We start from the raw sequence: 144,179 nt of genomic DNA, 5'->3' as shown, positions 1-144,179 counted from the left end.
CTTGCGAGAACATCGCATCCGACATAGACTTGATGTGGCAGATCAGGAATGACCAGAAAGAGATGTGTCAGACTTCTTTGGTTCCACTGCACCTTTAGTGCGCAGACACCCTCAGCCATCCAGGTTGACTGTGGTACTGGGTCTGAAGGGAAGCGGAAAGTTTTATGTACAAAGCAAATGTTTGGGTCATTTTGCATCAATGTCTCGTACAACTTCCGGCTGATGGCCGATTTTTCGGCCCAGAGGGCCAGGACCACATCATCGATGTGGGCGTCCTCAAGCTTAATGCCGCCTACGACCTGTGGGCAGACGTCGTGCATTGCAGATGAGTCTGCCAAGGAGCACAAGAAGTTATCTCGGGAAGCCAAAGCTTCTCTTCGGGGCCACATCAAGGATGTTTGACCCTTTTTGTTTGTCTCTGTCGCTTTGCTGGCCTCTGCCGTTAATCGCTGGCCCGATAGAGCCTCGGGGCCCGCGGCATTTGCGTCCAGCCTGTAGCATTGGGCTTTAATAACCCAAGGAGCGTCAATGGGAAGAGGTTCGCGAACCTGGGCCCAAATTTTCAAGCGTTTAAAGTCAATGAGCGGCTCAAATCGGTTGAGAAGGTCTTTACCTATTAGAAGAGGGATTGAGTCAAAAGGAGACACATACACGGGGTGTACGAGATTCATTGGTCCAATAGTGAAATTAATCACTGCCCGAGTTGTCAATGTGGTACCTGTGGGTGAGTAGGGTTGGATTTCAAGCGAGCACTGCTGTAGCTTCAAGTCCCGGTTGGCTTGGTGTGCTAGCGCTCTTAGCTTATTGAAGAGTCCTGGTGACATCAGGGTCACATCTGCACCCGTGTCGAGGAGCGCTTCATGTTCAAGTTCGTTTTCGAGCGTGGCAGAAAGGTAAAATTTATGTGCGACCCCCTTTTCCTTGAGGTTACCCAGAAAGTGGTGGAAAGGTGGCTCTCCCTGAAAAATTGGCGGACCTTTAGTGGGAGGAGTCTCGTTTGCGTTTAGTTGGACCACTAGGACTGCACTAGAGGTGGAGTCTTTATGCCCCTGGCCCGGTTGTTCCGGGGTGTCATTCTGGACCCCTGGACTCGGGTCAGGGGACAATGCGGGCTCAGGTTCATCAAGATCATGACCCCCCTCCTCCTCCACCCCCACGTTGGGTTGGCAGGAGGAGGTTTCTGGAGGGGAGGGAGCTGACTCCTCAGGGGCTGTTATGCGAGTAACCACTGAGAAGAGGTCAGCTTTCTCCTTGTCCTCTTTGCGCACCTGTTCGATCACTCTCCGAATCGCGTCTACGTCTTCTTTGTTTATGCCAGATCGGTCTGGCCTACTGTTGACATGACCGCTTTTCCCGATTTCTTTCCTATCGGAGGGGTTCTGGTGTCGAGTTTCATTAAAACCATAATTTCGAGGTTCGCGCCTGTCAGGCTCTCTGTTGTTATAACTCCGATTGCCCTTCCACTGGTTAAAAGGACGCCGTGTGTCACGAGAGTCGGAGAAGCGGTAATTTGATCCACCTCTTGGGTGGTCGTGACCGGCAAACCGGGGCTTTTGCGGGTGTCTCTGATCTGAATCGGATCGGGAGTATCCTCGATCTATTGGAGGTTTGGGAAATTTAGAGGAGGTTGCGGCGGACTCGGGTGGTTCGGCATTTGGTGCTCCTTCTAACTCCAACGGCGGGCCTTTGGAGGACACGCTTAAGATGTTTGTTTCAGGGGTTTTGACTAGAGCCTGTCTTTGTTTATTGAAACCTTTCGTAGCCATCTCACGTAGTTGTCGGCTAGTGAGGGTCTCGGGGCAGGCCATGACACCTAGATGGTGACTAGTTGAGGGATGGAGGTTTTGCACGAACAATGACTTAAAGTGCAGCTCCTCCTCCATCTCTGTCTCATTCTTGGGCCCGAAATAGGCTTCGTGGAGTCTCTCATAGTACTCTTGAGGGGATTCTTGCCTCCCCTGCTTGACAGTCAAAGCAGCAGTTAGGCCTGTTTTTATCGTATAGCTCTTAAACTCATCTATCAGTGCCTTACTGAGGACCTCATAATTGTTTTTGACACGGGGGGTCTGTCGGTCGATGAATTTATTGACTTTCTGACTAGAGGTCCCTCTAATTAGATAAAGTCTGTCGTCGACGGTGGCATCTGGGAATCTTCCCAGATAGAACTCGATGTCTTCTAGATACGCTTTGGTATCATTTTTACCGCCTGCTTTGGGTTCATAACGGGTTATGTTTCGTGCGATTTTGTCTAGATCCCTGTCGGAAGGGGCTCGAGAGTGATGCACTCTTGAGACAGAGAGTGGCTGAGGGGAGGAAGACCTTTTGCCTCGGTCACCCAGATCCCTATCGGTCCGAGTGCGAGCACCGGGATCTATTGGTGACATAGCTCCTAGAGACAGGTCTAGTTGGGCGCCCCTGTCATACCTGTTTCCTTTGGCTTCTTCACTCGCGTGGGCCCTGGCGGGCGCCTTTGAAAATGAGTTATACTCAAGGGAATGTTCTAGTTCCCTTTTTACTTTATCAAGCTCTCTTTCTTTCTCTCTTTTATCGAGTTGGAGGTCATGGAGCTGCTCTCTAGTTTCTCTTAGCTCTCTGTTTGCGTCGTGACGGAATTGATTTTCATTTTCTCTGGCTTTCTCCCAGACTTGAAGCTTAAGCTTCAGGTCCTCAATTTGCTCTGTTGCGCTTTCAAGTTCGCGGCTAATATGGTCAGCACGTTGGGTCGTTACTGTGAGCTCATATTCGGTTTTATCGAGCTCCGCTCCTTGAGCGCTGAGGACTTGTTTTAGGTCTGCGTGTTCGTCCTGTAGTTTAGCATACTCATCCTCTTGTGCTTTTAGTTGGGACTCCACCTGGCTAATGTGGCCATCGGCCTTATCTAGGGTCTCTTTTGTTTGTTTTAAAGATTCATCTGATTTGTTTAAGGCCTCATTTGCTTTAGTTAAGGATTCCTTGATCTCCTCACATTGCTTCTTAAGGGCTTTGTTTTTTGTTCTCCTGGTGTCTATTTCAATTGATGCTTGTTGTAAAAGTTGGTCGCTGTGTTTCTGCTGTGCCAACATCACTACAAGCAAGCTCCCCATCATTTTCTCTTTGTTTTTTCCTTTGAGCTCTTCAGTTAGAGCCTGACATAAAAGGGCATCCATCATCCCTGGTAGCTCACTAGTGTCGGTTTTTCGGACCATGTCTGCATAATCGGGTAGCAGGTCTGAAGTGAGTTCTCTTATTACAGCCTCCAAGCTGTTTAAAGCACCCTTTGAGCCCCCAGCTTTGGGGTCGTCAGTTCCTGCCATGGTTTAGCCTAGGCTTTTTACAACAATCAACAAAATTAAAAAAAAAAAAAAATTCTAGAATTCAAAACCAAAAATTCAAAAAAAGAAATTAATAAAAAAAATAAAAAAAAAAAAAAAAAATTTGGAATTTTTTTTTTTAATTCAAATTAAAAAAATTAATAAATTGTTTAATTTAAAATGTTAATTTAAAATTTCAATTCAGATCCCAATTCAATTTTATGCAAGTTGTTTATTTTATTTATCTGATCTGAGCCTTTAATTTGAATTGTCTTTAATAAAGAGTGGAGCTTGCTTGGCTATTTAATTCGAAGTTCAAACGGTGGGGTCTAAAGTTTAAAAGTCTGAAAGCCGGTGTTTTAACACACAAGCTAAAGTATTTAATCTGACTGTAAAGCTACTTTGATATTAGTTAACACCTTAATTGTTGGACTGGCATACGTGGAGCATATGTCAAAATCAAATTTCGAGGATTTCAAAGAAATTAAGGTTTAATCAAATTTAGGTCAGGGTTATCCAATGAGTAAATTCCAATTTAATTATTTGATTTCCTTGTGGATTCACTTGTAGTAAGTATGGCAGTAACAAAGGCCTTAATATTTCAGTTTACCAAGTTAATGTTTAAGAGTTTAGCCAGTTAAACTAAAAATCACAGTCCCATTAACCAAGTCAATCCTCAAAACAGATTAATTAAATGTATTTGTTGTCATCACAATCTTTCATTAGTGATAAAGATAGAATTTGTTTCCAGGGAGTCAAGCACAGAGAGAGTTATTCACACATTGAGATGCCTTCCTACAGTTCCAACAGCAGATGGCGTTATTCTCGCAACTTGGGACGCTTTGCTCTTTTAAACAGCAGAGGCGCTATTTTCACAATTTAGGACGCTTCGTCCCTTTTAAACAACAGAGGGCGCTGTTTTCACAATTTAGGACGCTTCGTCCCTTTTAAACAGCAGAGGGCGCTGTTTTCACAATTTAGGGTGATTTACCCAGGTTGAGCAACAGGGGGCGCTTATCGTTACTTCTTGGGTGAGTCGCGCAACAATAAAAGAAGTTAGGAGGCGGGCTCTTTAGCTCCTCCCACTGATATACTCCCCTCAGGGCAGAGGAGTCTGATTCACTGTGTTCTGGTCTCTGAGGAGAACACTTGCATGCACAAATTGCAGTAACAGCAGCAACAGCAGTAGCGGCAGAATTTCACTCTTCCACACAATGGCAGCCTTTGGGCGCGGCGGCCACAAGCACTTGCATTTCACAAGTAGTTTTTCAAACAACTTTGGTAACTTTACCTAGCAACAAGCAGTTTATCCACTTACTTTGGATTTCACAGTTTGGCTGGTAGAGGGTCTCTGCGCCTCTCTTTTATCAGCCAAAACACACTGTCTTCCTGACAGGATTGTTGCCACAGCCAACAATTTTGGTATTACACTACACAGAGTGATACCTTTACGCACAACCTCTCACTGATAATACAGCTGTTCCCCACTTGGTTAGCAACTCCAAGTTTTTAGGGAACGCGAGGGTCTGAGTCCATTAATGTCCCTGTCGGCGCGCAGCGGATATTTATAAAACTTCAGGAACGATCGTCCAATGCTGTCGTCGCGCAGCCACTGGATCTCGCCCAACCGGTTCAATTCAAGTGTACAGCGACACTTATGCATGCAAAAAGGTCATGGATCTGGTTACCAGCATCCAGACAAACAATAGCGCGCGGCTGCTTTGGTCAGCCTTTCAATTCACTGATCTGTTTACCAGCAGATTCTGGTTAATTCCAACATGCAGCGATGTTGGAGAGCTCTTAATCACTCACGAATGACTCAGCATCCGTGCACATTAATTTCGTTTCGAACAGCACAATCACGGCTCCGCGGAGTTTTATGCTCACACACAATTCAGGTTACATATGCAGTTAAGAATATATGGTCAAGTATCGCATTAAATCACTCAGTACACCGTCAAGTGGCATTAAACAGCCTGGGTTCTGATTATTACAACCAATGTTTTATCTGTGCACATTCATTTAATGTGGGAAAACGTGGTTTTAGGTGGCCTCACACGGACGGCACCATATAAATATGTAGGAGACACTACTTTGATAAAAAGGGTTAATTAATTGCTGGTAATCAATTGTACTTTAGACGGGGCACCACCTCCGATGATTCTCTGTGCGACTAGCTCGGAGGGAACTAGCCAGAATATTAACTGTCCAAGTTTGGCTTGAACACAAAAGATCAGTCTCGAATTGATCTGTTGAATTTCAATTTGCTCCTATTCTGAAGTCATGAATTCTTTCCACTATACCGTCGGTTTCCCACCTCAAATTAAAAGAGCACAGACAACGACATGCGGTTAAATATGTTTATTTACTAAATAAATGCAGAATAAAGGATGTGAAATAAAATTCAAATATGTGACAATATTAACAGAAATTGTGAAATAAAATGAGGACAAGATTAATTCTAAACGATGGTGGGTTTTAGTGTAAGTAACCGGTAATTTATCACTACGAATTAATGTTTATTCTATTGAGGCGATATGGCGAGGTCTTTGAATTTGTGAGATATATCTATATATATTCGAAGCTTCCACAAACACCAACTCTGATCTCATTCGAGTGTGACTCTTGTCGTGTAAATGTTTTAGCCTACTTTTATTCGGAGAGCGGGATCCCGGACTCTGGACGGCCGGGAGTAGCTTCGTCTCTGTGCAGGGAGGCGGCGGCGGTTTCAGAGCCGCTGGAGAGCGATGCCGTCTCGGTTCACCTGAGGACAGCTCCTGGCCCAGCAGTGTTCTTGCTTGTGTGCGCTGGAGGCGGTCGGAGACGATTGGATGCTCTTTCTCCTCTAGGCTGTGGATTTCTTCACGGCTTCTTGAGCAGTTAACTGCACCGACTTGTAATAATCACGAGTTCTGGTCAGAGTCTCTTTCTTGAGCTGATATTGCGGAGCTCCGAACATATATCGATTAGGTCTTTGTACAAAAATAACGGGGAAAGAAACGCTGGCCTGGCGAGTCCGTCTTAGTTACTTAATACAAAAACAAAAATAGCTTTTCTGGCTTACTGAGTTGCAATACTTGGCGATATAAAAGAATACAAAAAGGATTAATCTCGTTTTCGCTTTGGTTTCTAAAAGAAGTTATTTTCAAAATAACTGCGCGTTTCTTGGTAAGAGTTCTGGGAGCAATTCAAATCTCCGGAGAAAAAGTCCGGAGGCGCGAACAAAGCAAAGTACGGAGATTAAGTTTGAAAAATATAAGTGTAAACGCGTTGTAGAAAAGATTAAACAGGTAGGGTTACGAAAAAGAAGAAGAGAGAGAGTGACGTGAAGTCTGCTCTTTTAACACTTACGCTGAAGGCAGAATTGAGGGCGGACTGTCACGTCACTTCCTCCGGTGACGTCACGGCTCATATTACAGCTGATATTGCGAACTTATTACTTAAGGAAATATAATAACGCTGTAACGTCTCAAGATCACGATCGACTTATTCACCTAAATCCACCATGGTCTTTACATCAACCTTTGTTACATAAACATGAAAAGGACATGACAGGAATTGCCTAATAAAGTAAAAAGGGGAGTCATTGGTTATAACAAGACCCACACACAATTGCATACGATTTTAGCAGCACTGATGGCTTAAAAACATTTCGAAAAGGTTAGCTTAACTTTCGGTACAAGAATATATGTTGGAGGTAGGTAATCATATTTAAAAGTACAAATATAAAGTCCATTTGTGTCAGAAACTCTCCTCTTAACTATATCCGGACTTACCACTAGGTGGAGCTGTGGCTCCATCACACTTTCAGAGATTAAACCTGAATTTACTAACTGTAGTTTCCTTGAACTTAGAAAACAGGGGGGAAAAGTATGTTTGGGTTATCATCCAGCTGAGTAAGGATATTTTGTCCTGTAAAAGATGAGATTACATTAAATACCCTTTTAGCATTAAGACAGAAATCAAGGCTCTTCCTTTCTCCTGTTTGGAATGCAGAAACACTCGGGCTGGGTTGAGTGTCATAATTCACACGTGTGGCACTTTGATGGCTCGTACCAGATGTGGAGGGTATCTGTTGATGACAAGTCTGGTATAACAAATTGGGACCTTGTTTTTCTCAGTGACCACTGCGCCCTGAATTATCAACAGCCCGTCAAAGTGAACAAAATCCAGATGTAAAGGAGACCTTTCTGAGTCTCGAATGTCCAGTGTCCTGTTAGCATAGACCCTATATAAGTCAGGTAAGAGGGAACTTAAGGTGACAAATGGTCGTCTTCCCACTCTCAGCGGTAATCCTTTGGGGTCTGGCAACCCCCCTTTGTGAACTCAGCCAGCAGTCCCTTATCACAAGAAATGTTTATTGCCCAGCACATGTTGTTTAACCCACCATCAGAGTGTGAATGGAGGGAGGGGGAGGAAGAGAGTCAGGCCATTAGGGTGTCAGAGAAAGTGGATCAGAGGGGGTCTGTGTATAATCTGAAGATCGCGTCTCCTGTGATATAAAAGATGTTAAAAAGGGACATGTTCCTACAGCCATGACAAACTTGATCATGATGGCACCCCCTCCACTGTGCAGCGTAGAAAACATCCCAAGTGGGATCTCCATGTCATGCCAGTATCGTTGGAAAGCCATCAGGACCATCAAGGTTGCAGTGTCCAGTGTCTTGAAGGACAGCCAATCAGATCCTCCGGCTCAGTGCCGGGGGAATTTTTTTGGGTCTACCACTTGACTGTTTTGTTTCATAACCCTCAGGATCTTTTAAGAAATTCAAAATGACTGTCTTACTGCGTCCAACCTTAGCAGCGATGGTGCACTGCGAGAGGCCTTGCTTATGCAGCTCAACAATAGGACCAGGTTCAACGAGAGAAAGCTTTTTGGCTTTTGCCATCAGGAGGTAATGACAGTGTGAATGCCTGACAGAAAATGTCATTGAATCCACATTTTTGCGCAGATTTTGGCTTTCAAAGGCCTATTTCGGTTTAATTGCTGTTTTCAAAAAATTACATACTCAATTTTTTTTGTGTCACTCCCATTTCTTCTTTTTGCATTTTGAAACTCTACTTATAACCTTTTTAAGATTCAACTGTGCAAAATGTGAATTCTTGCAAATGGTCTTAAAATTTTGATCAGGAGTGTATGTAAATGGCATTAAACGTTAAATGTTAAACCAGTCCTTATATGGCAACAACTAACAGCTGAGACTCATGGTTCAACTGAGGTCTGTCACACATTTTGTCTCAGTAGTTTTTCTGGGATATCCAAAAACAGTTATGTTATATAGTTTTCATTATGACTCAGCGCTGCATCACAGACGGTTGTGACTCCTGATGAATCTCCACTGTCCCTTTTCTTGATTTTCTTGTTGGATGTGATCCTGTAATAATAAGAGTTAGTTCACGGCTGCTTATAACTGTGCAAGGTGACAGTTAATGATTTAGGAGTGTCACGGATTGAGAACAAAGATGTAATTATGAAAGGGCTTTATGTGCACTGTGTCTCTGATCATTTAAAATAACTAGTGGGATTTCTTATAAATGCTGAAGGGAGGGGTGAGCAGGGTGAAAGTGAAAGTGTTGCAACAAGTCCTTATATAAAGAGCTGTTGGTGCAGACAGAGCTTCATTTCTTCAGCAGCAGACCAGCTCTTCTCTACAGAACACAGCCATGGCCAGCAGATCTGTGAGACATGGTAAGTCAACATTTTTTTTTCAGTCTCAACTGTCCTAAATGGGGCTGTGCTTAGATGGAAACACTTTTTCTTAAATCTCTGGTGTTTTTATGATCTTGAGTGATGTATTCATAAGCTCATACAGAGTGTTTCAATCCAACAGCACAACAAACTGTCGCCTCCAAAATGACAAGACAATCCAATCAGCACATGTGTGAAACAGCTTCAACACAACCTTCACAAAGGAAGGATTTATTGCAGGACTGTTGTATCAGAATGCATCAGATTTAGCTTTATGAATTCCATTAACTGGTGAACTAAGAAAGATCCAGTATAATATTCCTTTAAGGTTCTGTGAGATTTAGAACAGTTATATAGCAGCAACTAAAACTGTCCTTTTGTTTATACAGTATGTTCTACTTAAACTTGTAATTTGGAAAGCAGTGTTGGGAATAACGGCGTTAGAATGATCAGCGTTACTAACGGCGATACTTTTTTCAGTAACGGGTAATCTAAGTAATTACTATTTCCATCACTACAACGCCGTTACCGTTAGGACTATTAAATGTCGCGTGTTACAAACTGAAGCTGCTCATTGAAGCTGTTGGTCATCTGACTCGGCTCTCAGCCACTGGAGCTGCAGAGCTGTTTTTTTTTCCTCCGGTGAGGGAGGAGGGAGGGGCAGGACAACCGCATAAGTGATGATGATTGGCTCTCTAACGTTGAGCGAGAGTTCTTAAGCGAATAAGAGGCAATGTGCGGTTTACACACAAGCCACACATGCACACAGCAGCCTCACACACAGTAACTAGGGGTAGGCGATACCGCAAATTTTGGTATCGATCCGATACCAAGTAATTACAGGGCCAGTATTGCTGATACCGATACTGATACCGTGATTTAGTAATTTTGCCTTTAATTAGCTGATCATGATTATGATAATAATAAAATACAGGACAAAGATTTTAGCCAAATAAGAAAATAACATTTAACATATCTATAACCTATCTGCATATAGCCTAAATAGGAATACGGATGTTCCTTTAACAGATACACAAAAGGGTTATATATTCTGATATATTCATACTTCAGAGTGAACCTCAGTGGGCGGAGTGAGAGAGGTGGAGAGGAGCACTGCGCATAAGGAATGAGAGCGATGCTGCAATCACACAAATTCTGTGAAGAAATACAAGTGATTTGCTGAACTCATAAAAGAGAAACTACAACAAAAATATTGATCTCCTCGCACTAGTATTGATCGATACCAATACTCACCTTTGTATTGATACTATCAATATTTGGATCGATCCACCCACCCCTAACACTAACGGGGTGTTAGGGGTGGGCATTACCGTTACTAACTCAGCTACTTTTTGGGAGAAGTAACTAGTAACTACAACTAATTACTTTTTAAAAGTAACGTGCCCAACACTGCTGGAAAGTGAGACGCACCAAACAGCAACACTGACCTTAAAATCCAAGATGGCTGCTCTGCTTATCAACAACTGTGACTGTTAACTGTTCATCAGCACTGCTGTCTCTTTTGTCTCATTAAACCAGCCTTGCACACAGTGCTGACCAACTTCTATCTGCTTTAAGGGCAGGTCACTAACTACAGGACTTAAAACAATTCATTTTGAGATTATATCAGTCCCTGTGGTGTAATGACCTGCAGGTGAAACACCCAGTGAACCAGATGACCAGAACTGTATTCAGTCTCCACCTCCTCTTTAAAAGACAGACTGTGTGGATCACTCCCTCTGTCAACTGTCGAACACACTCTCTTACTGTGGTGTCCTCTGCACTTCCCTGTAACTTGTCTTTTGTAGTATATGTAAATGATGATGTTAAACCAGTCCTTATATGGCAACCACTAACAGCTGCACATCTGAGACTCATGGTTCAACTGAGGTCTGTCACACTCTTTGTCTCAGTAGTTTTCCACTGTGATATCCAAACACAGTTATATTATAAGTTTTCATCATCAATTCAGAAATTCTTTATCTGCTGTCCTGACTCCTCCAGTTTCTCTTTTTGAATGACAGATACAGATTACTGCCACCTGGTGGTGTGGAGAGTTACTGCCTCTCACACAGGTGCAGGAGCTACGAGCTAGTTGGCTGTTGGCTGCAGACTTTGTGTAGGTTGAGACAAGAACAGTCAGTGAAGTTTAGAAAAAGATCATGTTCTCAGTACCCGGCCTTGGTCCCTTTGCTGCGTGTCACTCCCCCTCTTTCTCAACCTGTTTCCTGCCACTCTCTTCAGCTGTTCTGTCAATAAAGCCATAAACAGATCACAGTGAGAACAAGATGGCTTTTAATTAAGTTATTTTCCTATAAGGATAAATGTTTTTTAAGGGGTAGCCAATCAGAACGCTATTAGATCTACTACACTGACTCTGTCTTTGAAACACTTCACTTTTAATCCACCAAGTCAAAGCACCAACTGCTCACTGTCAAAATCGCCTATGTTCCTTAATTTTATGAAAACACTAAACATTTGTTCCTTATTTCAACCTCCCATCAGGTCCGACCATATACAACAATGAGGAGATCAGGATTGTGCTGGTGGGGAAGACTGGAGCTGGGAAGAGCGCCACAGGAAACACCATTCTGGGAGAAGAGAAGTTTGAATCTGAGTTCTCCTTTGATTCTTTGACTAAACTTTGTGCTAAAGCTTTTGGTGAGGTAGATGGACAACAGGTTGCTGTTATCGACACTCCAGGTGTGTTTGACACCTGTGAAGATGAAGAGAAAACAGTCAAAGTTATTGCCCAGAGCATTTCTCATGCTTCTCCTGGACCTCACATCTTCCTGGTCGTCATCAAACTGGGCAGATTCACAGAGGAAGAGAAGAAGACGGTGCAGAAGATTCAGACAATCTTTGGAGAGGAAGCAGACAAATACAGCATGGTTCTCTTCACCCATGGTGACCTGCTCAAAGGAAAACCCATTGATGAGTTCTTAAGGAAAAACAAAGACCTGCAGGATCTTGTGTCCAGATGTAACGGTCAGTACCACGTCTTCAATAATGAGCTGAAGGATCGTTCTCAGGTCAGAGAGCTGCTGAACAAGATCAGAAATATAACAGAGAAGAACGGAGGAAGCCACTACACCACTGAAATGTTCCAGAAGACAGAGAAGAAGATTGAAGAGGAGAAACAACGAATCCTGAAAGAGAATGAAGAGCAAAGACGCAAAGAGGAGGAGGAGCTGGAGAAGAAAATAGAGAAGAAGTATGAGGAAGAACTGAAGAAGATGAAGGCTGACAGAGAGAAGGAGAAAGAACTGAGAGAAGCTCGTGAAAGAGAATTAGAGGAGGAAAGAAGAACACTGACAGAAAAGCAGGAAACAAATGCTAGAGTCATGGCAGAGGGAAGTGATGCAGTAATCAGAGGAATCGGAGGCATGATAAATCAGTTATTCAGAAGTCTTTGCTGTATTTTATAAAAAGCTTTGTGACTTTGTGATGTCAGACTGCGGCAGATAAATTAGCTGCAGCTCCAGTTTTTGTGTAATGTTGAATAAATAATAGAACTAACATTTTATCACCTGTTAATGAGATCAATTAATGTTGAATAGTTCTACAAATTGTCATGAAAGCATCTATGAGGTGATCATGAAATGGAGCTGATAATAAATGAGTAATTCTTTTCAGAGGTTGATTTTAGAAATGTAACTTTAGTTGTTAATTAAATGACGTCTTGTGCAGTTTAATGTAACTTGTTGTCAGATTCCAGCTGGAAGCCTGTAAAGACAACATAGTTTTACCCACAAGCTTGTTTATTTATTTAACTTGATCTAATTGTATATAACTGTGACACATTAACTGTTGTCATGGATGCACAAAGCTGAACTCCTGCATGAGCTCAGATATTGTACAGTAGCTCCCTCCACTGGCCAGAAGTGACTGTAACATGTGAATGATGCAGCTGAAATGAACTGAGGACAAAAAAAAACGTGTTGTTAAACATATCTTTAAAAATACATTTCAAATCGATGTCACAACTACGAATTTATGTTTCATATAAACTGACGATAACAAAATAGATCAGGGACTATAATCAGTCCTCTTGTACATACTGACCATGACTACATCAGTTTTTAAAAATTCATCATCTCAGTCTGTGGAGAAATAAAGTTTAAGTTCAGTCAGAGAAGCTGATATGAGGCTGGAAAGACATGAAACATGTCGTGTTGACGTCTCCTTTCTTCACCCCGAGAGGAAATTTCAACCTGAAAACCTGAAACATTGAAACATTGATTTTTATCATTACTTTTGTTTGTCTCAGCATTTCCTATCAGTCAGTGTGAATGAACACAAGTACTTAAAGCAGCTGGTGACTCTTCAGGTGTACGACAACACACACTACAATACTCACATGTCATACATGCAATAAGAGGGTTATTGGCACAAACACACAACACATGAGAAGAGAGAATGTTTGACGTGAGATAGGATATAACTAATCCAAAACCCCAAACCAAAACAACAAGATCATTTGCTATCATGTAGTGAACAGACAGAACAGTTCAACAGATATACTGACACTTCTTGTACATGCTGATGTGAGCGGTGAACAGGTTCTGCTGTTTGTAGTTAACTGAAGGAACCATGAACATGTAGAAGGACTGAATATTCAAGCTGAGAGAACATCAGACAATCAAGGGTACGAAGAATTTCAGCCAATCCTTTTGATGTTTAATTAAAACACAACATGTGAAAGTTTAGACTTTGTCCGTCCTTCTTCCTTGTGTTTCTCAGCGGCCTCCTCTCCACCTGCTGCTGCCGATCACCCTGCACACCTGCAGCTCATCCAAATGATAAACAGTGCAGGAAGAGGCAGAAACCCAGAGGGCTGATCTGAGGCCTGCACCTCAATATGTTAAGATATGACAAAGTTATAGAAAACACAGAATAAACACACAGAAAATAACATGACCACAGAACATTTATAAATGATTCTGCAGAGTAACCTCACTAAATATTTAAGGTGGTGTCATTTCCTGTGTGGAGGAAATATTTTCTAATATTGTGAACACAAATCAAACCATTCTTCATTCAAACTGAATATTTGATCTAAATATCATATTTATTCATGTACATATAAAAACATGGAAACATAAATAAAGTGAGACACATAAAAACAGTCACATGGTGTTGCTATAGTAACCTGAACCATCTCAGAACATTCAGCATGAGTCAGTGAATGTTGTTCTAAAGTTGAACAGTGGAGTTGATTTCAGTCTTCAGTCTCATTTCTGTCAGTTTCCTGTCTGTGTTTGTTAGGTTGACCTCTCTCAGTTTGCTCGACTGTAACAAACAGGAAAACTCATCAGTAATAACTGACTGTAAATAATGACATCACAGATCAGCGTCTGTGTTTAAACCCTTTATTTGACAGTTGTTTGTGCTGTGAAAATGCTGACAGGAACAAACTAAAGCTCCTTATTTAGTTCCTGAGTCGAGCTCCTGGAGCTCCTCACTTCTTGGACTATTTGATCAAAAAGCTCTTTGAGTTTCTGAACATGAACAAGAATCTGTTTGCATGAACGAGTTTGACCCCTGCTGGAGGTTTAAGTAGAAATGTTGGCTTTGTTGAATGTTGAATAAATGAGCAAGTCTCTGCCTTCAGACAAATAACTGCATTTCATTTATATTGTAATTATCTATCTATTCAAATAAAAAGTTTAATAAATCGTCACTTTTGACTTATCATCACGTATCATCGGTTTTAATGATTCTCAGTATATCTGATGTTACAGACAGAGTAGTTTTGTTGAGAACTTTAATTCTTGACAATGAGAATGGCTCTTAAAAAATGTGTGACTGACTTTTACAACAATTATTGATTTAAAAATGGATGTTATGTTAAAATAACCAGAGGTTCCTGCAGTGTCAGGGCTGATTAATTTCCCCAAAATTCACTCTGCTGGTGTGTTTGTCTTTTTCTGACCAAGAGAAAGTTTGACTTCATCCACTCAACAAAGTGGTAACCTCAGAGTATAAATGTGATTGGACCAGCTGAGTGTCATGTTAGAGAATGAACTGATGAGCCTCTGCACCTGCTTTAAGGGCAGGTTGTTAACTACAGGATTTATAATTTTTTGTTATTGAGATTATATCAGTCCTCATGGTGTAACGACCAGCTGGGGAAACACCTAGTGAACCAGATGACCAGAACTGTATTCAGTCTCCACCTCCTCTTAAAAAGACAGACTGTGTGGGTCACTCCCTCTTTCAACTGTCAAACACGGGTCTGTCACACTCTTTGTCTCAGTAGTTTTCCTGTGATATACAAATACAGATATAATATATAGTTTTCATTATGTATCAGCTCTGCATCACAAACTGTTGTGACTCCTGATGAATCTCCACTGTCCCTTTTCTTGATTTTCTTGTTGGATGTGATCCTGTAATAATAAGAGTTAGTTCACGGCTGCTTATAACTGTGCAAGGTGACAATTAATGATTTAGAAGCGTCACGGATTGAGAACAAAGATGTAATTATAAGAGGCCTCTGTGTGCACTGTATCTCTGCTCATTTAAAATAACTGGTGGGATTTCTTGTAATTGCTGATGGGAGGGGTGAGCAGGGGTAAAGTGAAAGTGTTGCAACAAGTCCTTGTATAAAGAGCTGTTGGTGCAGACAATCTTTTCTTTCTTCAGTTCAGCAGCAGACCAGCTCTTCTCTACAGAACACAGCCATGGCCAGCAGATTGTTAAGAGACGGTATGGTAAAATGTTTTTTCAATCTCAACTGTCCTAAATGGAGCTGTGCTTAGATGGAAACACTTTTCTCAACTCTCTGGTGTTTTTATGATCTTGAGTGATGCATTTATAAGCTCATACAGAGTGTTTCAATCCAACAGCACAACTAACTGTTGCCTCCAAAATGACAAGACAATCCAATCAGCACATGTGTGAAACAGCTTCAACACAAACTTCACTGTTGTATCAGAATTCATTAGTTTACCTTTATGAACCCAACTACCTGGTAAACTAAAAAAGATCCACTATAATATTCCTTTAAGGTTCTATGAGATTTAGAACAATTATATAGCAGCAACTAAAACTACCCTTGTGTTAATACGGTGCGTTCTACTTGAATTTGTAATTTGGAAAGTCAGACGCACCAAACAACAACACTGATCTTAAAAATCTAAGATGTCTGCTCTGCTTATCAACAACTGTGACAGCTGGAGAGTGTGCTGTTCATCAGCACTGCTGTCTCTTTTGTCACATTAAACCAGCCTTACACACAGTTCTGACCAACTTCTATCTGCTTTAACGGCAGGTCACTAACTACAGGACTTAAACATTTTTTTTTTTAAAGATTATATCAGTCCCTGTGGTGTAATGACCTGCTGGGGAAACACTCAGTGAACCAGATGACCAGAACAGTATGTAGTCTCCACCTCCTCTTAACAAGACAGACTGTGTGGATCATTTCCTCTTTCAACTGTCGAACACACTCTCTTACTGTGGTTTTCTCTGCACTTCCCTGCAACTGGTCTTTTGAAGTATATGTAAATGATGATGTTAAACCAGTCCTTATATGGCAACCACTAACAGCTGATGGTGTGGAGAGCTACTTCCTCTCACACAGGTGCAGGAGCTACGAGCTAGTTGGCTGTCGGCTGTAGACTTTGTGTAGGTTGAGACAAGAACAGTCAGTGAAGTTTAGAAAAAGATCATGTTTTTAGGGTTAAAGTAAGTTGTGTGTTTAGGTAAGATATGTTACTTGTGTAACTTATGAAAATATGTAGTCATCACTAATGTTTGGTCACACACAGGACTTAAACCTGGATCTCCTGTGTACAACCCATCCAGTCTGTATCTGATGTGATGGCAGTGAGAACCAGCCGGCTTTTAATTAATTTTCATTTATTTTATATGAGGATAAATGTTTTTTCCTTAATTCATTAAACATTAAGGGGTAGCCAATCAGAACACTTCAGATCTACTGCACTCACCGTGTCTTTCAAACTTTTCAAACCATCAAGTCAAAGCACCAACTGCTCACTGTCAAAGTCGCCCATGTTCCTTAATCTTATGAAAACATTAAACACTTGTTCCTTATTTCAACCTCCCATCAGGTCCAACCAAATACAACAATGAGGAGATCAGGATTGTGCTGGTGGGGAAGACTGGAGCTGGAAAGAGCGCCACAGGAAACACCATTCTGGGTATACAGAACTTTGAATCTGAGTTCTCCTTGAACTCTTTGACTGAAAAATGTGATAAAGCCTTTGGTGAGATGGATGGACAAAAGGTTGCTGTTATTGACACTCCAGGTCTGTTTGACACCTGTGATGATGAAGAGAAAACAGTTGACAACATTGGCCAGAGCATTACTTATGCTTCTCCTGGACCTCACATCTTCCTGGTCGTCATCAAACTGGGCAGATTCACAGAGGAAGAGAAGAAGACGGTGCAGATGATTCAGGAAATCTTTGGAGAGGAAGCAGACAAATACAGCATGGTTCTCTTCACCCATGGTGACCTGCTCAAAGGAAAACTGTTTGAGGAGCTCTTGAAAAAAAATAAAGACCTGCAGGAACTTGTGTCCAGATGTAACGGTCAGTACCACGTCTTCAATAATGAGCTGAAGGATCGTTCTCAGGTCAGAGAGCTGCTGAACAAGATCAGAGATATAACAGAGAAGAACGGAGGAAGACACTACTCCACTGAAATGTTCCAGAAGACAGAGAAGAAGATTGAAGAGGAGAAACAACGAATCCTTAAAGAGAATGAAGAGCAAAGACACAAACAGCTGGAGGAGCTGGAGAAGAAAATAGAGAAGAAATATGAGGAAAAAATGAAGAAGATAAAGGCTGACGGAGAGAAGCAGAATAAGTTAATGGCTAAGTGTGAAAGAGAAAAACAAGAGGCATGTAGAAAACTACAAGAAAAGCAAGAAAAGGAGGCTAGAAGCAAGGCAGAGGGAAGTAGTTCAGTAAGAGACGTTGTGATTGGAATTTTGATAGGGGCAGGGATAGTGGCAGGGGCAGGGGCAATGATAGCAGCAGGGGCAGTGATAGCAGCAGAGGCAGGGGCAGTGCTGGCAGCAGGGGCAGGGGCAGTGCTGGCAGCACGGGTAGGGACAGTGGCAAGGACAGGGACACGGGCAATAGCGAGTGTTTGCAGTATTTCATAAAAAGCTTCTTGACTTTGTGATGTCAGACTGCAGCAGATAAATTAGCTGCAGCTCCAGTTTTTGGTCTCCTCATTGGGTCTGAATTGTACTAACAGCATACTGAATGAAAATTGCTGTTGTTTTAGATTTTAATGTGATGTGATGTTATGATTGGAATATTTGTTTCCAAGATGTAGACCTGTCATTAAAAAACTTGTTGTAATCCAACAATCCCTGAGCAAAACATCTACTCACATCTTTTCTGTCAAATGACTTTGTGGACAATTTGTTTCTAAAATCCAGCTGCTGTTGTGTCTGAACACAACTGAGTCTGATTCTTCATGCTCCATTATTATCTGCAGTGTATAAAATGTCCTGTTTTGTAGATATATTGATAAATGATCACTGTCAGCATCGACATCAGTAACAAACTCAGTCATTTTCTGTGACTGATTCACAATAAATTCACTCTTTGTTTCACCAGTTGAATAGTTTTAATACAAAGCAGCAACAAATCTAGAGAATCATTCTTAATGTGCTGTGAGTCCTTTCTTTAGAGACAAACACTGTAAAATAAACTACACGCCTTCCTGCACAAGCTCAGACTGGTGTTAAGATTGAATCCAAAGACAAAGTCATTCTGAACAGTAACAGCTTGGAGAGGTTAGCAAGAAATTTGCCGTGAACATTAAAAAATGGCTGATTCATCGGAAGTTCTCTGTAATTCTTCTGCTTTGTTTATTTGTTTGCTTTGATTTTATTGATGATGTAATGTGTTGGTTTGTTGTGTATGATGTCATTTAGTCACCTGACACCTGCTCAATCAAGAATCATAACTGAAATACATATGTTGATTTTATGTACATTGTGTGATTTAACATCTAACAACTTTTGTGATTCAATGTCCCTTGATTCATAATGTCAAATAAATAATAAAACTAACATTTTCACACCTATTGATGAGATCAATTAATGTTGAATAGTGCTACAGATTGTCATGAAAGTATTGATAAGGTGATCATGAAATAAAGCTGATAATGAATGAGTAATTCTTTTCAGAGGTTGACTTTAGAAATGTAACATCATCAGTGGAAGAATTAAAAGAAAGCAGATTCTTACACACCAGCTTGTTTAATCTATTTAATTTGATCTAATTCTATATAACTGTGACACATTAACTGCTCTCATGGATGCACAAAGCTGAACTCCTGCCTGAGCACAGATATTGTACAGTAGCTCCCTCCACTGGCCAGAAGTGACTGTAATATGTGAATGATGCAGCTGAAATGAACTGAGGACAAAATTAAATATGTTGTTGATCAGATCTAAAATGAAAAGGCTTTTAAAATCATCTTTAAATACATGTAACAACTATGCATGTATGTTTGATATGATCTGACAATAATGAAATAGATCAGTAACTATAATCAGCCCTCGTCTAGTGATCAGAAGGTCACCAGTTCAAATCCTGGCTCCCTCTAGTTGCATCTTAAAGTGTCCTTGAGCAAGATACTGAACCCCAAATTGCTCCTGATGAGCAGTTGGTGCCTTGCATGGCAGCCTCCATCATCAGTGTATGAATGTGTGTGTGAATGTAGCATGTGTTGTACAGCACTTTGAGCTGTCGTTAGACTGGAAAAGCACTATAAAAATGCAGACCATTTACCATGTGTACATACTGACCAAGACTAGATATGTTTTTTAAGAAGTGAGGACAAAGTTTATCATCTCATTCTATCGACACAATAAAGCTTAAGTTCAGTCAGAGAAACTGAAATGAGGCTGGAAAGACATGAAACATGTTGTGTTGATGAGAAACTATCTCCTTTCTTCACCCAGAGAGGAAATGTACACCTAAAAAACTGGTGTCTGTAGATCTGTAGAAATATGGATAATGCTTCTAGTGTTCAACACAATAAGAAATGCATTTTATTCTTTTTGGATTGATTGAAACTTCCACCTTGAAAAGTCAGCCATTGTAAAAGTTAAACCTCCTCAACTGTAAGTTTAAAGTTAATCCTTCCTGACGCTGCGTCTAAATGACAAAAAAAGAAGAATTGAGGATGAAGAGACTCATTTGGCTCTGACTGGTCAGAAGCTACTCAGGAGTTTTGCTAGGTGGAGCTTTTATACTCGGGGAAAGCCGCTGGATCTGATTGGCTGAGAGTCACAAGAGCTCTTTTCCTATTGGTTCAGTCCAAACTTTGACAGAAAGTGCAGCAGGTGTTATCAATAACATTAATCAGGGCTCCACTGTTCTGTTATTTTCTTTATTGAACAAGATTCAAATTCAAACATTTAAGGCATAATGTTACAAATAAAACTGGCCTTTAAACAGCTTGAAAGTAGGAATAAAATTAGCAAAAACTAAAGAAAATAAAAGAAATGTAACATTTTATTCAAGAAATGCAAGTGAACTCCGGTATTTGATTGTAAGCCTGAACTGTTTATTATTTAACGTTAAGCCAATTTGCTGCAAATCACTGCCACTGAAATCATTCAAACATTTGTTTGTCCCAGTTTATTTTTAGAGTCCTGCACAGCTTGATTATCCAGTCCTCCTGCATCTCTATCGTTCATTCTATCAACCACAACCAGCAACATCCTGTTCACACTCCCTTCAGCATTTACAGGGAACAACACCAGTTCAGTTTCCCTGTACACATGATGTTCAGCTGCTACTGAACACAAGTTTAAGCTTTCAAAACATTTCTGATTTTGATTTTCAGCATCATATTGATACTAGGCTACATTTTTTCATTTCCTGAAGAAATAAACTCATTCTGCTTCTTGGAAGCTTCACCTGAAAGTTAAATGTAACTTTTACATGAATCAAAGATGGTGGATTTTGTCACTTAAAAGGGATTTCTTGAAGTCAAGTATGATACTGCAGAAATGATTACTGTGACAATAACTATTTTAATGCATATGTAACGGGCGTGCACTGTCTTTAGCAGTTTTTATCAAATTAATTGCACATCCGTTAACCCTTGTATGTTCTGCGTTGTGTTCTATGTTGAGCTGAATGAAGAAAGGACCCGGACCACGACCAGCTGTTGGTTGCTCTTTTAATGAAGGCAGGGCGGTGGGTTTGTCTGTACAAATCAACAGAAAAACACATAAGGCTCTGAAACATGCAGTCTCTCTCTCACAGCACACAGGTCTCAAGCTCCTCCTCTCAGCTAGCTTGGCGCGGACTGCACATACATGACTCAACCTTTAGTTTCAACAACAAAAATACTTTTAAATAAAAATGTGAAAATAAATGAAATAAATAATAAAATGTTCAATGTATTTGATAACGTGAATTTCCTGTACATGCTTAATGCAACAAGTGTAAACACATATAAACACTATGCCAGATAAATTATAATGAACATGATGCACATACCTGTACAAATCAACAGAAAAACACATAAGGCTCTGAAACATGCAGTCTCTCTCTCACAGCACACAGGTCTCAAGCTCCTGTTAGCGAATACACACACAGAAAACTCTTTAGACTAACATGTGGAAACTTGTCTACTTTAAAGCTTGCAAAAAGTCTGTTTACAAGATTTATATTCAACTGACACATTGGCTGCATGTTCACAACTTATGTACTAACATTTATACAGGAATTAAACAAGGTTTGCATTGTCCAAAACCCGAAATATATGTTTAGAAATGACGAGCAAAATAATACATTACCTCCTCTCAGCTAGCTTGGCGCGGACTGAGAGAAGCACCGGAACAACGGCACCAAGGCCTGCTACCTCTTAAAGTGACAGTACAGGTATTAACACTTTGTCAGAATACAACATTCAGGCATAAATATGGGCAATAAAACACATCTTAAACATATAGAAAACAATATTCATCAGGATTTGGTGACATTTCAAACATAAAAATAAAGGTATAATTTCAACCCGGTTACATTCACCCCTCCTGAAATTCACCAACATCCTGATGATGGGAAAGCTCAAGACTGCAAGGAGCGTAAAATGTCTACCACTGACACGATCTGGCACAAATGAAATGAAGGACCTAGTCCACAGTCAACTTAGAAGTTACCTCACATACAAGGTTCAGGGAAGAAAGAGGTTGATCAGGTCTCTGAATCCCCTTAGCTTAATGCGACGCCTGATACGCCACACAACACTTGACCCAGAAAACTTGTCCAACAGACATTTACATATAACAAAGCTCACAACTCAGTCTAAAAAAAAACAAAAAAAACATGTCCTAATAAATTTACCAACATATATCAAGGCTCATTTCTGCAAAGCAAGGAGAGACTGGGAACGGCCCCCAAACAAAATGTTTGAACCCCTAATAAATGGTTTCTGAACCATGGATTCTATAAGTCTGTTCACTGACTTCACTACTCTCCCTGCACGTGTTCTAACATGACCATCAGCTGCAGTGTGTGCGTGCGGGTCAGTGTGAACCAAAGTGTCAGCGTGTGGCGCGTGTGAAGTGTCTGTGTGTGGTGCAGGTGAAATGGATGGGCAGTCAGCAGAGGCACCATCAGGACTGCGCACCGGACTAGACTGAACCAACTCTTCTGAATCATCCGATTCAGGGTCAGGTGAGACTTCAGGTGACAGAACTGAAAGCTTCTCTCCATCTCTGGAGTCTGACACGTTCTGCGCACTGTCATCTTGAGTCACTAACTCAGATGCTGAGGCCGCATCATCATCACCGTTACCATCTTCCCGATCGGATTCCTCGCTGGTCAAAGACTGATCACTTGCATGGGCACCCTGGCTCTCATCCATCCCGGAGAATGGCAAGAAGTTGACTTCCAGCAAAAGATTCCTGTGCACAACTCGTGTGTGTCCCCCTGCATCCTGTATCTTGTAGACATGGATATTGGGATTCGCACCAACAACTGTATACACTCCATCCTCCCATTTGTCGGCCAACTTCCTCTTCCCCCGTTCCCCCTTATTTGCTACCAAAACACGATCTCCCACAGACAGGTAGGTACCTTTAACACGTCTGTTATATTGCCGGGCCTGGTGATGCTGCTCAGTGGAGGAATGTTTCTGGGCGATTTCCATAGCACTTTTGAGGCAGGAAAGCAGGGACTTGGCATATGAGTCATAGTCAACAACTCCTGGATCATTCAAAACCTGCTTGAACATAATATCTACCGGCAATCTAGGCACACGCCCAAACATCAAGAAGAAGGGCGCATAACCTGTAGTCTCATGAACTGTAGCGTTATAGGCAAACGTGAGGGTCTGGATTTGTTGCGGCCACTGGTGTTTTTCCTTTAGGGGAAGGGTACGGAGCATGCTGCCCAAAGTGCGATTGAATCGCTCTGTTCCGCCATTGCCCATGGGGTGGTAGGCTGTCGTGTGGGATTTTGCAACACCGGCCAGACGAAGGAGCTCTGCAATCAAGTTGCTCTCGAAATTGGTGCCCTGATCGGAATGTATCCTCTCAGGGAAACCGTAAACACAGAAAACATTGTCCCAGAGCTTTTTGGCGACTTGCTTTGCCGTCTGATTGGCACAAGGGAATGCATGGGCAAGTTTGGTGAAATGGTCGGTGACCACTAGGACATCCACAGACCGCTGCTTACTGTCCTCCGCCGACCAAAAATCCATGCACACTAGCTCCATTGGGGCAGAGCTCTTGATGCTTTCTAGTGGCGCACGAGCAGCAGGTTCCGGCGACTTTCCAAACACACATCTCTGACAGCATCTAACATGTGCCCTCACATCCCTCTCCATATCAGGCCAGTAAAATCGCTGCCTTGCAAGTGAAAGAGTACGGTCCTGGCCCTGATGACCTGCCAGATCATGGATGCCCGACAATGCCTTTTCCTTTAGACTTAAAGGCAACACATATTGAGATCTCCTCTGCTTGGACACAGGATCTCTCGTCACCCGGTACAGCATCCCGTCACAGACTTCCAACTTGTCCCATTGCTTGAACAACCTGAGGACCTTTGAGTCAGCGCCATGCCTTTCACGCCTAGATGGTCGCTTCCTGGCTGCAACGAAGGGCAACACCTTAGAGATACAGGGGTCTTGCTCTTGACTCATCTGCAGCTCCTGGGCGGAGAACATGGGTGAAACATCCTGACCACTTGACTGCTGTTGGATGTGCTGGGCCAGACAGAGTGCTCTGGACTCTGCCGCTTCATTCCAGTCACAGTGTGCCTGACAGAGAGCTCTGATCTCAGCTGAATCACACGCCACCTTGGGTGCTGGATGGTTCCTTAAAAAGCTTTGAGTCTGGCAGCTGACCCTGAAAACATCCTGCACAGAGTCCACTTCTATCCCATCAGCTTCCTGAATCAGGTTGGGATATGGTTCCCTCAGCAGCCTCTGACAAATGGGTTTTGCGAAGAGGTCGCGACTTAAGGCATCAGCCACCACATTTCTTTTCCCAGGCAGGTGTTTGAGATCAAAGGAGTAAGATGCAAGCTTAGACACCCAGCGGATCTCACATGCGTCAAGTTTCGGCTTTGTTAGAAGGTAAGTAAGTGGATTATTATCCGTCCAGACGGTGAAACTACGGCCTTTCAACCAGTGGCTGAACTTTTCGCATACACTCCACTTCAAAGCCATGAACTCCAGTCTGTGCGCTGGATATTTCCGTTGCGACGCACTGAGGGTCTTGCTCGCAAAAGCAACAGGTCTGGCCTTGGACTCTCCTTGGGGCACTTGAGAGAGCACAGCTCCAAGTCCGTCCAGCGATGCATCAATTGACAAAAGAAATGGCTCTTCAAAATTTGGATGGGCCAACACAACACATTCCAACAGCATGGTCTTCAACTTGTCAAAAGCGTTTCCACATTCCACCGACCAGTCTGCAGGGGTAAGCTTACGATAGGCACCAGGAGACTTCTTATCCTTAGCTGCCCGTCCCCGTCTCTTCTGTCCAGCTGTAAGAGCGAACAAGGGCTTCGCAATGGAGGAACAGTTTGGTATGAAATGCTGGTAATAAAATACCATGCCAAGGAATGATTTGATTCTTCGGACAGAAGGCGTGCATTCATCGTCCTCCATGAGGTCCCGTACTGTCATATTGGTGATGACCTCCACTTTGGCAGGATCGACGGCCACTCCCTCACCATTAATGACATGGCCAAGGAATCTGACTTGTTTTTGAAGCAGATGGCACTTCTTAGGGGCCAGTTTCAAATTGTTCTCCCTCAACCTCTGAAACACTGTGTGGAGTCTGGACAGGGCTTCATCCTCTGATGGTGCAAAGACAAGAAGATTGTCAAGATAACACAGGAGTTTTGTGAAATTCATGTCCCCAAAGATTCCAATCATCATCCTCATGAAGGACGCTGGACTGTTACACAGTCCCTGCGGCATGCGATTATATTCATGCAGTCCAAGGGGGGTTGTGAAAGCTGTGTACTTCTTGTCGTCTTCATGCATTGGGATGTTGAAGAAGCCAGAAGTGAGGTCCATTGTGCTAAAGAAGCAATTGCCACCAAGAGCGGCCAGACAGTCAGACTGGTGCGGCAAGGGATGGGCATCCTTTAAGGTTCGGGCATTCAACCACCTGAAATCAGTGCAGATTCGTACCCCACCATCTTTCTTCCACACCATCACCAGTGGCGAAGCATACTCACTTGAGGACTTCCTGATAATCCCTTTTTCCTCCATATCACTGAGAACCTGCCTCAACTTCTGATAGTGGGCGGGAGGGACTCTCCTGTACGGCAAGCGAAAAGGGCGATCATCAGTGAGATGAATGCGGTGTGTGTATCCCTCAACCTTACCACAGTCCAATGGGTGCTTGGAGAAGATGTCTTGATATTCAATCAGCAGCTGTGTGAGCCGAGACTTACAGTCTTTACTGACCTGACATGAGTCTATGTCGATGTCACTTAGGCCAAACTCTGACAGACTCTCAGATGACTGATCATCAAGGCAGGCACTGGGTGGGGTGTCGGGTTGCCGTCCCAGTGTGTCAGGTACTCGTTTCTCTGTATGAGATCGCTGTATCTCAATGTCAGGTTGTTTGTTGTCTGCGTCTAGTTGTTTCTCTGAGGCCACATGTAGACCCTGAAAAGCAGCTAGATCCTCAATTGCCAAGCATGGAAACACATCAGCCAATTTGCAATTTCTCTTCAGTGTGATAGCTTTGTCAGATGGGTTCACAACTGTCATCGGCACCCATCTATCACCCCAGAGAGGTGTGACAAGACGACCCACCAGAACACCTCGTGGCATGGCTTTAGAGTTGGTTGGCTCTACAACAGCAGTGCTTCCAGGTGACATCGGCACGTTAGCAGGGAGTCTGCCCCAAACTAAATGTTCATGCCTGGGTAGGAGTGTCACTGCTTGGGTGAGCTTGACAGTGCCTATTTTGTCAGGAACCTCACTCCCTCTCCAGCGCTCGACATTGGTGAACATCGACAAGAAATGCTCAACTTCGGGGTCAGACTGATGCTCAGTTCTGTACGCCATGTTCCAATAGTCACTATCACCCTTCAGGACACGAATCACTTGTTTGATGATATTTGAACCGAGGATGAGATCGTCACGCTGACCAGGCACAACTAAAGTTGGTACGACACAGCGAACACCATAAAGCCGCATCTCCAAGTCATAAAAACCCTCAGGTCGAGTCTGCAGACCACCACAGCCAATCAAAACAATATTTTCTTCAGGATACTGCCGCTCAGGCAAAACACCAGCAGAGTTGAGTTTCTCTACTGCAAGTTCGCTGATGCTACATGCCATGGAGCCAGAGTCCAACATGCCTTTTAGCTGAACACTGTGATTGACAAGGACAGGAGCATAAAACAACTCACTGAAAGCTTCAATTTTCTGTGTGGCTTGAATGACTATTCGAGTCCCCTTAGGTGCCTGGGCACAGCAGTCCTCATACAAACGAGCTGGGTCATGTGCATCGGAGAGGGATTCATCCACAATACCCACACCGACCCTCCTCAGGTGTGGGTTTTCTAGTTTAACTGTTGGTTCTGTCCACCAGTGCTGTTGACAGGCTGAGGGCGGTGCTGGTCGGTCTTATCAGGGCAGTCCCTCTTCCAGTGACCAGGCGACAAGCACCTTAAACACCTGTTCTCTCGCCTGCAGTGAGACAATGTGGAATGATCAGAAGCCCCACAAACCCTGCAGAACTTTTGAGAAGGACGAGGCACTGTGGCTTGAACCCTGAGGTGGGCTGGCCCTTGTGTATGCTGTGTAACCAGCCGGTCCAACAAGTTCACCAAACTTCTCATGCAGTCATTGTCAACACTCGCAGTAGGCATGGGTACCGGGGATGGCACCGACGGCACAGTAGTGTTCGGGACTGGTGTATTATCAGCTATAGGCACATGACACTGGGAATAGACTTTGTGCTCCGTCGTACTCGCCTTAAGTGGCCTAGCAGCTGCGGCTCGAATTTTCTTTCCCTGCATGTGCTCATCAAGCCTCTCTTGGATCTCGCACGCCGACCATTTATCCGCAGACTTGAACTTGAAAACACTTGCAAGAGACTGGTCTGGGCAGTGTTTGATAAACATCATACTGACCTCATGGCCTGGGTCATCAATGCTTCGGCCTTGCCTCTTCAGACATTCATCTGCTACATCAACTGTTTTGTTTAGCCTTATCCAATATTCCATAGCATCTTCACCTGACATGGGCAGTGTATTGTAAAAATCTGCCAAAGGCATGCTTGAATATGTCAGTTCGCTAAAGTGTTGTTTCAGAATATCAAAAATCACACGGGGATTCGCAGTGTGGTTCATAGATGTGTCGTTACGCAGCTTTATCCTCACCACATCCCCTGCTTTGCCCATAAGTCTCGCCAGAACTTCTTGTGAATGCTCATGAACTGGAATAGCTCGCTTCTTTAAGTACAGAGTCATAAGATTTTCCCACTCATGAACCGTAAATTTGTCTGAGCCATCACCCCTGAATATGGGAGGCTCCTTTGCACCTGACTGCATGACAACTTTAACGTTAGGCAATGTTATCTCTGAGGGCTCTGCAGGAGTACTGGTGTTATTTGTGCTCCTGTCAGATATTAGCTTAGCTGTAATGGATTCACCTAGCTTTTCAGCTAACTGTGTAATGAGTGAGCCCAAGTCTGGATTCTGCTCGACTTGGCTTGGCATGGCACGATCTACATAACGTGTAGAGGTAAGCTGTGGGGTGTGTAATGCTGTGATACTAGGCCCTGGTGTTCTGGACTCTAGGGGTCGGATGAACAAACCCCTCCCTACACCAACCTGGTACTCAACAGAGTCACTCTTACCATCGTTACCTCCACCCTCAACAAAATATGTGTAACCCTCTGCCATGATTTAGTCACTTCACACACAGAGAAAAAAATACAAGGGAAAAAAAAAGATCAACAGTAAAATTCAAACTGAATGGCCAGGAACAGGAAGAGCACACAATAACAAATCTGGATTATCACATCAATCAGCAACCAATTACACATCAGTAAATTATTCTCTTAGATGCTGTCATACTGATGAAGCAATGAAAATATCAAAATCACCTGGTTGCGGTCCAGGGGAATACCTGACCACAGAAAAGGGGACTGAATGCAGCTTCCCACGGTGAACGAGCTGACGTCGATCTTCAGACCAACCCTTGAAAGGTCACGGCACCATTGTAACGGGCGTGCATTGTCTTTAGCAGTTTTTATCAAATTAATTGCACATCCGTTAACCCTTGTATGTTCTGCGTTGTGTTCTATGTTGAGCTGAATGAAGAAAGGACCCGGACCACGACCAGCTGTTGGTTGCTCTTTTAATGAAGGCAGGGCGGTGGGTTTGTCTGTACAAATCAACAGAAAAACACATAAGGCTCTGAAACATGCAGTCTCTCTCTCACAGCACACAGGTCTCAAGCTCCTCCTCTCAGCTAGCTTGGCGCGGACTGCACATACATGACTCAACCTTTAGTTTCAACAACAAAAATACTTTTAAATAAAAATGTGAAAATAAATGAAATAAATAATAAAATGTTCAATGTATTTGATAACGTGAATTTCCTGTACATGCTTAATGCAACAAGTGTAAACACATATAAACACTATGCCAGATAAATTATAATGAACATAATGCACATACCTGTACAAATCAACAGAAAAACACATAAGGCTCTGAAACATGCAGTCTCTCTCTCACAGCACACAGGTCTCAAGCTCCTGTTAGCGAATACACACACAGAAAACTCTTTAGACTAACATGTGGAAACTTGTCTACTTTAAAGCTTGCAAAAAGTCTGTTTACAAGATTTATATTCAACTGACACATTGGCTGCACGTTCACAACTTATGTACTAACATTTATACAGGAATTAAACAAGGTTTGCATTGTCCAAAACCCGAAATATATGTTTAGAAATGACGAGCAAAATAATACATTACCTCCTCTCAGCTAGCTTGGCGCGGACTGAGAGAAGCACCGGAACAACGGCACCAAGGCCTGCTACCTCTTAAAGTGACAGTACAGGTATTAACACTTTGTCAGAATACAACATTCAGGCATAAATATGGGCAATAAAACACATCTTAAACATATAGAAAACATTATTCATCAGGATTTGGTGACATTTCAAACATAAAAATAAAGGTATAATTTCAACCCGGTTACACATATGTGACTGAAAAAGCAGAAACTTTAGAAACCTTTAGATTCTTTATTTAATGTTTTTCTTACACATTAAACAGCTGAATGACTTCAGAAAAGAATTGTTCATATTTATTTTACAACAAATTCACAGTTAAATTTCTTCTGCAACAGTTTTAAACATTAGTGGTCAACTGCACATATATAAACACCTGTTATCATTATAGATCATTTCCAACAAGAAAATCAAAAACTTCCGTAGTTTAGCGTCACAAAGTCCGAATTTCTTAAATCAGCTTGTCTTTATTTTATCCCTATCATAGTAGCCACTTTCTCCGCCAACTTTCTTATTTATGTAACATCATGTTGTGAACAGAGACTAAGAACTACAATTCAAAAGTGCTGGCTGCACTCCAGTCCACTTTATTTGTTGGCAGAGTGAAAGAACGGGTTGAGTTTCCTGTAAATGCTGATGGGGGAGTGGATTTGCTGCATTTTTTGCTGTGAACGACATTTAACGTCATACACATATGAAGGTAAAAACTTAGTGTGGGGAAGAAGTATTAAGAAAGAAATATAATCTCATAAGGAGGGTATAGTCTTTTGTTGAAAATGCTATTTTTTCATTATCACACTTGCACATGCATAGGATTTAATTTTTTGTTTCTCTAATTTAATTCCCCAATAGAGCCATGAGAAAAAAACTTTTAATTTCTGAGTTTAAAGTCACATCTCATTCATATTTTCTTGTATATGAGATATTATTGTGAAAGCCAACATTTATAACATTTGAATATACTATTAAACAGTAGAAAAGTAAATCAGAAGCCATTAAATGATGCAACAGTAAAAAAAAGGGTATATTTTTCCTTTACTGTGTATCAAAAGACATCAGGATTATAGACTTTGAAAATTAAAGAAAGGGATCGAAAAAAGATTTAGATTCGACCTATGATCCACTGCAGCAGATGATTAGATCTGGTGTTGAGTGTGACGTCAGCTGTATTTCATAGGTATGGTTTGTTGCATGAAGTCCTCATATAAAGAGCTGATGTTGCAGGAAGGTTTAACTTCGCTTTAACTTTACGTCTCCACTTCAGCTGCAGACCAACTCTTCTCCCCACAAACCAACTATGGCCAGCAAATGTGGCAAACATGGTAAGTCAATGAAATGTATTCATAATATTGATTAACTAGTATTACAAATCATAGTCACACTTTTTTCATAAACAGTTAAAGAGGGGGCAGTGCTTAAATAACATAAAAAACTTTTCTCAAATCTCCAGCATTAGAGAGGTGTTTCTGTTATTCTGTCTACTGTCACTGATCTTAATTGGGTAGAAAATGAGTTTGAAACAGCTTCAAAAGAAACTTTATAACCTTCATGAAGGGAGGATTTGTTTCTTGACTGTTGTGTCAGACTGCTTTAGTGTTAGATGGACCTCATAAACTGGAAGCTGAGTGTGATTTTGATGCTTCTGTCTCAAGTTTTGCTTCATGAAAGTCTATTGTAATTACATTTACTTTCTAAATAGTTTGTAATGTTTATATTTCATGTTAAATTAACCTAATTCACAGCAGATATCTAAGTAAGACTCAGGTTTTTCATCTAACACTGGTTAGTTGTTTGGGAGTTGCATCGTTGCTTTTATCAACATGTTCTCACTCCCAGCTCGTCAAACACGGCAGCTCGCTCAGAGGCCTTAAGGTCCTGACAAACCAGGAGACCAGTGAGCGTCTGTGGCAGCAGCAGTTTGTGTGATGTGTCACAAACCCTCCTTACTAGTCGGTGTCTTTTTGGTCAACTGAGCCATCAGTGAGAGAACTCACTCTGATTTCAGAAGAATTCATGATTTCACTCTTTAGTGCAGCTTCTCCTCATCCTCCACCTCTTCACCAGAGACATTTACAACTCACTATCTCTATATTGGCGATATATTAGTGGGAGTGGAAACGCTCGTTCAGAACTAATTTGTTGTGTCTCAGATCATAACTAATTTGTTGTGTCCTTCTCCCTTCGGAGGAGGTCGCGGACTCACACATCCCAAGAGTCTGCGCACCAGAAAAAAAGGAATAAAAGAAAATGTCGCGTGCCGTAGATCATCATTTTCATGGGCTTGGGCGGCAGAAATTGTGAGGGTAAAACATCTGGTGACGCAACCAGGAAATGCGCCAAAGGCCAGACCGTCCCATTTAACAACGGCTGATGCGGTTAACAAGATCTCTCAGAATGACTCACCTTCGAAGACCGCAAAGGCCGGGTCCTTTCGAAGGATGCAGGTCCCTGTATTGGGACACAGCAATTGTATCTGCTGTCCTGAGTCTTCCTGTTTCTCTTTTTGAATGACAAATAGAGATTACTGCCACCTGGTGGTGTGGAGAGTTCTTTCCTCTCACACAGGTGCAGGAGCTACGAGCTAGTTGGCTGGCGGCTGTAGACTTTGTGTAGGTTGAGACAAGAACAGTCAGTGAAGTTTAGAAAAAGATCACGTTTTTAGGGTTAAAGTAAGTTGTGTGTTTAGGTAAGTTAGCTTTATTGTGTAACTTATTTAAAGATGTAGTCATCACTGATGCTTGGTCACACACAGGACTTAAACCTTTGTGTGGTTGTGTGTACAATCTATCCAGTTTGTATCTGATGTGATGGCAGTGAGAATGAGCTGGGTTTTAGTTAGTTATTTTTCATGCCAATAAATGTTTTTTCCTAAATTCATTAATCATTAAGGGGAAGCCAATCAGAACCATTTTAGATCTACTACTCTGACTCTGTCTTTTAAACACTTCACTTTTTAAACCACCAAGTCACCCAAACTGGGGCGGCTGTAGCTCAGTGGGTTGAGCTGGTGGACTAGTGATCCGAAGGTCACTGGTTCAAATCCCCTGCTCCCCTGGGGTAGGACTGAGCTACATGCCGAAGTATCCTTGAGCAAGATACTGAACCCCAGAATTGCTCCTGATGTGCAGTTGGCACCCTTTAGGGCAGCCACTGCCATCAGTAAGGGTCCTGCAATGAGCTGGCGACTCATTCAGGGTGTACCCAGTTCAACTTCGCCCATAAGTTGAACTGGATTTGGCCCCAGTAAGCCCCGCAACCCCCCACGGGGGGATAAAAGGCAGCAACATCCCGCAACCCTGATGGAAAAAGCGGAATAGAAAACGAACAAGTCACCCAAACTGTTCACTGTCAAAGTCACACATGTTCCCTAATCTTATGAAAACACTAACATTTGTTCATTATTTCAACATCCCGTCAGGTCCGACCATATACAATATACAACAATGAGGAGATAAGGATTGTTAAGAGCTGGGAAGCAAACAGCATTCTGGGGGAAAATACGTTTAAATCTGAGTTCTCCTTTGATTCTTTGACTAAACAATGTAATAAGGCCTTTGGTGAGGTAGATGGACAAAAGGTTGCGGTTATCGACACTCCAGGTCTGTTTGACACCTGTAAAGGTGAAGAGAAAATCAAACGAGATATTGCTCAGTGCATTTTTTATGCTTCTCCTGGACCTCACATCTTCCTGATCGTCATCCAACTGGGCAGATTCACAGAGGAAGAGAAGAGGACGGTGCAGAAGATTCAGGAAATCTTTGGAGAGGAAGCAGACAAATACAGCATGGTTCTCTTCACCCATGGTGACCTGCTCAAAAAAGGAGGAAGACACTACACCACTGAAATGTTCCAGGAGGCAGAGAAGAAGATTGAAGAGGAGAAACAACGAATCCTGAAAGAGAATGAAGAGCAAAGGCTCAAAGAACAGGAGGAGCTGAAGAGGGAAATAGAGAAGAAGTATGAGGAAGAAATGAAGAAGATTAATGCTGACAGAGAGAAGGAGAAAACGCCGGAGAGAAGCTCTTGAAAGAGAAAAAGAAGAGAAACGTAGAAAACAACAAGAAGAACAAGAAAAGAAGGCTAGACGCAAGGCAGAGGAAAGTGATGCAGTAAAAGACTTTCTGATCCGGTTGGGGACATTGGCAGTGACAGGGGCAGTGACAGGGGCAGTGACAGGGACACTGACAGGGGCAGGGACACTGACAGGGACAGGGATAGGGGTAGCTGTAGTTGTAGCTGTAGCAATATGGAGGCTGTTATGATTGGAATATTTCCAAGATGTAGACATGTCATTGACTTACTACAGTTCTCTGTAATTCTTCTGCTATGTTTTTTTGTCTGTTTGCTTTGATTTAATTGATGATGTAATGTGTTGGTTTGTTGTGTATGATGTCATTTAGTCACCTGACACCTGCTCAATGAAGAATCATAACTGAAATACATGTTTTGATTTTATGTACATTGTGTGATTTAGCATCTAACAACTTGTCTGATTTAACGTCTCTTGGTTTATAATGTCAAATAAATAAAAAAAACTAACATTTTAATTCCAGTAGATGAAATCAGTTAATGTTGAATAGTGCTACAGATTGTCATGAAAGCACTGATAAGGTGATCATGAAATAAAGCTGATAATAAATGAGTAATTCTTTCCAGAGGCTGATTTTAGGCTGAACTCCTGCATGAGCACAGATATTGTACAGTAGCTCCCTCCACTGGCCAGGTGTTGTTGGTAAATCATATTTAAATCCGTGTAACAACTATGAATTTATGTTTTAGATAAAGTGATGACAACAAAATAGATCAGGAACTATAATCAGTCCTCTTGTACATATACTGACCATGACTAGGTTGTTTTTTTAAGAAGTGGGGATAAAGTTCATCATCTCATTCTGTAGAAAAAATCAATCTTAAGTTCAGTCAGAGAAGCTGATATGAAGCTGGAAAGACCCATAAAGTGGTCGTGTTGGTGAGAAACTATCTTCTTTCTTTACCCAGAGAGCAAATTTCAACCCAACAAACTGGTGTCTGTAGATCTGTAGAAATATGGATAATGCTTCTAGTGTTCAACACAAAGAGAAATGCATCTTTTACTTTTTGATTGATTGAACCTACCGCCTCGAAAAGTCAGCCATTGTAAAAGTTAAACCTCCTCAACTGTAAGTTAAAAGTTAAACTTTCCTGAATGACAACAAAAGAAGAATTGAGGATGAAGAGACTCATTTGGCTCTGACTGGTCAGAAGCTACTCAGGAGTGTTGCTAGGTGAAGTTTTTAATACTTGGGGAAAGCAGCTGGATTTGATTGGCTGAGAGTCACAAAAGCTCTTCTCCTATTGGTCAAACGTTGACAGAAAGCACAGCAGGTGTTATCCATAACATTAATCAGGGCTCCACTGTTCTGTTATTAATTCATGACAGTTTTGAAGACTTAGACAACTTTATTCATCCTTTTGGGAGGTTCCCTCAAGGAAATTGAAAGGGTTTGTTTATTGGTCTATGACACAACATTGCAATGACACACAATGAGCTACACATGCAGGAGAACATTGCAGACCTGAATAGTGCACCCACAGAGTGTAGATCCACTGGTATGCATGTTAGGAAAATGGCTAACATTTTAAGTCTGGATGAGACTTCAGTGAGCACTTACAGAGAGCTTGTTATTTGCTTTGAAGTCAACCTGAGATGCACAGATTGAGGAGATTCGGATGAGAGTAGATTGATTTCATAAAGCGAACTCTCTGATGTCTCTGCCTGAGATCAAAAAGAGACACAAGAGTTGAAACATTCTGACATTCACTTCATTGAGAGCTTGATCAAATCAAATGAAATCAATGTTATTTATATAGCCCAAAATCACAATCACATTGCCTCAATGGGCTTTACAATCTGTACAGTGAACAACATCCTCTGTCCTTAGACCCTCGATTCGAGTGAGGAAAAACTTCACATGTTGATGGGAAAAAAAAAACTGGGTAAAAAAAAAAACAATGGAAGAAACCTCAGGAAGAGCCACAGAGGAGGGATCCCTCTTCCAGGACGGACAGACATGCAATAGATACAGTGTACAGAAAAGAGCAACAAATCACAGTTTACAAGTTACATCAACAGAAAGTCTGATACAAGTTATATATAAAGTGAGTGGATCCAGGAGACGATCGAGCAGGACGAGACATCACCAAGTGGTTCCCGAGCCAGACGACCTCCTGTCCACCATGATGACCTGGAAGAGGGCAGGACACGTTTGTAGTAGGCAGCGGCTATTACGTTTGTGGAAAATGTATTACATTTGTGGGTTTATTACATTAACTGCTGCAGATTTTTATTATCTTTGTGGTTTATAACGTTTTCGGACATTATTACATTGGTGGGCGTTACATGCTGCCTACCAGAGATCCAATCCTCACAACAGAGAGGCAGGTGGAGTCACCATCATCAGCGGCCTCTGAGCTTTCTTAAACTCCATCTCCATCTCCATCACCGGCAGCAGTCCACACAGGTGCAGTGGTGGTGTCGGTCCTCAAGCTAGCATCTGCCAAGGAACTCGCCTCCTCAGAGTCATTCGTCTTTTATTTCTTTGTAAATCCGAAATTTGCGAGTAGATTTCCCTGTTTTCTTTTAGACATGATGACTGCAAAACATGGCAGTAAATACGATTCAGCACCGAAATTGAGCGGGTCCAGCAGCTCCTGCGCAAATGGTCCAAATGTTTTTTTTCATTTCCGATGTCTGATTTAAAGTGACGTTTAAGACATAGCGCCCCCATGCTTCAGTGGTGAGGACAAGAATTGCATGCAGGCCGGCATCTTTATTAAAGTAAAATAGTGATGCACAAATCACACATTAAAAATAGCCTTATTTTACACATGATCCATGATTATGACAATACAGAAAAACAAAAAAACAAAACAAAAAGTAAATGCATGGGACAAAACTGCATTTTGCCAACATTTTAGAGACCCCCCCAAAATACAAATCATGTTTTCGGGGAGCTCATGTCTTATTAAAGGGGGCTGAGACCCCCCTGGCTCCCCCGTAGTTCGCACCCTGCCTAGGTGTGAAGAATGGGCAGTTCTGGGAATCTGAGGCCCCATCCAGACGACAACGCTCTTTTGCGAAAACGCACATGTATTGCATCATTTTGGCCTATTGTCCACACGGATCCTGAAAACACAGCGCCTGAAAAAGCACTTTTTTGAAACCAGGTCTCAGGGTGGAGAAATTCGAAAACGAAGCCCTCCCGTTTTCTTGTGGACGGCGAATCCGCACACTTTCCAAAACGATGACGCGATCGCCCCACCCCGCGATCTCTAAGCTCTGACCTCTGAACCCCGCAATGTCTCATAACAACAACAACAACAACAACAATGGCGGACTACTTACTTGAGTTCGTGCCGCAGAAGATATTGAGCCTTTCTTGCAACGTACTCGTCTTGTAGTTGAGTGTGAGTCTCAGCAGCAGTTCGACCTCATTATCGGTCCACACAAAGGCTTCTGGTTTCCTTGCAGTAGCCATTTTCATCTTCTTCTTGTTGTGTTCAGTTTCTCCGTCTACTGTCTGTTTGTTTACAGCGTGCATGCTTTATGCGCATGCTCCGTCTCCTCTTCTCCATTTTTGGTGAATGTCAAGCACCACCTAGAGGCCTGGAATATGAACTACAGCGTTTTCAGTCGTTTTCAGTGGATCCGTGTGGACACAAATATTCTTGAAAGGATGCCGAGGAAGACAGAGGAAAAAAAGATCGTTTTCTCCTGTCTGGACGGCCTCTGAGTTCACTTCAGAGTCCTTTTTGAAATTCACAATGAACAAATTCATCTGTGGGTCCCAACAGCAGCGACATCTTTTCCACTGAATAACTTCACATCTTCCTGCAGAAGTTCAGACAAAGTAATTCTGGCTTAGAACGAAATTAGCTGTGAACATTAAAAAACAGCTGATGGATTGGATTGGAAGTTCTCTGTAATTCTTCTGCGAAGTTGTTTTTCTGTTTGCTTTGATTTTATTGATGATTTCATGTGTTGGTTTGTTGTGTATGATGTCATTTAGTCACCTGACACCTGCTCAATCAAGAATCATAACTGAAATACATGTTTTGATTTTATGTACAATGTGTGATTTAGCATCTAACAACTTGTGTGTGATTTATTGTCCCTTGATTAATAATGTCAAATAAATAATAAATAAACATTTTCACACATGTTGGTAAGATCAATTAATTTTGAATAGTGCTACAAATTGTCATGAAAGTGATAAGGTGATCATGAAATAAAGCTGATAATGAATGAAGCTGATAATAAATGAGTAATTCTTTTCAAAGATTGATTTTAGTTTTGCATTTTAATGTTACTTGTTGTCAGATGTAACACACAAGATTGTTTAATTCATTTAATTTGATCTAATCTTATATAACTGTGACACATTAATTGTTCTCATGGATGCACAAAGCTGAACTCCTGCATGAGAACAGATATTGTACAGTAGCTCCCTCCACTGGCCAGAAGTGACTGTAACATGTGAATGATGCAGCTGAAATGAACTGAGGACAAAATAAAATATGTTGTTAAATATATCTACCATTATAAGGCTTTTAAAATCATCTTTGAATCTATGTAACTAGGAATGTATGTTTTATATAAACTGATGACAACAAAATAGATCAGTAACTATAATCAGTCCTCTTGTATATACTGACCATGACTAGGTCAGTTTTTTAAGAAGTTCCTGCATTGGATTGTCAGCCTGAACTATTTATCATTTAACATTGAGATAATTTGGTGCAAATCATAATGAATTTGATTTTTGGTTTGTTCTTTTGACTGGATTGATGTTTTAATTTGAGCACAAGATGGCGCCTCAAACAGGTATCACCTGTAACAGTACAGGTGACATATATGAAGGCCTGATGACTGAAGGGTGTCATTCTATTGGATGTCTGGTGATGTTTGAAAAAATGTGTTAAAAGAAGTTTTTAAACCAGTATTCCTGTTTGGCCCCTGACTGCAGATTTAAGTAGAAATGTTGGCTTTGTTGAACGTTAAATAAATGAGCAGGTCTCTGCCTTCAAACAAATAACTGCATTTCATTTATATTGTAATTGTCTATTCAAATAAAAAGTCAAATGAATCGTTACTTTTGACTTGTATCATTGGTTATAATGATTCTCAGTATACCTGATGTTACAGTAGTTTTGTTGAGGACTTTAATTCTCTACGATGAGAATGTCTCTTAAAAATGTGTGACTGGCTTTTACAGCAATTAGTGATTTAAAAATGGATGTTATGTTAAAATAACCAGAGGTTCCTGGAGTGTCAGGGCTGATTGCTTCCCACAATTCACTCTACTGGTGTGTTTGTCTTTTTCTGACCAAGAGAAAGTTTGACTTCATCTGCTCAACAAAGTGGTAACCTCAGAGTATAAATGTGATTGGACCAGCCGAGTGTCATGTTAGAAAATGAACTGATGAGCCTCTGCACCTGTTTTAAGGGCAGGTCGTTAACTACATGATTTATAATTGTATTGAGATTATATCAGTCTCCGTCATGTAATGACCCTCTGGGGAAACATCCAGTGAACCAAAGAACTGTATTCAGTCTTCACCTCCTCTTAATAATAATAATAATAATAATACATTTTATTTCATAGGCGCCTTTCTGTCACTCAAGGACACCTTACAGTAAACAAATACAATTTAAGCCACAAAGTACACAAGAAAAGAAAACAGTAAAAATTGACAGCAAATTCATTTAACTAAGAAAGGTGATCTTAAACAGGTGTGTTTTGAGTTTGGACTTGAAATCAGATAGTGTAGTGATGTTCCTTATTTCGGGTGGCAGAGAGTTCCAGAGCCGGGGAGCAGAGCGGCTGAAAGCTCTGCTCCCCATGGTGGTGAGACGGGCAGGGGGGACAGTCAGCAGAATGGAGGAGGATGAACGGAGGGTGCGAGAGGGAGTGGCGATATGGAGAAGATGGAAAGATATGGGGGGGCAAGATTGTGAATGGCCTTGAATGTTAGCAGAAGGATTTTGAAGTCAATGCGGGACTTGACCGGGAGCCAGTGGAGCTGCTGTAGGACGGGAGTGATGTGGTGGATGGAGGGGGTTCTGGTGATGACACGGGCAGCTGAATTCTGGACCAGTTGAAGTTTGTGCAGGGATTTGTGGGTGAGACCGGAGAGGAGGGAGTTGCAGTAATCCAGACGGGAAGTGATGAGACTATGGACGAGGATAGCAGTGGTATGGGGAGTAAGGGAGGGGCGGAGGCGGTTGATGTTGCGTAGGTGAAAGTAAGCAGACCGGGTGATGTTATTGATGTGAGATTGGAAGGAGAGTGTACTGTCGAGGATGACACCCAGACTCTTAACCTGTGGGGAGGGGGAAACGGAGCAGTTATCAATGATGAGGGGGAAACTGTCGGTTTTGGAAAGTGTTGACTGTGTGCCAATGAGAAGGATCTCAGTTTTGTCAGAGTTGAGTTTTAGTAGATTTGAAGTGAACCAGGATTTTATTTCAGTTAAGCAGTCGGTAAGGGAGGAGGGAGGGAGGTTGGAAGTGGGTTTGCTGGCGAGGTAGAGCTGGGTGTCATCTGCGTAACAGTGAAAAGTGATGTTATGTTTGCGGAAGATATTGCCAAGGGGAAGGAGATAAATGATAAAGAGGAGGGGCCCCAGGACAGAGCCCTGAGGCACACCAGAGGTGACAGGGGAAGGTTGGGATGTGAAGGTTTTGAGCTGGATGAACTGAGTACGGCAGGAGAGATATGATTTGAACCAGTTTAGAGGAGTATGAGTGATACCGAGGGAGGACAGTCCCTTCAGGAGGGTGGTGTGACAGATGGTGTCGAAGGCTGCACTGAGATCGAGGAGGATGAGAATGGAGAGTAAACCAGTATCAGCTGCCATGAGGAGGTCGTTGGTTATTTTTAAGAGTGCAGTTTCTGTGCTATGGAGAGGGCGGAAACCAGACTGGAACTGTTCGTACAGGTTGTTGTTGAATAAATGAGAATGGAGTTGAGTTGCTACTGTTTTTTCAAGAATCTTGGAAATGAAGGGGAGATTAGAGATTGGACGTAGGTTATTGAAGTTTGTGGGATCTGCACCGGGTTTTTTCAAAATTGGGGTAATTGCAGCAGTCTTGAATGGTGTAGGAACAGTTCCAGTGGAGAGAGAGGAGTGGATGATGGCAGAGATGAGAGGGACCAGGGAAGGGAGGCAGGCTTTGACCAGAACCGTGGGGAAAGGGTCTAGCTGACAGGTGGATGGCTTGGACTTGCGGATAAGATCTGAAATTTCTGCGGAGGTGGGGAGCTGGAAGCAGGAGAAAAAGTGGGTAGGAGGAGGAAGTTCGGATATGACATTGAGGGTGGTTTGTGAGCTGAGATGTTGGTGGATCATCTGGATTTTCTGACTGAGGAATGACATGATGGAGTTACAGAAAGCAGTTGAACAGAGGTGAGATGGTAGAGATTCTGGGGCTTGGGTGATATTTTTGTACAGTGAGAATAGTGATTTAGTGTTACCTTTGTTGGAACAGATTATAGCAGTTTAATAATTGGATTTGGTTTGGGTAATGCAGTTCTTGTAATGTAACATATGATTTTTGTAAATGTCTTTGTGAATATGAAGTCCAGTTTTCCTGTATAGCCGCTCGAGTTGTCGTCCTTTAGCTTTCATAAGTCGAAGTTCGGGGGTAAACCCGGGAGCGGAAAGGGAGAAGGAGACAGATCTTGTTTTTAGCGGAGCAAGGGAGTTGAGTATCTGTTGGAGTCCAGTGTTGTAGTGTGAAACCAGCTGTTCGAGGGTGAGTGAGTTCTGAGTGGCCATGAGGGAGTCAATGCTGGAGGAGAGGGAATCTAAGTTAATATCCTTAATATTGCGAAAAGAAATGAGACGGGGGAGCTTGGTAGTGGAGAGAGAGAGTTTTACATTAAATGAGAGGAGGAAGTGGTCGGTTATGGGGAGTTCAACTGCAGTTAGATCGGAAGGGGAAACACCAGAGCAGCAGATTAAGTCCAGAATGTGACCCTTGGAGTGAGTGGGGGTATCGGTGTGCTGTTGAAATCCAAAACTGTCGAGGCAGGATGTAAAGTCTTTGGTAAGTGGGTTGTTGGTATTGTCCATGTGAATGTTAAAATCTCCCAGTACTATGTTGTTTGGTGAAAGGGTGGATAGGTGGGTGAGCAGAGCAGCAAAGTCATGTAGAAAGTCAATATTTGGTTTTGGGGGCCGGTAAACAGTAGCAATGATGGTGGGAGTCGGTCCAGAGAGCTGACAAACAGTGGATTCGAAGGAGGTGAAAGCAGGGGTAGGCACCGGCGAGACTTTCCACTTCTCGTGTTGGATTATTGCGAGACCCCCTCCCCGGCCGGTGCCACGGGGTTGACAGGTGTAAGTAAATGCCGGAGGAGTAGATTCGTTGAGTTGGGAGAAGTCGTTGGATTGTTGCCAGGTTTCAGTTAAACAGAAAAAGTCAAACTTATTGTCAGTGATGAGATCCTGGATAAGATGGCCCTTGCTCATGAGTGAACGGATATTGAGTAAACCGAAGTTGACAGTGGTGCTTTCACAATTGGCAGTGCTACTAGCCGACTGGGGCAGGGAGGCTAGGACACTGTGGTCAACGGCCCGGCCAGTGTTGCGTGAAGGGGGACGGGAGTTGGACCAGATGGATTTTTTGGGCTGAGTGGGAGGGACGGGGGCGCTAGAGAGCTGGACTGTGCTTTGTACTGCTGCTGGCATGGGGTGAGGAAGAATATCAAAGGAGGGGGTGTGTGGTGTAAATAGTCAGTCACGTGGAGCATGATGTACGGAATATTGGATATTGGCTGCAAGCATGCCAGCACCTGTGGTGCTAGGATGGATGCCATCGGATTTAAAAAAGGAGGGGCGGTTCCAGAAGAGATTAAAATTGTCCGTAAAGTTAAGACCTCGGATGTAGCAGGCAAGTTTGAGCCAGGTGTTGAGCATTAATAGTCTGGAGAAGCGCACGTCGCCGCGACCAAATGTGGGAATGGGGCCAGAAATAAAAACAGATTTTCCACAAGTGCGAAGGAAGTCCAGGAGGGAGATAAAAGCACGTTTTGTCAGTTCAGAGGCACCCCGAGCCATGTCGTTGGTCCCTACATGCATAACTAGTTGGGTAATGGAGGACGGGAGAGACTGCAGCAGCCGAGGAAGTTTTTCCAGGATATCCAGGACTGTGGCACCGGGGAGACAACAGGTGGTGGCGTTGAAAAAGCGGATATTTCGTGTAATGGAGTCCCCAATGATCAGGGTGGTTGGTGGAAAGAGTGGGTGAGGATAATGTTGAGCCGGGAGGGATGGTGGTGATCTAGCGTCTGGGGCGTGTGCTGACGGCAGGATCGGCGACGGTGCCCGGCAGGACAGGTGTTGCGGTGGGTCGGCTGCCCCGGCCCCAGGAGGAAGAGAGTCCGCCAGCGGCGTCGGGTGGCGCACGCCTCCAGAGCGTCGGAGAACGGCTTCCTTCAGGAATTTGCGGCGAGAAGTAGAGATGGCTGTCCTGGAAGACAGCTGGCGATCCGTGACCGAAGCACAGCGGCTCCGGAGCCAGGAGCCGTACGACCGCCAGCAGCCGTGTGTAGAGAGCAGAAAGCCACAGTTATTTGCACATGTCGACCCCTCTAGCGTAAGTTTTTGCAGTTTAATAACTCCACAATCAAGCTAACAATAACACATAATATAATAACAGAACAGGCTGAACAGCGGAGATCTGGATTGTCGGCCAGGGCGTCGAAGCGGTTGGAGAGGCTCAGGCGAGGAGGAGAGACAGTCGTATCCTGGGCTCCCTTTCTGCCGCGGATCACAACTTCAGCCCAGGATGACTGGAGGCTGGGGGTTGAGGAAGTGAAAGGCCGCGGACAGGTGGAGGTATCCCATGGAGCAGTATCCTGGAGGGCCGCTTTGAGTGAGACTATTTGCATGGATTGTTCATGGGCAATGTCCAGACAGGAGGTCAACAGGGCCTGTTTCTTCTGCCACTCCTGGGAGAGACGACGGATGTCGTCTTTGAGGTCAGATATTTGTTTATTTGCTTTTATGAGGGTGCCGTGTCGGAAGCCATGGCTGTCAAGTAGCTAGCTTCTTGCTAGCTAGCTTTACTGCACAAACTCACACACTCATGTAAAAAGAGTTTGCTGATTTTTCAAAAAGAGTTTGCTGATTTTTCAAAATGAACATATATTTACATATATTCGCTGTTCCTTTGGGAATAGGGGGAGGTAGGAGCCGACACTCCAGGCTCTTCCGTGGTAGTGCTTCTTACAGCGGCTGGTCTGGTTCCAATAGCACCAGGACTTTGTGTGCTCCCAGCCGAGACCGACTCTGCCCCCAGCGCTCCCAAGGCGGAAAACCCGCTGTGCCTTCGAACCAAGAGTCCCTCAACAGAGTACCGGTCTTCCCTCTGGCTACTGGACCGACGCGCTGTGCCGTGGTCCAACCCAGAACTCTCAAAGAGAACAAGCTTCAGTGCCTCCTAACACCCAGACAAAACAGGCTGAACGTCTTCATGCAGCTGGATCCACACATGTGAGATTGAGTGGTGTCTAAAGTTCTGACTTCTGTCTTAGGTTCTGACTTCTGTCTAAAGTTCTGACTTCTATCTTATGAATTTAAGAAAATTGAGATTAGGGTCACGTTAGTATTAAAAGATTACTCCCGTAATATTTAATATATATAAACCCGACCCTTTAACTTTACCATCTGCCTACGGTCACATAATTTTATTACTTTGCTTATTACCTTCTTTACCTTTTCTGTTATCTGTTGTTCGTCTAAAATTGTCAGTTAATTTATGTTACCCCGAATTATTTAGTCAATAAATATATATAATCATTTGTTTTTGTCTGGAACCTAATTTTAATGTGGAGAACCGATGGATACGTGCAAAGAATTCACTGCTTCAGAATATTGAGATTGAATGAATTGATTTGAAATTCATACTCATTCATACTAGCTGTCCAAGTCAAACTTGTACAGTTAGATGTTTGGAATAGTTCCTCCAGCCTATTTCAGTAAATCAAACAATGGAGGTGGTGCCCCTTCTACGAGTGTAAAATTAATCACCAGTGATTAATGACCTTGATTATCAAGCAGTGATAGTCCCCTACATTTAGATCTATGGTGCCGTCCATGTGAGGCCCGCATAGTCTACCAACCTGTCCTACATTAACTACAGGACTTTCTTTTTTAAATTGAGATTATATCAGTGCCTGAGGTGCCTGCTGGGGAAACACCCAGTGAACCAGAAGACCAGAAGTGTTCAGTCATCACTTCCTCTTAACAAGACAGACTGTGTGGGTAAGTCCCTCTTTCAACTGTCAAACACACCTTCTCACTGTGGTGTCCTCTGCACTTGCTGGCAACTTGTCTTTTGAAGTATATGTATATGATGATGTTAAACCACTAACAGCAACTGAGGTCTGTCACACTCTTTGACTCAGCAGTTTTCCACTGTGATATCCAAATACAATTATATTATTAAGTTTTCATTATCAATTTTTATTTTGATGAATCTGCTCAGCTCTGCATCACAAACTGTTGTGACTCCTAATGAATCTCCACTGTCCCTTTCCTTGATTTTCTTGTTAGAAGTGATCCTGTAATAATAGGAGTTAGTTCACAGCTGCTTATAACTGTGCAAAGTGACAATTAATGGTTTAGAAGTGTCACAGATTGTGAACAAAGTTGTCATCATAAGAGGGCTCTGTGTGCACTGTATCTCTGCTCATTTAAAGTAACTGGTGGGATTTTTTGTAAATGCTGATGGGAGGGGTGAGCAGGGTGAAAGTGAAAGTTGTTGCAACAAGACCTTATATAAAGAGCTGTGGGTGCAGACAGCGCTTCATTTCTTCAGTTCAGCAGCAGACCAGCTCTTCTCTACAGAACACAGCCATGGCCAGCAGATTGTTAAGAGATGGTAAGTCAACATTTTTTTTTTTCAATCTCAACTGTCCTTAATGGGGCTGTGCTGAGATGGAAACACTTTTTCTCAACTCTCCAGTGTTTTTTTATTTTTTTATTTATTGTTTTCCTTTAACAAAACATTTTATGAAATAACACAACATGAACATGGGGTGTTTTCTGTCACAATATTACAGCAAAATAATTAATCACTCAAGTACATCTTGAAATAGAAAAGAGACTTATACAAAGGAAGGGCGTTTCAGGGAAATGTACATTTTCCATTGCTTCCAGATGTCATTGAATTTAGATTGCTGGAGCCTCATTGAAAAAGTGATTCTTTCCATTACATACATATCGTAAATAATATCATACCATTCGTCTATAGATGGGACATCTGGCTTGAGCCATTTCCTTGTAATGGCTTTTCTAGTAGCTAGACTCAATATTCCAAATAAATATTTATTTTTCACACTTACATTAGCTGAGTGTACAAGCCCAAAAAGAAGTTCGTCCCAGTTAAATGTAATGCCAGTTCCAAATATAGATTCTAGTTCTGAATAAACCTTGCGCCAAAAAATATTTATTTTGGGACAGGCCCAGAACAAATGGTAGTGATTGGCTTCCTGAGAATGACACAACCTCCAACAGCTAGAAGATCCTGTATGGTAGCCATGCTGAGCAGGTGTAGTGAAATACCTAATGAGACACTTCCAGCCGAAAGATCTCCATGAGTTTGAGCATGATATCCTCCACTGGAACTCACAGTATTTAATCCAAGTATATTCTGAAAGGTGGCTGTTGGATTCCCTGTCCCATTTTTGTTTTACATACGTGGTATTCACTATTTTTATTTCCTGCAGGCCTCTATACAGTCTCGAGATGACTTTAAGCATGGAATCTGTCCTATAAGCACTGATAAACACTTTTAACAAACCGTTTTCAAACGCCTTTTGGCCTTTGGACATACTGCTGTTTAGGTGGTGTCGTATCTGAAGATATCTAAAAAAGTCTCTATTGTTGAGACCATGTAGCCTTTTCAGCATCTGAAAGCTCTTCAATGTTGACTGGTTGAACAAGGTACAATATGAGGAGAGACCCCGGCCAACCCATACTCTATAGTTGGCATCCATCTTATTTGGGGCAAAGTCAGGATCGTAGCAGCACCATTTCAGAATCTTTACCTCTTCTAATATATCATTTCTGGTGATAACGTTTAACCATGTTTTCAGTGATAAGTTGATCCATTTATTTCCTATTTCCATCAAGCATTTAATTAGTCTTTTATCCCCTATTCTTGCTTGAATTGGCATCGTCCCTGATATGTTTTCTTCAATTTCCTTCCATCTTGCTTTGTAATCTGAGGCGCACCAACAGACCAAGATCCTCAGCTGGGCCGAAATATAGTAATCTTTTAGGCAGGGAAGAGCCAGTCCACCCTTTTTTTTTGATAATTGAAGTGTTTGGAACCTTATTCTCGGTTTTTTCCCCTGCCAAATGTAACGTGATAGTAATTTATCCCATTCGTTGAATTGTTTATCATTAATTTCAATTGGGAGGGTCTGGAATAGATATAGTATCCTTGGCAAAATGTTCATTTTTACCGATTCAATCCGAGATTCAAAACTTAATATTGGAACAAGATTCCATCTCCTCATATCTTCCTTTAATTTCTTGTTTAATAGATCAAAGTTTAAGTTGAATAATTTAGATAAATCTTTTGGGATGATGACTCCCAGGTACTTCATATGTTCTAGATCCCATTTTAGTTGAATCTTTGAAGTAATGTTTTGACTAGGTTTGTAATTGAAGTTTAGTATTTGGGTCTTCTGGATGTTCAGTTTATAGCCTGAGACCGAGCCAAAAGTATCTAAGAATGATAATAGTTCCAAAATTGAATCTTCGGGGTTTGACAAACTAATTAAAACGTCATCAGCAAATAAAGAAATCTTGTATTCTTGGTCTAATATTTTTATACTAGTGATATTATTGTTCTGTGTTATCCCCTGACTTAACGGTTCGATAAACAATGCGAACAACAATGGGCTCAATGGGCAGCCTTGTCTGGTCCCTCTTTCCAGGCCAAATGTGTTTGAAATTGCTCCATTTATTTTTACTCTGGCTTTTGGTTTATTATATAGTGCTTTAATAGTTTTAATAAAAATTTGATGAAATCCAAATTTGTCCAATAGTTGAAACAGGAACTCCCAATTAACCCGATCAAAAGCCTTCTCGGCGTCAAGGCTTAACATTACTGCCTGGAGTTTATTTTTGTTTATCTCCTCAATCACATGTAGCGTTCGACGAATGCTATCTTGTGTCTGTCTTTGCTGAATAAAACCTGTCTGATCTAGACTTATTATCTGAGGAAGAATATTTTCCATTCTTTTGGCCAAAATGTGGGTGAAGATCTTATAGTCTTGGTTCAGAACACTTATCGGCCGATAGTTTCCACAGTCTAACTTGTCTTTACCCTCTTTTGGTATCACGGAGATCACTGCTTCTTTCCAAGAGAGAGGAACAATGCCAGTTTTAAGCACATGGTTGTATGTAGTTTTCATTCTAGGGGTGAGTAAATCCTTCATCTCTTTGTACCACTCTGCCGGAAATCCGTCTGGCCCTGACGCTTTATTTATCCTTGAATGTGATATTGCCTTTTTAATTTCTTCCTCTGTAATTTCACCAATTAGAAACCTATTTTGTTCATTGCTCACTTTGGGTAATTTTATAAGTTTTAAAAAAGCTTCCATCCTTTCTTCATCTGTTTTGGATTGGGTATATAAATTTGTGTAAAATGTTTCAAAGGTTTGTTGGATATCTTTTATTTTGTAGTGTGTAGAGTTGGTAATGGGGTCCCTTATTTTATGAATTGTATTTTCTGCCTGTTGCTTTTTTAATTTGTAAGCTATTAATTTAGCTGATTTACTTCCGGTATCATAATATTTTTGTTTCAGAAAAGTTAATTTTTTCTTAATATCATTTGAGTAAATTTCATTCAGTTCGTTTTTTTTCTTACACATTTCCATTTTTATACCTGGATTTAATGTTTTTTTTGTGCATTCTCTAATTTTCCCAGTTCCAACTGTAACTGTTCAATTTTTGCTTTTCTCTGTTTTTTCAAATTTGAGCAGTAGCCTATAAGTTTTCCCCTTAAAGCCACTTTGCAAGCATCCCAAAGAGTTTGTGGGGATACTTCTCCATTGTCATTTTCATCAAAATATTGTTTTATGTCCGTTCTTATTTGTTCCCGCATTGGATCCAAGATCCCTGTATTTAGGCTCCAAATGGTCCTCTTTTTTTTCGGTGTCTAATGTTACATTTAAGTAGACTGGTGCATGACCAGATAAATCCATAGTCCCGATATTGCAATTTGTAACCCTATACATGTCCCTTTGATACATAAAGTAATAATCAAGCCTAGAATAGATCAAATGTGGGTGAGAAAAAAAGGTGAAGTCTTTTTTAGTCGGATTCAATTCTCTCAAAGTATCGCAGAGACCGAGCTCCCTCATCATTAATTTTATATTTTTAGAAGTCTTCTTCTCTCTTGTGTAGCAGGGTTTTGATGCGTCCAGGGTTGGGTGTAGTCTGACATTAAAATCTCCCCCACAGATTAGGGTACCCTGCGCATCCGAGACTAATAGCTCAAAAATGTGTTTGAAAAATGTCCATTCAGATAGTGGAGGAGCGTAGACATTCAAGAAGGTAACTAAAGCGCCCTGTAAATAACCTCGGACCAGAACAAATCTCCCATCTAAGTCTTTCTTTTCATAAATGCACTCAAAATTTAATTTCTTAGAAATTAAGATTACCACCCCTCTCTTTGAGCCCTGTCTATAGGAAGACGAGTATTGATTAAATCGCCATCTTACAAGTTTTTCATGTTCCGAATTTGATAAATGTGTCTCTTGGAGGAGAGCTACGTCTATTTCTTCCCTCTTTAATTTTGCCATAATTTTTTTTCTCTTGATTGGATTGCCTAGACCATTTACATTATACGTAATGACCTTAATTAACTTGGTATTTTGCATTATATGTCATTTAAGTATAACTGAAGCCCTGAACGCCTCAATAAAAAAGAGAGAGAGAAAGAAAAAAAAAAAAAAGGGAAGGACTTTTGCACCCCTGGTGCTGTGGGTAACATCAGCACCAACACGAGCATTAACTACAACAAAACAAAGAGCATAACAAAAATACACAATGACTTCCAATGATGAGGCCTCTTTCATGGCCTCGTAACTCAGATGGAACGTGAGTTTAGAGGGAAAGTCTCTTCCATCTAACAATGAGAGAGAGCCCTCTTCAGCCTCTAAGCTGATAGACAGGTCCACAGTGTCCAGTAAAATGTCCCGACTTCACATACTTATTACTTATGCCCTTAAAATTATCTACTTAATAGGTGTAGTATTACACAAATAACCTCACAGAGGATATCTGTTTTCTAGTATATGATTCTCTCATCTCAAAGTCAAGTCACAAGGAAAAATAGATGGTCGTTACATTATCACTACTTATCTAGTGTCCTGACGTCGGAATCTTTGAAGTGTCTCTTTGAAGCTGTGTTTGGCGTTCAGGTTCTCCCGGTTTCCTCGCCTTCCGCTGGGTCGCCAAGACAGCTGGCTGATCTGATCCAAAAGAGAGGTTGGGTTTTCCAAAACCGTCACCGGTATCCCCCTCACCGCCATGTCTGCCGTTGCCGTGAGTTGTAGGTCACCGTGCCTTCCTTGTAGTACACCCGCAGCCCGGCTGGGAACGGAGTTTGAAATCGAATGTTTCTTTCCTTCAGAGCAGCCTTCGCCTCTGTGTAATCCCTCCGCTTCCTCAGCAGCTCCGGTGCGTAGTCATGGTCCATACGTATCTTCTTCCCCTGAAAGTCGAATCCCTTTCTTTGCCACGCTTTTTTGAGTACCTCCTCTTTCATTCTAAAACTCGAGAATTTGACCACGATGGATCTTGGCGGGGCTTCGGCCGGGGGTTTCGTGGTGAGCGCACGGTGCGCCCTCTCAATATTCAGGGCTGTGGAGGACGGGAGTTCCAGGCCTTTAATTAACAGATCTTCCACGAATGTTGTCATTGTTGCCGTGGCTTCTTCAGCTCCCTCCTTCACCCCATATAGTCTGACATTTTCCCGTCGGGAGCGCCCCTCCAGGTCCATCAATTTAGCTTCTGTTTGCGCCTGAAGTTTCACCAACTCAGCCAAGACCTCCTCTGAAGACTGGATTCGAGTCTCCGCTGCCTCTATACGCTCCTCCGTCTCTTCCACTCGTTTGTAGATCTTATTAATGTCTTCGCGGATGTCGATCAGTTTCTGGCTAGAGTCCTTTCTAAATTCTCGTAGCTCTTTTAGGATAGTTCCGAGATTAGCATCCTGGCTCTGTTCCGGGTCAGTCGGTAGCGTGTCCGCTAGCATGTTGTCGCTAGCTTGTGACAGTCGATCTTCTTCCATATCTTCGTTTTCCTTCCTTTGCGTGACACTTTTCTTAACTTTCCTGGGCATAATCATTGGCCCGTTTCATTTGCATTTATATTTGCGAGTCACAGAGGAATTTCCGAGTCGTGGCCGGGCCGTGTATAAATTTTACCGTCGGGAGCCTGTTACTATGCTGCCATCCCTTCGCCAGCCAGACCGGAAGTCCTCTCCAGTGTTTTTATGATCTTGAGTGATGCATTTATAAGCTCATACAGAGTGTTTCAATCCAACAGCACAACAAACTGTCGCCTCCAAAATGACAAGACAATCCAATCAGCACATGCGTGAAACAGCTTCAACACAAACTTCCCTGTTGTATCAGAATGCATCAGTTTTAGCTTTATGTACCCAATTAACTGGTAAACTAAAACAGATCCAGCATAATATTCCTTTAAGATTCCATGAGAATAGAACAATAACAGCAACTAAAACTATCCTTGTGTTTATACGGTGTGTTCTACTTGAATTTGGAAGTCAGAATTCCTGAATTCAAAGTCAACAATTTCAACTGGAATACCCAATGAAGTCGGATTTTTGACTTGGAATGTGAGACGCACCTCACCAACACTGACCTTAAATTCCAAGATGGCTGCTCTGCTAATCAACAACTGTGACAGCACAGCTGGAGAGTGTGCTGTTGATTTGTCTCATAGTCTTACACACAGTGCTGACCAACTTCTATCTGTGGACTTGAACCAGTGTGTGAAATATAGTGTGACATTCTAGACATAAGTAGCTATAACACAAGAACAAGCTGTGATTTATTTATTTGCGCTGTGATTTAAGGGCTGTTTAAAGATTGTTTTCTCTTGGAGATAACCCAGAGGAAACGAAAATTGGAAAAGAGATCTCAGTAGTGTCTCATTCATTTCTCCTAGACAACTATGAGATCTATGTGAGACCAAAGTGAGGCGGTGGCTGATTTCTCCTGTTTCTCAATTGTTTCTCCTGAGAAAAAGGTGCAGAAAATCTCAACTTGGGCTCCCTGTAAGTTTCAAAGGAGATCTCATCAAGCTCTTAATAAAGTCTCAGAATGTCTCCCCAGTGCTGGAAAGGAGCAAGGTTTAAGCGGTAAAGTCTCAAGTCTCACCTATTGCTCCTATGGAATTTTGGGAGAAACAAATGAGAAATGTTTGAGACCAAAAAAGACGACAACGAGATTGAAATGAGAACTCTCACTGAGCTCCTTTACGGCTCCATAGCCGTAAAGGAGCAAGCTTTGAGCAGTAAAATTTTATAAATAGACATAATTAGGCACATTGTTGACACCTCCTTTCTTTTTGAAATTTTAATGGAGTCAAAGCTGTTGTTTTAGGGGTTCCAGAGCCCCATGAACACCTGTACACACTGATTCTTGTCACGTCGCCCAGCTAAGTGTTCCCCTTTTACCTTGCCAGTTTCTCTCCTGTGCTTCTTGTATTGTATTTTGGTTCTCACTGTTGTCTCTGTTCCAGGTCATCACCTCCCGTCCTTGTGTCCTTCCCTCCTGTGTGATTACCTGCCCCGCCCTGATGTGCTTCACCTGTGTCTCTTTGTCTCACCTGTGTGCTTAAGTAGCCTGTCTCCCCCACCTCCTGTGCCAGTTCGTCTTAGTTTTGTCTAGCGTTCCAGCCTTTTTCTCCGAGCTCCTAGTGATTGTATCTTTCTGGTTTTTTGGACTTCTGCCTGGTTTCTCCGACGCTGCCTCCGCCTGACCCTCTTGTATTGTTTGCCTGTCTGGACTGATAACCCGTGTACCGAACCCCTTTTTGATTAAAGACACCTTCTCTGAGCTCTGCGTCCTGCGCTTTGGGTCCTGTCTCTGTGCCTCCCGTTACAGAACGAACTGGCCAAGATGGACCCAGACGGGTCGGGCCGAGGCCTGGGCCACGGCTGAGTGGAGCTGGAAGACGGCCATCTGCAACTCTGTGGCCCGGTTCACCAAGTCTTTTACCCAGATTTTTCAGCTGACTACTCCCGGCCGGGAGGCAGCACGGGCTCTGGTGCGGCTGCGGCAGGGAGGACGCCGGGTCTCCGATTACGCCATCGAGTTTCGGACCCTCGCAGCAGAGAGCGGCTGGAATCTGGAGGCTCTGTTCGACACTTTCATCGAAGGCCTATCTGAGCCCCTCAAGGATCAACTCACTCCTCTCGATTTGCCTGACGGCCTTGATGCCCTCATCGCCTTGGCCATCAAGATAGACAAGCGTTTGTTTGAAAGAGAGCTGGGTCGCAGCAGGTCAGCATGTTCTCCGCCCCGCCAGCAGGGACGCCATTACTCCGGTGGACGGTCCCCGTTTTCTTCGTGGCGCCACTCATCTCCTCCCAGGTCTGACGCAACTCCGACGGAGGAGCCCATGCAGCTGGGGCGCACCCGTCTCTCCCTTGAGGAACGACAGCGCCGCATGGTGGAGGGGAGGTGCCTTTACTGTGGACTGAGCGGACATTATATCGCCACCTGCCCTCGGAGAGGCTCCGCGCCGCCCTGCAAGGTAAAGGTCCTCACCAGCAGTACTCTGTCTATTTCCAATCCTGCTAAGCTACCAGTCACAGTCACTCTGACTTCTCCTTCACAAACTATTGTAACCCCTGTGTTCATTGACTCTGGCTCTGATGCTAACTTTATGGACTTTGCTCTTGTTAGTTCTCTCAGCCTAAAGACGTATCGGCTCCAGACACCCATTGAGGCCTTCGCTCTGGACGGCAGACTTATCTGCAAGGTCACCAATCGCACACAGTCACTCCTCCTCTCCTTCCCGGACTCTCACACAGAGAGGATTAGTTTCCATGTTTTCAAGGCTCCTCAGCACCCCCTAATTTTGGGTCACCCCTGGCTATCCTCACACAACCCACACATTGACTGGAACACTAACCAGGTGATATCTTGGGGAAAAGAGTGCAGGGGAAAGTGTTTCCCCGCCCCCAAGGCTCTGTCTCCCGCGGAGGACGCCAAGTACCCTGACCTCTCTAGGGTCCCCTCCTGTTACCACCAGCTTAAGGAGGTGTTTAATAAGGCCCGAGCTCTCTCTCTCCCTCCACATCGCCCTTATGACTGCGCCATTGAGCTCCTTCCAGGAACCTCTCCACCTAAGGGGAGGTTATACTCCCTGTCCAGACCTGAGACCCTAGCCATGAAGAAGTACATTGATGACTCCCTCGCTGCTGGAATTATCCGTCCTTCCTCCTCCCCTGCCGGTGCAGGATTCTTCTTCGTGGACAAAAAGGATAAGTCTTTACGGCCTTGCATTGATTACAGAGGTTTGAACGACATCACCATCAAGAACAGGTACCCCCTCCCTCTGATCGCATCTGCGTTTGAGTCCCTGCAGGGAGCCAAGTGGTTCACCAAACTAGATCTCCGCAACGCCTATCATTTGGTCAGAATCAGGGAGGGGGATGAGTGGAAGACTGCCTTTAACACCCCCAGCGGGCATTACGAATATCTTGTGATGCCTTTTGGCTTAACGAACGCTCCTGGAGTGTTCCAGGCCCTTGTGAATGACGTCCTCAGAGACTTTTTGAATGACTTTGTTTTTGTATATCTGGATGATATCCTGATTTTCTCTCCCGATGAGCAGGCTCATATCCAGCATGTCACCCAGGTTCTGCAGCGTCTCCTCCAGCACCAGCTCTATGTCAAGGCCGAGAAGTGTGAATTTCACGTTCACTCGGTCTCCTTCCTCGGCTTTAGGGTCTCCCAAGGCAAGGTGGCTATGGATCAGGAAAAGGTGAGGGCAGTGGCTGACTGGCTGGTTCCCACCTCTAGAAAGGAGGTGCAGCGATTTTTGGGCTTTGCTAATTTTTATAGGAAATTTATCAGAAATTTTAGCTCTATTGCTGCACCTCTACATGCTTTAACCTCTCCCAAGACTCTCTTCCAGTGGAACACCCGTGCCGACGCTGCTTACAGTACCCTTAAGAGGAGTTTCTCGTCTGCTCCCATACTCACCCTGCCTGATCACGAACGCCAGTTTATTGTAGAGGTGGATGCCTCGGACGTGGGCATAGGAGCAGTCCTGTCCCAAAGGTCTGCAGCAGACGGTCGTTTGCACCCCTGTGCTTTTCTCTCTAAAAGGCTTTCCCCTGCTGAGAAGAACTATGATGTGGGCAACAGAGAACTACTGGCGGTGAAGGTGGCACTGGAGGAGTGGCGGCACTGGCTGGAGGGAGCACAGGCCCCTTTCCTTGTGTGGACTGATCACAAGAATCTGGAGTACCTGAAGAAGGCAAAGAGACTCAACGCCCGTCAAGCAAGGTGGGCCCTCTTTTTTACCCGATTCAATTTCACTCTGTCCTATCGTCCAGGTTCCAAGAACACAAAGCCAGATGCACTCTCTCGTCTGTTTTCGGCCAGGAGTAACGGTCAGTCTGACAGCACCATTCTCCCCCTGTCCTGCGTAGTGGGGGCTGTCTCCTGGGAAGTTGAAGCCCAGGTTCTACGAGCTAATGTTAATAACCCACCGCCGGCCGGCTGCCCGCCGAATCGGCTATTTGTCCCTAACCCTCTCCGCTCACAGGTCATTCACTGGGCCCACGCTTCACGACTCTCGTGCCATCCAGGAGTTAAACGGACCCTCTTTGTGACCAGGCAGAGATTTTGGTGGCCTGCCATGGAGAGGGACATCACAGACTATGTAACTGCCTGCCCGGTGTGTGCACAATGCAAGACCTCTCGCCACCCCGTAGCTGGCCTGCTCCGCCCCCTCCCTGTGCCACAGCGGCCCTGGTCGGACATTTCAGTGGACTTTGTTACTGGACTTCCTCCTTCAGAAGGTAACACAGCCATTCTCACCGTTGTTGATCGCTTTTCCAAGATGGCTCACTTTATTCCCCTGCAGAAGTTGCCCTCAGCCAAGGAGACAGCTGAGGTAATGCTCCAACACGTGTTTCGGCTCCATGGCCTGCCAAGGGACATCGTCTCCGACCGGGGTCCCCAATTTGTGTCTCAGTTTTGGCAGACCTTTTGTCGGCTCCTGGGAGCCACGGCCAGCTTGTCCTCAGGTTATCACCCGCAGTCCAACGGTCAGACAGAGCGCTTAAACCAAGTCCTGGAAACCAGCCTTCGTTGTCTTGCCACCCAGAACCCTGGCTCCTGGAGTAAACATCTCATCTGGGCAGAATATGCCCACAACTCCCTTCCTAGCTCCTCCTCTGGTTTCTCACCGTTTCATTGTGTTTATGGTTACCAACCCCCCCTCTTCCCCGCCCTGGAAGAAGAGGTCAACGTCCCGTCAGCCCTTGCCCTGGTCCGCCGCTGCCGCCGCATATGGGACACTGCCAGACGCTCCCTACTGCACCGCTCGGACCAGTATAAGGTGGCAGCAGACAGGCGTCGCTCCAAGGGGCCCACTTATCTGGAAGGACAAAGAGTGTGGCTTTCGACCAAAAACTTGCCCCTCCGTCATGTGGAAGCCAGGAAGCTTGCCCCAAGGTTTGTGGGACCATTTATCATCTCTAAAGTTATTAACCCTGTTGCTGTGAAGCTTAAACTCCCCAGAACTATGAGGGTGCACCCTACGTTCCACATCAGCCAGGTGAAACCCGCAAGAGAGAGCGCTCTGGTCCCTGCATCCAGAACCCCGCCTCCCCCCCGAATCGTGGATGGAGGCCCTGTCTTCACTGTCCGCAAGCTTTTGGCTGTTCGCCGACGAGGACGTGGGTTCCAGTACTTGGTTGACTGGGAGGGCTACGGCCCGGAAGAACGATCTTGGGTTCCCACCAGGCACATCGTGGACCCTCACCTTATACGGGACTTCCACCGCGAGCGTCCCGGGGAGCCTCGGCCGCCAGGAGTCGGCCGTTGGGGGGGGGGTACTGTCACGTCGCCCAGCTAAGTGTTCCCCTTTTACCTTGCCAGTTTCTCTCCTGTGCTTCTTGTATTGTATTTTGGTTCTCACTGTTGTCTCTGTTCCAGGTCATCACCTCCCGTCCTTGTGTCCTTCCCTCCTGTGTGATTACCTGCCCCGCCCTGATGTGCTTCACCTGTGTCTCTTTGTCTCACCTGTGTGCTTAAGTAGCCTGTCTCCCCCACCTCCTGTGCCAGTTCGTCTTAGTTTTGTCTAGCGTTCCAGCCTTTTTCTCCGAGCTCCTAGTGATTGTATCTTTCTGGTTTTTTGGACTTCTGCCTGGTTTCTCCGACGCTGCCTCCGCCTGACCCTCTTGTATTGTTTGCCTGTCTGGACTGATAACCCGTGTACCGAACCCCTTTTTGATTAAAGACACCTTCTCTGAGCTCTGCGTCCTGCGCTTTGGGTCCTGTCTCTGTGCCTCCCGTTACAATTCTAACCCAATTTGACAATGATCCTACTTGATGCTTGTAGTTACAGCTATTACTTCAAAGTGAATTGACTGACTGATTGATTGAGTGATTTAGTGATTGAATTACATTTCCCACAGTGATATAAAGGGAATGAAGAGTAGCAGAGATACTCAGAGCTTCATCTACAAAAACAAAAGAAGAGTCAGAGCCAGCCACAGCTTTTACCAGCAGCAGTGAAAGGCCCGGTCCAGTCAGCAGCCTCGCTATAGCAGTAGTGACGAAGAGCAGCTCCATCTGCACAGGACGGTAGGTCATGCTTGGATAGTTTGAATTTACCATGTAGGCTCACATTCAAGTTGTTTGTCTACCAGTTATACAATTACAACTGTCTGAAACATCACTACACAAGAACAATAGTTAAAACAGTTGTCAAAGATAAAAGAACTTCCAGCCTGTTGATGTCTCTGTATTGTTTCTGTGTATTCCCACAGATGACCAGCCACACCCGGAGGAAGAGGAGACGTGATCCAGCAGTGTCTGGAGATCCACCTGCTAAGCATGGTATGTTCAGTTCTGTTATGTCCAGGTGTGTCATTCATGAACATTTACCTAAGTTTGTTGTGTATTCTGATACTTGATTTTATATTAAAAAGGATGGTCCAATTTTGCCCGAGGTGAATGCTATTCATTTGCTAATACACAGCAAATAGCTTTGTGTCCCATCTTGGCCAACCCAGTAAAATGTCCTGGATACGCCACTGCATGTTGAAACATACAGACAACAAAACAAAAGAATTAAAAAATGTACTCAAATGTACAACTGCTCTTTGTCAATGTTGACCATGTTCACCTCGCCTGATGTTATGAATACCCCAGAGCTTTAAACATTAGTTGTAAATATTTGCTCACTTTCCAGACATCCCATCAGAAACAGCCAGATACAATAGGGAGGGTGCTGGTGGGGAAACCAGGTGTTGGGAAGAGTGCCACAGGAAACACCATTCTGGGAGAAACAGATGATTATATTAGAATCAGAAACAGAATCAGAAATCCTTTAATGTCACGCGGACGGGGAAATTTGTTTGTCACAGCAGCGACAGAATATTACAAGAACAGAAACCAATAGCAAAAATAAGCAATAAAATTAAAAAGGGAAGAAATAGAATAGACATATATATTTACATGATATATCTATATATTCTATATCAAGAATCTCTCTTAAATCTTCAACTGAACACTGTGCCAAAGCCTTTGGTGAGGTGGGCGGTCAACAGGTTTCTGTTAACGACACTCAAGAGAAACTTCCACTTCAATCAGACATTCAAATTCTTCATACAGTTACATCCAAATGAAAATGAAATGTTACTGTAGTCAAGTATTCAAACAAAACAGTGTCTGCCTCATGTGAAAGAAAGTGAATTTCAAAGAATATAACTTGCTTCTGACTATTAACCCTTTACATTCTGTGAGTCCACTTATGAATTGTGCTTAACAAGGTACGACTTGTCCTCTAATTCAGTGAGTCCTTTTCTCAGTCCATGACAATAAGAGTATCGATCAGTCCTTGATCCACAATCAATGAATGTCTCATTAATTAAAAATAAAAATTCTGACTCTGACTCTGTTTGAGTTGAGTTGCCATCACCAAGTGTTGTGTTTGTATTATAATACCTATTTATTAACTCATTAAATATTGCCCCTGACAAAGACCCTCCATATTATGATTGTAGAAGCAATATTTAGCAAACAAATGAAAACATTTACCAGACACATTTGTCCAAAGCGACTTACAGTAATTCATGCATACATTCACACACTGATGGCGTTGGCTGCCATGCACCCGACCAGCACATCAGGAGCAGTTTGGGGTTCAGTATCTTGTCCAAGGACACTTTGACCAGCAAAATCGAACCAGCGACCTTGTGATAAATAAGAATAAGAACTAATGGAAATTATGAAACTTTTACAACAAGTAACATGTATCTAATTATATATTCATATTTATTTTAGGTTATGAATCAATCTCAACAGTTCTGAACAGGACAGCGCTTATATGGAAAAAGAGAACTTTTCTCACAATCTCCAGCATTTTTGTGTGTCTGATTTCCATCAGCATGTTTAAGCACAAGTCTATTATAACTTTACATTACTATAATTACTTATTATTACCATTCAAGATGGATAATAATGTTCTTAATTCATGTTTGATAATCAAACATCACTTACAGCTCATGAGGAGAGTTTTGTTCCTGGTGCAACATTTCTTTAAACTGATCTTAAGTCATTTTTCTTGAATTCATTAGTAAAGTGAGATGATTTAGAGGTAACTAAGATCCAACATCTGCTCAGATGTTCAACTATTGGTGGTAAGAAACTAAACCAAGCAGCAAATCTTCAAAACCATCTTGGAAACCGCCATCAAGCTCCACTGCAAAATGTGAAATTGCTCATGTCAACGTCAAAGATGCACAATCTTATGAAAACCTGCAGCTAAATGTTTCTTCTTTTTTCCCCGTCAGGACCGAACATATACAACAATGAGGAGATCAGGATTGTGCTGGTGGGGAAGACTGGAGCTGGGAAGAGCTCCACAGCAAACACTATTCTGGGAGAAAAGAAGTTTGAAGCAAAGTTCTCCTCTAAGTCTTTGACTAAACAATGTGCTAAAGCCTTTGGTGAGGTAGATGGACAAAAGGTTGCTGTTATCGACACTCCAGGTCTGTTTGACACCTGTGAGGATGAAGAGAAAATCAAACGAGATATTGTTCAGAGCATTTCTTATGCTTCTCCTGGACCTCACATCTTCCTGGTTGTCATCAGACTGGGCAGATTCACAGAGGAAGAGAAGAAGACGGTGCAGAAGATTCAGACAATCTTTGGAGAGGAAGCAGACAAATACAGCATGGTTCTCTTCACCCATGGTGACCTGCTCGAAGAGGAACCCATTGAGGAGTTCTTAAAGGAAGATAAAGACCTGCAGGAACTTGTGTCCAGATGTAACGGTCAGTACCACGTCTTCAATAATAAGATGAAGAATCGTTCTCAGGTCAGAGAGCTGCTGAACAAGATCAGAAATATAACAGAGAAGAATGGAGGAAGACACTACACCACTGAAATGTTCCAGGAGGCAGAGAAGAAGATTGAAGAGGAGAAACAACGAATCCTGAAAGAGAATGAAGAGCAAAGACACAAACAGCTGGAGGAGCTGAAGAAGGAAATAGAGAAGAAGTATGAGGAAGACATGAAGAAGATGAAGGCTGACAGAGAGAAGGAGAAACAACTGAGAGAAGCTGCTGAAAGAGAATTAAAGAAGGAGAAACAACTGAAAGAAGCTGCTCCAAGAGAATCAAAGAAGGAGAAACAACCGAGAGAAGCTGCTAAAATAGATTTAGAGGAGAAGAAACAGAAGGATTTAAAGGAGGCACGTAGAAAACTAAAAGAAAAGCAAGAAGAGGAGGCTAGACGCAAGGCAGAGGGAAGTTATGAAGTAATCGAAGCGATAGCGATAGGGACAGGGATAGGGACAGGGATAGCGACAGGGATAGTACATACAGCTATTGTAGCAGCGAGTCTTTGCTGTATTTCATAAAAAGCTTCTTGACTTTGTGATGTCAGACTGCAGCAGATAAATTAGCTGCAGCTCCAGTTTTTGGTCTCCTCAGTGGGTCTGAATTGTACTAACAGCATACTGATTGAAAATTGCTGTTGTTAAAGAATTTAATGTGATGTGATGTTATGATTGGAATATTTGTTTCCAAGATGTAGACCTGTCATTTACTAACTCGTTGTAATCCAACAATCCCTGAGCAAAGAGTCTAATGACATATTTTCTCTCAAATGACTTTGTGGACAATTTGTTTCTAAAATCCAGCTGCTGTTGTGTCTGAACACAACTGAGGCTGATTCTTCATGCTCCATTATTATCTGCAGTGTATTAAACTGTTTTGTAGATATTTTGATAAATGATCGCTGTCAGCATCGACATCAGTAACAAACTCAGTCATTTTCTGTGACTGATTCACAATAAATTCACTCTTGTAAGATAAACTACACGTCTTCCTGTACAAACTTAGACTGGTTTTGGGTTTGAACCCAAAGACAAAGTCATTCTGAACAGTAACAGATTGGAGTGGTTAGCAAGAAATTATCTGTGAACATTAAAAAATGGCTGATTGGCAACTTTGGAGTTCTCTATAATTCTTCTACTTTGTTTATTTGTTTGCTTGGATTTAATGATTGAATGTGTCGGTTTGTTGTGTATGATGTCATTTAGTCACCTGACACCTGCTCAAACAAGAATCATAACAAAAACTTTAGTTGTTAATTAAATGACGTCTTGTGCAGTTTAATGTAACTTCTTGTCAGATTCCAGGTGGAAACCTTAAAAGAAAAATGAATTTTTACACACAAGCTTGTTTGATTTACCGTATTGACCCGAATATAAGAAGACCCCTCGTTTCAAGACTGATCTTCAGAAAAGACTCTGATATCCAAAATTGACTTTGTTTAAAGAAATTCTTTATTGAAATTCTGAGAAAATCATTTGAATAATTAATAGTAATGGGCATGCCTTCGTTTCCTTTCTCAATAACAAACTCCACACCTGCCTGTCAGTCTCTTGGAAGCGGCCGCTTAGAGGACCACGATAAGCTTTTCTCTTACTGTTAGCGTTTTCAGACGGTCTTTTTGGACCCGCCATCTTCAGACGTTACACTCCGTAACTCCATATTTCTTGGCTGGCTGACAGTTGTTTGACACCTCCGCTTCATTGATCACCATTATCTTAAAATCAGCATCATAGCTCCGCCTCAGATGTCTGTTAACTTGCCCCACACTTGATCCACTTTGCTCTGTACAATCACCGCGTCTCTCCATTTTTCATCTCCTGTCACTTCTTCTTCTCCGCTGTGATTGACAGATAACAGCAGCCACAGTGTCAGTGACGTCTCTACAATAAGCTGGCGCCCTCTGCTGTTGCGGTCGTGTAGCGACCAAGACAACTATCAACATTGGTAGGGGTGCTATTGAGATGAGAGCAGTGTAGACGTGTTTTTTTGAGCTCTTCGAGGCACAAAAAATCTTACTATTTAAAACCGCTTTTTTAAACACTTGAGTCGCTTTTTTAGTCGTCATTCATTTCTTTTTAACACCACCATTAAGTGGAAAGTAAAAATGTCTTGTAAAACTACAAGAGGTGGCAAGGTAGCTGGCCGTCTGCTGGCCGATACCGCGGCCAATGCTAGCCGCGATCAAGTTAGCAAGAAATCACCGGACAAGTTGCTAGCTGACGACGAAGACGAGCTTCCACTCGCTTGGCGTAATTTGTCAAATATGTTTTTGCAGTCCTTCAATGAGTGGTTTGATAAGTTCGAGCAGAGCTTTCAGAACATTTTGTCCGCCCAGCGGGAGCTCACTGAGAGACTGACCACCACCGAAAGTCAGGCCGCAGACCACGACCAGCGCATCCACGCGGTGGAGGCTTCTGCCGCTGAACTGCGGCAAGAGAATAAAAAGCAGCGGGCCAGGCTCTTGGATCCAGGCGCAACAACAATATACGAATTGTTGGCGTCCCGGAAGGTGAGGAGAAAGGGAGGCCAACTGAGTTTGTGTCTGACCTGATCCCTAAGCTGCTGGGGGACAACAACTTCACCAAACCCGTTGTTATTGACAGAGCGCACCGTATACAACAGCCCAAACCAGCAGAAGGATCCAGACCCCACATGATAATTGCACGAGTGCATCTAACACAGGAGAAGGAGAAGATTCTGCGGCTCGGGAGGCAGAGTTCAATGGAATAAGAAGGCAGCCGAATCTTAATCTTCCCCGACTACACTGCGGAGGTGATGGAGCAACGGCGGAGCTTCCGTGAGGTGATGCAGCTGCTGAGAGAGAAGGAGATACGGCACTCGCTGCGCTTCCCGGCCAGACTCCACATCCACTACCAAGGGCAGGTAAAAGCATTCAACCAACCAGATGAGGCTAAGACTTTTGTAAATCAAAAACTTTGAAAGCTCACTTTTCTTATCATAGAGACAAAGAGAGTCTAAACTTGTTCTGAGCAGACTTTTGTTCTTTCGGTTTTTGTTTTCAATGTTAAAGTCGCTCTTTTTTGTGTGTGCTTATGAGGGGCAGTTAGTTGGAGGTATACTCTTTCCTCTTTTGAGCTGCGATCCCAGATGTGGATGAGGGTAACTATGCTACGTTTAGGGAAGCTTTGGGTGGGGGGTTTGTTGGTGTATTTGTGTACTGATCATGTTGTTGTTTTTTGTTTGGGACTGGCTGCCAGACTGAATGTTAAGTTTGTATCTCATTTAAATGCAAAAGGTACAATATGTGAATAATGCTCAGGATTTCATGTCCTTGGTCTCCTGGAACGTACGTGGTTTAGGTCACACAGTTAAACGAGGCAAAGTTTTTTCGCATTTGAAATCATTGAAATCTGACAATATATTTTTACATGAAACTCAGGTTAAGGCCACTCAGCACAAGAAACTCAGGGCTAATTGGGTTTCACAGGTCTATCAGTCACCATTCACATCAAAAGCCCGAGGAGTTGCCATTCTCTTCCGGAAGACTGTGCCTTTTCGATTTCATTCATCTACAACTGACCCAAACGGCAGGTTTATAATTGTAACGTGGCATATCAATTCATTTCCTGTTACATTAGTGAATATATATGGACCGAACACGGATGACCCGACTTTTTTTCCTACGGTGTTTGATCTGATCCCAGACGATGACTCAAGCCACATAGTGATAGGGAGCGATTTTAATTGCTACCTGGACCCATATTTAGATAGGCTGTCTTCTGCCCCCCCTCCTAACATTCTCACTGTACAAACCCTTAACAAGTTGTTGAAGACAAAGAAGGTGGTGGATATTTGGTGACTGCAGCACCCATCTGATCGGGATTACTCTTTTTATTCACATGTACACAGATCATACACACAGATCGACTATTTTCTAGCCGACTCCAGATTAATTTCTAACATTAACCACACTAAATATCACAACATAATTATTTCTGATCATAGTCCTGTTACTCTTAATCTTAGGTTGTGCTCCTCTAGACAAGCCTATAGTTGGCGTTTTAATCCTTATCTCCTTGAAGATCAGGCTTTTAAAACACACATCACTACGCACATATCACAGTTCCTAGAAACCAACGACAATGGGGAGGTGAATGATACAACACCGTGGGAAACACTCAAGGTGTATATCAGAGGGCAAATTATTTCTTATGAAGCAACACTGAAAAGGACTAAGCGAGGCAGATTGGAAGAGATTGAAAAAGAGCTACAAACTGCTGAACAGGTCTACCGAAATTCACTACTCCAATCAGATTACAACACAATTCTTAAGTTGAAGTACGAGTATGACACCCTTCTGGGAGAACAAATAGGCAACTTACTACTGAAGTTTAGACAGAGGAACTGTGAGCTCGGCGACAAGCCACAGAAGTTACTGGCAAGGCAGTTAAAAGGAGAACAAGCAAAAAGAGCCATTTATAAAATAAAATCTGAAGGATATCGATGATCGTTTTAAAGAATGTTACACAGACATGTACACTTCCAAATCCAAAGCCACGCAGGAAGATTTCGATCAGCCTGACTCAATTTCTCACATGGTACTTACTTTACTTCAACTATTGCACAATTTATTTATTTATTTATTTTTTGTAAGTCTATTTATGTAAATTGACAACTGTCTGTCAGCCCCCTCCTGTTTTCTTTGATGTTTGACTGTTTCTCTGTTGTTACATGTTTTGTACAGTTTGGTAAAGTCAAAAACTGTAAATAAAGTATAAAAAAACCAAAACAAAAACGTGTCAATGGTTAGACCGCTACTATTCACATAATTTTCATTGAAAAAAACCTCGTCCTTTATTCGGGTCAATACGGTATTTAATTTGATCTAATTGTATATAACTGTGACACTTTAACTGTTCTGTGCTGATATGAGGCTGGAAATGCATAAAACATGTCATGTTGATGAGAAACTATCTCGTTTCTTTAGACGAAATTTCAACATAAAAACCTGAAACATTGAAACATAAATGTTCATTATTACTTTTGTTTGTCTCGGCTGAACTTTAAAATGTATTTTAGTTTTCATGACTGCACAGTTTGACCCCTGTCTCTCACACTGATAGGAAGGAATCACTTCCTATCAGTCAGTGTGAATGAACACAAGGACTAAAAGCAGCTGGTGACTCTTCAGGTGTACGACAACACACACTACAATACTCACATGTCATATATGCAATAAGAGGGTTATTGGCACAAACACACAACACATGAGAAGAGAGAATGTTTGACGTGAGATAGGATATAACTAATTCAAAACCCCAAACCAAAACAACAAGATCATGTTATATCATGTTGTGAACAGACAGAACAGTTCAACAGATATACTGACACTTCTTGTACATGCTGATGTGAGCGGTGAACAGGTTCTGCTGTCTGTAGTTAACTGAAGGAACCATGAACATGTAGAAGGACTGGATATTCAAGCTGAGAGAACATCAAACAATCAAGGGTAAGAAGAATTTCAGCCAATCCTTTTTAACGTATTAAATTAAAACACAACATGTGAAAGTTTAGACTTTCTCCGTCCCTCTTCCTTGTGTTTCTCAGCGGCCTCCTCTCCACCTGCTGCTGCCGATCACCCTGCACACCTGCAGCTCATCCAAATGATAAACAGTGCAGGAAGAGGCAGAAACCCAGAGGGCTGATCTGAGGCCTGCACCTCAATAATGTTAAGATATGACAAAGTTATAGAAAACACAGAATAAACACACAGAAAATCATATGAACACAGAACATTTATAAATGATTCTGCAGAGTAACCTCACTAAATATTTAAGGTGGTGTCATTTCCTGTGTGGAGGAAATATTTTCTAATATTGTGAACAGGTGGTGAACACAAATCAAACCATTCTTCATTCCAACTGAATATTTGATCTAAATATCATATTTATTCATGTACATATAAAAACATGGAAACATAAATAAAGTGAGACACATAAAAACACAGTCACATGGTGTTGCTATAGTAACCTGAATCATCTCAGAACATTTTGTTCTCAAGTTGAACAGTGGAGTTGATTTTAGTCTTCAGTCTCATTTCTTTCAGTTTCCTGTCTGTGTTTGTTAGGTTGACCTCTCTCAGTTTGCTCGACTGTAACAAACAGGAAAACTCATCAGTAATAACTGACTGTAAATAATGACATCACAGCTCAGCATCTGTGTTTAAACCCTTTATTTGACAGTTGTTTGTGCTGTGAAAATGCTGACAGGAACAGACTAAAGCTCCTGATTTAGTTCCTGAGTCGAGCTCCTGGAGCTCCTCACTTCTTGGACTATTTGATCAAAAAGCTCTTTGAGTTTCTGAACATGAACAAGAATCTGTTTACATGAACGAGTTTGGCCCCTGCTGGAGGTTTAAGTAGAAATGTTGACTTTGTTTAATGTTGAATAAATGAGCAAGTCTCTGCCTTCAACCAAGAGAAAGTTTGGCTTCATCTGCTCAACAAAGTGGTAACCTCAGAGTATAAATGTGATTGGACCAGCCCAGTGTCATGTTAGAGAATGACCCGTTGAGCCTCTGCACCTGCTTTAAGGGCAGGTCGTTAACTACAGGGTTTGTTATTTTTTTATGGAGATTATATCAGTCCTCGTGGTGTAACGGCCTGCTGGGGAAACACCCAGTGAACCAGATGACCAGAACTGTGTTCAGTCTCCACCTCCTCTTAACAAGACAGACAGTGTGGATCACTCCCTCTTTCAACCATTGAACACCTTCTTACTTCGCACTTGCCTTCAGCTCAGCATATTATGTACATGTTCATGTGTGATATGAAACAAGTCCTTATATGGTACAAACAAACAGACAGTTGCATATCTAAGATACAAAGTTCAACTGAGGTCAGTCACACTCTTGGTCTCAGTAGTTTTCCTCTGTGACACACAAACTCAGTTGATTTCTTCCCATTACAGCCTTCATCATGAATTCTGACTTTGAGATGCTCGGCTGAGCAGATTCATCAAACTGTTGTGGCTCCTTGTGAACCTCCACAGTCTCTGTCACAGATCCTGTAAGACAAGCATGTATTCTTTAATAAAGATTAAATGATAGCATCTGATTTTCAAGTCTTTATTAACACACCACTCTGATGCCATAGATGCATTACAATTATAGTCTGACTGTGTTTGCAGCACACATGTTAATGTAACATCATGCTGTGAGTTCAGATGGCTGGCTGCACTCTATGTGCACTGTATTGTTGCAGTTCAAAAGAACAGGTGGCATTTCTTGTGAATGCTGATGGGAGGGGTGAGCATGATTTACTGTTTACCTTTGACCTTCAGAACTTGGCACAGCTCGAACAATGATGACAATAAAACCATATATGAAGTTGTAAACACGAGGAAGCTAAAAACTTAGTAGGGCACTAATAACTAATAAGGAGGGTATAGTCTTTGTCTGACAGCATTCTTTTTTATTTTCCCCATAATTATAAGTTGAAGATTAGAGCCACAAGAAAATCTTATTTTAGTTCTGAGTTTAAAGTAGGTGTGGTTTGTTGTGTGACGTCATCATATAAAGAGCTGTTGTTGCAGGTTTAACTTTACGTCTCCACTTCACCTACAGACCAGCTCTTCTATCCACAAACCAACTATGGCCAGCAAATCTGCCAAAGATGGTAAGTTAATGAAATATGTGTATGTATTCATTATGTAGATTAACGAGTACTATAGTTCATATTTATATTCATATATTTTTCTTTTTTCCCCACATAAACAGTTAAAGAAGGGACAGTGCTTAAATAACAGAAATGAACTGTTCTCAAATCTCCAGCATTAGAGAGGTGTTTCTGTTATTCTGTCTACTGTCACTGATCTTAATTGGATATAAAATGAGTCTGAAACAGCTTCAACAGAAAGTTCATAACCTTCATGAAGGGAGGATTTGTTTCAGGACTGTTGTGTCAGACTGCTTTAGTGTTAGATGGACCTCATAAACTGGAAGCTGAGTGTGATTTTGATGCTTCTGTCTCAAGTTTTGTATCATGAAAGTCTATTTTAATTACATTCACATTTTAAATGGATTGTAATGTTTATATTTCATGTTAAATTAACCTAATTATATCTGAGTAAGATTTGGGTTTTTTTATTCACAGCTGTTAGTTGTTTGGGAGATGCATCGTTGCTTTTATCAACATGTTCTCACTCCCAGCTCGTCAAACATGGCAGCTCGCTCAGAGGCCTTAAGGTCCTGACAAACCAGGAGACCAGTGAGCGTCTGTGGCAGCAGCAGTTTGTGTGATGTGTCACAAACTGTTCTTACTCGTTTGGCGGCTTTTTGACCAACTGAGCTGTCAGTGAGAGAACTCACTCTGATTGGCTGCTCAGCTGAGCAAATCAGTGCACAAGAAGAGAAACAGAAAAAGAGAGGGGAGCTCACTGAGCTCCCTTAGTGAGCTCCCCTCTTTAGTGCAGTTTCTTCTCATGCTCCACCTCTTCACCAGAGACATTTACAACTCTATCTCTATGGTGGCTCTATCAGTGAGAGTGGAAACACTGTTTCATCATACCAACTCATTGGCTGTGTCCCAATTCAGGTTCTGCACACTTCGAGTGCGCATTTGAAGTGCAATTACGTCACTATGCCGCGGTGAAGGGTGTCCCAATTCAAAGTGTTCTCATAATGCACCCTACAAATGCGCACTCCTTTTACCTGTTTTTGGAGGCTGCCCCTCTACTGCCTTTCGTGGTCTCACATATCCCAAGATTCATGGCGCACCCGAAGAGAAGAAATAAATAAATAACCTCAAGTGGCGCAGATCTCCTATTTGAATTATTGAAGTATTGGGTCTATACTTGGGTTTTACTCCTTTGAACATCCAACGCCAGATATGTTAAACTGCAAGGTAAAATACATTAGTAATGCTCAGCTTGATGCTTTTGGAAGTAAAACCTTAAAAGCCTTCACTTTCAAATGTTAGACGAGGGAGGATGAAGGAGGACATGAGGCTGCAGAGAGGATGGAGAGGCTCTTCTCTGCTCCAGAGGACAATCCTTACATTATATCTGTTGTTATTTAGTTAACGTATGGGTTCTTTTTATATTATTTGTTCATAATTGTTCATTTTATATAATTCGTGAAATAAGATATTGTTGTATTGTTGCACGTTGTCTATTCCATTCAGTATTTACAACTTAAGCACAATTTATGACAGTAAACAGCATCAAGTGCTACTTTTCAGGGACAACAAGGGATTGAATGGTTTATTTTATTATCACGGGCTTAACATTTACAACTATTTACAAAATTACAGCATAAATAACTATTTACAGATTATTATTCACTATTAACTGGATGGTGTCAGTGGGACATCATCTGGGTCGGTACTCAGGGTGTTTGGGGGTCCAGTCTCCTCTGTCCACCACATCCTCCATCAACGGGGTCTGCAGTTCTGACTCCATCCACGGCTGTCACTAAGATTGTTTTAAGAAAGAGGCAATTTCATAATATAATTATAGTATTAATACATCATTACAACAAACAAAACTATCTACCAAACATTTTAAATAGGAATAATGCTTTTAAAATTTAAATAAAACCCTAAGTGGCGATCAGCAGTTTATATGTCAGCATTAACGTGATGTATCGGTATGTTAATGACCCCAAACTGTTAGCTAGCTAATAATGCTAGCTAAGGACATGTGCCCTATCAGTACAATTAGCAACCCAGGCTTCAAGACACTGGTCAACACTTTGGATAAGCGGAACATGTTGCCATCACGCAAACATACAAATATTATTATCATTTACTTTTTTACTTGTTACTAATCTATCTGGTTGTTTTTCTAAAAGTTATATTTAAAGTTGAGTTTTGGTGGCCCAATGAATACTTTTGAAATCAGTGTTTATTAATTGTGATTTCAATATCAATCAAAATAATCGTGATTATTATTTTTAGCATAATCGCCCAGCCCTACGTTAGACTAGAGACAGGAACATCTGGTGACGCAACCAGGAAATGCTGTGAAGGGTAGACCGTCCCATTTAACAAAAGTTGACGCGGCCTGCAGGGCGCACCAAAGGATTCTCATTTGGTGAGAGCGCAAAGGGCGGGTCCTTGAAATGTGCAGACCCTGAATTGGGACACAGCAATTGTATGTGCTGTCCTGACTCCTCCAGTTTCTCTTTTTGAATGATAAATATAGATTACTGCCACCTGGTGGTGTGGAGAGTTACTTCCTCTCACACAGATGCAGGAACTACAAGCTAGTTGGCTGCCGGCTGTAGACTTTGTGTAGGTTGAGACAAGAACAGAAGAACAGTCAGTGAAGTTTAGAAAAAGATCATGTTTTCAGGGTTAAAGCTGTTGTAGAAAATTGTATACAACGTGTATGTGTTGAAGCCAAAATTCTGAGAAGAATCGACACATGTTATTTCCCAATATTCTGTTTTCCTCAGACCTCAAAACTGTCACCCATGTTCCCTAATCTTATGAAAACATTAAACATTTGTTCATTATTTCAACCTCCCATCAGGACCGAACATATACAACAATGAGGAGTTCAGGATTGTGCTGGTGGGGAAGACTGGAGCTGGAAAGAGCACCACAGGAAACACCATTCTGGGTATACAGAACTTTGAATCCTATTTCTCCTTGAACTCGTTGACTAAACAATGTGATAAGGCCTTTGGTGAGGTAGATGGACAACCAGTTGCTGTTATCGACACTCCAGGTGTGTTTGACACCTGTGAAGATGAGGAGAAAACCAAACAAGATATTGTTCAGTGCATTTCTTATGCTTCTCCTGGACCTCACATCTTCCTGATCGTCATCAAACTGGGCAAATTCACAGAGGAAGAGAAGAAGACGGTGCAGAAGATTCAGACAATCTTTGGAGAGGAAGCAGACAAATACAGCATGGTTCTCTTCACCCATGGTGACCAGGCTAGAAGAGGAAACCCATTGAGGAGCTCTTAAAGGAAAGTAAAGACCTGCAGGAACTTGTGTCCAGATGTAACGGTCAGTACCACGTCTTCAATAATAAGATGAAGGATCGTTCTCAGGTCAGAGAGCTGCTGAACAAGATCAGAAATATAACAGAGAAGAACAGAGGAAGCCACTACACCACTGAAATGTTCCAGAAGACAGAGAAGAGATTGAAGAGGAGAAACAACGAATCCTGAAAGAGAATGAAGAGCAAAGATGCAAACAGCTGGAGGAGCTGGAAGAAGGAAATAGAGAAGAAGTATGAGGAGGAACTGAAGAAGGCGAAGGATGACACGGAGAAGCAGAATAAGTTAATGGCTGAGTAGTGAAAGAGAAAAACAAGAGGCATGTAGAAAACTACGAGAAGAACAAGAAAAGGAGGCTAGAAGAAAGGCAGAGGGAAGTAATACAGTAAGAGACGTTGTGATCGGAATCATTATAGGGGCAGGGATAGTGGCAGGGGCAGGGGCAGTAATCACATCAGGGGCAGGGGCAATGATAGCATCAGGGGTAGAGGCAGTGATAGCAGTGGGGGCAGGGGCAGGGTCAAGGACAGCGGCAGAGACAGGGACAGGGACATGGATAAAGGCAATAGCGAGTCGTTGCTGTATTTCATAAAAAGCTTCTTGACTTTGTGATGTCAGACTGCAGCAGATAAATTAGCTGCAGCTCCAGTTTTTGGTCTCCTCATTGGGCCTGAATTGTTCTAATAGCATACTGATTGAAATTTGCTGTTGTTTTAGATTTTAATGTGATGTGATGTTATGATTGGAATATTTGTTTCCAAGATGTAGACCTGTCATTTACTAACTCGTTGTAATCCAACAATCCCTGAGCAAAACATCTACTCACATCTTTTCTGTCAAATGACTTTGTGGACAATTTGTTTCTAAAATCCAGCATCTGTTGTGTCTGAACACAACTGAGTCTGATTCTTCATGCTCCATTATTATCTGCAGTGTATAAAATGTCCTGTTTTGTAGATATATTGATAAATGATCACTGTCAGCATCGACATCAGTAACAAACTCAGTCATTTTCTGTGACTGATTCACAATAAATTCACTCTTTGTTTCACCAGTTGAATAGTTTTAATACAAAGCAGCAACAAATCTAGAGAATCATTCTTAATGTGCTGTGAGTCCTTTCTTTAGAGACAATCACTGTAAAATAAACTACACACCGTCCTGCACAAACTTAGACTGGTGTTGGGTTTGAATCCAAAGACAAAGTCATTCTGAACAGTAACAGCTTGGAGGGGTTAGCAAGAAATTAGCTGTGAACATTAAAAAATGGCTGATTCATCTGAAGTTCTCTGTAATTCTTCTGCTTTGTTTATTTGTTTGCTTTGATTTCATTGATGATTTAATGTGTTGGTTTGTTGTGTATGATGTCATTTAGTCACCTGACACCTGCTCAAACAAGAATCATAATTGAAATACATGTTTTGATTTTATGTCTGATGTGTGATTTAACATCTAACAACTTGTGTGATTTAATGTCTCTGGATTCATAATGTTGAATAAATAATGAAACTAACATGTTCACACCTGTTGATGAGATCAATTATTTTGAATAGTGCTACAGATTGTCATGAAAGCATTGATAATAAATAAAGCTGATAATAAATTAGTAATTCTTTTCAGAGGTTGATTTTAGAAATGTAACTTTAGTTGTTAACTAAATTACGTCTTGTGCAGTTTAATGTAACTTGTTGTCAGATTCCAGCTGGAAGCCTTTAAAGAAAACAGATTTTAACACACAAGCTTGTTTAATGGATTTAACTTGATATCATTTTATATAACTGTGACACTTGAACTGTTGGATGCACAAAGCTGAACTCCTGCATGAGCACAGATATTGTACAGTAGCTCCCTCCACTGGCCAGAAGTGACTGTAACATGGAACAGGAATCACAAGGAATAAAATCAGCTGGTGACTCTCCAGTTTTACAACAAAACACAATACAATATCACATGTCATATATGCAATAAGAGGGTTGTTGGCATATAAGAGAGAATGTTTGACGTGAGACAGGAAATAACTAAACTAAAACCCTATGGAGCCAGAACGGTGGCTTTAAAATTTGGCATCGAAAAAAAAAAATTGGCATTGAAAACAAAACCAGTACTGAAAAAAGAAACATTGTCATTGAAACATTTGTATTGAAAACAGTTGTATTGGCATTGAAACAAGTATTACAGTAAACAAGCACTGAAATAAGAAAGTAATTCAAATAATTCAAATCCAAAAATCTTATCATTTTATTTTATTTGGATTTTTTTGTATTTTTCAATGACAATCTTCAGATTTTTTTCTTCATGTCACTTTTTTTTCAGTGACAGATTTTTTTTACAATGTCAGTTTTTTTTCAGTGTCACTGAATTTCAGTTTCAACTTTCTGTCACTGTTTTGGCGTTGAGAGGGAGGGGCCTGAGGGGAGGGGCAAGTAGAGCGTGGTTTGCATATCATTTGAGAAGGTAACGGCAGCAGCCTGCGGGAAGGCGGGGCTGGACGGCCCAGCCATAATACACCATTTAGGGCCCGTGTGCTGGCCGTCTCTGGGCAACACAGAGTCCAACTACCTCGCAGACATTTCTTCAAGCTCTCTCCTGATGTGTCCAAGTCTCTGTGTATCAGGTTCTGTCCCGCAGCTCCCGAGCTCTGGTCTCTACATGCATATGGAGTGTGGTAGTAGTACCGGAGCGCCGAGCACGGAGCGTTAGCCACAGTTAGCATAACAGTAGAACAGCCTGTTGCTCCGAGCCGGGACTGCAGCACTCTGGTCTGCTCCCCGAGCTCTGTGCCACCGCACTGCTACCGGAGACCAGACCTCCCGAGCTCCCCTATAAACTCAGTTCATGTGAATAATATCACTATTCCTACAATGACTCCTTTGAGTCGAAGTGAATAAACTCAACACGTCAGTATGCGGGTAAATTCAGCTGTGATTGTGCTACTGTGGTTCATAGTAAAGTACAACAGACGGCTGTAATCAAGTGACAGACACATATTGTCATAATTGACTGACTTTTCTCCCAGCACTCTCCTTTATTGTCCGGTCTCTGTATGTGTATGCAGCGGTGCGGTGTTACAGAGCTCGGGGAGCAGACGGAGCGCTGCTGTCGGCGAGGCAGCCCCGGCTCGGAGCGTCACAGCTGGGGCTAATGCTTGTTAGCTCCGTACTACTACCACACTCCATACGCATATAGATACCGGAGCTCTGGTCTCTTGTCTCCGGTAGCAGTGCGGTGTTACAGAGCTCGGAGAGCAGACCAGAGCGCTGCTGTTGGCACTGCAGCCCCGGCTCGGAGCGACAGGCTGTTCTACTGTTGTGCTAACTGTGGCTAACGCTCCGTGCTCGGCGCTCCGGTACTACTACCACACTCCATATGCATGTAGAGACCAGAGCTCGGGAGCTCCGGGACAGAACTTGATACACAGAGACTTGGACACATCAGGAGAGAGCTTGAAGAAAAGTCTGCGAGGTAGTTGGACTCTGTGTTGCCCAGAGACGGCCAGCACACGGGCCCTAAATGGTGTATTATGGCTGGACCGTCCAGCCCCGCTTTCCCGCAGGCTGCTGCTGTTACCTTCTCATATGCAAACCACGCTCTACTTGCCCCTCCCCTCAGGCCCCGCCCTCTCGACGCCAAAACAGTGACAGAAAGTTGAAACTGAAAATCAGTGACACTGAAAAAAAAGTGACATTGTAAAAAAAATCTGTCACTGAAAAAAAGTGACATTGTAAAAAAAATCTGTCACTGAAAAAAAAGTGACATGAAGAAAAAATCTGAAGATTGTCATTGAAAAATACAAAAAAATCCAAATAAAATAAAATGATAAGATTTTTGGATTTGAATTATTTGAATTACTTTCTTATTTCAGTGCTTGTTTACTGTAATACTTGTTTCAATGCCAATACAACTGTTTTCAATACAAATGTTTCAATGACAATGTTTCTTTTTTCAGTACTGGTTTTGTTTTCAATGCCAATTTTTTTTTTTCGATGCCAAATTTTAAAGTCACCGTTCTGGCTCCATAGGGTTTTAGTTTAGTTATTTCCTGTCTCACGTCAAACATTCTCTCTTATATGCCAACAACCCTCTTATTGCATATATGACATGTGATATTGTATTGTGTTTTGTTGTAAAACTGGAGAGTCACCAGCTGATTTTATTCCTTGTGATTCCTGTTCCATGTTACAGTCACTTCTGGCCAGTGGAGGGAGCTACTGTACAATATCTGTGCTCATGCAGGAGTTTTTTTTCGATGCCAAATTTTAAAGTCACCGTTCTGGCTCCATAAAACCCCAAACCATGACAACAAGATCATTTGTTATCATGTAGTGAACAGACAGAACAGTTCAACAGATATACTGACACTTCTTGTACATGCTGATGTGAGCGGTGAACAGGTTCTGCTGTCTGTAGTTAACTGAAGGAACCATGAACATGTAGAAGGACTGGATATTCAAGCTGAGAGAACATCAGACAATCAAGGGTACGAAGAATTTCAGCCAATCCGTTTAATGTTTCATTAAAACACAACATGTGAAAGTGTGAAGATTAGACTTTGTCCGTCCTTCTTCCTTGTGTTTCTCAACGGCCTCCTCTCCACCTGCTGCTGCCGATGCACAATAAGCGTTTACATTTTAAAAACTTAAAAAAATATCTACAAAATCAACAGAACATGCTACAGTTTTGAAACTTTCACCAAACTGTAGCTCCAATACTGCTGAAACTTTAGTCCACTTTAACTCATTACAAATTATGAAGTCCATCACTCAGTTTTTTTCAAAACCTGTAAAACTTATAGAACCTATCTCCTCCCACAATTTTTGCTCAGTTGTCACCAAACTTGCTAGAGAGCATCTTCAGACCGTCCTCCTCCACAAAACTTGTTTCTCGGATTTTTGATTTATAAAAAATTAAGCCTACAGTGCATCAAAATGTTTGACTGTAAACGTCAGATTCTTGCTAATTACATTTTCAATCGTCCTGAAAAAAATTGAGAATATTTTGGTTGATGAAGTTTGGCAAATATCAGAATTATATCTCAAAAACTGAATTTTTGAGAACATTTTGAATTCTGCTCTCATGGGAACAACTGGAGTCAATGTAAAAGTGGCATTTTTAAACAAGGAAGAGGGACAGACAAAGTCTAATCTTGACACTTTCACATGTCGTGTTTTAATTCAACAGGATTGGCTGAAATAATTCGTACCCTTGATTGTCTGATGTTTTATCAGCTTGAATATCCGTTCTGTCTGTTCACAACATGATATCGAATTATCTCGTTGTCACGGTTCGGGGTTTTTACTTTAATAATTTCGTATTTTACATTAAACATTCTCTGTCCTCATGTGTTGTGTGTATAACCCTCTTATTGCATATATGACATGTGAGTGTTGCATTGTGTATTGTTGTAAACCTGGAGAGTCACCAGCTGCTTTTATTCCTTGTGTTCATTCACACTGGCCGTGAAGTGATTCCTTCCTGTCAGTGTGAGAGACAGGGGTCAAACTGTGCAGTCATGAAAACTAAAATACATTTTAAAGTTCAGCTGAGACAAAAATAATTCTCAGATAAAGTTTATGTTTCAGTTTTTCAGGTTGAAATTTCCTCTCTCGGTAAAGAAAGGAGATAGTTTCTCATCAACATGTTTCATGTCACTCCAGCTTCATATCAGCTTCTCTGACTGAACTTAAACTTTATTTCTCCACAGAATGAGATGATGAACTTCTTAAAAACTGATGTAGTCATGGTCAGTATGTACAAGAGGACTGATTATAGTTCCTGATCTATTTTGTTATCATATAAACATACATTTATAGTTGTTACATAGATTTAAAGATGATTTTAGATATAATTAACAGCATTTTTTTTTATTTTGTCCTCAGTTCATTTCAGCTGCATCATTCACATGTTACAGTCACTTCTGGCCAGTGGAGGGAGCTACTGTACAATATCTGAGCTCATGCAGGAGTTCAGCTTTGTGCATCCATGAGAACAGTTAATGTGTCACAGTTATATGAAATTAGATCAAATTAAATAAATTAAAGAAGCTGGTGTGTAAGAATCTTTTAAGGCTTCCACCTGGAATCTGACAACAAGTTAAACTGCACAGTTACATTTTTAAAATAAAACTCTGAAAAGAATTACTCATTTATTATCAGCTTTATTTATTATCAATGCTTTCATGACAATCTGTAGCACTATTCAACATTAACAGATCTCATCAACAGGTGTGTTGAACATGTTAGTTTCATTATTTATTCAACATTATGAATCCAGAGACATTAAATCACACATCGGACATAAAATCAAAACACATATTTCAGTTATGATTCTTGTTTGAGCAGGTGTCAGGTGATTAAATGACATCATACACAACAAACCAACACATTAAATCATCAATGAAATCAAAACTAAGGAGAATAATTACAGAGATCTTCCAAGTTGCCAATAAGCTGTTATTCAATGTTCATGGCTAATTTCTTGCTAACCCCTCCAAGCTGTTACTGTTCAGAATGACTTTGTCTTATCATGTGTACTTTGTACTGGTGAAACAAAGAGTGAATTGATTGTGAATCAGTCACAGAAAATGACTCAGTTTGTTACTGATGTCAGTGCTGACAGTGATCATTTATCAATATATCTATAAAACAGACATTTGGGGCAACACTTTTATACACTGCAGATAATAATGGAGCATGAAGGATCAGCCTCAGTTGTGTTCAGACACAACAGCAGCTGGATTTTAGAAACAAATTGTCCACAAAGTCATTTGACAGAAAAGATGTGAGTAGATGCTTTGCTCAGGGATTGTTGGATTACAACAAGTTTGTTAATGACAGGTCTACATCTTGGAAACAAATATTCCAATCATAACATTAAGTAAGGGATAATGCCCTTCGAGCTGTCCATAAACAGTAGTTAATGGACGACGCGGAGGCCTAAGACGCGGAGGCCTAAGAACCGTCCTCCGCTGCGCGTCGGACGGTTGCCTCCGCGAAGTCCATTAACTCCTGTTTATGGACAGCTCGAAGGGCATTATCCCGCTTATACCATGGTCATTTGCCAAAGAAAAGAAATTCGGACCATTAATTTACATTTTCATGCGTTTTACAATCAAAATATAAAGTTTTTCACAAGCCATAACTACGTTTCCCTGGTAACGCCTGAGGGTTTGACTAATACCTGGAACAATCATTACTCTCCCGTAAGGTTCTTATGCAACGGAGACGTTGTTCACTCCTCCAGTAAATAGGACGGACCATAGATACGACTTGGCAACGGGAGATATTCTAGTCCGCTCAGCCATGAGCCAGAAAGCTAACGCTATGCTAGCAACTATCAAAGTCAATAACATTGCGCACGGATGACAAACAGTAAATATAATTTGACAGTATGCTAGCTTACAAGACTAGCTAGCTAACAAGTCATGTCATTGTCCCCAAATCAATATCAAGATTTTCACGAACAAATGACCAGCCGTGTGTAACGTTACTGTGGCCGCAGCCTGAAGCAGAGAGCTGAACAGTGAACGGGATGTGAGATTATTCGCATATCAGTAAATTTAGAGGGGAAGTGAACTTTCTGCAGCTTGTGTGTTACAGTCGCCACCCTGTGGTGTTCAGAGGATAAGACACTGAAGGACTGACGGACTGCACTCAGTGCTGGAAATATAATATTCAGATTTGATACGCCAGCTAGCGCATTAATTTTACAGCGGTAAACAGTCAGTTTGACTGGAACTACTTAGTAGGTGTCCGTATATCAGGGGTTAATGGACACCCTGCAGCCAATCAGAATCGAGTATTCCCCCAGACCATGGTATAAATCACATTAACATCTAAAACAACAGCAATTTTCATTCAGTATGCTATTAGTACAATTCAGGCCCAATGAGGAGACCAAAAACTGGAGCTGCAGCTAATTTATCTGCTGCAGTCTGACATCACAAAGTCACAAAGCTTTTTATGAAATACTGCAAAGACTCACTACTACAACAGCTGTAGGAATTAACCATGCCAGCAACCCTACTGTTATGGCTATTGCAGCATTTATCTCTGCCTTACGTCTAGCTTCCTTGTCATGCTTGTTTTGTAGTTTTCTACATTTCTCCTCTGATTCTCTTTCAGCAGCTTGTCTCAGTTGTTTCTCTTCCACCATGTCAGCCTTCATCGCCTTCAATTTTTCCTCATACTTCTTCTCTATTTCCTTCTTCAGCTCGTCCAGCTCTCTGAGCCTTTGCTCTTCATTCTCTTTCAGGATTTTTTGTTTCTCATCTTCAATTATCTTCTCTGCCTCCTGGAACTTTTCCGTGGTGTAGTGACTTCCTCCGTTCTTCTCTGTTATCTTTCTGATCTTGTTCAGCAGCTCTCTGACCTGAGAACGATCCTTCAGCTTATTATTGAAGACGTGGTACTGACCGTTACATCTGGACACAAGTTCCTGCAGGTCTTTATCTTCCTTTAAGAACTCCTCAATGGGTTCCTCTTCGAGCAGGTCACCATGGGTGAAGAGAACCATGCTGTGTTTGTCTGCTTCTCTTCCAAAGGTTTCCTGAATCATCTGGACCGTCTTCTTCTCTTCCTCTGTGAATCTGCCCAGTCTGATGACGATCAGGAAGATGTGAGGTCCAGGAGAAGCATAAGACATGCACTGGGCAATATCTTGTCTGATTTTCTCTTCAGTCTCAGAGGTGTCAAACAGAGATGGCGTGTCGATAACAGCAACCTGTTGGTCATGAAAGACATCATTGACTTTATCACAGCATTTGGTCAAAGAATCAAAGGAACTCTTTGATTCAAACTTCTTTTCTCCCAGAATAGTGTTTCCTGTGGAGCTCTTCCCAACTTGAGCCTTCCCCAGCAGCACAATCCTGATCTCCTCATTGTTGTATACGGTCGCTCCTGATGGGGAAAAAAGGAGAAATATTTAGTTGCAGGTTTTCATAAGATTGTGCATCTTTGCAGTTGAGCAATGAGCAATTTGACATGTTGCAGTGGAGCTTGATGGCGGTTCGCAAGATGGTTTTGAAGATTTGTCTGCTTGGTTTAGTTTCTTACCACCAATTGTTGAACATCTGGGCAGATGTTGGATCTTGGTTACCTCTAAATAATCTCACTTTACTAATGAATTCAAGAAAAATGACTTAAAGTCAGTTAAAAGAAATGTTGCACCAGGAACAAAACTCTCCAAATGAGCTGTAAGTGATGTTTAATTAACTAACGTGAATGATATCCATATTGAATGGCAATAATGAATAATTGTAAAGTTATAATAGACTTGTGCTTAAACATGCAGATGGAAATCAGACAGACAAAATGCTGAAGATTGTGAGAAAAGTTCTATTTTTCCATTTAAGCTCTGCTCCATTCAGAACTGTTGAGATTCATTCATAACCTGGAATAAATATGAATATATAATTAGATACATGCTACAATCATGTATTTTTGTATTTTTCACTAGTTCTTGTTCTTATTTATTTTTACTTTTGTTTTCAGCTGTGCTTAGTTTCAGTTAATTTTCAGAGTTAGTTTGCAGGTTTTGAGTTTAGTTATTTATTGTTCAGAAAATGTTCAGTTTTAGTTTAGTTTGCAGGAGGCTGTGGCTCAGGGGTGGAGCCGGCGTCTTCTTATCAGAAGGTTCGATTCTCCTGATCTGCATGTCAAAGTGTCTTTGGGCAAGATACTGAACCCCAAACTGCTCCTGATGTGCTGGTTGGCACCTTGCATGGCGGCTGCCGCCATCAGTGTGTGAATGTACATATGAATTACTGTAAGTCGCTTTGGACAAACGTGTCTGATAAATGTTTTCAATTGTTTAAATATTCTTTTACTATCATAATATGGAGGATCTTTGTCAGGGGCAATATTTAATGAGTTCACCATAAATAGGTCTTACAATACACACACAAAAATGGTGAAGGCAACTCAACTCAAACACAGTTCAGAGTCAGAATTTTAATTTCTTGATCAACTAGACATTCATTGATTGTGGATTGAAGAGCGATCGATTGTTAAGCACAATTCATAAGATAGATATTGTTTTGTTTTAATACAGTTAACAGCACACTCTCCAGCTGTCACAGTTGTTGATTAGCAGAGCAGCCATCTTGGATTTTAAGGTGAGTGTTGGTGAGGTGCCACAGGAGGCGAGCGGCACGGTCACTGTCGAGAGGAGACCTGGCTGACGGGAGGAGCTCTGCCGGGTCGCCACAGAGGTCGCTTCGCTGCCGCAGAAGGACACGGAGGTTTATCGCTGCGAGCATTGTGTTTTCACAGACTAACCTCGCATCATAACGAGGCCGCGACCTCGTATTAGCTCGGAGCTATGTCTGCAAGTCCAGATTTACATGACGCTGATAATGACGCCATTGTGTGTAAGTGACGTTTACTGTTTTCTCCTTCCTTGTTTAATTTTACTGTGACTTACGTTTTTTTATTCATACCACTCTCATTTAATTGTTTTCCAGCTGCCTGTCAGACATTACGAGACAGTACGCAGGAGCTTCAGATCTTCCATTGCAGGCGGAGGCTGAAGAGTTCAGCTCGAATCGACTGAGAACAAAGAGGGTGAGACTTTTTAGATTAAATCTGTTTTTGGTCAATGTGTTTTTTTTTTCAGGTGCATTAATAGATATGATGTGTCCATACGCAGTGCATCGCGCAGTACTGATCTGTCTTTATTGATTGTTTTCACAGCTGCTTGAAGCGAGACAGAGTGCTAGCTGAGGATGAGGTGGACCTTTGGAAGTGCGCCGCTATAGACCTGATGTCTGATGAGGAAGATGGCGGGGTGTCTGGATGGAGCCAGGAGATCACCGAGCTTTGTGCCGCGCTGCAGTCGAGATTAGAGGCGATTCTGACGTACAGAGCGACGCACCACAGACGTCTGCAAAATGGATCATATTCAGACAGATGGCCGGCAGTTACCTAACGTTACATCTCTGAGGAGGCAGTCAGACACTTCACGGTGCTGCAGGATTTTGGGCTTCTCGTGAGCTTCTCATTTGTTGTGTGGGCAGATTATGTTTTCATACATAGTTGTGGTGTGTTTGTGTTTGTGCTAGTAAAGCTCTTTCTTTGAATAAACAGCACCTTCTTGGCAAATTTTCCTTTCCCTGAATAAGCAATAAATACATTCATGTCCTTGATGATATTATAAATAAGTAAATAAATAGATAAATAAATTAAAAAAGTATATATATATATATATATATATATATACCCATATAAGAGCAAGGAACCTGTGTGTGTGTATATTTATATTTATCTGCGTGTGTGTATACTTTTTATACCCATATAAAAGCAATGAATCTGTGTGTGTGTGTGTGTGTGTGTGTGTGCGTGCCTCAAATATCTCTGCAGATCAGGATCAGACTGACCTGAGATTTTCAACATGGCTGCTGCCTGGTTTAAATTAAGGGTGTGCAACGTCGGCTTTGTTTGGACTACAATGATACTGTTAATGAATTATTTCATAAATGCTTTATGAATTTCGCTAGCATTGTCAACCATAGCCATGTGCTCACCAGAGCCAATCACTGCAGAGCCCATCCCCACGACACACCTTAAGAAACAAGCCAATTTATACCTGCAGAGGCGCAAGCTGGACCGGGTTCAGTCCTGTCCTGTGCATCTAAACTGACTGTTGTGGATTAATGAGACTAAACGAGTCCGGACCGAGTCTGTTTGGGTCTGGGGAGATCCGTATACGGGAGGACTAAAAACTGGAATTAGAATCTGTGGATGTTAGTGTGTAGCTAGCTGCTAGCCCGCCCCCACGCCCCACCTCCTGAGTCGACGGACGCACCGACGCGTTCAAAACTGGACTTACGATAAACAATGTCCGCCACACTTTTTTGCGAAAATTGCTGTTGTGTTTGCTTTGTGTCTGGTGCAGGAAGAAACGATAAAAATGGGATTTTGTAACTAAAGTGTCTGCAAGCAGGAAGTGTTTGCAAGCAAGAAAACACGTTCCTATTGGTGGAAAAAGGCACCACACCAACCAATCACAAAATTATATGGCAAACCATGTGATTTGGTTTCTGAGGAACAGAAGGAAGTTGTGGGAGGGACGATGGTGATAGAGACAGCAATAGATAGCAAGTTTTGAGAGTTGAGAGATTTGTGACATTTAGCGTGTTCGGAGTTTATAGTTAGTGTGTTGTGTAGTGTGTGGTGTAGTGTGTTTAGTGGGTAGTGGAGTCTTTTTTTAGTTTTGCTAGTCAAAAAATTGAGGAGACAGCTGAATGTGGAGCAGGCAGGGAGGAGCTGAGGCAATGCCTGCATTTAAATGTAAATAGTTACATATTACTTTGTAAATTTCAAACACTTATGCACAAATTTAGCATACAACAATTTATATTTGCATTATAATTCATACAAATTCATTTAACATATTTGTGGTTTTCATAGTAAAAAACTTGTGGATATTCCAGTTGAAATTGTTGACTTAGAATTCAGGAATTCTAACTTCCAAGTCGCCCCCCTTTGTGACCCAATTGTTGAAATACCATGAAACATTACTGTTGCAATGACTTTTATGTTGGGCCCTTTTTTGATCTATATTGAGCCAGAACTATATCTCACAGAACCAGTTTGGATTTATCTGGTGCTAATATGGTGTTTAAATGTCTCCATGTCTCTGTGTGTTCTTCACAGTCAAACGTTGAATCAGTTCTCGTGTAGATGCTGATCCTAACTACAAACTAACTTGAGTAGTCTGTCTAGTTAGTCTGTTTTAAGACTATATAATGTGCCATTTGTATAACATATAAACATGTCTAAAGTGCCCTCCTCTGTGGCGAGAATGCGCTGTATGTGCCTTTTTTTTCTTTTCGCCCCTGCCCTTCAAAAAGTCTGTGCACGCCACTGTTGACATGGGTGAATTTTAGGAAATTAAAAAATGTAGACTTACCATCTCTCACAAATCTGCTGGCCATGGCTGTGTTCTGTAGAGAAGAGCTGGTCTGCTGCTGAGCTGAAGAAAGTAAAGTCTGTCTGCACCAACAGCTCTTTATATAGGACAACAGGACTTGTTGCAACACTTTCACCTTCACCCTGCTCACCCCCCCATGAGCATTCACAAGAAATCCCCCCAGTAACTTTAAATGAGCAGAGATACAGTGCACATAAAGAGCCCTCTCATAATAACATCTTTGTTCTCAATCTGTGACACGTGTTAACCATTAATCGTCACCTTGCACAGTTATAAGCAGCTGTGAACTAACTCTTATTATTACAGGATCACATCCAACAAGAAAATCAAGAAAAGGGACAGTGGAGATTCATCAGGAGTCACATCTTCAGTCTTGATTTAATTGATTGATTCATTTTTCAGTACTAACGCCTTCATCAGTTTATCTGCTTAAGACAGCCTCCTCCGTTATCTTGTAAGATAACCTGATGAAGGTCTAAATACCGAAACGTTGTCATAATCTTAATTCCAGTGAAGTGGACAGTGTGCGGGAGCCTTTTTCTTCTCCTACCCACCTGTCGATCTTAATGTGAGCAGAAGCTGCACTCTATAAAATTATGAAGTCTGTGAAACAATTGTGACATAAACCAAACAAATCTACCCTGCAAACTAGTAGTTATTGTAAAGTGATGTGAGGTAATCTTAGAAGGTGTATAAAGTATGGACCTTCAAGTGAAGTGAAGCGTTCTGTCAGTTTCTGATCAGCTCTTGCTTTTGTTTTGCACTGCACAGTTAAATTCTCCTTTCAAAGTGTTGAGTGAACCCTGATCCTCAGCAAAGTACACGGCAGATTCACATGTGTTTGTCCAGGAGTCACAGGCTCTATGTGAACAGGAGCTACCAGGCTGTGCAGAGGCAGCTGACTGCTCTTCATCACTGCTGCTGTATCCAGGCTGCCGACCTGACGGAGCTCTGTCACTGCTGCTGGAAGGAGCTGTGGCTGCCAGTTTGCTCTGCCTCTGCATATTTGCCATATCAAATAAAGCATGAAAACGTTGTAGATTTTATTGGTCTGACCAATAAAACAACACATAAATAGCTACTTGAATGTAAAGTGACGAGATGCCATCAGAGCACCGACAACGACCCCCCTGTAACTTTACTGAGTGAAAATCTTTTAGGAGAAAAAAAGAATTTAGGCTGTAACTCATTTAATTAATAATAACTGGTAATTAAATTCATTATACAGATTTTTGTGTCCAATTTAATTTTCAGTGCCCGATTAGAGAACACAATAAAGTGATTAAAGCCATTAAAACAATGACTCTGCAGCTTTTGGTGCTGAAATGAGGCCGCTGGGCACTGAGGGTGTAGTAAATAATTTAAAAACATGTTAATTAGAATTATTCTATCAACACAACTCACCTCTGATCAGCTAAGAAGACCTACGAGCACACAGTGATGAAGAGGCTTTTCACTTCATTACACCACAGGGACTGATATAGTTTATTAAACTTACTGTCTCGTGATTTGATGGCTTCTGATTTACATTTCTGGTGTTTTACAGAATATATTTCAGTGTTTTAAATGTGCTTTTTCACAATAATCTCTCATATACATTCATATTAATCAGGACCACGTGTGAGAAACAGTTTAGTTCTGACTTTAAACTCAGAACTAAAATAAGATTTTCTCGTGGCTCTAATCTTCCACTTAAAAAAAAAAAATAGTGCTGACAGACAAAGACTATACCCTCCTTATCAGTTCACTTTGATATTTCTTTCCCCACTACGTTGGAACTTCCTCATGTTTATGAACATGTCTCATATATGATTTTATTGTCATCATTGTTCGAGCTGTGCCAAGTTCTGAAGGTCAAAGGTAAACAGTAAATCACCCCTCCTATCAGCATTCACAAGAAATGCCACCCGTTCTTTTGAACTGCAAAAAATAAAGATAAAATAAAATACAGTGCACATAGAGTGCAGCCAGCCATCTGAATTCACAGCATGACGTTACATTAACATGTGTGCTGCAAACACAGTCAGATTATAATTGTAATGCATCTATGGCATCAGAGTGGTGTATTAAGAAATACTTGAAAATCAGATGCTATCATTTAATCTTTATTAAAGAATACATGCTTGTCTTACAGGATCTGTCACAGAGGAAAACTACTGAGACCAAGAGTGTAACTAACCTCAGTTGAACTTTGTATCTCAGATATGCAACTGCTTGTTTTTACCAAATATGAACTTGTTTCATATCACACATGAACATGTACATAATTTACAAAGTAATATGTAACTATTTACATTTAAATGCAGGCATTGCCTCAGGCTCAGGGCTCCCTCAGCTCCTCCCTGCCTGCTCCATATTCAGTCGTCTCCTCATTGTTTTGACTGGCAAAAGTAAAAAAAGACTCCACGACACGCTAAACACACTACACCACACACTACACAACACACTAACTATACACTCCAAACACACAAATCTCTCAACTATCAAAACTTGCAATCTCTATCACTGTCTGTATCTCCATCACTGCTGTTGTCACTCTATCACCATCGTCCCTCCCACAACTTCCCCTGTTCCTCAGAAACCAAATCACATGGTTTGCCATATAATTTTGTGAACAGCTGGTGTGGTGCCTTTTTCCACCAATAGGAATGTGTTTTCTTGCTTGCAAACACTTCCTGCTTGTGGACACTTTCATGACAAAAGCCCATTTTAACAGTTTGTTCCTGCACCAGACACAAAGCAAACGTGACGGCAATGTTCGCGAAAAAGCGTGGCAGACATTATTTACCGTAAGTCCAGTTTGGAACGTGTCCGTTGAGTCAGGAGGTGGGGTGTGGGGGTGGGCTAGCAGCTAGCTACACACAAACATCCACAGATTCCGATTCTAGTTTGTATCCGGATCTCCACAGACCCAAACACACTCTGTCCAGACTGGTTTAGTTTCATTAGTCCACACCAGTCAGTTTAGATGCACAGAACAGAACTGGACCAAACCGCCGGCAAATCCCGGTCCAGCTCGCCCCGCTGCAGGTATATATCCGCTTGGTTCTTAAGGTGTGTCGTGGGGATGGGCTCTGCAGCGATTGGCTCCGGTGAGCACGTGGCTATGGTGGCTATGGTTGACAATGCCAGCGGAATTGGTAAATCATTTATGAAATCATTTATTACAGTATCATTGTAGTCCAAACAAAGCCGATGTTGCACACCCTTAAACCAGGCAGCAGCCATGTTGAAGATCTCAGGTCAGTCTGATCCTGATCTGCAGAGATATTTGAGGCACACACACACACACACACACACACACAGATTCATTACTTGTACGCTTTTTCACGATAATCTCTCATATACATTCATATTAACAAAGAAGAATCAGGACCACGTGTGAAAAACTGTTTAGTTCTGACTTTAAACTCAGAACTAAAATAAGATTTTCTCGTGGCTCGAATCTTCCACTTTAAAAAAATAGAATGGCGATGATAAAAATAGTGCTGACAGACAAAGACTATACCCTCCTTATCAGTTCACTTTGATATTTCTTTCCCCACTGAGTTTGAACTTCCTCATGTTCATGACCTCATATATGGTTTTATTGTCATCATTGTTCGAGCTGTGCCAAGTTCAGGCTCTATGTGAACAAGAGCTACCAGGCTGTGCAGAGGCAGCTGACTGCTCTTCATCACTGCTGCTGTATCCAGGCTGCCGACCTGACGGAGCTCTGTCACTGCTGCTGGAAGGAGCTGTGGCTGCCAGTTTGCTCTGCCTCTGCATATTTAACATATCAAATAAAGCATGAAAACGTTGTAGATTTTATTGGTCTGACCAATAAAACAACACATAAATAGCTACTTGAATGTAAAGTGACGAGATGCCATCAGAGCACCGACAACGACCCCCCTGTAACTTTACTGAGTGAAAATCTTTTAGGAGAAAAAAAGAATTTGGGCTGTAACTCATTTAATGAATAAGAATGGTAATTACCTTCATTATGGAGATTTTTGTGTCCAATTTAATTTTCAGTGCCCGATTAGAGAACACAATAAAGTGATTAAATGTGTTTTTTCACAAAAATCTCTCATATACATTCATATTAACAAAGAAGAATCAGGACCACGTGTGAAAAACAGTTTAGTTCTGACTTTATACTCAGAACTCAAATAAGATTTTCTCGTAGCTCTAATCTTCCACTTTAAAAAAATATAATTGGGATGATAAAAATAGTGCTGACAGACAAAGACTATACCCTCCTTATCAGTTCACTTTGATATTTCTTTCCCCACTAATTTGAATTTCCTCATGTTCATGACCTCATATATGGTTTTACTGTCATCATTATATTATATATATATATATATATATATATATATATCATGTGTCCAGTTCTGAAGGTCAAAGGTAAACAGTAAATCACCCCTCCAATCAGCATTCACAAGAAATGCCACCCGTTCTTTTGAACTGCAAAAAATAAAGATAAAATAAAATACAGTGCACATAGAGTGCAGCCAGCCATCTGAACTCACAGCATGATGTTACATTAACATGTGTGCTGCAAACACAGTCAGATTATAATTGTAATGCATCTATGGCATCAGAGTGGTGTGTTAATAAAGACTTGAAAATCAGATGCTATCATTTAATCTTTATTAAAGAATACATGCTTGTCTTACAGGATCTGTGACAGAGACTGTGGAGGTTCACAAGGAGCCACAACAGTTTGATGAATCTGCTCAGCAGAGCATCTCAAAGTCAGAACTCATGATGAAGGCTGTAATGGGAAGAAATCAACTGAGTTTGTGTGTCACAGAGGAAAACTATTGAGACCAAGAGTGTGACTGACCTCAGCTGAACTTTGTATCTTAGATATGCAACTGTCTGTTTGTACCATATAAGGACTATTTTCATATCACACATTAACATGTACATAATATGCTCAGCTGAAGGCAAGTGTAAAGGACACCACAGTAAGAAGGTGTTCAGTGGTTGATAGAGGGACTGACCCACTCGGTCCGTATTTTAAGAGGTGGTGGGAACCACATCCAGCACTGGACTGCTCACTGACATAACAGGTGATTTCCTGGTGGGCAGATACACCATGGGGCCAATATAATCTTAATCGAGTATAATCTTAAAAAGCTGACGTATATTGTAATCATGACTGGCCCTTTAAGCAGGAGCAATGAACCAACGGTTCTATCATGACACTCAAATGGCTCAATCACATGTTTGCTCAGGGATGAGACAGGTTCACACAACAATATAAAGAACTAGACTTAATTCACAAAAACTAAGTCAAGTCTTTCCTCAGTGTGAGGCAAACAAGTCTCAGGTCCTCAAATGTGTGATTAGAGTCTGACTCAAGTCCCCACCTGTATGGTTTGACCTTCAGCAGGGCTTTTAAATAAATCAGCACTAAGATAAAGTGTTGTTGATTTATTTTCACCAAAATAAAAAATGTCTTTTGTTGATATGTAGCCAAATAAGAAATGTGTTGTACTGAAGGCTTCCTGTTGCAGCCTGGAATAGCTTAGTTAAGTCTGCTGTGGTTAAGTCTCTACTTAGATTTAACCCAACCTTCCCTTCTTCTCTCAAGTCTTAGAAAGAGTCGTGTCCCGACAACTTTCAGGCTACTTACTCAATAATAATCCCCGGGAACCTTTTCAGTCAGCTGTTAGAGCCTGTCACTCCACCGAAACCGCCTGCAATGTTTTATTTTCAGGTGTTCCACATGAGAGCACTAAAAGTCTTCAGATGGTTCAGAATGCTGCAGCCAGAGTCTTAACACGTACAAGAACATTTGATCATATTACACCAGTCTTAGCATCTCTGCACTGGCTCCCAGTGCATCTAAGATCAGACTTTAAGGTGCTGCTGATGACATACAAAACTGTACACGGCCTTGCCCATCGTACATGTCAGATCTCATTAAACCACATATTCCAACTCGTGCATTACGCTCTCAGGATTCAGGGCTCCTGATGGTTCCCAGAGTTAAGAAGCAGTCAGCTGGCTGCAGGGCTTTTTCCTATCGGGCTCCTTTCCTCTGGAATAACCTCCCAGCTGACATCAGACAGTCTGGCTCTGTTGACGCCTTCAAATCTAAACTCAAAACTCACTTTGATTTAGCCTTTAATTAGCCTTGATATCAATTGTAAGCGTCTTAAGTAGGTCGGTATCAGTCTCAATGAGTTCCTATTAGATTACACTGTGCTGCAGACGAGAAACAATCAGTTTATTCTGATCAATGTCACATTCTCACTTGGTCTATCAGTGCTCAGCCATACTCCATTTTATCTTGTGGGGGGGTGGGGTGTACGTATTTGTGTAGTATGCTGTGTGCTCAAGGGTGTGTGTGTGTGTGTGTGTGTGTGTGTGTGTGCGTGTGTGCGTGTGTATGTGTGTGTGTTACATGAATGAGAGTGCGGGGAGTGGGGATGTTAAGTGGGTTTGTTTCATTTCTTTTCTTTAAATGTAAAGCACTTTGGGCTGCATTTTTACATGTATGAAAGGTGCTATATAAATAAAGTTGATTTGATTTGATTTGATTTCTCTAACCTTTGTTTTTGTTTTCTGTTCCCACAAGCTGCAAGCTGTGTCACGCTCTACTCTCTCTATAGCTTCTCCTCCCCCTCCTCCTCCTCTCTCTCCTCCCCCCTCCTCCTCCTCTCTCTACTCCCCCTCCTCCTCCCCTCTTTCTTTCAGGCTCCCTTCTGATGGACCACGGCCCCCTGGGACCATCTACTGTTTCCAGGCTCCAGCTGCCTTGAAATACTGACTGATCTGGATCGTCACACCCCGGGCTCTCCTGGATCATTGCTCTCCTCTGCTTCACCATCTCCCCATATCTATATTTCTGTTAACCTTGATCCCTCTCTCTGTCTATTACTAATGATCTTGTGTGGCCTGCCCTCTTCCAGGTCATCATGGTGGACAGGATGTTGTCTGGCTCGGGCACCGCTTGGTGATGTCTCGTCCTGCTCGGTCGTCTCCTGGATCTACTCACTTTACATAACTTGTATCAGACTTTCTGTTGATGTAACTTGTAAACTGTGAATTGTTGCTCTTTTCTGTACACGCAACATCTATTGCATGTCTGTCCGTCCTGGAAGAGGGATCCTCCTCTGTGGCTCTTCCTGAGGTTTCTTCCATTGTTTTTTTTACCTTGTTAAAGGTTTTTTTTTCCATCAACATGTGAAGTTTTCCTCACTCGAATCGAGGGTCTAAGGACAGAGGATGTTGTTCACTGTACAGATTGTAAAGCCCACTGAGGCAATGTGATTGTGACTTTGGGCTATATAAATAAAATTGATTTGATTTGGTTTGATTCTTTACTTAGAAACAGGCTCGACACAGGTGGTCCAGCAGTGAGAGCAAACAAATCAGGCAGAGACGAGGTCGATTGAAATCACAGGCTGTAGTCGAAAACCAGGAATGACCAGGAGGACGGTAGGAACAAAGGCTTGGACGATATATACGGAGACAAAAGACGAACTGGCAACGGGAAACACAGGAACTATAAATACACACAAGGTAAACAGGTGGAAGTAATCGGGGTGGAGGACGAAACCACACGAGCAGGGAGAGGGGATCTAAAACGAGAGGACAACAAAAGACAGGGAGAAAACTATAACATGGAATGTCATAACATCAACCTCTGAAAAGAATTACAGAATTATTATCAGCTTAATTTATTATCAACTTTATTTCACCACAGAGAGAGATCAGTGGCAGGGACTCAAATGCACGACTCAACACACAGAGAGCGGTTCAGATAAAGAACTCAAATGTAATGCTCAAGGCAAAACAGAATGGCAGCAAACACTAAACTGGAAACTAAGAACTGCTGACTTGACTTAGAACTCGAGGAATAAGGCTGGGACACTCAACGTGACAACAGGACAAACTGGCAAGGACAGACAGTAGGCACAGGACTTAAATACACAAGGGGAGGGGGAGACACAGACACAGGTGAGAACAATCAGAGCGGGGCTGCTGCAAGTCAGCACACAGGAGAACATGAGGGCAGGAAGTCAAGACACCTGAAACGAGAGGGAAGGGTAAGAATTACAAACTAAAACAGGAAGACCAAAAACAAAAACACATGACCTTAACCAGACTGAGTCTCAACAACCATCCCCTTATTAAAGCTTTCATGACAATCTGTAGCACTATTTAACATTCATTTATCTTACCGACAGATGTAAAAATGTTTTATTATTATTGATTATTTATTCAACATTATGAATCCAGAGACATTAAATCGCACAAGTTGTTAGACGTTAAATCACACAATGGACATAAAATCAAAACATGTATTTAAATTGTGATTCTTGATTGAGCAGGTGTCAGGTGACTAAATGACATCATACACAACAAACCAACACATTCAATCATCAATAAAATCACAGCAAACAGAGAACTTCAATGTTCCCAATAAGCTGTTTTTTTAATGTTCACAGCTAATTTCTTGCTAACCCCTCCAAGCTGTTACTGTTCAGAATGACTTTGTCTCATGTGTAATTTATTTTACATTAGTTTATTTTACATTACTTTATTTTACAGTGTTTGTCTCTAAAGAAAGGACTCACAGCACATAAAGTATGATGCTCTAGATTTGCTGCTGCTTTGCTTTAAAACTATTCAACTGGTGAAACAAAGAGTGAATTTATTGTGAATCAGTCACAGAAAATGACTGAGTTTGTTACTGATGTCTAATGTCAACAACAAGTTAGTAAATGATCGGTCTACATCTTGGAAACACATATTCCAATCATCACAATACATCACATTAAAATCTAAAACAACAGCAATTTTCATTCAGTATGCTATCAGTACAATTCAGGCCCAATGAGGAGACCAAAAACTGGAGCTGCAGCTAATTTATCTGCTGCAGTCTGACATCACAAAGTCAAGAAGCTTTTTATGAAATACTGCAAAAACTCGCTATTACAGCTATAGCTGTAACTAACCCAAACATTATCCCTATCCCACTGATTACTGCAGGACTTCCCTCTGCCTGGCGTCGAGCCGCCGTTTCTTGTTTTTCTTGTAGTTCGCTAAGTTTTTTTTCACACTCAGCCTTTAACTTCTTCTCCATGTCATCCTTCGCCTCTTTAAATTTTTCCTCATACTTCTTCTCTATTTCCTTCTTCAGCTCCTCCAGCTCTTTGCGTCTTTGCTCTTCATTCTCTTTCAGGATTCGTTGTTTCTGCTTCTCCATGTCATCCTTCGCCTCTTTAAATTTTTCCTCATACTTCTTCTCTATTTCCTTCTTCAGCTCCTCCAGCTCTTTGCGTCTTTGCTCTTCATTCTCTTTCAGGATTCGTTGTTTCTCCTCTTCAATCTTCTTCTCTGCCTCCTGGAACATTTCAGTGGTGTAGTGTCTTCCTCCGTTCTTCTCTGTTATATTTCTGATCTTGTTCAGCAGCTCTCTGACCTGAGAACGATTCTTCAGCTTATTATTGAAGACGTAGTACTGACTGTTACATCTGGACACAAGTTCCTGCAGGTCTTCATCTTCCTTTAAGAGCTCCTCAATCGGTTCCTCTTCGAGCAGGTCACCATGGGTGAAGAGAACCATGCTGTATTTGTCTGCTTCCTCTCCAAAGATTTGCTGAATCTTCTGCACCATGTTCTTCTCTTCCTCCGTGAATCTGCCCAGTCTGATGACGACCAGGAAGATGTGAGGTCCAGGAGAAGCATAAGAAATGCACTGAACAATATCTCGTTTGGTTTTCTCTTCATCCTCACAGGTGTCAAACAGACCTGGAGTGTCGATAACAGCAACCTGTTGTCCATCTACCTCACCATCGGCTTTAGCACATTGTTTAGTGAAAGACTTAAAGGAGAACTTTGCTTCAAACTTCTTTTCTCCCAGAATAGTGTTTGCTGTGGAGCTCTTCCCAGCTCCAGTCTTCCCCACCAGCACAATCCTGATCTCCTCATTGTTGTATATGTTCGGTCCTGACAGGGAAAAAAGAAGAAACATTTAGTTGCAGGTTTTCATAAGATTGTGCATCTTTGACGTTGACATGAGTAATTTGACATTTTGCAGTGGAGCTTGATGGCGGTTTCCAAGATGGTTTTGGAGATTTGTCTGCCTGTTTTAGTTTCTTACCACCAATAGTTGAACATCTGAGCAGATGTTGGGTCTTGGTTACCTCTAAATCATCTCACTTTACTAATGAATTCAAGACAAATTACTCAAGATCAGTTTAAAGAAATGTTGCACCAGGAACTCTCATCATGAGCTGTAAGTGATGTTTAATTAACAAACATGAATTAGGAACATTATTATCCATCTTGAATTGTAATAATAAGCAATTATAGTAATGTAAAGTTATAACAGACTTGTGCTTAAACATGTTGATGGAAATCAGACAGACAAAATGCTGGCAACTGTGAGAAAAGTTCTGTTTTTCCATTTAAGCTCTGCCCTTTTCAGAACTGTTGAGATTGATTCATAGCCTGCAGTAAATATGAATATATAATTAGATACATGTTACAATCATAATTGTAAAAGTTTGGTATTTTTCATTAGTTCTTATTCCTTTTTATTTTCACTGTGCCGGTTTTGACTTTAGGTTTTTAGTGTTCATAAAGTTTTAGTTTAGTTTTTGGGCAGCTGTGGTTCAGGAGTAGAGCCGGCGTCTTGTTATCAGAAGGTTGCTGGTTCGATTCTCCTGGTCTGCATGTTGAAGTGTCCTTGGGCAAGATACTGAACCCCAAACTGCTCCTGATGTGCTGCTCGGCACTGCTGTCAGTGTTTGAATGTATGTAAGTTGCTTTGGACAAACGCGTCTGATAAATGTTTTCATTTGATTATGTAAATATTTCTTTTACAATCATAATATGGAGGGTCTTTGTCAGGGGCAATATTTAATGAGTTCACAATAAATAGGTCTTACAATACCAACACAACACTTGGTGAGGGCAACTCAACTCAAACACAGTTCTGAGTGAGAATTCTTGTTTTTTAATTAACAAGACATTCGTTGATTTTGGATCAAGGACTGACCGATACTCTTATTTTCATGGACTGAGTAATGGACTCACTGAATTAGAGGACCAGTCATACCTTGTTAAGCACAATTCATAAGAGGACACACAGAATATAAAGGGTTAATAGTGAGAAGCAAGTTATATTCTTTAAAATTCACTTTATTTCACATAAGGCAGATATTGTTTCGTTTTTATACTTGACTATAGTTAAATTTCATTTGCATTTGTATGTAACCGTATGAAGAATTTGAGTTTTGTTTGATTGAAGTGAAAGTTTTGACACAGTGTTCAGTCGAATATTAAAGAGAGATTCTTGATATAATCATCTTTTTTTCCTAGAATGGTGTTTCCTGTGGCCACAGGCGTAGAATTGCGTATGGACCATATGGATGTGTACATATCAATCTCAAACGATGGCTGAAATGTCCACACCAACATTAAGGCTGAAGGAAAAAAAATGCTCCTCTTGCGGCACACAGAGGGTTAAATCTTTTCCCACTTCTGCACCGCCTCCCAAATATGTCTTTGAGACAGGTCTGGTTTCTGATTGGCTCCCTGTCGGCTGTTGAAGTTGTTTCACTTGTAGGCTTTGCCAGTGTTGACGAGAGGAGGTCGACAACAGTGTTGGTCACGTTACTTTTAAATAGTAATTAGTTATAATTACTAGTTACTTCTCCCAAAAAGTAACTGAGTTAGTAATGGAATTTCTCCAATATAAAAGTAATTAGTTACCAGGAAAAGTAACTCTTATGTTACTTTCTTTTCTTCCCCTTTTGAGCTCGGCATTGATTTTAATGTACTCTGCATCTCTGTATTTAGAAAATGTCTTTCTGCATGGCGGATTGGCACCTGCTCTCCCTGGTATTCAGCCAATGAAGGAGTCTGGTAACAGGAGCATGTTCTCAACAACATACCTGACTATCATTGCATTCAGTTCAGTCTGTGTCACAAGCTTTAGTGAAGCTGGAGCAGAAACATCCAGCTTTAGCTGCTCGGACGGCTCCGTATCCTTCTGTGTTAGCGGAGCTCACGTTAGCCACACCTGCTGTCATCATCAACAGTGTCAACAACAGAGTTTTTGGCCACTAGTGTTGTAGAAGCGCGTGCAGTTGAGAGATGCTTCATTAGATTAGAGTTGCTTAAAACGGACGTGGACAAAGGAGGTTAAAGTAGTGTCTGTACTTCCACTTTGAAAACATTAACTTTCCCTCTGGACTCGCCATTTCTGCAGCTCACCTCTGCTAGTTTGTGTGTGCGAGGCTGTGTGGTTTGTGTGTAAACCGAACACAGCCTCTGATTGGCTTACAAACTCTCACTCTACCTTAGAGAGCCAATCATCATCACCTCTGTGGTTGTCCCGCCCCTCCCTCCTGCCTCACCGGAGAAAAATAAAGCAGCCCTGCTGCGCCGGTGGCTGAGAGCCGAGTCGGATGACAACAGCTTCAATGAGAAACTTCAATTTGTATCGCGCCACATTTTATAGTCGGTAACGGTAACAGCGTAGTAACGATGGGAAAAGTAATTCATTAGATTACTCCGTTACTGAAAAAATAACGCCGTTATACTTAAACGCCGTTACTCCCAACACTGGTCGACAATGTTCTTGTGCAACACATGTTTGAGGATGGAGGGCAAGAAATGAAAGGTGGAAGACATTAGAAGCTCTTTCACTAAACAAAGTGTCACCTGAGGAAAATAGTGCCCCCCTACCGCTAATGAATGCAAAACATTGTTTCAAACTGTTTTCTCACTCTGAATGGCGATTAATTTGCAGCACAGCCGTCCTCTTTATCAGACAGGTGGAGTCGCAGGGTCACAGCAGCAGGTGGACTTGAATAAGGACATGTTGGTTCATTTAATTTTAAGTGTTAGTTACAGGTGCGTCGTTAGACCTGGGCATTCGGGGCTATAGCCAACATCAACATCAGTGTTATTCTTTCGCCCTCTCTGCGTCACTGATATTACCAGAGCCCGTCTATTAGCCTGCCATTGCAGCATTTATAGTAGTTAGTTATTATGGATATACCGAGGTTCTTTAGAAAAGAAAAGTTGCAGCCAGAGCAAGAAGACGTGGAGAGTGAGACTTCATCTCCCCCAACAACTGATAATACTTCAGCTCAGGCTTGTGAACAATTGAATTGTGGTGGTGGGTGTAGTCTGGGTGTGTAGTCTCTGTTAAATTTTCTTTTAATACCCTACAAAGGCCCAATGCAGATAGACAATGAAGCGAAGAAATAATAAAAGGGAATGTTCTACCTGCTCTAACAGCCTTTGCACACAGCACAGGTCGTATTACAGGCTATAATATCTTTAACGTAAACATAACTCAGTAGGCCTATAGTGAGGGAAAAATAAAATATGATGATGAGGACCCCAACGATTGGCCTTCCTTTCCTTCTCAAACTATGTTGAAAAGCATCTTTAACAGCCCAATTTTCAAAATTTCCAGGGGGAGAAATCCCCGGACCCCCGTTAAAAAAGACTCTGTCTGCCGGCAGTGATGCCGGTATCTGACCACTTTTTTCAGTACTGAGTAATCTAACACGTTAATATTTCCAAAGAAGTAATCAGATTAAAGTTACTTACTCAAGTCACTGTGCATTACTATTATTTTTGTCATTTTCCTTAGCAAAATTATATATTTTTGCTTTCTTCTTGTCTCTGGGAACCCCGGACAGGTTGTAGCTCATATAGGAAAGATTGAGGGCTGCAGGTAAATTTGACATGGTGCTATACTAAATGTTTTACTGCATATGTACAGTAGGTAATGCATTGTACAAAGTTAATGTCAGGCTGGCATACACTTGCCTGTGGTGCTCTTCCCAATGACTGTTTTCCCCATCAGCACATTCCTGAGCTCCTTATTATTGTATCTGGCTGTTTCTGATGGGATGTTTGAAAAGTGAGCAAATATGTACTGCTAATATTTAAAGCTCTGGGGTATGCATAACATCAGGCGAGGTGAACATGGGCAACACTGACATGGGGCAGTTGTACATTTGACTACATTCTTAAATTCTTTTTTGTTGTTGTTTGTATGTTGCAACATGTCCACAGATAGAAGTTTGTCAGCAGCACTGTGTGTAAGACTGTTTAATGTGACAAATGAGACAGCTGTGCTGATTGACAGCACACTCTCCAGCTGTGCGGTCACAGTTGTTGATTAGCAGAGCAGCCATCTTAGATTTTACGGTCAGTGTTTGTGAGGTGCGTCTCACTTCCAAGTCAGAAATCCGACTTCAGTGGGTATTCCAGCTGAAAGTGTTGACTTTGAATTCAGGAATTCCGACTTCCAAGTTCAAGTAGAACACAGTGTAATAACACAAGGACATTTTAGTTGCTGCTATATAATTGTTTTAAATCTCATAGAACCTTAAAGGAATTTTATACTGGATCTTTTTTAGCAGTTAATTGGGTACATCAAGCTAAAACTGATGCCTTCTTATACAGCAGTTTCTCTTCGTGTGCACTGATTTGATCAGCTGAGCAAATCAGTGCACAAGTTTATGAGGTCCATCTAACACTAAAGCAGTCTGACACAACAGTCCTGAAACAAACCCTCCGTTCATGAAGGTTATGAACTTTCTGTTGAAGCTGTTTCAGACTCATTTTCTATCAAATTAAGATCAGTGATGGTAGACAGAATAACAGAAACACCTCTCTAATGCTGGAGACTTGAGAAAAGTTCATTGATGTTATTTAAGCGCTGCCCCTTCTTTAACTGTTTTTGGAAACAAAGTGTAAATATGAATTTTAATACATGCTGATTGAAATTAAGAATACAGTTTATTGACTTACCACGTTCAGCACATTTGCTGGCCATAGCTGGTTTGTGGAGAGAAGAGCTGGTGTGCAGCTGAAGTAGAGACGTAAAGTTAAAACTGTCTGCAACAACAGCTCTCTATATGAGGACTTCGTGCAACAAACTACACCTATAAAACACAGCTGACGTCACACTGAACACCAGATCTTAACTTCTGCTGCAGTGGATCATAGATTGAATCTAAATGTGTTTTCGATCCCTTTCTTTAATTTCCAAAGTCTATGATCCTGAGCCTTTCTTACTGTCTCGTGATTTGATGGCTTGTGATTTACATTTCTGGTGTTTTACAGAATATATTACAATGTTTTCAACGTGGTTTTTCACAATAATATAAAAGTGTATAAAAGACAGTTTAGTTTAGATTTTAAACTCAGAATTAACATAAGGTTTTCTCTTGGCTCTAATCTTCCGTCTATAAAAAACATAATGGGGATAATAAAAATAGTGCTGACAGACAAAGACTATACCCTCCTTATTGGTTCACTTTGATATTTCTTTCCCCACTAAGTTTGAACTTCCTCATGTTCATGACCTCATATATGGTTTTATTGTCATCATTATATTATATATTTATCATGTGCTCAGTTCTAAAGGTGAAATCTAAACAGTAAATTAGCTCACCCCTCCCATCAGCATTCACAAGAAATGCCACCTGTTCTTTTGAACTGCAACAATACAGTGCACATAGAGTGCAGCCAGCCATCTGAACTCACAGCATGACGTTACATAAACATGTGTGCTGCAAACACAGTCAGATTATAACTGTAATGCGTCTATGGCATCAGAGTGGTGTAATAAAGAAAGACTTGAAAATCAGATGCTATCATTTAATCTTTATTAAAGAATACATGCTTGTCTTACAGGATCTGTGACAGAGACTGTGGAGGTTCACAAGGAGCCACAACAGTTTGATGAATCTGCTCAGCCGAGCATCTCAAAGTCAGAATTCATGATGAAGGCTGTAATGGGAAGAAATCAACTGAGTTTGTGTGTCACAGAGGAAAACTATTGAGACCAAGAGTGTGACTGACCTCAGTTGAACTTTGTATCTTAGATATGCAACTGCTTGTTTTTACCATATAAGGACTATTTTCATATCACACATTAACATGTACATAATATGCTGAGCTGAAGGCAAATGTAAAGGACACCACAGTAAGAAGGTGTTCAGTGGTTGATAGAGGGACTGACCCACTCAGTCTGTATTTTAAGAGGTGGTGGGAACCACATCCAGCACTGGACTGCTCACTGACATAACAGGTGATTTCCTGGTGGGCAGATACACCATGGGGCCAATATAATCTTAATCGAGTATAATTTTGAAAAGCTGACGTATATTGTTATCATGACTGGCCCTTTAAGCAGGAGCAATGAACCAACGGTTCTATCATGACACTCAAATGGCTCAATCACATGTTTTGCTCAGGGATGAGACAGGTTCACACAACAATAAAAAGAACTAGATTTAATTCACAAAAACTAAGTCAAGTCTTTCCTCAGTGTGAGGCAAACAAGTCTCAGGTCCTCAAATTTGTGATTCGAGTCTGACTCAAGTCCCCACCTGTATGGTTTGACCTTCAGCAGGGCTTTTAAATAAAACAGGCAGGCTTGAGGAGCGGTCCACCGTTACTCTCCTGCCTGTTAGGTCGCACTTGGGGATCGACACTTTTTGTCTGCCATAATGGCAGTGGGCAGGAGCTGCTACTGCTAACGTGAGTTGTTCAAAAAGTTATTTTTAGTAAACTCTGTGTACACAAGGAATGTTCACAGTGCTCGTGTTCATGTGTAGAGACCCTGGTGATACTACGAGCAAAGTTTCATGTTGTGTCGAGTCTTCTTACTGTTTTAAAAATAGAGATTTTGATGCTTGGGCCAGAGTGCCCCTGCATCCCACTGAAAATTAGCTTGCCCAGAATGAAACTACGGTAAATCTTGAAAGTGCCTCTTTCGTCGTAATTATGCGTTTACATGAAGGTTTGACACATATTCAATCACAAATAAAGCCCTGGTTGCTTTTTGGCGAGAGTTTCACTGTAAGCACATGGGTCTCGTGCTGGTTGGAGGGAGAATTAATGCAAATTTTGGTCCAATCTTCTTGAATTGCTGATTTTCACAGTCCATTTTTGTTTTACCAGTGAAATTGGAAGACACCATTTTAGATCTGATCACTATGCAAACTGCTCCAAATACGAAAGTGAAAGTTAAAATTGCGATAACCCACTAATTTATTTTATTTTTAATGTGTGACAAATATGTGTGGAGAACGTGAGCAGCATACAGGTGGGACACAGGAACTATTGTGCCCCAGGTTGTTTCAGGGGATCTTTTGCCGTACCGAACGGTTAACATGTGTCTTCACTGCTGCTGATCTTTATCTGTATTTTACAGACATCTCTTGTGTTACTTCAGTACCAATCCTGGGACACGTAACATGAACACAGAACATTTATAAATGATTCTGCAGAGTAACCTCACTAAACATTGAAGGTGGTGTCATTTCCTGTGTGGAGGAAATATTTTCTAATGTTGTGAACAGGTGGTGAACACAAATCAAACCATTCTTCATTCAAACTGAATATTTGATCTAAATATCATATTTATTCATGTACATATAAAAACATGGAAATGTAAGTGAGACATATAAAAACACTGTCACATGGTGTTGCTATAGTAACCTGAATCATCTCAGAACATTTTGTTCTCAAGTTGAACAGTGGAGTTGATTTTAGTCTTCAGTCTCATTTCTTTCAGCTTCCTGTCTGTGTTTGTTAGGTTGACCTCTCTCAGTTTGCTCGACTGTAACAAACAGGAAAACTCATCAGTAATAACTGACTGTAAATAATGACATCACAGCTCAGCGTCTGTGTTTAAACCCTTTATTTGACAGTTGTTTGTGCTGTGAAAATGCTGACAGGAACAGACTAAAGCTCCTGATTTAGTTCCTGAGTCGAGCTCCTGGAGCTCCTCACTTCTTGGACTATTTGATCAAAAAGCTCTTTGAGGTTCTGAACATGAACAAGAATCTGTTTGCATGAACGAGCTCCTCCAACCAGAGAGTGTAACAGACACACCCTCAGTGACATGAACCACTGAGGCGTCAGAAAACACTCACATGTGTTGTTGTGGAGGACGCTGACTAAGAAGCCTTTTGTTAGTTTTCTATGAGGACTTGTTGGCTCTCATCTACACCAAGTGTGAACTGTAAAGTGAAACTGTGATGGCGGAAATCACCATAAATAAAGTCCATGAACGTGAGCTCCAGGTGGGGGGTCACTGTTGGTCTCTGGGCTCAGTTCAACTTTGTGTGGGTGGAGGGCTCAGTGGAAAAAAGGCTTCCAGACAACAAGAGAAAAGACAAAGCAGTCCAGAGAGGGAGAGGAGTTGATGAGTGTGTACAGCAGCAGATATGAATCTGTTCTCAGTGGTTATTAGGACTCATAAAAAACTGTTGAGAGCCAACCAGCACTTCCTTTCCTGCAGCAGACGGGCTGTGTGGGTTTCTGCTCTGCAGCCTCCTCACCGTTAGCTGCACTTTTTCACATGAACAACACAATGACAGTTACAACAGTTACAGCGCTCAGTACTCACTGTCTCAGCTTCCATCTGTCTTATTCACCTGGGAGACAAACCTGGGAGCTGAGAAGCTGAAATAAAAGATGTGTTGATACTGTTTGATTGATTCTGTAAAGGTGACAGTTTACTGACAGTTTCTGCAGCCTGACACCAACTTGGAAGGCGACTGATGAAGGTGCTGTGTGATCATTTTATAGCAGTTGTAGCTTGAAAGCAGCTCGCTCTGCTGTTTGTTCATGTGTGTAAACAACAGTGTCATCAGCGTAGAGTTTGACATCCACACTGACACAATTATAAAAGGGGCTCAGCACTGAACCTGGTGGCACAGCCACACCTACTGACTTGTATATAATAGCTATATGTTTCTGTTTGCTTCTCTTTCTTTAGCTTTGTTGTCCTTGTTTAGCTGTATGCTAATATTCACATCTTCCTCTACATTTGTTCTTGCTGCTGTGTGAAAGTATATTGAGAGCTAATTACAACCAGAGTCAAATGACTTGTAGGCGTCAACATACATGGTCCATGAAGTTGATTCTGTTTCTGATGATTTGCTCTGAAGACAAACTGAAATCCATGAAAACAAGACTGTTTCTAAAACACACACTGTGATTTTTCACTTTATTGAGAATGTTACACTGAAAGAATTGAACAAAGCTGCCACACTCTGCATGATGTATGAAAAAGAAAGACAAGAAGAGAAAAATACTAAAACAATCAAATATCTAGCAGACAGCTAATGATTCAGCTTCATGTTCTATTATTATACAAGTCACAATTCAAAGTGGAAATAAACTAGAGGATGAAAATAACACTATAGCACAGAATTTATACTCAGTCACTGCAGATATATATGTGTATATATGTATTTATATATGTAGGATGACTGAATCTAACCTGTGCATCAAAAGATACATTTTACAACCAACCACAAAACATGAACATTGACATTTGTGAGTGCTGATCAAAGTGATCAATGAGACGAACTGATGAGATTTGATGGTGAGAAAAGGCGAGCAGAAAACAGTCAGTCAGCATGTGAGCAGTTGGTGGACGGTCCCTTGTTTCAGAGGATCCTCAGCAGAGAGAGTCCACAGCAGTACACCAGACTCTTCACTATCAGCACTGTGTAGAGCACACAGAGCAGCTTCACCCTGCACTGAGACTGGAAGGACACTGACACACACACACACACACACACACACACACACACAGACAGACAGAGTAAAGTTTTCATCAGAATGGTGCTCTGGTAAGTGATTGTCTTTGTACATGAAGAACTCATCTGCTTCAGGCTGCGTTTTGCTGGATGTGGTGGTGATGCTTCTGCTTGTTGTTTGAACTGCAGCTGTATTCAAACATACAGTACATCCAGACTGTTACACCACTGCATGAAGTCTGTTGTGTCACTCTACTTCATATAAAGTAGGCACTACATTTAATCTGACTAAGACCTGTTTTTATTAGTAACAAGGTTTAACTGTGACATTCAGTAATAATAATAATAACAATAATAATAATAATGATGATAATAATGACAACATAGCAGTGGATAAGAGACGTAACGGTTTCCACCACAGTATTGTATCTGTTTTTAATGCCGTGCCGTCCGAGGCCTGAACATCACGGCCCTCCAATTTTGGTTTACTTCCTTGTCCCTTGCGTACAGAGATTTATTTACATTCTGTGAATCTTTTAATGGTTTTATGTAGACAAAGAACACAGTAAAATATTTAACAGAACTCACCTGCTTCGGGCTGTGTTACGATGGAGGTAGGTGGTGCGCTGGATGTGATGCTGCTGCTTGTTGTTTGAACTGCAGCTGTATTCAAACATACAGTACATCCAGACTGTTACACCACTGCATGAAGTCTGTTGTGTCATTCTACTTCATATAAAGTAGGCACTGTACAAATAAGCTTCATTTTCATTTAATCTAAGTCCTGTTTTTAATTAGTAACAAGGTTTAACTTTGACATTTAGTCATAATAATAATAATAATAACAATAATAATAATAAAGACAATAATAATGACAACATAGCAGTGGATCAGAGACGTGACGATTTCCGGCACAGTATTGTATCTGTTTTTAATGCCGTGCCGTCTGAGGCCTGAACATCACGGCCCTCCAATTTTGGTTTTCTTCCTTGTCCGTTGCGTACAGAGATGGCCCTCCACTGTGCCCCCCTCGAGAATTATTTACATTCTGTGAATCTTTTAATGGTTTTACGCAGACAAAGAACACAGTAAAATATTTAACAGAACTCACCTGCTTCGGGCTGAGTTACGATGGAGGTAGGTGGTGCGCTGGATGTGATGCTGCTGCTTGTTGTTTGAACTGCAGCTATATTCAAACATACAGTAAATCCAGACTGTTACACCACTGCATGAAGTCTGTTGTGTCATTCTACTTCATATAAAGCAGGCACTGTACAAATAAGCTTCATTTAATCTGACTAAGATCTGTTTTTAATTAGTAACAAGGTTTAACTGTGACATTCAGTGATAATAAAAACAACAACAGTAAAAATAATAATAACACAGCAGTGTATCAGAGACCACATTATTCTAAATTATCTGATGCTTCAGGTGTAGATGCAGATTAGAAGGTTCTTCTCCAGCAGCTTCTGCAACACTTTCCTGAGGTTATCTGGACAGTTATAGAGTCGATTAGCCTGAATATTACTGTACAACAGAAACATGTAGCTGCAGCAGACAGAGAAGGACAAACAACTGCTGCAGCCTGCACACTACTACTTACAGCAGTGGGTCAACATGACACATTATTACCTACTTGTGCTTATGCATTAGGAAAGTAAAAGAGGTTGTACTTAAATTAAATAGTTACACATGCCCGACAATGTGTCTAATTATTAGTCAGTGAATGTCAAACACTCTAGTTACTCAGACCAGATAAGTTAACAGGTTTGACATTCAGATGATTCATAAACATCCTCAGCAGCTAACAAAGCTTTATTATCAGGCCTGTCACTCTCTCTCTGACCTGAGATCCACATCAGTAACCCGTCCTCCAATTTCAATGTGCAGCACAGTCAGTGCTCACATAACACGGCAACCCAAGTGCAGGTCGGAGTCATGGCCAGGTCAGAAGATTATTTTTCTTTCTTCAGCACAACACACTCATTACCTTGTTCTGCTTGGGCCTCCACTGTGCCCCCCTCGTGCTGGACGGAGCAGCGGTATTTATACGTGTCGAGAGCGTCCCGATCAAGAGGCAAGATGGTGGTGGTACATTCCGACTCACTGAGCTTCAGCTGCTCTCCCTCAGCAGGGAGCAACTCCACCTTATTTTCCTTTCGTCTTTTCCAGGAGAAGCGGACCAGAGGAGGAAACATGTCTGAGGCCACACACAGCAGGGAGCTCCTCCCCTCCAGGTGGGCTCTGGATGCTGCTGGGTACACGCTCACCACGGGCTTCACTACCTGCTCATCTGAAGCTTGACAGCAGCAACAAGCAGCACAGACACACATTGACACAGTCAACAGCAGCTTCCAGCACTGCACTGCATTCAGTGTGATCCTGGAAACTACATGGACTCTGATCACTAAACTACTCATCAATACAGCACAAAGTTCAACACATAGACTGGATTCACCTGCACATCAAACACACTCATCATGTCATGTCATCATATGTTATATGGGGACAAACAACATTATGTGTTCAGCACTTCTTTCTTTCAATGTGCACATTCATCATTATTATGACTCTTACTAATAATAATATAACATCATATTTTCATACAATGGGAAATCTTCATCTGTATCATGATAAAAGACAGATTATAATAAAGGACATATTTACCCTCAAGTTTAATACGCGCTGACGTTTTAATGTTTACAATATCCACCACATATTATATATATTTTTAAACAAAATGCATCTTGAATTTCATGTTGTTCATGAATATTTACACTTAATACACAATTACAAATACATGTCTTCATGTTAGTAATGTGAAAAAATATGTAATTTTATATAGAAGTAGGTAAAACCTTGTTGGTTTAATGATATAAAAGATGATATAATCATGAAAAAGGTATTTGGCAAAATTCAAAACCTTTTTAAATGTTATTTTAATATATATTTTATGATAAATTGTATATTTACCGTCACATAAAATACTTTTAGAAGTTATTACAACATGTCTAACATATTACAGATTTACCAGCGTGTACTTGAACTCAGTTGCTACAGAAAAACAAATCAGTTCATCAATAATATCATAATTGTTTTCTTACTATTTTTACACAATTTATACACAAGTACAATGAAACGTTCAGATATGTTAAATACAAATAATAACTGCTCTGTAATATCAAATGAATAAAGGTGAGAATTGATTGATTCTTTTCAGTAACTTCACATATGATTAAATTAAATCTGATAATATAATATAATATAATGTAATATAATACAATATAATATGATATGATATAATCATTGATAATGAAAACAGTATGTCGTACACAATATTTACCATCATGCGCTGCTAATACATTTACTTGAATTTATCTTTGGCATTATTCTTTTTTGTTTAAATTATATGTTAAATTGTTAATTAATATATTTATCATTATATATGAATTATTTAAAATTCAATCAATAAAAAAACATATTTTCATGTTTCATTGTATATCATACTGCATCATTTTTAAAAATATGTGTTTCATAATTTAGTATAATTTGCATATTTTATATGTATTGTTATTCAGTGTGTGTTTTCATATATACATATATATATAAGACATATGTAACATCATACAAATACATTTGACCACTTATTAATGAATTATTAATGATCCTATAAAACATAAAGTTAAATGTTTATCAAATACATTTACTGACATATATTAAATGATGTTTGATATCATATATGATGTTGCTTTATAAAAACAAGAGATGGTGCTGAATTACTGAGAGGATCAAATACTGTATATTTGTAACATTGTCAATATCAAACTTTTTCTCTATGAATCAGTTTGATCTCCTGCAGAAATAAAGAAGAACTTCAGCTGTGCAGTGAGATTTAAACATCTTTTCAGGAGTTATGAACCTTTTTATGGAACAATAGCTGCACGGCTGCAAGAATTCTCTACTAATTATGAACAAACTAACATGTAAAGCCTGAAGCAGCAGAAACTCATTAAAAACACATTTTACACTTGTTCAATAAAACAACTGAAGGAAAGTGAAGCTTTATTTTTACCTGTTACAACCAGTTTAGTTCCAGAGCCAAAGATGTAGTAGTATCCTCCCACAGTGAGAAAGACTTATACAAAAACCTGTGTGCTGTTGAACGTGTCGGCTGAGGTGAACGAGTCCAAATGATGAAGCAGGATCATGTTTCAGCTCCATGATGTGTTTCTCTAATGTTCATATCAACATGACTGTCTCTTCTTTTATTGTCTTTTTAGACACACTAGCAGTGTTGCTCTGTGGATGCTAATGTCTGTCGCTCCACTACTTTAGTCCACATGGATTGGACCTGGACCAAAGGACGGATGGATGGACTGACATGACATTTTCTACACACATTCTTGGTCCCCAGAGGATGAACTTCATTCATTGACTTTGTTGATTCTGACTTGTTATCTAGCTCCACCAGCAGGTCCACCAGTTCCTGGTCCTCAGTCGGTGGCCCAGTCGACACCTGTTCCTGCTTCCTTGTCTGCAGGTCAGCAGACTGGCTCCAGAGCCGGACCGGCGGTCTTTCCTGATCCCCGTCCAGACCTCCAGCTGCCGGCCTCCTGCTCTGCCTTGCAGCAGTCCTCTGTTCCTGTTCTGCAGCAACCTGTCTGAGCTGAGCTGCAGCTGTCTCCAGTTCCTGTGCTGAATCAGTCTCCTGTGGCTGTGGTTCTGTAACCTCTTGTTTTCCTGACTCTGACAGCTCCACCAGCTCCAGTGGCAGGGGGGCAACTGTTGTGATGATGTTGTGATGATGTCTAAGGTGACTCAGGTAAATGAAGGCATGATATTGTCATGTTGCAGTGAACTATTTGTACAGTTTGGATGAACATTATACAGATGGGTCGACATTCATGGGTTCACCCTCAAGACACCTTTAGATGTAAAGGTAACTACATGTTAATGTGCCTGATAATGTTTTCGTTTCGTTTCATCTTCTTCCGCTTTATCCATGAAGGCCGCGGGTGATGTTACTGCTTTTATACCACCTTTTCAAGGTGGAGCGGGGGTACTGGGGCCAAATCCAGTGACACTATGGGCGAAGGCCAGGGTACTCCCTGGATGAGTAGCCAGCTCATCGCAGGGCCCTTACTGATGGCAGTGGCTGCCACGAAGGTGCCAACTGCACATCAGGAGCAGTGTTGGGGTTCAGCATCTTGCTCAAGGATGCTTCGGCATGTAGCTCAGTCCCGGTGCGGGGAGCCAGGGATTCGAACCAGTGACCCTTACTGATGGTAGTAACTGAGGTCACTAGTCCTCAGCTCTACCCACTGAGCTACAGCCTCCCCTCATAATGTGCAATTAATAAAACTATTTACAGTTCAACTGTTGATGAGATGTAATGCAGTGTTTGGAATGTGCATTTCACTGCCTGTGGGAAGAAATTGTTCTTCAGTCTGCTTGTTTCAGATCTGATGGATCACCCCAGAGGGCAGGGGTGTAAATGTCTCTGAGAGGGGGTGGTGTCGTCCCGATGACATGCTCCGCTTCCTTCACCACCCGCTGCAGGTCCTTCCTGTCCTGTGCTGTGCAGCTGGTGAAACACCGTGCAGCAGCAGGTCAGGAGGATTTCTAACGCTACCCGATACAAGTTGGTCAGCAGGTGTTGAGGGAGGTGAGCGTGCTTTAGCTTCCTGAGGAAGTAAAGTTTCTGTTGGGCCTTCCCCACCTGATGAGAGACGTGTGTGGTCCATGTAACTGCGGCCAAGATGTGAACCCCAATGAACTTAAAGCTCTCTACCTCCTCTCTATGTATGTAGAGGGCAGAGAGCTCTGTGTGTTTAGATTTCCAGAAATCCACAATCAGTTCTTTGGTTTTTCAAGGTGTTCATGTCTAGGTTCTTGTCTGAACACCACTCTGTCAGATGCTGAATCTCCTCCCTGTAGGCTGACTAGATGTTATTTGTTATCAGTCCTACTACGGTCGTGCCATCAGCAAATTTGATGATGGTGTTGGTGGGGTGGATGAGGGAGTCATGCGTGAGGAGGGGGCTGAGGACACATCCCTGTGGTGTGCCAGTGTTCAGGATGACAGAGGATGATGTGGGGCCTCCCATCCTGACGTTTTGTGGTCTGGTGCTAACAAAATCCAGTATCCATGTGCACAGTGAACTGTCTAAACCCCGGTTGCTCAGTTTGAGGGGGATGACCGTGTTGAATGCTGAGCTGAAGTCCACAAACAGCACTCTTACACACATGTTGGGCTGATCCAGGTGTGTAAGAGCTGTGCTGACAGCATTCTCTGTCCACCTGTTACTGGAATATTTCCATTTGATGTTACTTTATGCTTCTACCCAGAGGCAAATACTTTACTTTTTACTTCACTACATTTGTCTGGCAGCTTTAGTTACTTTTAACAGTTCAGATTACAGTTTTTCATCACCTTCCTGTTCAGTGAAAACCATGAATCTCCAGAAGTTGATCAGAGCATCTGGGCCATTTTCAACCAGACTGAAATCTTCCTAAAGGGACACACATGGCTTGATGCTGCAGCTGATTTGATGAGGTGTTCAGAAACCTGACACACTGTTGTGAAAGCTTGTAGAGTTTCGCAACTTTTGACGCACGTAAAGAACACACACTGCTGAAAGCCCCATATTCCTCACTGTCCTGTCTTTCTCCCCGGTGTGCTGGCTCAGCTGTGTTGCTAACAGATACTAATACTGCTAGCTGAAGATGCACTTGATTTTAAAAATGGATTAGTCAGTTTGCAGCATTTTTCAGCGTCAGCCAACAGTGCTCTCTGAGATTTCTCTCTATTTTTCTCCTTGTGTCGATTGATGCCTCGATTTATTTTTTTGCAAGCTTAATCTTAGTCAATTTCCAACTTCCAACTTTCAACAACCACGCAGACGGTCTACTCGATTCAGTCTCGAAATTCCCAGAAGGCATTGCTTAATTTTGCGAACAAATAATCAAATAAAAAAAAGCCGGTAGATTTTTTTTATTTCAAACCATGCACGTTTTTGAACATTTGAATCAGACATTTCGCTACAAAACAATGCAGACTGATATAAAAGTTCATGACTGTAATAGGTAACCATGACTGTGATATTGGACTTGTCTGTGGTATATAAATACTGATTAGATTGCTTCAACAGCTAATATGAAGGAATTGGAGAAATTTTCATCCAGCACAAGAACTTAACTGACGCTTCCAAGTCGGCCTTGATAAACGATCTTTGGGCTGCTTTCTGATTGGTCGGCCGGCTCAAACTGCCCACGATGGCTGGCTGCCCCTCTGGCATCTGCCCAAATTCCAGATTACCAGTCCGTCACTGGCTGGAGGACAGGTTCGTATGGAGCACTAAAACTGTTGTTCAGAGCTGACTAAAGGTAGGAACACACCGGCCCAACCGTTGGACGTCTGAAGCGGTTGGAGAGGCTCGGACGAGGTCGGGAACACATATGTTTGGTGTGTTCAGCTGCGTCGGAAGCTTTCGGAGCCGCGCGGACGTTGTCGGATCCGACTGAGCATGTGGTGTGAGGAGGAGGGCCGTCGGACGTCTGAGCCATTGGATTCTCTGATTGGTTGTGTGCCAGCTGAATGGCCGTTCTGATTGGCGTGCTGGCGAATCAGCGCGGTGTGTGGGAGGGGCGGAATACTGTTTGCGCTTTGTTTTTCTATGTACTCTGTTCCGTCATTCCCCGTTTTCATGTTTTGCAGTACTGGCACGAGACTAGTTGTTATGTCCGTTCTGGACGAATTAATTCTTGTTCGTCTGGTAATGCCTCTCTGCATGTTTAGTATGCAGCTGTTTTTATCGGAAATAGTTAAGTTTCGTTTTGATCGAAAGTAAATAGAGTTGCGGGCACAAACCTCTCGTTTACAACTCACAACACAAGCGCCACCCGCTTATTGCATCTCGCGCAAGCGCAGAACGTACACGCTACTGTGGAGTAGGCAGTACGTCGAAGCGGTGTGTTCAATGCAATTTTTCTGACGAACGGGTCAGACAAGAGGCAACGGAGTGGTCGGAGAGTGGTCGGATAAGGCAGTTGGACGTCTGGGCGGTGTGTGGGGGTCTTTAAGGTATACATTTCCATATAAGCATGAAGAGACGATCCTGTCAATTTTAGGCTGTAAGTTCCAAGGAGTGACATCAGCAACTTTAGATAATGTACAGAAGGAGGCAGGTTAACTTCTCCATCTGCTATTGGATAGATGGACTCTCAATCCACCAAAGTGACCAATTAGAAGAAGTGGGAAGATGCAAGTGAATAGACTTTAAAAATGGCTTGCAGAAGTAGAGGAGGGGGTGGTATTTTGTAGAATCCGAGATCGAAGGCGATAGGATTTCTGATAGAGCAGAGGGCAAAGCATTGGGCAGAACTTTGTCACACATTTGAGAACCCCAGGTAGTGGCTATCCAGTTCAGATGCGGGCATTGAGGTCTGATTAAATAAAGATTGCGCTATCATTGCACCCAGCCTTGCCTCCGCAGAATTCTTTTATCATCAAACTACACACCAACACCTTGATGAGCCCACAAACTACAAGATCCTCCTTTACCAGCGGTCCCACCAGTCCTCTAGAGCTGCTCCACCAGCACCACGGGCCTTCAGGGTCGTCCTGCAGAGCGGCTCCACCAGTCTGGTTGTTTTCCAGCCTCCAGTGTGGCTCCATATGAACCTGTCTGTCTGCTCGCACTCTGACCTTTGCACTCTGCATCACTGTGTATGACCGGAGTCTTCCACAGGGCAGGTGATGTTTTGCTAAAGCTGTTAGCGAGCTAATGGAACATGTGATGCTGATCAAATCTAAACAAAAAACATATTTTAGTACCAGATCCTTTGTTACCAGCCTGGTTTTTCGATTTCTGTTTTGACCTCGAAAAGGGAAAACAACTTGTTTTCCATATTTCCCTTCAAAATCAGAAACCTAAAAATGAAAAATGACTGGTTGACTGATTGTAGGTGCTTTGCAGTGGACACGACTGTGCTGTCAGACACACACCGAGCACTGGAGACAGTTCAGTCTCTGCACACACACTCTGTCTTCTCCAGTCAGCTCATCTGGATCATCGTCACCACCTGTGAATATGGATTTTATGATTTATGAAAGGCTGTAAATAAAGTCAGTGACAGCTCTCACAGAATCGTTTCACTACATATCCTCATTGTGAGTCCTGATCATGATGCAGGCCGAGTTCACTGTAACTACACTTCAATTAATAAATAAATAGGGTTCACCTGTCAAACTTCCATTTTCAAACAATATCTCAGGTTGAGGGATTCAACTGACTGTTACGCATACTTTGAGCACGTGAAGCAGTCAGTGTGATCGAACACACCAGAAAGTTTCTTGTGCGCATGAGAAACGTTTAAGTTTTAGTTTTTCCTCCATGTCTCTTCACGGGCTCCGTACCAAAGTGGTCAGTCAGAGCTGAGGATATTTCACCACAGGACATCTCACTGAACCTCCTGGCTGTAATAAACTCAGAATATTCATATAAAGACATGATGAGGACTTCAGAACTTTGAGATCGCCTCATGACCGGACGTAGCCTAGAAATCACCAGTCAGCTCTGTGGATGTGATCTGGACGACTACGCTGTTGTCAGGATCAGATCAAGTGTTTTGATGGTAAAGAGTTCCTTCAGGTCATTAAAGAAAGGCCTACGGCAAAATCTGAAATGAAGAATAGCTGTTATCATTATTCACAATTTCCATTCATGAGCACAGTATCATGACTGGGGTTCAACAATGGTGTGGACTCAGAAGCATGACTGACACAGAGTTAGGCAAAGTAAAAGTCTTTACTTAGAAACAAGTTTGATACATGGGAGGTCAATCAGCGAAGGCAAACAAATCTGGCAGTGGTAAAGCAGGAACAAGGTCGAGGCAAATGAAGTCTGTGGAGATGAGGGTGGTCGGGGCACGGCTGCAGGAGAGAGAGAGATGGAGAGCGCTCGGGAGAGCAGAGCCAGGTGATTGATTGACAGAGCTGGCACCCAGTTACTCATCATTCACTCCCTTTAAATGCAGCTGGACCTCAGATGGGAGAGGCATGAGAGTCGCCGGACAGGAGGACGAGAGCAGGATGGGAGCAGGAGAGCAGTACAAGACACACGAGCCGCGTTAGATTCCCAAGTCTGCTTGAGTGTGTTTGTGGGCTTAAGTAGCCTAAATAGAAGAGGCTCAAACCCGGTACTGTGTGTGGTTTGTACGAGCAGAACTCACGGTAGCCTGGAAAGGGCTACAGAGTCGTTTTCCGTTTTTAAACTTCAAAATGGAAATCGAAGGGCCGTAAAGTACACGGACCGACATATGTCCAATATTTGTCTTTTAAAATGTCCTAAAGTGAAATGTGATGAAATGTGCTGAAAGGTGTTAAACAGCAAGTGCTGCTGGAAGTGTTTTCATTCAGAGCACATTAGTGTTGTGAGGGACGGATGGACTTTATTCAGCAGCAGGACGTTGGGCTGTAAATATTTGATGATGTTTGATATCATTTTATTGAAATATTCTGAAGTATGTTTGTTGTTTTACTGATTCATCTGGATTATGTTTGAGTTTGTCATTGAATTATTTTCCTCTTTATTTTCTCATTGTGTTTGTGTTTGTCTCCTTTTTCCTCTCTGTGTGAAACAACAATAAACCTGCTGGAATATCTGATGAAAATATAAATAAATAGAATATGAAATAAATCCCTCAGTTCAGTGTGTTTGTGACTGTGGCTGAGATGGAGGTGAAACATGTGAACCTGGGCTGTGGTTTACTGCTCTCTTCCTGTCACAAACACTGTTTGACGTCTGTTCATCTGTTGGTTTTTGTTCAGGCTGCTCGCATCATTTCTCACTGTGGGGATCTCTCTTCCAACAGGAGCAGTAGTAGGTGGCTGAATGAAGGAGTTTAACTTTCTGGATCTCCAACTCACAGCTGTTCTGATTATTAACAGCTGAAAAATCATTTTTCTGAGGATGATTGTACCTGTAACCTATGTTACATCTGTTCTTGTCAATACGAAGAATCCTTATGAATGTTTCTGTGTCTTTCTTCTGGTACCAGTATACATCGCTGCTGGAACACTGGTCAGTTCCTCGACAGCTGAAGGAGACGTCTCCACCAACTCTCCTGGTCAATGTTAAATCCTCCTGAATCAGCTGTGCTGCCATGGCAACCAGCGCTGTAGAGAAGCAGACAGATAGATGAAGGTCAGTGTGACAGTGTTTGTTCCAGGTGGACTTTGTTGGCTCCTGATTGGCTGGAAACACTCACCTGAACACAGACAGCACAGAGCAGCAGCTGGGAGGAAAAGCATTTTGTGCAGTGGTGTTTCCTCTGGTGAACCTGGGGAGAAGTGGCGCTCTGACGCAGCTGAGGCCAAACCAGGACGAGCTGCCAGATCAGACGAGGGCCACGTGGTTTCTAACAGGTCCTCAGAGCTCCCATCAGCCCCTGCGGCTCACAGATAAGGCCGCCGCTGCCGATCGACGGCTCGGCTGAAGCTGCCGTGTGATAGAAATAGAAACCCACATTCATGTGAGCAGCAACACATTCAGGTTGGTGGTGAATTTAGTAGCACAGACTGTTATCTGTTGTTGAACAGCTGTGATGAAAAGACAAAAGGACAAATCCACAAAACTCCTCCACTGTGATTTGAAGCCCTAAACGTCCCCTTACATTTCTGTCATTTCACTGAATCATTTCATTTCTATGAAGAGTAATATAGTAATAATATTTCATACTATAGTTGCTGTATAAAAAGTATTTGAAGTATTTTTAGAAGTAGTACCAACAATAATGCCAGTATTACTCCTCATTTACTGCTGTGTGTTTATTATCCACTAGATGTCACTGTGGGTTTGTTGCCAGTAAAATAAGAGGGCGGAGCGTCATGGTGTCGTCATGGCGACCGTCATCAGCATCACGTGGATGTCCCTGCACTTCCCGTGACTGACCACAGGGTGGTGGTGTTTCTCTGTGATGTTTAATGTCAGCACCAGCAGCAAACACAGAAATCCAGCATGTGATCAGCTTTAGTTTGAAATGTGTCACACAGCCGTGGTGGAAGAGCTGATTTATTGGTGTGACAGCGATCTAACAGCGTAAAGACACATGTAATGTCACACATGTGTTGTCTGCTGAGACAGCTGCAACATGTTGTCATTCTTCCAACAGTGTTTCATGGTGAAAATGATCCAAGTGTTCAGAGTTAGAACACACAGAACAGAACAAACATCCCTTCAGATAATATGAAATGTATCATAACTGTTCCTTCAGCTTCTTAAAGGAACACACTGACATTTGTCTCCTTTGGTTTGACGCTGTTATTCCATTTAAAGCAGATTTCAATCAGGAGAGACGAGTGAATGAAGTAAAGATCATGTTTATGACAGCAGATGATATGTGATCAGTGAGTCTGCTCACAAAGTCTTTGTCACTTTGACTCTACAGGGAGATTTTGTGATGGAGGGGCGTCTGAACAGCAGCAAGAAAAATCCACCAAATAAATAAAAAACAGCCCAAAGTTTCCCCCAAAGAATGCTGACTGACTGAGCAGGAATGAAATAGACACAATTAAACTAAGATGGTTTAATCTGTGAGGAGTTGAAACATAAAGTCTGACATGGAAAAAAAGTAGCTTAACTCATAAAATAACAGTGAACTATGAACGGAGACAGGAACAAAAGTTTTTTTTGTTGTTCTGTGATGAGCTTCACTGAACTTTCACTGGAGCTTCATCTAAAAAAAACATTTACAGAAAACATGAAATAAAGACGCAGCTGTTTGTCTGATATTCTGAATGAATAGAACTAAAGGAAAATAAATACTAATACAGGTAGTACTTCATTATATTCTTGGAGGTGAGCTCCAGGTGGGGGGTCACTGTTGGTCTCTGGGCTCAGTTCAACTTTGTGTGGGTGGAGGGCTCAGTGGAAAAAAGGCTTCCAGACAACAAGAGAAAAGACAAAGCAGTCCAGAGAGGGAGAGGAGTTGATGAGTGTGTACAGCAGCAGATATGAATCTGTTCTCAGTGGTTATTAGGACTCATAAAAAACTGTTGAGAGCCAACCAGCACTTCCTTTCCTGCAGCAGACGGGCTGTGTGGGTTTCTGCTCTGCAGCCTCCTCACCGTTAGCTGCACTTTTTCACATGAACAACACAATGACAGTTACAACAGTTACAGCGCTCAGTACTCACTGTCTCAGCTTCCATCTGTCTTATTCACCTGGGAGACAAACCTGGGAGCTGAGAAGCTGAAATAAAAGATGTGTTGATACTGTTTGATTGATTCTGTAAAGGTGACAGTTTACTGACAGTTTCTGCAGCCTGACACCAACTTGGAAGGCCACTGATGAAGCTGCTGTGTGATCATTTTATAGCAGTTGTAGCTTGAAAGCAGCTCGCTCTGCTGTTTGTTCATGTGTGTAAACAACAGTGTCATCAGCGTAGAGTTTGACATCCACACTGACACAATTATAAAAGGGGCTCAGCACTGAACCTGGTGGCACAGCCACACCTACTGACTTGTATATAATAGCTATATGTTTCTGTTTGCTTCTCTTTCTTTAGCTTTGTTGTCCTTGTTTAGCTGTATGCTAATATTCACATCTTCCTCTACATTTGTTCTTGCTGCTGTGTGAAAGTATATTGAGAGCTAATTACAACCAGAGTCAAATGACTTGTAGGCGTCAACATACATGGTCCATGAAGTTGATTCTGTTTCTGATGATTTGCTCTGAAGACAAACTGAAATCCATAAAAACAAGACTGTTTCTAAAACACACACTGTGATTTTACACTTTATTGAGAATGTTACACTGAAAGAATTTAACAAAGCTGCCACACTCTGCATAATGCATTAAAAAGAAAGACAAGAAGAGAAAAATACCAAAACAATCAAATATCTAGCAGACAGCTAATGATTCAGCTTCATGTTCTATTATTATACAAGTCACAATTCAAAGTGGAAATAAACTAGAGGATGAAAATAACACTATAGCACAGAATTTATACTCAGTCACTGCAGATATATATGTGTATATATGTATTTATATATGTAGGATGACTGAATCTAACCTGTGCATCAAAAGATACATTTTACAACCAACCACAAAACATGAACATTGACATTTGTGAGTGCTGATCAAAGTGATCAATGAGACGAACTGACGAGATTTGATGGTGAGAAAAGGCGAGCAGAAAACAGTCAGTCAGCATGTGAGCAGTTGGTGGACGGTCCCTTGTTTCAGAGGATCCTCAGCAGAGAGAGTCCACAGCAGTACACCAGACTCTTCACTATCAGCACTGTGTAGAGCACACAGAGCAGCTTCACCCTGCACTGAGACTGGAAGGACACTGACACACACACACACACACACACACACACAGACACAGAGTAAATTTCACCTTTCACGGCACACACAGTCATTAGATTCATTCTACATATAGGAATATTTATAGTGGAGCCTTTCTTCAGAATGGTGCTCTGGTAAGTGATTGTCTTTGTACGTGAAGAACTCACCTGCTTGACGCCACGTTACGGTGGAGGTGGGCAACTTGCTGGATGTGGTGGTGATGCTTCTGCTTGTTGTTTGAACTGCAGCTGTATTCAAACATACAGTACATCCAGACTGTTACACCACTGCATGAAGTCTGTTGTGTCATTCTACATCATATAAAGCAGGCACTGTACAAATAAGCTTCATTTAATCTGACTAAGATCTGTTTTTAATTAGTAACAAGGTTTAACTGTAACATTCAATAATAATAAAAAAAAACAACAGTAAAAATAATAACACAGCAGTGTATCAGAGACCACATTATTCTAAATTATCTGATGCTTCAGGTGTAGATGCAGATTAGAAGGTTCTTCTCCAGCAGGTTCTGCAACACTTTCCTGAGGTTATCTGGACAGTTATAGAGTCGATTAGCCTGATTATTACTGTACAACAGAAACATGTAGCTGCAGCAGACAGAGAAGGACAAACAACTGCTGCAGCCTGCACACTACTACTTACAGCAGCAGGTCAACATGACACATTATTACCTACTTGTGATTATGCATTAGGAAAGTAAAAGAGGTTGTACTTCAATTAAATAGTTACACATGCCCGGCAATGTGTCTAATTATTAGTTAGTGAATGTCAAACACTCTAGTTGCTCAGACCAGATAAGTTAACAGGTTTGACATTCAGATGATTCATAAACATCCTCAGCAGCTAACAAAGCTTTATTATCAGGCCTGTCACTCTCTCTCCGACCTGAGATCCACATCAGTAACCCGTCCCCCACTTTCAATGTGCAGCACAGTCAGTGCTCACGTAACACGGCAACCCAAGTGCAGGTCAGAGTCATGGCCAGGTCAGAAGATTCTTTCTTTCTTTCTTTCTTCAGCACATCACACTCATTACCTTGTTCTGTTTGGGCCTCCACTGTGCCCCCCTCGTGCTGGACGGAGCAGCGGTATTTATACGTGTCGAGAGTGTCTCGATCAAGCAGCAAGATGGTGGCGGTACATCCCGACTCACTGAGCTTCAGCTGCTCTCCCTCAGCAGGGAGCGACTCCACCTTATTTTCTTTTCGTCTTTTCCAGGAGAAGCGGACCAGAGGAGGAAACATGGCTGAGGCCACACACAGCAGGGAGCTCCTCCCCTCCAGGTGGGCTCTGGATGCTGCTGGGTACACGCTCACCACGGGCTTCACTATCTGCTCATCTGAAGCTTGACAGCAGCAACAAGCAGCACAGACACACATTGACACAGTCAACAGCAGCTTCCAGCACTGCACTGCATTCAGTGTGATCCTGGAAACTACATGGACTCTGATCACTAAACTACTCATCAATACAGCACAAAGTTCAACACATAGACTGGATTCACCTGCACATCAAACACACTCATCATGTCATGTCATCATATGTTATATGGGGACAAACAACATTATGTGTTCAGCACTTCTTTCTTTCAATGTGCACATTCATCATTATTATGACTCTTACTAATAATAATATAACATCATATTTTCATACAATGGAAAATCTTCATCTGTATCATGATAAAAGACAGATTATAATAAAGGACATATTTACCCTCAAGTTTAATACGCGCTGACATTTAAATTTTTACATTATCCACCAGATATTATATATATTTAAACAAAATGCATCTTGAATTTCATGCTCTTCATGAATATTTACACTTAATACACAATTACAAATACATGTCTTCATGTTAGTAATGTGAAAAAATATGTAATTTTATATAGAAGTAGGTAAAACCTTGTTGGTTTAATGATATAAAAGATGATAAAATCATGAAAAAGGTATTTGGCAAAATTCAAAACCTTTTTAAATGTTATTTTAATATATATTTTATGATAAAATGTATATTTACCGTCACATAAAATACTTTTAGAAGTTATTACAACATGTCTAACATATTACAGATTTACCAGCGTGTACTTGAACTCAGTTGCTACAGAAAAACAAATCAGTTCATCAATAATATCATAATTGTTTTCTTACTATTTTTACACAATTTATACACAATTACAATGAAACGTTCAGATATGTTAAATACAAATAATAACTGCTCTGTAATATCAAATGAATAAAGGTGAGAATTGATTGATTCTTTTCAGTAACTTCACATATGATTAAATTAAATCTGATAATATGATATAATATAATGTAATATAATACAATATAATATAATATAATATAATCATTGATAATGATGTCGTACACAATATTTACCATCATGCGCTGCTAATACATTTACTTGAATTTATCTTTGGCATTATTCTTTTTTGTTTAAATTATATGTTAAATTGTTAATTAATATATTTATAATTATATATGAATTATATAAAATTCAATCAATAAAAACACATATTTTCATGTTTCATTGTATATCATACTGCATCATTTTTAAAAATATGTGTTTCATAATTTAGTATAATTTGCATATTTTCTATGTATTGTTATTCAGTGTGTGTTTTCATATATACATATATATAAGACATATGTAACATCATACAAATACATTTGACCATTTATTAATGAATTATTAATGATCCTATAAAACATATTTAAAGTTAAATGTTTATCAAATACATTTACTGACATATATTAAATGATGTTTAATATCATATATGATGTTGTTTTATAAAAATAAGAGATGGTGCTGAATTACTGAGAGGATCAAATACTGTATATTTGTAACACTGTCAATATCAAACTTTTTCTCTATGAATCAGTTTGATCTCCTGCAGAAATAAAGAAGAACTTCAGCTGTGCAGTGAGATTTAAACATCTTTTCAGGAGTTATGAACCTTTTTATGGAACAATAGCTGCACGGCTGCAAGAATTCTCTACTAATTATGAACAAACTAACATGTAAAGCCTGAAGCAGCAGAAACTCATTAAAACACATTTTACACTTGTTCAATAAAACAACTGAAGGAAAATGAAGCTTTATTCTTACCTGTTACAAACAGTTTAGTTCCAGAGAGAAAGGTGAGGTATTCATATCCCCCCACAGTGAGACAGAGTAATACAAAAACCTGTGTGCTGTTGAACGTGTCGGCTGAGGTGAACGAGTCCAAATGATGAAGCAGGATCATGTTTCAGCTCCATGATGTGTTTCTCTAATGTTCATATCAACATGACTGTCTCTTCTTTTATTGTCTTTTTAGACACACTAGCAGTGTTGCTCTGTGGATGCTAATGTCTGTCGCTCCACTACTTTAGTCCACATGGATTGGACCTGGACCAAAGGATGGATGGATGGACTGACATGACATTTTCTACACACATTCTTGGTCCCCAGAGGATGAACTTCATTCATTGACTTTGTTGATTCTGACTTGTTATCTAGCTCCACCAGCAGGTCCACCAGTTCCTGGTCCTCAGTCGGCGGCCCAGTCGACACCTGTTCCTGCTTCCTTCTCTGCAGGTCAGCAGACTGGCTCCAGAACCGGACCGGCGGTCTTTCCTGATCCCCGTCCAGACCTCCAGCTGCCGGCCTCCTACTCTGCCTTGCAGCCGTCCTCTGTTCCTGTTCTGCAGCAACCTGTCTGAGCTGAGCTGCAGCTGTCTCCAGTTCCTGTGCTGAATCAGTCTCCTGTGGCTGTGGTTCTGTAACCTCTTGTTTTCCTGACTCTGACAGCTCCACCAGCTCCAGCTCATGTTAGAGCTAATAAAGGACAGTGGCACTGGGCCTGATAATGTGCAATTAATACAACTATTTACAGTTCAACTGTTGAGGAGATATTAATGCAGTGTTGGGAATGTGCATTTCACTGCCTGTGGGATGAAACTGTTCTTCAGTCTGCTTGTTTCAGATCTGATGGATCACCCCAGAGGGCAGGGGTGTAAATGTCTCTGAGAGGGGGTAGTGTCGTACCGATGACATGCTCCGCTTCCTTCACCACCCGCTGCAGGTCCTTCCTGTCCTGTGCAGCTGGAGAAACACCGTGCAGCAGCAGATCAGGAGGATTTCTAAAGCTACCCGATACAAGTTGGTCAGCAGGTGTTGAGGGAGGTGAGCGTGCTTTAGCTTCCCGAGGAAGTAAAGTCTCTGTTGGGCCTTCCCCACCTGATGAGAGACATGTGGTCCAGGTGAGTGCGGCCAAGATGTGAACCCCAATGAACTTAAAGCTCTCTACCTCCTCTCTATGTATGTAGAGGGCAGAGAGCTCTGTGTGTTTATATTTCCAGAAATCCACAATCAGTTCTTTGGTTTTTCAAGGTGTTTAAGTCCAGGTTATTGTCTGAACACCACTCTGTCAGATGCTGAATCTCCTCCCTGTAGGCTGACTAGATGTTATTTGTTATCAGTCCTACTACGGTCGTGCCATCAGCAAATTTGATGATGGTGTTGGTGGGGTGGATGAGGGAGTCATGCGTGAGGAGGGGGCTGAGGACACATCCCTGTGGTGTGCCAGTGTTCAGGATGACAGAGGATGATGTGGGGCCTCCCATCCTGACGTTTTGTGGTCTGGTGCTAAGAAAGTCCAGTATCCATGTGCACAGTGAACTGTCTAAACCCCGGTTGCTCAGTTTGAGGGGGATGACCGTGTTGAATGCTGAGCTGAAGTCCACAAACAGCACTCTTACACACATGTTGGGCTGATCCAGGTGTGTAAGAGCTGTGCTGACAGCATTCTCTGTCCACCTGTTACTGGAATATTTCCATTTGATGTTACTTTATGCTTCTACCCAGAGGCAAATACTTTACTTTTTACTTCACTACATTTGTCTGGCAGCTTTAGTTACTTTTAACAGTTCAGATTACAGTTTTTCATCACCTTCCTGTTCAGTGAAAACCATGAATCTCCAGAAGTTGATCAGAGCATCTGGGCCATTTTCAACCAGACTGAAATCTTCCTAAAGGGACACACATGGCTTGATGCTGCAGCTGATTTGATGAGGTGTTCAGAAACATGACACACTGTTGTGAAAGCTTGTAGAGTTTCGCAACTTTTGACGCACGTAAAGAACACACACTGCTGATAGCCCCATATTCCTCACTGTCCTGTCTTTTCCCTGGTGTGCTGGCTCAGCTGTGTTGCTAACAGATACTAATACTGCTAGCTGAAGATGCACTTGATTTTAGAAATGGATCAGTCAGTTTGCAGCATTTTTCAGCGTCAGCCAACAGTGCTCTCTGAGATTTCTCTCTATTTTTCTCCTTGTGTCGATTGATGCTTCGATTTATTTTTTTGCAAGCTTAATCTTAGTCAATTTCCAACTTCCAACTTTCAACAACCACGCAGACGGTCTACTCGATTCAGTCTCGAAATTCCCAGAAGGCATTTTTTTTGCTTAATTTTGCAAACAAATAATCAAATTAAAAAAAGCCGGTAGATTTGTTTTATTTCAAACCATGCACGTTTTTGAACATTTGAATCAGACATTTCGCTACAAAACAATGCAGACTGACATAAAAGTTCATGACTGTAATAGGTAACCATGACTGTGATATTGGACTTGTCTGTGGTATATAAATACTGATTAGATTGCTATAACAACTAATATGAAGGAATTGGAGAAATTTTCATCTAGCACAAGAACTTAATTGACGCTTCCAAGTCGGCCTTGATAAACGATCTTTGGGCTGCTTTCTGATTGGTCGGCCGGCTCAAACTGCCCACGAGGGCTGGCTGCCCCTCTGGCATCTGCCCAAATTCCAGATTACCAGTCCGTCACTGGCTGGAGGACAGGCTCGTATGGAGCACTAAAACTGTTGTTCAGAGCTGACTAAAGGTAGGAACACACCGGCCCAACCGTTGGACGTCTGAAGCGGTTGGAGAGGCTCGGACGAGATCGGGAACACATATGTTTGGTGTGTTCAGCTGCGTCGGAAGCTTTCAGAGCTGCGCGGACGTTGTCGGATCCGACTGAGTATGCGAAGTCTGAGGAGACGTTGTGCTGGCGAATCAGCGCGGTGTGTGGGAGGGGCGGAATACTGTTTGCGCTTTGTTTTTCTATGTACTCTGTTCCGTCATTCCCCGTTTTCATGTTTTGCAGTACTGGCACGAGACTAGTTGTTATGTCCGTTCTGGACGAATTAATTCTTGTTCGTCTGGTAATGCCTCTCTGCATGTTTAGTATGCAGCTGTTTTTATCGGAAATAGTTAAGTTTCGTTTTGATCGAAAGTAAAGAGAGTTGCGGGCACAAGCCTCTCTTTACAACTCACAACACAAGCGCCACCCGCTTATTGCATCTCGCGCAAGCACAGAACGTACACGCTACTGTGGAGTAGGCAGCACGTCGAAGCGGTGTGTTCAATGCAACTTTTCTGCCGAACGGGTCAGACAAAAGGCAACGGAGTGGTCGGAGAGTGGTCGGATAAGGCAGTTGGACGTCTGGGCGGTGTGTGGGGGCCTTTAAGGTATACATTTCCAAATAAGCATGAAGAGACGATCCTGTCAATTTTAGGGTGTAAGTTCCAAGGAGTGACATCAGCGACGTTAGATAATGTACACAAGGAGGCAGGTTAACTTCTTCATCTGCTATTGGATAGATGGACTCTCAATCCACCAAAGTGACCAATTAGAAGAAGTGGGAAGATGCAAGTGAATAGACTTTTAAAATGGCTTGCAGAAGTAGAGGAGGGGGTGGTATTTTGTAGAAGTCCGAGATCGAAGGCGATAGGATTTCTGACAGAGCAGAGGGCAAAGCATTGGGCAGAACTTTGTCACACATTTGAGAACCCCAGGTAGTGGCTATCCGGTTCAGATGCGGGCATTGAGGTTGATTAAATAAAGATTGCTCTATCATTCCACCCAGCCTTTCCTCCGTAGAATTCTTTTATCATCAAACTACACACCAACACCTTTGATGAGCCCAGAAACTACAAGATCCTCCTTTACCAGCGGTTCCACCAGTCCTCTAGAGCTGCTCCACCAGCACCACGGGCCTTCAGGGTCGTCCTGCAGAGCGGCTCCACCAGTCTGGTTGTTTTCCAGCCTCCAGTGTGGCTCCATACGTACCTGTCTGTCTGCTCGCACTCTGACCTTTGCACTCTGCATCACTGTGTATGACCGGAGTCTTCCACAGGGCAGGTGATGTTTTGCTAAAGCTGTTAGCGAGGTAGTGGAACATGTGATGCTGATCAAATCTAAACACCAAACATATTTTAGTACCAGATCCTTTGTTACCAGCCTGGTTTGTGTAATTTGCGGCAAATCGATTTCCGTTTTGACCTTGAAAAGGGAAAACAACTTGTTTCCAATATTTCCCTTCAAAATCAGAAACCTAAAAACATAAAAGGACTGGTTGACTGATTGTAGGTGCTTTGCAGTGGACACGACTGTGCTGTCAGACACACACCGAGCAGTGGAGACAGTTCAGTCTCTGCACACACACTCTGTCTTCTCCAGTCAGCTCATCTGGATCATCGTCACCACCTGTGAATATGGATTGTATGATTTATGAAAGCCTGTAAATAAAGTCAGTGACAGCTCTCACAGAATCGTTTCACTCCATATCCTCATTGTGAGTCCTGATCATGATGCAGGCCGAGTTCACTGTAACTACACTTCAATTAATAAATAAATAGGGTTCACCTGTCAAACTTCCATTTTCAAACGATTCAACTGACTGTTACGCATAATTTGAGCACGTGAAGCAGTCAGTGTGATCGAACACACCAGAAAGTTTCTTGTGTGCATGAGAAACGTTTAAGTTTTAGTTTTTCCTCCATGTCTCTTCACGGGCTCCGTACCAAAGTGGTCAGTCAGAGCTGAGGATATTTCACCACAGGACATCTCACTGAACCTCCTGGCTGTAATAAACTCAGAATATTCATATAAAGACATGATGAGGACTTCAGAACTTTGAGATCGCCTCATGACCGGACGAAGCCTAGAGATCATCAGTCAGCTCTGTGGATGTGATCTGGACGACTACGCTGTTGTCAGGATCAGATCAAGTGTTTTGATGGAAAAGAGTTCCTTCAGGTCATTAACCTCTCCGCACCCACCCGCCCGCCGACGGGCGATTTCAGATAAATGACTGTATGTCTACACTGCGCAGTGACGTATCCCGCTTCAACTTTCATCAATATGGACATACTATACGTCGTTAGAAAGAGGAGAATCTCCGCAATTCATTCATCCAGTTGATTTTGCAGAAATCATGAGCACCAAACCATAAATCATTGATATTCACCAGCATGGTAAACGTGAGACACAAGAAACACACGGCGACTCCCTACCTTTGAAGCGGCCATAAAGCCGTAATATGTGTCCATTCCTCAATTATCTATATTCCAGTTGTCCGTAAGAATCCACTGATCAAAAGCATCAAAATGGTTTTTCATAAAATTATTCCAGCTTGTGAATATCGTCCTGTAAAGTCCATTTGTTTACCGTCTGCCAACTTTGTCCGGCATATAAAGTTCATACTTTACCGGCCGCACCGAAATGTTTTCTAGTTCCTGTATGGTGATGTTGGGTATGCTTGTTTTCATCACTTTGCTAGCTACAAAATAAAAGTGTCCCCATCTTTTTCTGTTCAGTTTTCACCCCAGCAGAGCCCCTGAAGTAGATCGAGCGCTGCCTGTTTGAAGGACCAATATACTTTGTTTACTGTTTTTCGCTGCCTTAGTATAGGAATAGCGTATTGGCTATCGACATGTCAATAACTCAGGCTTCTAGCCAATTATTTTACCTTTCTAATGAGGGCAGGCGTGCCCAGGTCAGGTATTTAAGAGCCGAGGGGTTTCCGTGCGTCTGGCGACTCGTGGGCGGACTTTACGCAGCAGACGCACGGTGAAGAGACGCAGCAAACATTTACATTTCTTCGTAGGCATTTTCAGAGTTTACAATGGCGAAAGCCAGGAAGAAATCCAAATATATCCGAGAAGATGACCAGGAATGGACTATAGCATCATCTGATGAGAGTCAAGACAGTGAGTATGACTCTGAGAGAGAGGAGATGTTCGCTCAGGGACTTGACGACATCTTAGATCGGTGAGTAACGTTATCTTTGATCATGTTTTATTTATCTATTTAGCCATGAGTGAAATTTGAATGAAAGTCAGTGGGTGGGGTTTTTTTATGATTACAGTGAACAGTACAGTATACATTAGCATGTCATAAATGATGCTAAATGGTTAGCGCCCCAGGGCCTAATTAGCCTTGCTAAGCCTAGCTAGCTAGCTAGCTACTCAACTACTCAACTAAAGTTATGTAATCCTTGTAATCCTATTCTATAATGTCAGGGTTTTCCCTGCCATTATACGGCTTAGGCGCGGCGCCCAAGCGTTTTTGCCTCCCGCCTAAGCAGGGTTCTCCCCAGACGGTGGAACAGCGGCGCTACACCGCTATACCGCTAGGTCAGCGGCGCTATACTCCGCGCGTGACGGTGACGAGCGTCCGTCCCCCGGCTGACGGCGATGAGCGTCCATCCGTCCGTGTCTCTCTCTTCCCCCACCCCCCGGGACAGACTATCCTCTAATTCCCTTTTATTTAGATTTTTTTTTTCAAGCTTGTAAACAAATTGAACTAGATCTTTTTCACTGACCAGACACTGGGAATATTCCCCCAATTCAATTATTCTGTTTATGTACAGTTATTTCCCTGATGTTTTTGTGTAATATATAATATCATATCCGTGTTTATTTGTTTCCTATGATAATAACACCCCATTGAAATGCATTTATATATTTTTTCATTATATTTGGTAACATTTGTGCATTGCATTGTGTTTTGTAGGTCACAGTCTGACAGTGACGTGGATTGGGAGCCTCAAAGTAGGACACTCAGACGCCAAACCCCATCTCCTGCTGAAGGTGGTCGGCAGATGCGGCAACGATCGTCTGCATCCACCAGTGCTACCTCCCCCGCTGCATCTTTCACTGCCCCCTCTGGCTCAGGGGAAGCTGCAGCTTCTACACCAACTGCTGGACGTTCCCGTGCTGCCAGACGTGCCCGGGGGAGGGGCAGAAGAGGAGGATCCTCCAGAGCACATAGCTCCCACACGGAGGAACAACAGTGGCATGATGTGGGGGATGATGACGTTGAGCCTGCTCAAGTTGCCTTCATGCCGGTGAGACAGCCCGGACCACAGCAGGAGACCAGAGTGGCAACCAGTCCACTGCAGTTTTTCAGACTGTTTTTCACCGACGCAGTGCTTGGGACTTTGATGGCAAACACTAATATTTTGTTGATATTGGCACAGTTATACATACAGTAATAGTGTATTAATAGATAATACAATCCTTGTTTGAAATTCAGTTCAGTATAGTCTGTCATTTTTGTATAATGGTAACTATTCTGTAGTGTCTTGTCACATGACAATATCTCAATATGGCCACCTAGAAGCGTGTGGAAACCCCTCCAACCACCCATCAAATGAATGTGTGAATAAATTATGTTTTGAATCATGGAGAAAGGTTTTATAGTCACCAGAATGCTTCAGTAATGTTTCCAGTGTCACAGAAGTGAGTAAAAGCATTTGGCACAATTTGGCCATTTGGAGACATTTTGGAGAGGTTCGTGGACGCCAGTGACACCACAAACTAAAACCTCCATAACTCCCATAAGGGTAGGCCTAGAAGTCTAAAATTTCACCCAGGTGTAGTTGACAAGATGAGGAAGGTATGTGCTATATTGCCATATGCCTTACATAAAGCACATCCTAGTTATTGTTATTCAAATATGACCTATTATTTTCGAAGACAAAAAAAATGTTTTAGAGCCATGTTTGAACTGATGTCATTTTGGTTGTGTGTATGGTACATGCTAAATAAACACATTCACAGAAACTAGAGGTTGTCAGCTTTCAAATGGCGTATCATACATCCATCTCGGACTTGTAGTTCTTGTGTTATCAGCTTTTCCATTTGGGTATGCTAAATAGGTGAGGTTACTGAAAATAGGTGGGTGCGAACAGGTTAAAGAAAGGCCTACGGCAAAATCTGAAATGAAGAATAGCTGTTATCATTATTCACAATTTCCATTCATGAGCACAGTATCATGACTGGGGTTCAACAATGGTGTGGACTCAAAAGCATGACTGACACAGAGTTAGGCAAAGTAAAAGTCTTTACTTAGAAACAAGTTTGATACACGGGAGGTCAATCAGCGAAGGCAAACAAATCTGGCAGTGGTAAAGCAGGAACAAGGTCGAGGCAAATGAAGTCTGTGGAGATGAGGGTGGTCGGGGCACGGCTGCAGGAGAGAGAGAGATGGAGAGCGCTCGGGAGAGCAGAGCCAGGTGATTGATTGACAGAGCTGGCACCCAGTTACTCATCATTCACTCCCTTTAAATGCAGCTGGACCTCAGATGGGAGAGGCATGAGAGACGCCCGGACAGAAGGACGAGAGCAGGATGGGAGCAGGAGAGCAGTACAAGACACACGAGCCGCGTTAGATTCCCAAGTCTGCTTGAGTGTGTTTGTGGGCTTAAGTAGCCTAAATAGAAGAGGGTCAAACCCGGTACTGTGTGTGGTCTGTACGAGCAGAACTCACGGTAGCCTGGAAAGGGCTACAGAGTCGTTTTCCGTTTTTCGACTTCAAAATGGAAATCGAAGGGCCGCAAAGTACACGGATCAACATGTGTCCAATATTTGTCTTTTAAAATGTCCTAAAGTGAAATGTGATGAAATGTGCTGAAAGGTGTTAAACAACAAGTGCTGCTGGAAGTGTTTTCATTCAGAGCACATTAGTGTTGTGAGGGACGGATGGACTTTATTCAGCAGCAGGACGTTGGGCTGTAAATATTTGATTATGTTTGATATCATTTTATTGAAATATTCTGAAGTATGTTTGTTGTTTTACTGATTCATCTGGATTATGTTTGAGTTTGTCATTGAATTATTTTCCTCTTTATTTTCTCATTGTGTTTGTGTTTGTCTCCTTTTTCCTCTCTGTGTGAAACAACAATAAACCTGCTGGAATATCTGATGAAAATATAAATACATAGAATATGAAATAAATCCCTCAGTTCAGTGTGTTTGTGACTGTGGCTGAGATGGAGGTGAAACATGTGAACCTGGGCTGTGGTTTACTGCTCTCTTCCTGTCACAAACACTGTTTGACGTCTGTTCATCTGTTGGTTTTTGTTCAGGCTGCTCGCATCATTTCTCACTGTGGGCTTCATATTTATAACAGGAGCAGTAGTAGGTGGCTGAATGAAGGAGTTTAACTTTCTGGATCTCCAACTCACAGGCGTTCTGATTATTAACAGCTGAAAAATCATTTATCTGAGGATGATCGAACCTGTAACCTATGTTACAACTGCTCTTGTCAATACGAAGAATCCTCGTGAATGTTTCTGTGTCTTTCTTCTGGTACCAGTATACATTGCTACTGGTACACTGGTCAGTTCCTCGACAGCTGAAGGAGACGTCTCCATCAACTCTCCTGGTCAATGTTAAATCCTCCTGAATCAGCTGTGCTGCCATGGCAACCAGCGCTGTAGAGAAGCAGACAGATAGATGAAGGTCAGTGTGACAGTGGACTTTGTTGGCTCCTGATTGGCTGGAAACACTCACCTGAACACAGACAGCACAGAGCAGCAGCTGGGAGGAAAAGCATTTTGTGCAGTGGTGTTTCCTCTGGTGAACCTGGGGAGAAGTGGCGCTCTGACGCAGCTGAGGCCAAACCAGGACGAGCTGCCAGATCAGACGAGGGCCACGTGGTTTCAGAGCTCTACAGCAGTTGGATCTAAGTAAATCTGCCGGACCTGACAATCTCGAGCCTTCCGTTTCGAGGTCAGCTGCAGACTTTATAGCAGAACCTCTGTGTCATATTTTTTGATTTAACTCTTACTGAAAATAAAATTCCGAGAATATGAACACTGTCTGCTTATGTTCTTCCCTTGCTGAAAGGTGGTGATCCCTCTGTAGTTAACAACTATAGGCCAATCTCTAAATTGTGTGTTCTCTCCAAAGATTTTGAAAAGTTGGTCATATCAGTCAGGTTTTCATAAACAGCACATTACAATAACTGCCACTGTTAAAGTGGTAAACGACATCATAGAGGCACTAGACAGCCAAAACTATTGTGCAGCTCTTTTTATAGACTTGTCAAAGACATTTGACACAGTCGACCATGCCACCCTGGCAGATAGACTCCACAAGATTGGCTTATCTAACCAGGCAGTAAACTGGTTTTCGAATTATTTATTAGACAGAACACAGTGTGTCCAGGCCGCCAGGTCTTTTTCCTCTTTCCTTTGTAATCATTTGTCTGATGCTGTGTCCCATTTGTATGCTGATGATACAGTTATTTATTGTTCATCTTCCTCAGCTTTAAAATCACTGTTGTTGCAGTCAGTCTTTGACACTGTTCAGTTCCGTCTGACTCGGCTCAAGTTAGTGCTGAATGCAGATAAATCAAAGACCATGCTATTTTCAAATGGCAAGCAGCTTCCATCTCACCTTCCTAGGTTGAAATTGAAATGGTCACATCTTAAATAACATGATAATAATAATCACATAATAAATAAATACTTAGACATTCTAATTGATGAGAACCTGTCCTTTAAACTGCACATCGATAAACTTGTTTATAAGCTGAAATTGAAATTGGGTTTCTTTTTTGAGAAATAAATCATGTTTTTCAATGCAAGTCATAAAACATTTGATCACCACAACTTTCTTACCCTTGTTGGATTATGGAGATCTGCTTTTTATGAACGCTTCTGATCAGTTTTTAAAGAAATTGGACACTGTATACCACTGTGCTGTGCATTTTATTACAGGTTGCAGCTATCATGTACATCACTGTTCCTTATATGCCGTCTGCACATTGTACATCTTTATGTGTCTGTATTCTCTCTCACTGGCTGACTTTTATTTATAAATCTATTCTTGGACTTCTGCCTACATCTTTGTGTTTACACATGTGTAGAAACCTCAGCCGATATGGCCTCAGGACATCATACAGATGCAGTTCCCGAGAGTCAAAACTGAACAGGGCAAAAAAGCTTTTACATTTTCTGACCCGTCTATCTGGAACCATGTGCAGAAGGACTTGAAATTGACACATCTAGTAGCTCTGGGGGAATTCAAGACGAAAATTAAAGACAGAGAAAAGAGCTCAATTGAATCTTGTCATTGCACTGTGTAATCATCAGTCTTGGGCACGTTACTTTAAAAAAGTAATTAATTATAGTTATAAGTTAGTTCTCCCAAAAAGTAACTGAGTTAGTAACTGAATTACTCCACTATAAAAGTAATTTGTTACCAAGAAAAGTAACTATTGCGTTACTTTTATGTCTTCCCCCTTTTGAGCATGGCAGTCATTTTAGCTACTTGGCATCTACATTTGTATTTAGAAAATGTATGTCTGCATGGCGGACCGGCACCTGCTCTTCACGATATTTAGCCAGTGAGTGCTCTGAAGGAGTCTGAGTCAGCTGTTGATAACAGGAGCAAGTTCTCAACAACATACCTGTCTATAATTGCATTCAGTTCAGTCTGTGTCACAAGTTTTTGTGAAGCTGTTAGCGGAGCTCACGTTAGCCACACCTGGCCTGCTGTCATCATTAACAGCGTCAGCAACAGAGTTTTTACCAGTGTTAGTTTTGTAGAAGCGTGTGCTGTTGAGAGATGATTCATTAGATCAGAGTTGCTTACAACGGACGTGGACAAAGGAGATTAAAGTAGTGTCTGTACTTCCATTTGAAAACGTTCACCTCTGCAAGTTTGTGTGTGTGAGGCTGCTGTGTGCGCGTGTGGCTTGTGTGTAAACTGAACATTGCCACTGATTGGCTTAAGAACTCTCACTCAACGTTAGAGAGCCAATCATCATCACTTATGCAGTTGTCTCGCCCCTCCCTCCTCCCTCACCGGAGGAAAAAAAACCAGCTCTGCAGCTCCGGTGGCTGAGAGCCGAGTTGTTGACAACAGCTTCAATGAGCAGCTTCAGTTTGTAACGTGCCACATCTAATAGTCGGTAACGGTAACGGCGTTGTAACGATGGAAATAGTAATTAGTTAGATTACCCGTTACTGGAAAAAAGTAACGCCGTTAGTAACGCCATTTATTCTAATGCCGTTATTCCCAACACTGGTAATCATGTAATCCCACTCTTGTTTTACTGTAGTGTGTGATCGTTTTTTATTCGTGTCTTGTGTGTTTGGTGTAACCGTTCTGCTTTTGTGCTGCCGTCTTGGCGAGGTCACTCTTTGAAATAAGGTTTTAAATCTCAATGAGTTTTTTACCCGGTGAATAAAGGAAGTTGAGTGGGACACTTTATTGGTCCAGTACAGTGCAGTGCATTCTGGGAGGTGTAGGTTTTCTACCTGTTCGAAAAGAGCAGTGAAACACTCCTCAATGTGACCTTTGTGGCCAGGTTTGGTTGTTTATTTGTGTGTTTGTTGTGGGCCCTTGATGACACAAAGTCATTTCAGCCTCTGTTCATATAAAATCTTGATTTGTGTAACTTTAACTGTAACAGTGTTTCATTCATTAAAGTTCTCAGTCATTAACTTTCAAGATGCTGAAGTGTCGGTCTGCAGACACTTTTGTCCTGGTGGTGGTGCTAGAGGAAAGGTCAGGAGGTCACCATGAATGCTAGGGTTCATCCTCTGGGAAGCAGAAACATCCACAGGAAACTGATGGAAATGTGTCCAACAAGATGAGCGTCCTAATGAGCCGCTGCTAGAAGGACAAAGTCCTGAGCTGACATGTGTCCAAGATTTGTCTTTTAAAATGTCCTAAAGTGAAATGATGTGGTGAAATGTGCTGAAAGGTGTTAAACAACAAGTGCTGCTGGAAGTGTTTTCATTCAGAGCACATTAGTGTTGTGAGGGACGGATGGACTTTATTCAGCAGCAGGATGTTGGGCTGTGAATATCTGATTATGTTTGATATCATTTTATTGAAATATTCTGAAGTATGTTTGTTGTTTTACTGATTCATCTGGATTATGTTTGAGTTTGTCATTGAATTATTTTCCTCTTTATTTTCTCATTGTGTTTGTGTTTGTCTCCTTTTTCCTCTCTGTGTGAAACAACAATAAACCTGCTGGAATATCTGATGAAAATATAAATAAATAGAATATGAAATAAATCCCTCAGTTCAGTGTGTTTGTGACTGTGGCTGAGATGGAGGTGAAACATGTGAACCTGGGCTGTGGTTTACTGCTCTCTTCCTGTCACAAACACTGTTTGACGTCTGTTCATCTGTTGGTTTTTGTTCAGGCTGCTCGCATCATTTCTCACTGTGGGGATCTCTCTCCCAACAGGAGCAGTAGTAGGTGGCTGAATGAAGGAGTGTAACTGTCTGGATCTTCAGCTCACAGCTGTTCTGGTTATTAACAGCTGAAAAATCATCTTTCTGAGGATGATTGTACCTCTTACCTATGTTACATCTGCTCTTGTCAATACGAAGAATCCTTGTGAATGTTTCTGTGTCTTTCTTCTGGTACCAGTATACATCGCTGTCATCACACTGGTCAGTTCCTCGACAGCTGAAGGAGACGTCTCCATCAACTCTCCTGGTCAATGTTAAATCGTCCTGATTCAGATGTGCTGCCATGGCAACCAGCGCTGTAGAGAAGCAGACAGATAGATGAAGGTCAGTGTGACAGTGTTTGTTCCAGGTGGACTTTGTTGGCTCCTGATTGGCTGGAAACACTCACCTGAACACAGACAGCACAGAGCAGCAGCTGGGAGGAAAAGCATTTTGTGCAGTGGTGTTTCCTCTGGTGAACCTGGGGAGAAGTGGCGCTCTGACGCAGCTGAGGCCAAACCAGGACGAGCTGCCAGATCAGACGAGGGCCACGTGGTTTCTAACAGGTCCTCAGAGCTCCCATCAGCCCCTGCGGCTCACAGATAAGGCCGCCGCTGCCGATCGACGGCTCGGCTGAAGCTGCCATGTGATAGAAATAGAAACCCACATTCATGTGAGCAGCAACACATTCAGGTTGGTGGTGAATTTAGTAGCACAGACTGTTATCTGTTGTTGAACAGCTGTGATGAAAAGACAAAAGGACAAATCCACAAAACTCCTCCACTGTGATTTGAAGCCTTAAACGTCCCCTTACATTTCTGTCATTTCACTGAATCATTTCATTTCTATGACACATCAAACCTTTTCCACACACAGTGTCACATCTTTATTGTGTCTCCTGTTGTTCAGTCTCTTCATTAAAGCTACAGGATGTTTCACTGAGGGAAAGATTCAAAGCCAAGACTCCATCAAATGGAACATTTCAACATGTCTGCTGCATCATTTTACACACATTTCCCCCAAATCCAGCCTGACATTTGGTATTGTTTTAAACTTTGGGATCTCCAGCAGAACGTCAGGTAAAGTTCAGAGGGTCAGTTTGTAAAGACGAAGCCAGCGGAGGCTTCAGAAGAGTTGAAATCCAGCTGTGCTCCTCATATGTGAAGCAGTGGTTCTGGTTCTGTTCCCTGGAAGGAGCTCAGGGCTCTGCTCTCTACTTCCTCCACGTAGAGGTCAGCCACAATGGGAGACACTGGTGAAGCCACCACAGCTGTGCTTCTGCCTGTAAAAACCCTCCTGGGATGTGAAACAGGTGGTATTCAGGCAGAGGTCGGGTCCAAAAAGTGGTCCCAATAATAAGAGACGATGTGTGGTTTGTAAGTGAGCTTTAAAACGACACATAGAAGTCTTTTCTGATGTGATGAAACTATCAGCAGGACCACATCATTTGTCTCTGTCTGTGAAAAGTGTCCAATAAGAACACAAATCAAAATAGAAACTATAGAAGAGCAATTCAACTCCAACTTACAAGGCAAGCAGTACAAATACACACAGTACCCACCAGCAGAGATGTACTTCAACTAATACTGCAGTACTGTCTCAAGTGAAGTGACACAGTGCTGTGATTAGTTAGACTTCTATAGTTATAGTTAGTATAGTACATGTCAGAGTAATATGACACCATCTACTGTAACAGGCAGCAGCAGAATAATATAGAAATAATATAGTTCATAATATAGTTGCAGTGGAAAAAGTATTTGAAGTATTTTTAGAAGTAGTACCAACAATAATGCCAGTAATACTCCTCATTTACTGCTGTGTGTTTTTTATCCACTAGATGTCACTGTGGGTTTGTCGCCAGTAAAATAAGAGGGCGGAGCGTCATGGTGTCGTCATGGCGACCGTCATCAGCATCACGTGGATGTCCCTGCACTTCCCATGACTGACCACAGGGTGGTGGTGTTTCTCTGTGATGTTTAATGTCAGCACCAGCAGCACACACAGAAATCCAGCATGTGATCAGCTTTAGTTTGAAATGTGTCACACAGTTGTGGTGGAAGAGCTGATTTATTGGTGTGACAGCGATCTAACAGCGTAAAGACACATGTCATGTCAACCATGTGTTGTCTGCTGAGACAGCTGCAACATGTTGTCATTCTTCCAACAGTGTTTCATGGTGAAAATGATCCAAGTGTTCAGAGTTAGAACACACAGAACAGAACAAACATCTATATATACATATTATATACAAGTCAGTAGGTGTGGCTGTGCCACCAGGTTCAGTGCTGAGCCCCTTTGATAATTGTGTCAGTGTGGATGTCAAACTCTACGCTGATGACACTGTTGTTTACACAAATGAACAAACAGCAGAGCGAGCTGCTTTCAAGCTACAACTGCTATGAAATGATCACACAGCAGCTTCATCAGTCGCCTCCAGTTTGGGTGTTGGCTGAATGATGACTGTGTTTATTTTTTTTCAGTCAATAAAAAATCTTATAGCTTCATCAGTGTGAAATGGATTGGTAATTAATGATCACACCTCAACTAAGATTCATATTTATGTAACACATTCAAGACTGAATTACAAAATATATTTACAAAGACAAACATAAGTTATACATCAAGTAAATATGACATTATTTTCACACATTATAACTATCCATCCATGCATCCATCCATTTTCATCCGCTTATCCAGGGCCAGGTCGCGGGGGCAGCTGCCTGAGCAGGGACACCCAGACTTCCCTCTCCCTGGACACTGCCTCCAGCTCTTCCGGGAGGATCCCAAGGTGTTCCCAGGCCAGCTGAGTGGCATAGTCACACCAGCGTGTCCTGGGTTCTCCTCGGGGTCTCCTCCCGGCGGGACATGCCTGGAACACCCCCCGAGGGGGGCGTTCCGGGGGCATCCGAAACAGATGCCCGAGCCACCTCAGCTGGCTCCTTTCGATGTGGAGGAGCAACGGCTCTACTCCGAGCTCCTCGCGGGTGACAGAGCTCTTCACCCTGTCTCTAAGGGAGGAAACTCAAATCGGCCGCTTGTATCCGGGATCTTATTCTTTCGGTCATCACCCGAAGTTCATGGCCATAGGTGAGGGTAGGAACGTAGATTGACTGGTAAATCGAGAGCTTCGCCTTTCGGCTCCGCTCTCTCTTTACCACAACAGACCGATACAACGACCGCATTACTGCGGCTGCTGCACCGATCCGCCTGTTAATCTCACGCTCCATCCTTCACTCACTCGTGAACAAGACCCCAAGATACTTAAACTCCTCCACTTGAGGCAGGAACTCTCCCCCAACCTGGAGGAGCAAGCCACCTTTTTCCGGTCGAGAACCATGGCCTCGGATTTGGAGGTGCTGATTATCATCCCAGCCGCTTCACACTCGGCTGCAAACCTCCCCAGGACATGCTGGAGGTCCTAACTTGAAGGAGCCAACAAGACCACATCATCCGCGAAAAGCAGAGATGAGATCCAGTGGCTCCCGAACCAGATCCCCTCCGGCCCGTGGCTGCGCCTAGAAATTCTGTCCATAAAAATAACGAACAGAACCGGTGACAAAGGGCAGCCCTGCCGGAGTCCAACATGCACTGGGAACAGATCTGACTTACTGCCGGCAATGCGAACCAAGCTCCTGCTCCATTCATACAAGGACCGTACAGCCCTTAACAGAGGGCCTCCGACCGCGTACTCCCGGAGCACCCTCCACAGAATGCCACGAGGGACACGGTCGAATGCCTTCTCCAAGTCCACAAAACACATGTGGACTGGTTGGGCAAACTCCCATGAACCCTCGAGCACCCTGCGGAGGGTATAGAGCAGGTCCAGTGTTCCACGGCCAGGACGAAAATCGCATTGTTTCTCCTGGATCCGAGGTTCGACTATCGGCTGAATTCTCCTCTCCAGTACCCTGGAGTACACTTTCCCAGGGAGGCTGAGGAGTGTGATCCCCCGATAGTTGGAACACACCCTCTGGTCCCCCTTTTTAAATAGGGGGACCACCACCCCGGTCTGCCAGTCCAGAGGCACTGTCCCCGACTGCCACGCAATGCTGCAGAGACGTTTCAACCAAGACAGCCCCACAACATCCAGAGACTTGAGGTACTCAGGGCGGATCTCATCCACCCCCGGTGCTTTGCCACTGAGGAGCTTTCGGACTACCTCAGTGACTTCAGCTTGGGTGATGCATGGGTCAACCTCTGAGTCCCCAGCCTCTGCTTCTTCTATGGAAGGCGTGTCAGTGGGATTGAGGAGATCCTCGAAGTATTCCTTCCACCACCCGACGATGTCCCCAGTTGAGGTCAACAGCTCCCCACCTCCACTGTAAACAGTGTTGGTGGAGGTCTGCTTCCCCCTCCTGAGGCGCCGGATGGTTTGCCAGAATTTCTTCGAGGCCGACAGGTAGTCCTCCTCCATGGCCTCCCCGAACTCTTCTCAGACCCGAGTTTTTGCTTCCGCGACTGCCCGTGCTGCCGCACGCTTGGCCTGCTGGTACCCATCAGCTGCCTCAGGAGTCCCCTGGGCCAGCCAGGCTCGGTAGAACTGCTTCTTCAGCTTTACAGCAACCCTTACTCGCTGCCCACGTGGGCGTTGAAGTCCCCCAGTAGAACGCAGAGTCCCCGGTTGGAGCACTCTCCAGTACCCCTCCCAGGGACTCCAAGAAGGCCGGGTACTCTGCACCGCTGTCCTATCCCTGACCCGAAGGCGCAGGGAAGCGACCCTCTCGTTCACCCGGGAAAACTCCAACACATGGCGGCTGAGCTGAGGGGCTATAAGCAAGCCCACACCAGCTCGCCACCTCTCACCGCGGGCAACTCCAGAGTAGAAGAGAGTCCAGCCTCTCTCACTCCTTGATATTATAACTATTTATATAAAAACAAACAAATCATAAATGATAAATTGTCCTTGTATTGATGTTGTTAAACATGAGTGTACACTACGATCCTCTCCAACATGTCTTGATATGTTGTGTAGTGTTCCTAGTTGGGGTCCGGCTGCAGAAACTGTCAGTGTAAGTATGAGTCAATAGAAAGTCTGATACAATAAATCATTAATGAATAATATCAATAAATTAGAATTGATAACCAGGATGTTCTTTGTTTTCAAGACAAAGTCAGAGTAAAATCTTCGCCTGAACCTCCTGAGCAGTATTTAATATAAAATGGATCCTTGAAGCAGTTTTTTGTCTCGTCTCCACCAGCTGAGCAGGAAAAAACTCTGGGAAGCATTTGAGTGCTGCCAGGGCGAGCCAATCAGGGGCAGCGATGGATTGGTATGTCACAACATGTCCCATGCTTTTTTCTAAGAAAAAATAAAATAACATTTGTTATATTGTTATTTTTTAAATAAAAAAATATTCATGTTATTGGCCAAAATTGTGGTTTGTAAATACAAAAAATGTCCTAAAAAGTAGTTGAATTACTCGATGCAGTACAAAATATGAATGTAGTCTAACTACCAGCAAGTTACAGCAAATTGTAGTTAAGCTATGTAGTTAAACTACTGTTACGCCCCTGATCTAGGGGAATCAGTGACATAACATGATGTGCTGCTCCCCATTCTTCCCACTCCCAAGAAGGCCAGTGTCACAGGAACTTGTAAAGTAAAAGGTAGCTTTTTATATGCTTCAGAGGGAGTGCAGGCCAAAACAACAAACAAAAATCATCTAACTCCCTACCTTCCCTATACAAATCAAAAGTATTAACAAAAAACAAGATTCTTACCTAACTCCTTAAAAGGGGAAAACAGGAGAAAAAAGGGTTAAAGAAAAGGCTTCTCCCTCCTACTAGGCTACACACAATTTACTAAAGGTACAAGGTTACAAAAGACAGGTTGACAATTTACACTATGTTTCACAAAACACAAACTCAAAATCCTTAACAAGCTAGACACTGGTCCCAGTTGGATGTGGGTGAATGGTTGGAGAGCACATCATGTTATGTCACTGATTCCCCTAGATCAGGGGCGTAACATGATTTGGGGGCTCGTCCGGGATCTGAATGTCCATGGGATGAGGTAGATGTGGTTTGGTTTAGTTTGTTTGTGTAAGTGGCCTTTAGTTAAGTGTAGTGGTCATCTCTTTTGTTAAGTTGTTGCTGCATGTTGTGTGTCAGTCTGAGTACCCCGACCAGATAGCTGCTGGGCACTTTCAAGGATTTGCCATGTTTGTTATTTTGTCTTTCTTATTTTTGGTGGTAATCCTGAGTGGGGGTACGCTTCAGTGTTTTGCAGTTGACTAGGTTCCTGGTCTTCGGTGATTCACTGAGTTCAGCGTTTAAAGACGCCTCGAGCTCGGCAAGCCACTGAAGACTAGCTAGGTGAGTTAGCCACCTTTTGTAGGCAGGTCAAGTTGGGGTGTCTCTACAGTTTCCCTTCGTTTTATAATTTGTACAGCAATGTGGTTTTGTGTGAGATGGCTGCTTTTGTGTTGGTCACGTTGTGATGTTTAGCCCTAATTAATACTTGTGTGCAGTAACTTTTTGTGACCTTTTGGTTGTGGTAACTGGACTCCACTTTTGTTGGGTCACTTGTGGTTGCAGCTTAAGAGTAAGCTTGCAACATTTGTGTAGTGGTGACTACAGTGTGATGCCTTTTGTGTGTGGATGTTGCAGTCCACTTTTGGTTTGGTCACGTAGGTGTTACTGTTCTTGGTGTATTAATCAGAGTGATTGGGATGGCGTCACTTGCCAGATCAGTGGATCTTGAGTGGTGGGTATGGCTTCCCAGTTTGTCCGGTCACTTTTTCTCTTTCTGTTGCACTCTCCATTATAGTAACGTGTGGTTGGAGATCAAATGGTGTCCATTTTGGGTGTTGTAGTGGCAGTTCACTTTTGTTGGGTCACTTGTGGTTGCAGCTTAGGGGTAAGCTGGCAACATTTGTGTGTAGTGTTGACTACACAGTGATGCCTTTTGTGTGGAGGCTGTTGCACTCCACTGTTGTGTTGGGCACCTGTTGCTGTTTTTGGTGTGTGTTATCTGTTACCACAGTTGGTGTATTTGCTTTTAGTGTTCTCTCCTCATGGTGGTGGCCAATAATAAGGTTATGGATCCTGTTTTTATGTAGATTTGTTTTAAGGGGGAACAGACGTGATTGATCAACACCCGATTGCATAAAGTTTACGTGTCCCCAACACTGCACACAATACACAAGTGTGGTTTGTAAGTTAGAGGAAAACAGCTGTGAAGCTTCAAAACAGGTTTCATGCCACAACAACATGTCACATTTGGAGCTGTGTGAGTGAAGCACAGACAGCTGCACTGATACAATCTGAAGCTAGAAGCTGACTGACAGGAGATCAGTGGCTCAGTGGGGTTAACCAGGTGAACTGTTGGAAACTGACCACTGATTGAGACGGACACACGACTCTGACGGCTCTGACAGCAGCTCTCTGATCAGCTGGAACCTCATTATGAGACCTGAGGTGAACCAACATGGACGCTCCACTTCAGCTTCACTAAACAACAAGACGACTTGTTTGTCTCTGTGGTTTGTGTTTCTGTCTGAGTGGTTTGTGTTCTGTCGCTCTGATCGATGAGAACAGATGAACCACATGTTCCTGTTAATGTTACAGTCGAGGAGTCGCTGCTGCAAATCCTCTCGTTGTCATTTAAACACTTTGAGGGAGAAAAGTTTGAATTTGTCTGAAATTATATTTTTTACAGGGGAAATTTATGAGGAAGTAAGATTTCAGAAACACAACATTTAAGAATTATTTCTTTTCTTTAGCTGCAAAAACAAAGAGAAAATACAATAATTAATCATGATGTACAGATCATGTATCATAATATACAATGATGACATATTACTACACCTATTATTACATATATCAACAGTTTGATTGAATTGTGTTTTAGTATTTTTTTAATACATGAATCAAGTGAAATATGAGAAAATGAACCTTTACAAATATACAGTATATGTGGACTATTTTAAATTAATCTTTTATTTGTTTGTCTGTTCTTCACAATAAGCTGAAGCGTATTTCACTGGATGTTTCTGTAGTTTATATATAAAGCATGTTTTTATATGTTTGTTGTTGTATTCACTAAGTATTTAAAAACTGTGTCTTTTCTGTGTATAAATAATCTATTATCAGTATTATTTATATGATGGTGAATAAGACAGATGAAGCTGAGACAGTGAGTACTGAGCGCTGTAACTGTTGTAACTGTCATTGTGTTGTTCATGTGAAAAAGTGCAGCTAACGGTGAGGAGGCTGCAGAGCAGAAACCCACACAGCCCGTCTGCTGCAGGAAAGGAAGTGCTGGTTGGCTCTCAACAGTTTTTTATGAGTCCTAATAACCACTGAGAACAGATTCATATCTGCTGCTGTACACACTCATCAACTCCTCTCCCTCTCTGGACTGCTTTGTCTTTTCTCTTGTTGTCTGGAAGCCTTTTTTCCACTGAGCCCTCCACCCACACAAAGTTGAACTGAGCCCAGAGACCAACAGTGACCCCCCACCTGGAGCTCACGTTCATGGACTTTATTTATGGTGATTTCCGCCATCACAGTTTCACTTTACAGTTCACACTTGGTGTTGATGAGAGCCAACAAGTCCTCATAGAAAACTAACAAAAGGCTTCTTTGTCAGCGGCCTCCACAACAACACATGTGAGTGTTTTCTGATGTGACACCTCAGTGGTTCATGTCACTGAGGGTGTGTCTGTTACACTCTCTGGTTGGAGGAGCTCGTTCATGCAAACAGATTCTTGTTCATGTTCAGAAACTCAAAGAGCTTTTTGATCAAATAGTCCAAGAAGTGAGGAGCTCCAGGAGCTCGACTCAGGAACTAAATCAGGAGCTTTAGTCTGTTCCTGTCAGCATTTTCACAGCACAAACAACTGTCAAATAAAGGGTTTAAACACAGACGCTGAGCTGTGATGTCATTATTTACAGTCAGTTATTACTGATGAGTTTTCCTGTTTGTTACAGTCGAGCAAACTGAGAGAGGTCAACCTAACAAACACAGACAGGAAACTGAAAGAAATGAGACTGAAGACTGAAATCAACTCCGCTGTTACTATAGCAACACCATGTGACTGTTTTTATGTGTCTCACTTTAATTATGTTTCCATGTTTTATATATTCATGAATAAATATGATATTTAGATCAAATTTTCAGTTTGAATGAAGAATGGGTTGATTTGTGTTCACCACCTGTTCACAATATTAGAAAATATTTCCTCCACACAGGAAATGACACCACCTTAAATATTTAGTGAGGTTACTCTGCAGAATCATTTATAAATGTTCTGTGTTCATATCATTTTCTGTGTGTTTATTCTGTGTTTTCTATAACTTTGTCATATCTTAACATTATTTAGGCGCAGGCCTCAGATCAGCCCTCTGGGTTTTCTGACTCCTCCTGCACTGTTTATTATTATTTTTGTGTATTTTTTTTAATTGTGCAAAATAAAACAAGAAAACACTGATATGAACCCAGGTGAGATGTTGAAGATTAAATTAAAATCAATAAGATAAAATAATAATAAGATAAAAAATAAGATAAAATGATCCTCTTTATAATAACATCCACATTAAAGATGTTCAATGAAATGATTCACAGTTTGTCTCATCAAGAAAATAAAAGGCACACAAATGTTTCAGGTTATTTTATTAAAACTTGGCTTTGAATTAAAGAATTAAAGTTCTGTTTCTGATTTCTGATAAAAAACCTTATTTGTCAAACAGATTTAGTTAACTGTTCTGAACAGTGAATAAAATTGAGATGAAGCAACAAGCAAAGTTCATCATTTGGATGAAAAACAGGAAGTGAGGCTGACAACATGAACAGAAGTATCAAATATTGTGTCTAGAACCAGCTTCAGAAATAAAACTAGTGATAGGTGTGGTGGAGTTC

General features: G+C 42.0%; 5 protein-coding genes and 1 long non-coding RNA gene across 7 annotated transcripts in view; 3 read left to right on the top strand and 3 right to left on the bottom strand.

Moving 5' to 3' along the window:
* The first annotated feature begins 8,926 nt into the window (after positions 1-8,926).
* On the top strand, positions 8,927-19,146 carry LOC115573220 (GTPase IMAP family member 8-like). The gene is made up of 3 exons (XM_030403913.1): positions 8,927-8,979; positions 11,485-12,104; positions 17,072-19,146. Exons 1-3 carry the CDS (start codon positions 8,955-8,957, stop codon positions 18,116-18,118), a joined length of 1,692 nt encoding a protein of 563 aa, XP_030259773.1. The 5' UTR covers positions 8,927-8,954; the 3' UTR covers positions 18,119-19,146.
* Positions 19,147-28,799: 9,653 nt separating this feature from the next.
* On the bottom strand, positions 28,800-29,476 carry LOC115573222 (uncharacterized). The gene is made up of 3 exons (XR_003982242.1): positions 29,450-29,476; positions 29,151-29,227; positions 28,800-28,854 (listed from the first exon to the last, which is right to left on the bottom strand). It is a non-coding gene; the product is annotated as an uncharacterized LOC115573222 (long non-coding RNA).
* Positions 29,477-45,344: 15,868 nt separating this feature from the next.
* Positions 45,345-61,307, top strand: LOC115573200 (GTPase IMAP family member 9-like). Its single transcript, XM_030403890.1, has 4 exons — positions 45,345-45,418; positions 57,248-57,416; positions 57,602-57,671; positions 59,630-61,307. The coding sequence occupies exons 3-4, from the start codon at positions 57,602-57,604 to the stop codon at positions 60,697-60,699; spliced, it is 1,140 nt and encodes a 379-aa protein (XP_030259750.1). The 5' UTR covers positions 45,345-45,418; positions 57,248-57,416; the 3' UTR covers positions 60,700-61,307.
* Positions 61,308-67,727: 6,420 nt separating this feature from the next.
* On the top strand, positions 67,728-71,624 carry LOC115573212 (GTPase IMAP family member 9-like). Its single transcript, XM_030403904.1, is given in 3 exon segments — positions 67,728-67,815; positions 70,673-71,085; positions 71,088-71,624. Coding segments are annotated over 3 exon segments (672 nt in total). The 5' UTR covers positions 67,728-67,790; the 3' UTR covers positions 71,322-71,624.
* A 7,153-nt stretch (positions 71,625-78,777) lies between these two features.
* Positions 78,778-84,154, bottom strand: LOC115573203 (GTPase IMAP family member 9-like). Its single transcript, XM_030403895.1, has 2 exons — positions 84,057-84,154; positions 78,778-80,044 (listed from the first exon to the last, which is right to left on the bottom strand). The coding sequence occupies exons 1-2, from the start codon at positions 84,079-84,081 to the stop codon at positions 79,107-79,109; spliced, it is 963 nt and encodes a 320-aa protein (XP_030259755.1). The 5' UTR covers positions 84,082-84,154; the 3' UTR covers positions 78,778-79,106.
* An 8,115-nt stretch (positions 84,155-92,269) lies between these two features.
* Positions 92,270-144,179, bottom strand: part of LOC115573202 (GTPase IMAP family member 9-like) — a 111,960-nt gene continuing 60,050 nt past the window's right edge. The window contains exons 1-2 of one of the 2 annotated variants that reach the window (XM_030403892.1): positions 98,871-98,943; positions 92,270-94,034 (exon numbers count right to left, since the gene is read on the bottom strand). In XM_030403892.1, the coding sequence (XP_030259752.1) occupies positions 92,992-94,034; positions 98,871-98,895 (1,068 nt within the window). In that variant the 5' untranslated portion in view covers positions 98,896-98,943 and the 3' untranslated portion in view covers positions 92,270-92,991. Of the gene's footprint in view, positions 94,035-98,870; positions 98,944-144,179 lie in introns of those variants that run through there. The other variant, XM_030403893.1, reaches the window with a different exon arrangement.

Source organism: Sparus aurata, chromosome 21, assembly GCF_900880675.1.
Source record: "Sparus aurata chromosome 21, fSpaAur1.1, whole genome shotgun sequence".
NCBI classification, from domain to species: domain Eukaryota; kingdom Metazoa; phylum Chordata; class Actinopteri; order Spariformes; family Sparidae; genus Sparus; species Sparus aurata.
This window is presented reverse-complemented; position numbering and strand designations above follow the sequence as displayed.

Coding starts and splice junctions, on each gene's coding strand:
- LOC115573200 (XM_030403890.1), top strand. CDS start 57,602: ATGACCAGCCACACCCGGAGGAAGAGGAGACGTGATCCAGCAGTGTCT. Junction 57,672..59,629: donor AGATCCACCTGCTAAGCATG/GTATGTTCAGTT, acceptor TTTCCCCGTCAG/GACCGAACATATACAACAAT.
- LOC115573203 (XM_030403895.1), bottom strand. CDS start 84,081: ATGGCCAGCAGATTTGTGAGAGATG. Junction 80,045..84,056: donor CAGCAGATTTGTGAGAGATG/GTAAGTCTACAT, acceptor TTTCCCCATCAG/GAGCGACCGTATACAACAAT.
- LOC115573220 (XM_030403913.1), top strand. CDS start 8,955: ATGGCCAGCAGATCTGTGAGACATG. Junction 8,980..11,484: donor CAGCAGATCTGTGAGACATG/GTAAGTCAACAT, acceptor ACCTCCCATCAG/GTCCGACCATATACAACAAT. Junction 12,105..17,071: donor TCCAGAAGACAGAGAAGAAG/ATTGAAGAGGAG, acceptor CCAACCAAATAC/AACAATGAGGAGATCAGGAT.